General features: G+C 43.4%; 2 protein-coding genes across 2 annotated transcripts; one reads left to right on the top strand and one right to left on the bottom strand.

Annotated features, from left to right (window-relative positions):
• The first annotated feature begins 23,954 nt into the window (after nucleotides 1–23,954).
• On the top strand, nucleotides 23,955–69,026 carry LRRC56 (leucine rich repeat containing 56). Its single transcript, XM_056851707.1, has 12 exons — nucleotides 23,955–24,110; nucleotides 25,693–25,780; nucleotides 28,453–28,513; nucleotides 46,679–46,775; nucleotides 47,149–47,346; nucleotides 49,567–49,738; nucleotides 50,899–51,096; nucleotides 58,504–58,568; nucleotides 60,548–60,666; nucleotides 62,606–62,814; nucleotides 66,534–66,897; nucleotides 68,834–69,026. The coding sequence occupies exons 1-12, from the start codon at nucleotides 23,955–23,957 to the stop codon at nucleotides 69,024–69,026; spliced, it is 1,920 nt and encodes a 639-aa protein (XP_056707685.1).
• A 1,586-nt stretch (nucleotides 69,027–70,612) lies between these two features.
• On the bottom strand, nucleotides 70,613–129,265 carry LMNTD2 (lamin tail domain containing 2). Its single transcript, XM_056851969.1, has 15 exons — nucleotides 129,057–129,265; nucleotides 126,528–126,713; nucleotides 113,105–113,186; nucleotides 111,677–111,838; nucleotides 98,295–98,393; nucleotides 95,317–95,426; nucleotides 91,302–91,402; nucleotides 89,187–89,295; nucleotides 87,373–87,516; nucleotides 84,296–84,491; nucleotides 83,388–83,507; nucleotides 79,901–80,103; nucleotides 77,762–77,901; nucleotides 72,492–72,577; nucleotides 70,613–70,759 (listed from the first exon to the last, which is right to left on the bottom strand). Exons 1-15 carry the CDS (start codon nucleotides 129,263–129,265, stop codon nucleotides 70,613–70,615), a joined length of 2,094 nt encoding a protein of 697 aa, XP_056707947.1.
• Nucleotides 129,266–144,179: the final 14,914 nt, after the last annotated feature.

Here is a 144,179-nt window from a genome sequence, read left to right as displayed (position 1 = left end):
GCATAGATCATCCACCTTGTAATATGTTTGACAAGGTATGACAGTGAGAATCACACATGCTTAAATGCTCATTAAGACAATTCAGATTAATAAACCTAGTGAAGGATTCCTTACGAACGTCAACTCAGAGATCCCCCCTCCCTGTGCTATAATCCTAATATGTAACTACATTAGTAATTCTAAGAATTCAAGGTTATTTCATTCATATTCTCTTGCTGATTTTTGTGATTTATTCTCAGGTTTATCTGTGGAACGATGAACTCCCCACAATCTGAATGAGAGCCCTTCCTGTGCTTATTTTCTCAGTCTCTATTTGCCAGTTGAACTCGATTGTTTATGTGACTTGCTTCCAGCCTGTGACCAAGTTTTGGCTTTGTAACAGAGTCTGGGATGATTTTCTGATGTGGGTCCTGATTTGATAACAGACTATGATAACAGCCTGCTTTCTGCTTCTGTACCTCATTTCCCCGCTGTTCTTCCATGGGCTTGGCCCTGCATAGGCCCCCAACAACTAGGTAAATAACAAAATGCTTTGATTGGTGAAGTTAAAAGCTACCTTTGAGTCAATACCCTATTAATGAGGGCATGGGCATTAAAATGGAAAATGAGATTCAATGTGAGCAAGTGCAAAGTGATGCATATTGGGGCAAAAAAAAAATCCCAACTTCACATATACACTGACGGGATCTGTGCTGGCAGCGACAGACCAAGAAAGGGATCTTGGGGTGGTAGTGGATCACTCAATGAAGATGTCAACCCAGTGTGCGGCTGCTGTAAAAAAGGCAAATTCCATGCTGGCCATAGTTAGACCAGGAATAGAGACTAAAACTGCTGCTATCATACTGCCCTTGTACAAATCGGTGGTGAGACCACACTTGGAATACTGTGTATAGTCCTGGTCACCACACCTCGAAAAGGATATTGCAGAGCTTGAGAAGGTTCAGAAAAGAGCAACCAAAATGATTAGGGGACTAGGGCAACTGCTCTGTGAGGAACGGTGAAAACACTTAGGGCTGTTTAGCTTGGAAGGAATGCAGTTAAGGGGAGACGTGATAGAGGTCTATAAAATTATGCAAGGTATGGAGAGTGGACAGGGAGAAGCTTTTCTCCCTGTCTCATAATACTAGAATGCGGGGTCATCTGCTGAAGAGGGGTATTCATGGATACTAGTCATGATGCATACCTGTTCTCTCCAGGATCAGATGAGCATGCCTATTATATTAGGGGCTTTGGAACACAGATAGTTGTCTTGTTTGTGGGCTTCTGAGAGGCACCTGGTTGGCCACTGTGTGAACGGACTGCTGGATTTGATGGACCTTGGTCGGATCCAGCATGGCTGTTCTTATGTTAATTCTGCCACATGAGCATGTTCTTAATTACAGGACAAAATGAAGAAAAGGATGACTGTTTGTTGATCGTGTGAACACATCCCATTCTCTAGCCCTTTGTTTTCACACATCTACTTGCAGATGATGCTCTGTGATACAACACCTGTGGTTATCAACAAAATTTCCCCTAGCTCTTTATAGGATGCCATAGCAGTTCTGATTCAGAGGAAAAAGTCTGGTGGTTTTGTTTTGCTGCCGGGGGGGGGGGGGGAAGCAAAGTGCTTCCTTTTATCACCTGGCAATATGACACGTGGTTTGCCATGGCAACCTAGCTTGTGAAACAGAATAATGTTGATCATAAAGTGCTGGTTGATATGGGGATGCAAAGCCACCAGTCTCAGCTTTACACATCTAGTAAGCAGGGTTGATGTCAATAACAGTTCTTGTCAGGATGCAGCTGAGATAGCAGTCAGCCTAAAAGGCCAACAAGAAGTAAATAAATGTGTGCAAGGCATTGTGCAGAACTCATGGGGCATGTCTTAGGGGCTAACAATTATTTTCTTGGCTCATGGAGAGAACAACTTCCACTGAAGTGCAAGTTAGAGGGGGAAATCTTCACGGAATGGGTGTGATGCCAGTGTGGGAGACACCTGTGCTATGTCATCCCTGTGAACTGCAGATTCCATTAATGGGTCAACAATGCAATGGCACTGGGCTGGATGAAAGTGCAGAGTGTCATGGAGATTGCATGGTCTGGACATCATGGAGAGTGTAAAATACAGAGCCACCCATAATTCACCTCGTTGCGCATCAAATGCTACTGCTAGACTGGAGGCAGGACTGGCGAGGGTGGAGGCAAGGGTCTGTACTGCTTCCATTATCCTTTGGCCCAAATTAAATCTTATCCCTTAAGGACTGCTACCCTCCTTCTACAGGATAAGTTCCAGTCAACATGGCTAAAGGTTGTCCTTAATAAAATGGCCTGCCTGGGCCTTTCTCCACATACCCTGTTAGCCAATATTAGATCTCAGTATATTGTCCCCATTCTGTCAACCTTTCCCAGAAGATCTGAAGAATGTTATGTTTCCCTTCTTCTTGCAGACTCTTCCCGGGTGATAACCATCCAAGTAGCCAAATTCTGTCTTTGAACAAGTGGGATAAGTAAATGGCTGAATGAAGCCAATAATTCTGTTCCATAGATGGCCTCATCTCCTCATTTTACAGCTTATTTTTTTATTTAAATTTATTATTATTAATACTGTTAATCTAATTTTAATTCAGTTGCTATTTGTTTATATGTGGAGCTGATTTCATATCGAAATAAATATTGATTGATTGATTGATTGATTGGACAACATTAAGAATCACAAGTAGGCCAGGTTTGGGCCATCCTATTTCTGACAGTCAGCCCTTGCTTTAGAGATTTGGGATAACTTATTTTCTCTCTCTTCATCTGCTATGAAATTCCCATGTGCCTTACAGCATTCAGTATCCACCACTGTCAATTCAAGATTGTTTATACCCACCCCCACAAAATGAAGCATCTGAAATTCATTTTCTGCTTTTAAACATTCCTGACAAGGTTTCTGAATTGCCTTTGAGTTTGTTATTTGGTATCAATAAAAGAATCACATTATTAGTGGCTAAATTTTTGCAAGCGGTAATTAAATGTAAAAGGTTAATTTTGGGGATTATATTGGTGTGATGTTGCTTGTGGTCTTTTGGCTGTTTAAGCAATATCATTTAAGTAAGTAAGAGTTTGTTCTAATCAATGAAACTCTTCCTCATGAAAATGATTCTGTTTGTTCAGGTGATGATTGGATTTCTGCCCCTTATAAAACATATGACTAAGATGCTCATCTGGTGATGCTGTACTAAATACTGTGTGATTTCCCAGCACTCATTAGTAACACATTTTATAAGAAAAAAAAGTGTTAGCTATAGTTTCCCTGCAATAAGCTCCTTAATCATTGCACCTTACTGGCAGAGGAGTTTTTGGGATGGCTTATGTGATCGCAAAGAGAATTAAAAGACTTATGTTCCATTTGTTATCCTGCTATATAGTTTATGGGAGGAGAAAAGGACTGCTGGACCGCTATAAATCTCGATGAAACAATATGTGATATTTCAGGCGCAGTATGCATGCATTATTGAAAAAGAATGCAGGGTGTTACTACACAAATTTTTTACACAATCTAACCCTGCATATTATTTAACCAAGCAATCAGCTTTACAATTGCATATTATTTAACCAAGCAATCAGCTTTACAATTCCAGTCTCACTAATTCTAAGAAACCCTGCGTGCTGTTTCAGATTTTACAGATAGGGAACCGAGGGTAAAAATAATGACTTCCCTAATGACACAAACCAAATTAGTGAGTGGCTAAACTCAATTTCCAATGCTCTACTGTAGCAATCAAACTGTAGTTTCCTTGCTCCTCTTCATAGCTTCTGTGCAGTCCCACATGGGGACTGCGCATGTACAGGCCAGCCCTGGAGATGAATTTTCTCCAGATTTCTAACTCTTTCTAAGCCTAACAGAGTGCTCCCCCTTCCCCTCTGGCACACTCAGGCATTTTCCAGCCCAAACTGGCCCATAATGGAAGTGGGGGGAGCGCCCCTCCCTCAGTCCTCTCTTCGCTGACACAGAAATAGCTCTTTGAGTTACTTCAGACAGTGTTTAGTGGTGTGCAAAATTCAATATTTTCATACCAAATGGCTTTTTTATGGAAGTGCGGGGAGTGCTGAATGAAGATAGACTGGCGATCACGAGCACCGTCTTGCGTGTCTTGGCGAGTCTCACCATGTCAGGGCCCGTTCAATCTGCCTCCAGTTCACCCCCAAGGCTTTGCAAGAAAAGGCATCGTGCTTTAAGGTGTTCCTTCGGGAAATAGCTCTTGGAGCTCTGGAGAGAGCCCAGCCTGCTTGGAGGGTTGAGGAACTGGAGGCTCGGGTCCGCACTCCTTCATTGGGGTCAGGACCCTCAGGATCTCTCTTGGAGAGGCTACGAGGTCTCGGCCAGCTCAGAGGAGTTCTTTGGACCTCTAAAAAGCCCAAAGGCAAATCTAAGTCTACGAGCTCTTCACCATCGAAGGTCATTGTCTCTTGACTGATGCGGCCTCGTACTCCATCGCAGCCTCCTGCTATGGAGAATCATCTCATGATGACGTGGTGGAAGTTCAACTGTCCTCACCTGACCCTGTTCAGCCTCTTGCTAAGAAGGAAAAAGGGGCTTTGTTGGTACATCTGCCCTTTCCTCTCCATTTGGCTGGGCTCCACCTCAGGGTCTGTGGTTTCCATACCCCACAGTTCCATCGCATATGTATCGACTGCCTAGGCTGCCTAACTTGCCTTCTGAGCAATACCCTCCATTATGTCCAGCCTCCCTCTTAGGGTTGCCAGGTCCGTCTTCACCACCACTTTGAAACCATAAAATAAGTTTTAGCTACTTGCTTTCCATAGGTGTAGACTAGAATTACTCCACATAGGATCCCACTGTTAGGGAGTAGTCCAAAGCAGGTCTACTCATAAGCAAATCCCCTTTTACTCAATGGGGCTTGCTCTCAAGAAAATGTTCTTAGGATAGCAGCCTCAGTTCCCACTTGCCTCTCCCTTCCTTTAATGTTAGCATATCCTAAGATATACATTTATATATCCTTCATATGAAGGTTAAATCCTAACCTGGATGGGCCAGGCTAGCTCAATGTCATCAGATCTGAGAAGCTAAGCATGCTTAGCTCTGGTTAGTATTTGGATGGGAAAACAGGGTTGTTATGCAGAGGAATTAGACAAATCAAAATAAAGAAAATATTGCCATATCTGCCAAATGAAACTGCCATATCTGCCACACTTTCTAAATGTGGTACAAAATACAGAGAACTTTCTATACTTCTAAAAGACACTACCTAATTCCCCACTGAATACTTAACTATATCCTGTGTTATGGTTTAATCTACTCACATTTCAGGTGTGCCAACATCTGCCCAAGTCTCTGAGATATTTTGGAGATGTTTGTGTAAAACTCATGCCTAAGATTAAATCCATTTTAAAAAAGAACTCCCCGTTCTGATAGAGCTTTCTCCTTATTGTAGTTCAAGTTGCTAACTTATATCCAGATAGTCAGAACTGGCCTTTCATAACCTCCCTCATACAGTCATCTGAGCATGAGGCATTTTCTGTCCTTTGTTGCAGCCCAAGGTGGAACTTGCTTCATCGCAGTGCAACTGCACTGCCTAAAGATCTAACAGGGCTTCCATATTTCCTGGGAAAACGCCTCCCTGTGGTATTACACAGTGACAATAATTCAGAACATAAATGGCTCCTTTGGGATGTTGCGCTAGCAAGTTGCGGCTGTTTCTTGAACAGGCTTCAGAAGGGAAAGAAAAGTAAGAAAGCATATCTCATAGTGTTTGTGAGCACTCTGGAAGAGTTGTTCAACATATGCCCCAGACGGCTCCAATGTATACAGCTTTGCAGTAACAGCTGTGTAAAGATTATAAACCAGATGTTATATGTGATTTTGTTAGATTTCCGCTCCTGTACACCTGTGAATGAATTAATAGGGCTGATTCATTGTATTACACTTTTTGTACATACAGGTAGAATTTTCTATATGTATGTGCTTTCCAGAATGATCACACTAGCATATTTGTTCAATATACTTATTAAGAAATGGATGTGGAAACTGCATTCCCAACATATGTATCCGGAGGACAACTTATTTCATATTATAAAACAGTTTTTAATTATAAAACACAGTTTTTAATCAAGTGTGCCCCCATGAATTACAAAGTATAATACATTACATGTAGATACAGGTAATTTTCTCCTGAATTTCTTTATTTTATTTTTTATTATTATTGAAAAGTAGTCTCAAGAGGCTGGAATGGGGAGCAAACAGCAGCAGGCTGAGTTTTTCATGGTGAACCGTCGTTCAGGAAGTGACTGCGAAGCTTTGCATTACTTAAAAGAGCCCCTTTAACGTGACCTTTTGTGTTTGCTCCGCCCCCACCTTGAAGAATCCCCTCAAGGAAGCATGCAAAATCACAGCCACGCGTTAGTTATGCAACTGGCTATTGCTAATGGCTATACAAACAAGGAGCAGGCAAGAGGGTGGGGTGGGATTTCTCATAGAACATAAAAAAGCCATGCTGGATCAGACCAAGGCCCATCAAGTCCAGCAGTCTGTTCACACCGTGGCCAACCAGGTGCCTCTAGGAAGCCCCCAAACAAGACAACTGCAGCAGCACCATCCTGCCTGTGTTCCACAGCACCCAATATATCCGGCATGCTCCTCTGATCCTGGAGAGAATAGGTATGCATCGTGACCAGGGTCGGTGCTACCATTAGGTGAACTAGGCGGTCACCTAGGGCGCAGACCTCAGAGGGGCACAGAACTGGCCTGAACAGCACAGTATTTAAACAGATTAATTTCCAGGGAAAAAATGCAACTGACAATTTCTATATTTTTTATTTTAAGGTAAGTACCACAATGCCATGACCCGAATGGCCCAGGCTAACCTGATCTTGTCAGATCTCAGAAGCTAAGCAGGGTCGGCCCTGGTTAGTATTTGGATGGGAGACCACCAAGGAATACCAAGGTTGCTGCACAGAGGAAGGCACTGGCAAACCACCTCTGTTAGTCTCTTGCCATGAAAACCCCAAAAGGGGTCGCCATAAGTCGGCTGCGACTTGACGGCACTTTACACACACACACACACAAGTACCATAACAGTGCTATGGAATATAATTAATTATGATGTCTTATAAAAAGTTTTGTTCTTTTATTTTTTTCTACAAGACATGTTTTTGAAAATTGGCTAGCAATTGCGGCGGGGGGTAGGGTGGGAAGACAAGCAGCTAGCCTTGTCTAGGGCACAAAAATGACTGGCACCGGCCCTGATCATGACTAGTATCCATTGTTACTAGTAGCCATGAATACCCCTCTCCTCCATGAACATGTCCACTCCCCTCTTAAAGCCTTCCAAATAGGTAGCCATCACCACATCCTGGGGCAGGGAGTTCCACAATTTAACTACGGTATGTACAAACATAATGACTACAGGAGAATTACACAACTTTTAAGGTTGACAATGAGGAAATTGAAATGGTTCAAGACTTTCTATTCCTTGGCTCCACCATCAACCAAAAGGGAGACTGCAGCCAAGAAATCAGAAGGAGATTAAGACTGGGAAGGGCAGCCAGGAAGGAGCTAGAAAAGATTCACATCTTGTCACTGGCCATCAAGACTAGATTAATTCATGTCATCGTATTCCCTATTACTATGTATGGGTGTGAAAGCTGGATAGCGAAGAAAGCTGATAGGAAGAAAATAGATTCCTTTGAAATGTGGTGTTGGAGGAGAGTGTTACGGATACCGTGGATGCCCCCTCCCCAAAAAAAAAGCAGTGGGTTATAGATCAAATCAAGCCTGAACTGACCCTAGCAGCTAAAATGACTAAACTGAGGCTATTGTATTTTGGTCACGTCATGAGACGACAAGAGTCACTGGAAAAGACAGTCATGCTAGGAAAAGTTGAGGGCAGCAGGAAAAGAGGAAGACCCAGCAAGAGATGGATGGACTCAATAAGGGAAGCCACAGCCCTCAATTTGTGAGATCTGAGCAAGGCTGTCAAAGAAAGGACATTTTTGAGGACTTTCATTCATAGGGTCGCCTTGAGTTGGAAGCCACTTGACAGCACTTAACACACACACACACATGTTCTCTCTATTCTCGCTAATATTCTATTCTCCTTTTGCATAGGGACCGTGAATAGTCCTTTTAAAGGCCGCATTTCCCACCCCCTTTAAAAAGAGCGTTGAGCCTGAACAAACAGCCCTGCATAAATGGCCAAAACAATTCGTCCCGGCCTTCCCCCAGCAAATAATTCACAGTGGGTAGCCGTGTTAGTCTGTCTGCAGTAGTAGAAAAGGGCAAGAGTCCAGTAGCACCTTAGTGCTTTTGTAGAAAAGAGCAAGAGTCCAGTAGCACCTTAAAGACTAACAAAAATATTTTCTGGTAGGGTATGAGCTTTCGTGAGCCACAGCTCACTTCCTCAGATACAGCTAGAATGTGAATCCATCTGTCTTTAAGTAGAGGAGAGTGAATTCAGACAAGCATTAGTATGTAAATGTTAACAGTATGTAAATGTGAATAGCAGGCGTGATGGGATTAGGTGTGGTATGCAGAAGAGTCTGTGATGTCCAGGGGAGAGATGGGTGTGGAGAAATCAGCATTGGTAATGAGCCATGAATGCAAGATCTTTATTCAGCCCAGGTAAACGCATTGACTTTAGTTTGAATATCAACTGTAATTCAGCAGTTTCTCTTTCCAATCTCCCTTTGAAATTCCTTTGTAAGAGAACTGCTACTCTTAAATCTGCAACAGAATGTCCTGGAAGGTTGAAATGTTCTCCCATTGGTTTTTGAATATTGTGGTTTCTGATGTCAGACTTATGTCCATTTTATGTCCATTTTATGTCCACTTAAATGGACATAAATCTGCTCACAACCTGAATTCGATCCCAACGGAAGTTGGTTTCGGGTAGCCGGCTCAAGGTTGACTCAGCCTTCCATCCTTCTGAGGTCAGAAAAATGAGTACCCAGCTTGCTGGGGGTAAAGTGTAGATGACTGGGGAAGGCAATGGCAAACCACCCTGTAAATATAGTCTGCCTAGTAAACATTGGGATGTAACGTCACCCCATGGGTCAGGAACGACCTGGTGCTTGCACAGGCAACCACCTTTACCTTTAACCTGTATGTACAAAAAGTGCAACTGGACTCTTGCTCTTTTCTACTACTGCAGACAGACAACCACGGCTACCCACTGTGAATTATATATATTTGTTTAATGATAAGATAGAAATTGTTTATAGTATATACTATATGAATGGAATGATATAACAGAATGTGAACTAGTTTGAAAAATAATTTAAAAAAAAACTCATGCTGTGGCTCACAAAAGGTCAAACACTGCCAGAAAATATTTGTGTTAGTCTTTAAGGTGCTACTGGACTCTTGCCCTTTTCTCCTTCCCCCAGCAAAGACGTCCTTTCGCTTCCGCGCCTGCGCGCGGGCGGCGCCTCCCTCCACTCCACAGGGCGGGCCCTGCAGGGCGCATGCGCGCGCCGCGCCCTCCAACGCCGCCCGGCTCATGAATATGTAACGAGCGTATTCAAAGCAGGCGGTTGCCACGGCAACCCGAGGCCTTGCGGCGGAAGCGAGGCCCCGCAAGCGCGGAGGGCGGCGAGCAGAGGCCCCGGGCTGGAGTTTGTGTGAGGGGGGGTCTCCTGTGTTGTCTTTCGGCGCTGGGGCCACCGGGGCGGGGGGAGTATCCTGTTAAGGCCGTTTATGCACGGGGAGGTTTTTTGCCTGGGGTTCGCCCCTCCCTAGATGCACATTTCCCCCCATCCGAGTTCTCCAAACTGCATTGGGGGGCGGGGGGGGGCTTATTTTGGAGTTTGGAGACTTTGGATGGGGGAAAATGTGCATCTAGGGAGGGGCAAACCCAAGGCCAAAAACCTCCCGTGCATCAATGGCGAACGCGTCTCTTCCCGTCTGTTTGCAGTGAGAAGGAGGCGGGGGGGGGGAGGGGTTCCTGCAAGAGTGGGAAGGGGTCCTGTAACCGAGAAAGGGCCAAAGCAGGACTACAGCTGAACATCCAGAAAACAAAAGCAATGACTGCAGGAGAATTACACAATTTTTAAGGCTGGCAATGAGGAAATTGAAATGGTTCAAGACTTTCTATTCCTTGGCTCCACCATCAACCCAAAGGGAGGCTGCAGCCAAGAAATCAGAAGGAGATTGAGACCGGGAAGGGCAGCCAGGAAGGAGCTAGAAAATATTTTGAAGTGTAAGGATGTGTCACTGGCCACCAAGATTAGATTAATGCATGCCATCGTATTCCCTATTGCTATGTATGGGTGTGAAAGCTGGACAGTGAGGAAAGCTGATAGGAAGAAAATAGATTGCTTTGAAAAGTGGCGTTGGAGGAGAGGGTTACGGATTCCGTGGACGGCCAAAGAAAACAAACCAGTGGGTTATAGATCAAATCAAGCCTGAACTGACCCTAGAAACTAAAATTACTAAACTGAGGCTGTCGTATTTTGGTCATGTCATGAGGCGACAAGAGTCACTGGAAAAGACAGTCGTGCTAGGAAAAGCGGAGGGCAGCAGGAAAAGAGGAAGACCCAACAAGGGATGGATGGACTCAATAAAGGAAGCCACGGCCTTCGATTTGCAAGATCTGAACAAGGCTGTCAAAGACAGGACATTTTGGAGGACTTTCATTCGTAGGGTCGCCATGAGTCGGAAGCGACTTGACGGCACTTCACACACACACAACACACACACACACCTCCCCGGATCTTCTCTCTGTGTTAAGTGCCGTCAAGTGGCTTCTGACTCATGGCGACCCTATGAATGCAAGTCCTCCAAAATGTCCTGTCTTTGACAGCCTTGCTCAGATCTTGCAAATTAAGGGCTGTGGCTACCTTGATTGAGTCCATCCATCTCTTGTTGGGTCTTCCTCTTTTCCTGCTGCCCTCCGCTTTTCCCAGCATGATTGTCTTTTCCAGTGACTCTTGTCTTCTCATAATGTGACCAAAGTCACGACAGCCTCAGTTTGGTCATTTTAGCTTCTGGGGTCAGTTCAGGCTTGATTTGATCTAGAACCCACTGGTTTGTTTTTTTGGCCATCCACGGGATCCGTCATCGGATCTTCTGCCAGTAGTTAATTTACATGGTTAGAATTCAGGCCGTCCTCTTTTACCTGGAAGCGTTGTTCCTGTCGCAGGTGCTCCTGGCACACTTTGCATGCGCCCAGAGGTTCTTTCTGCTTTATTTCTTTTGTATTATCTCCAGGATCAGATGAGCATGCCTGTTACATTAGTTACTTTGGAACACAGGCAGGAGAATGCTTAGGATTGCCGGGTCCTTCTTCATCACTGGTAGGAGTTTTGGGGGCGGAGCTGGAGGAGGGCGGGGTTTGGGGAGGGGAGAGACTTCAATGCCATAGAGTCCAATTGACAAAGCAGTTGTTTTCTCCAGGTGAACTGATCTCTATTGTCTGGCAATCAGTTGTAATAGCAGGAGATCTCCAGCTAGTACCTGTAGGTTGGCAAACCTAACAATGCTGCTGGAGTCTTGTTTGCGGTCTTCCTAGAGACACCTGGCTGGCCATTGTGTGAGCAGACTGCTGGACTTGATGGGCCTTGGTCTGATCCAGCATGGCCTTTCTTATGTTCTTATTTGTTCTCGGGCTGGGCCTTGACATTTGCATAGGATCAAACTGGAGCTGTGTAACTTCTTTCAGTTTAAAACAGTAAACCTAACACGTTGGGTAATGGTGATTGTGTTGGCTGAATATCCCATTGTATGGGAAGTGTGTTTTCTGGTTACAGAGAGGTAGCTATTTTTGCCAGAATAGATAATAACAAAGAGCTTTGTGCCACCTTAAAGTTTGATGAATTTATTGTGGGTCAAAGCTCACTTTGTCAGGTTTTTTAGGTGTTTGCGTTACTCATTGAGAATGTAGGTATGTAAACAGTTGCTTAAGATGTGAAGTTCTTTAACAAACGTAGAAACACTAGAAAACATTAATACAAATATATGTTAACATAATAATGTGTGAACAAGCTGGCCATTTATCTCAAGCCAGGCTTTCTGTGCCCCTGCCTGTACAGGTGATGCAGGTGGTGACAAGAAGCAGGACTTTTTCAGTGATGGCCCCTCACCTGTGGAATGCCCTTTCTCTTGAAATGCCAACTTGGAAGGTTTTAAGAGGGGAGTGGACATGTTCATGGAGGATAGAGCTATCCATGGCTGCTAGTCAAAATGAATACTAGTCATGATGCATACCTATTCTCTAAATCAGAGGAGCATGCCCTTAATATTAGGTGCTGTGAAGCACAAGCAGGACAATGCTGCTGCAGTCAACTTGTTTGTGGGCTTCCTAGAGGCACATGGTTGGCCACTGTATGAACAGACTGCTGGACTTGATGGGCCTTGGCCTGATCCAGCATAGCTTTTATTATGTTCTTTAGGATTGCCTGGCCCTTACCTTATTGATATGGGTTGATGTCTACCTGTCTGTTTATGCTAAGAATTCTCTTTCCTTTAGCATCTCCCTTTAATTAATGAATTTATTTATTGCAGGAAAACCTCTTACTAAAAAGAAGATAACAGTAACTGATGAAAACAGTGCACTTGCAGGCGGATTTTCTGTTGGAAATGAGTACTGCATGATGGATGATAAACAAATAAATGAAAACCTCAGACCGAGCTGAATTAGGAAGAATGATAATGTAATGGAGCAAAAATGTTACAGAATAAAAACAAAGAGGATCCACAGTGTATGTAGTCTAAAAAATTGACACCTTTTTCAAAGACCACAACATATTGTCATTATGGACTACAAGGACTACAAGAAGAAATAGATGCAGGTACATAAAATGAATGGTGAATTCATTCTTTATTAATGAGAAGCAATCTTTTCTTAAATACTGTTAATTAGACCTTAGTTACATTTCATTTCTGCATGTTTCTAAAATACAAAAAAAAAATCAATTTGTAAATCAAATGAGGAAAAAGTTTGTTTTAAGGACTATATTTGTTTTCATATTTGTTTTAAGGACTATATGTTGAGACAATAGCATTACACAAAAACCTGGCCATGTTTGCACATATTGCTTTGACAGGTGACATTTTGAGGCATATAAAAAGAAGGTGGTAGCTTTGAAAAATTATCCATAGACTATTTTATAAACAAACATATGTAAACTGTACATATTTCTCATCAGATTAGTGGACTCCCCCTCCCCAATCAGGCCAGTTTAAGCCCACAAAGCTAAATTTTACCCCGTACGAATGCCATCCTAATACTTCACTCAGGCTGAAATGCCTTCAGTGTCTTCTATATGCTAGGTTCTGCCTGATCTAAGCTACTATTCAGGGTGCTTCATTTTCAGGTGTGCCATATTCTAGGCTCAGTTTGAATGTTGTATTGGGATTTTCTATTGTATCAATACCTCTTACAGATTTTCAGCATCTTCTAAAGTATAAATAGCAATGTGAGTTGGGGAAATTTGGCTTGGGGAGAGAGGCTTACTCCTCCTGGTCATCCCTTTGGTATGTTCATCCTGAGGGGAGGAACATATGAGAGACAGAACATACCCATGAGCGCACTTAATACAGCCAATCAACTGTCTCACTTGCTGGAGTATTCCTACCCTCTATACAAGTAAAAAAGGCAATGAACTAGGAGGTAAAGTTACGATTAATCTTCTACCCTGGCAGTCCTCCTCTAAATCTTTAAATTGTGAAGAGGGTTGGAGGAGGCATCTACCTGTAAGGGGCATTGTATTGTTTTCAGAGGGCACAATGCTCATGGAAACTGGTCTCTTTCTCCTTCCTAGGATTAGAGCCTGCAGCCACAGGTCAGCTGGATTTACATCTCTTACATTGTCTCCATAGCTGAAGTTCATCTGGTCATCTGGAGGATATTTGCACTTACCAAGGACAAACAGGTAAGAAATATGTCTTGAAGAATAGTAAAACTGTTTGTTTAAACACTGACATTCATAATGGAGTCTGCCTCTCTATCTTAATTTTTCCCAGCATTTTAAAAAACGGTCTGGTAAAACAAGGAAGAGATCTGCGGCATAATACATAAAGGCAGGGGTGGGGAACCTCAGGCCCGGGGGTCGTATGCGGCCCCCGAGGACATTTTTTTGTGGCCCTCGGGAGCTCCGGGCCCCCGCTGCAGAGGCGGGGCACAGGGTGGCCCTCCCAGAGGTGTTCCTGGCACCACGGCTTACAGCGGCGCTGCGGTGCCCTTTGGACCTCCTCTCGCCGACTGTCGGCTGTTGAGCAGCGAGAGGGAGGGGGAAAGAGGCTGGCAGCTCCCGGCAGCAGAGCATGCATGCAGGAGCCGATCGGGCTTCAGGGGGGCCCTTTTGTGGACTCTGGGGAGGAGAGGGCATGGAGACTGGGGCCCAGTTGCGTGGGGCTCTGTGCGCCGCCGGGTGTGTTTGGGCAGGGGAGGCTGGGGCCCGGTCGCACGGGGCCAGCGGGTGTGTGTGTGTGGGAAGGCTTTTCTCTCTTTTCTTCCTCTTTTTCTGTCACTCTTTCTCCCCTCTCTTTCTCCCTCTTTCTTTGTCTCCCTCCGTCCTTTTCTTTCTTTCTCCCTTTCTCTCCATTTCTCCTTCCCTCCCTTTTCCTCTTTCTCTGTTTTCCTTCCTCCCTTGCCGATCGACTGTGGGCCTCGCCCCCCTGGCACCTCGTTTTCTCGGGCCCACTGCTGGCTGCCCCTCCGCCTGGGAGGGGGGAGTGGGGGCACCCTGCAGGCCTTCTCTGTGTGGCCTCCCCTGGGTTTCCAACCTCCAGGTGGTGGCTGGAGACCTGGCAACCCTAGCCTCTTCCCCCCCACCAGGAGATCTACACCTGGTATGGCCCCTGAATGATGTCATAAATGTGCAAATGGCCCTTGGCAGGAAAAAGGTTCCCCACCCCTGCATGAAGGGATACAAGAATTGTCCTTACCATTATGAACTGATGGATGTAACAGTATTTTCCTGTTGACATCATAGTAAATCTCAGCTGCCTAAAGATTTTTCCCCCAGATTTTTTTGGGCACATATAGAAAATTACACCTGAAATAATATTCATGACTCCGTAAGGACTTCCAAAACCAAAATGTTCATGCTTTCATCTGTACAGACTTCTTTATTCATTTAATGATGATAGTACCACTTGGGTGGCTGCTGTTACTTGTATGTATGAATGATTTTATCCTACTGGAATACAGTAAAAATCCATAGATTAATTTAGGCTTGGTAGACTGAGAGGAGAGCACTGGGCTTTCAAAATGACGTTTTACGGAGAAGTTTGATTGCTGGTATAAAGCTACTGTAAAACTTATAGCAAACTAGATAAATGCGTTCATCAGACAGAATTGGAGTTACACAATCGAATGGATAAATTCCATGCTCAGGCTTCATCAGGAATAAGAGGATTTAGAACAAACATTTGTTACATATTTGAATTTGGCTGTGCATTGGTCATCTGTGGTGCTCTGCAAACAAAAGAGATTTTTTCGTAGACAACTTTGGGCATTCCAAAATAGCTCACTTTGCCTCCCGCAAAGAAATTGTTTTTTTAAATGCAGTTCAAGGCTAAAGAAATATGAACATGTTTAGCTGAAAGGTATTTTCCATTGCCTCTTTCATTTCTGTGAGCCTGGATATCCCAACAAAGACAAAAACAATGATCTACGTCCTGTGAAATATCAAGACTTTCATGTGTAAGATAAAATATGTTGGTATTCCATACATTTGGCTGGTGTACTAGCCACCTAGTGCACCAGCAGATACCCTGTCATCACCAAGTCTTTATTGCAAAAAAACAAACCATAGCAACAATACAAAACAAGGTAGAAATTCCACCAAAACAAAATCAATAACATAAAAAATAGTGACTAATTTAACATAGGTTAAAAAAATTAAACATTTCCCATAAAACATTGAAATGCAAGTACAATTTCATCATTAAAATATAATAGGAAGGAAAGATCATATAATCCAGAGACAAATAAAAGATGACAAATGACCCAGAGTAGAGCAATTATGGGTCAGAGATATTATGGTCAGCATGTCCTATCATCTTTTTATGCTACATGATGGCGGCAGCAAATCTTGCCATTTGAGAAGTAATGTATTTGTCTCTGTCTTTCAGTAATATGACTAATTTCTCCTGATCTGACCTTCCTGGGAAACGGGATAATATAGTCAATACCCTGTTGGGCCTGCTGGGGCTGTCTCAGGCTGGGCCTTAGAGTTCTCTAGGCTGATAGTCTCGGGAGACTTTAACATCCATGCCAATGTGGCCTCACCTTCGCAGGCTGTGGACCTAGCGTCTTCCATAGTGACACTGGGACTCTCCCAGTTTGTGTCAGGTCCCACGCACCAAGCAGGCCACTCACTAGATTTGATCTTTGGTGTGGGGATAGATGTGAGCCTGATGTCTGGTGAGAACGTGCTGTGGTCAGAGCACTTTGCTCTGAAGGCCCAGCTGGGTTTCCCAACCCTTCCCTGCTTAGGCGCCGAGCGGATTTATGCCCACCTGTGGAGGCTTATAGATCCATCCAATTGATTTTCAGAATGCTCTGCAGGATCCAGTGCCCCCTGGCAATTCCCTAGAAGTGCTGGTAGACGATTGGCGAAGCCGGTTTTCTGAAGCCACTGACGAAATTCCTCCCTGACATTCTTTTCCACCTTGCCTAAACCGGACCCCGTAGTATACTATGGCGCTACATTCAAAAAGCGGGAGCTTAGATGATTAGAGTGGGTTTGGTGACGAACTTGTGACGAAGCTGCAAGAACATCTTATAGGACGCTTATGAAATCCTATGAGATGGTAGTGAAGGCCGTGAAGAAAAGTTACTACGCAACCTCCATTGCATCCACTACCTCTTGCCAAGCACATTTGTTCAAAAAGGTCTCTTACATCCCTGTCAGAGGGATCTCAAAGTGTTAATAATTTGGCCATTAGTTGTGAGGCTTTTGCGAGCTTTTTTGCGAATAAAATTTTGTCGCTCCGCCAGGACCTCTCCGTCAATGTTGATGCAGTAAGTGAACTGGAGGCCCCTTGGCCACCTTCAGGTCCAACGTTGGACCAATTCAGCTGACTTTCTCAGACCAATGCTGACAGGATCCTGGGTGCTGTGAAGCTCACTACCTGTTTACTAAATGTTAACAAAGGCTCTTTTATAATATAGGTGCTGCCATACAGAATGCATAGCAGTGGGTGAAACTTGTCTGCAAGAGGACACAATAAGAAAGCACAAGGTAATATTATCTTGGATGCTATCCAGTTGGTACCCTGCACAATTAGCTTTTGGTGCAGAACCATTTTTTACAGAGCTGAGCCATGGAGATAAGAAGCATGTTTGTATTGAACATGGTGAGGATGCTCTAAACCAGGTCCAGTGATTTACAACTGTAATGTCTGTCTTCATTTTTAAGTCCTCACATATAATGGTGGACAAATGGGGTACACGTCACACGGTCCAGCACTTACTCACTTACTGTGACAGAAGTAAGAGCAGCTCAAAAATACTATTAGATAGTTGAAACGGATTATATCTTTACAAAGTTTATTAAAAAGATAACATTTAGGACTGAAGATGCCATTAAAACCGTTCTATTTGGATCCAGCGTAATGTGGGCTCCAGTCCACTCTTGTAGTGGAACCGCCCTACCCCAGCCTTCAGAATTCTGCTCCAGGAGCAGTACTGGACACAAGTGTGGGTATCTGCAACCATTTTTCGATACATTTACATGAATTATGATGAAAGTCTACCTTGGGAACAATGTTTCTTTCTTTGAATTAGTGGTTTATGTTGTTTACTGTTAAGGAGCTGCAGGGCGTTTGACGCTGAAACAGATAAATATCAGATTTTAGACTATGATTTTAAAATACATTAAACAGATAAAGGACCTATCGTGAACTTAGCCAATGTAGTAATTTAGTAATCTAGGGTTAAGTGTTTACTAAGTATAATTTACTCGATTTTGATGACCTCAGTATAAAAATATCTCCCACTATTCACCAACTGTTTTATTAATTGTATTACTTTGTGACTGAAGGCAATTAATTAATTCTTTTTATCACTGCCGGTCTTGGGCTATGATGAATGTGGCATGCTTGAGCACTGTCAATATTATGTTTCTTTTTTTCTGCATTTCCCCTTCCCTTTTCCTTCTGTATCCTATAATGAAAAATAAAATATATATATTAAAAATACTATTAAATAGTTGAAATGGATTATATCTTTATAATGTTTATTAAAGATAATATTTAGAACTGAAGATGCCATTAAAACGGTTCTGTTTGGATCCAACGTAATGCGAGCTCCAGTCCACTCATGTAGTGGAACCGTCCTACCCCTGGCAGTCAGAATTCCGCACCAGGAGCAGCACTGGATACAAGTGTGGGTATTTCAGGGGCGGGGGGAGAACCGGCAAACAATATCCTTACCTCTTCCAGGAGGGGAAGTGCTTTTCTGCCAGTTGAAAGCAAGCTTCGGATCCAACCCATTAAAACCCTTGTCACCTTATCAGTTCACTGATCCTTAACATCAAGTACCTCTTCTGTGCCACTTTACATTTTTAATAATGCTACAAGAAAGTTCTCATAGTACATTAGGAACAGCTTGTTATATTTTAGAGGGTGCTACTCTCATGCTACAGAACTTAAAATAGAAAGATCCCTCTAGACACCAAGAAGCTTGCTTGATTATGCAAATTCTTTCCATCCCTGCATGGGATCAATATAATTATACTGAAAAGGGGAAAGTAATCTTTAAAGAAACCTCTTGTGGATGTGGTCCAGCTGTTCTATAATACAGGATTCTAATTTGGGTTCTCTTTTAAATGTTCATTACTAATTTTATTGCACGTTTAGCATTAGAAGTACTTCACTGTTTTAGATACACAGATATGGCCATGGAAGGATTGTTCTCCCTGCTAATTCATTCTATATGAATTACAAGTACCAGATCAATATTGAGAAGTATAAAATCAAGAGCATTATTTCAGATATTAAACTGCAAATTGATCTTCTTGTCAAACCATAAGTACCGTATTGTTCGCTCCATAAGACACACCTGACCATAAGACGCACCTAGTTTTTAGAGGAGGCTTTAAAGCAGAGTCCCTGGAAGCCGGGAGGGGGGTCTTGAAAGTTCTCCACGCTGCCATCCCAGGCAGCGCAAAGCACTTTCAAGACCCCCCCCCCGCCCGGCTTCTAGGGACTCCCTGGAAGCCCGGCGGGGGGGGGTCTTTAAACTCCTCCGCGCTGCCATCCCAGGCAGCACAGAGCACTTTCAAGACCCCCCCCCCCGCCCGGCTTCCAGGAACAACAGCTGAGCCTTGGGACTGGGAAGCGTGTGGGGAGGGGGGAGGTTAAACTGCTCTGCGCTGCCTAGGCAGCTTTGCTCTTCTCCCCGGGGCCGGATTCACACACATTCACTCCATAAGACGCACAGACATTTCCCCTCACTTTTGAGGAGGAAAAAAGTGCGTCTTATGGAGCGAAAAATACGGTAAGTGCTACTTCAACACATGTTTCAAAGATGAGAGGACATATTGTAATGCAACAGCAGGGTACTGAGGATGTGAGGTATTTATTTTACATGCGGCGATTAACTCTTTGTGACCCTTGAGCTGGATCAAAAGGGGACCTTCCACATGTGGAAAGTGTCTTTTGTTCATGCCTTGAGTTTAAGTAGTTGCATGAAATGGCTGCAATCCTAAGGACATAAAAGTAAAAGTCGTTGAACATAGTGGGAATTTTGAATAAATAAATATGCTTAGTGTTACTCTGCCCTGACCTGGATGGCCCAGGGTAGCCTGATCTCGTCAGATCTCAGAAGCTAAGCAGGGTCAGCCCTGGTTAGTATTTGGATGGGAGACCACCAAGGTGTTACTCTGCCCTGACCTGGATGGCCCAGGGTAGCCTGATCTCGTCAGATCTCAGAAGCTAAGCAGGGTCAGCCCTGGTTAGTATTTGGATGGGAGACCACCAAGGAAGTCCAGGGTTGCTGTGCAAAGGAAGGCACTGGCAAACCACCTCTGTTAGTCTCTTGCCATGAAAACCCCATGTCCTGGGGCGGGCTCGGAGCCAACCCAGGACTCGCCCCAGGGATCCTCCATCGGGCCCCCCCCCCGTCCGCACTCACCTCCGGTCCGGCGGCGGGTGGAGCGCGGCGCGGAGGGTCCCGGCAAGCTGTGGGACCGGACCGGCGGCTCGGACCCACGAGGGCCGCGTCGGGGGGGCGAGTCGAGGCCCCGACGGGCGGCGCCCGAGTGGCGACCGCAGGCGGGCCCGGCGCCTCAGCCCTGCCGGCCGCAGCGGCGGCGGCACCGGCGGGCAGAGAGGGGGCGGGGAAGTGCGCCGTCGCTGGGCCCCCCGCTGGCTGGCCGTTCCAGTTTTGGGAAGGGGCAGACGGGGGCTTGGGGGGTGGGCTGCGCCCAGACAGGGGGGAGGAGGCGGGTCCCGGCAAGGGGGCCAAGGGCAGCCGAACCCACCGGGCGGGGGGAGAGCGCGGAGGAGCAACCTCTGAGCTCCCCGGCCCGCACGGGAGGCAGGAAAGGAGAGGGGTGGAGCCGGAAGTAGGCTAACTCCTTATAAGGTAGGGGAAGGATGGGGCTGGGGTAAATAAGGGGAGAGAGAGCGGAGGCCGAGGAGGAGTGAGGAAGCCAGTGTTGGGGGTGCGGCAGGGCTGAAGCAAGCTCTGCAAGCTACCACGCTGGCTGACACAGCAGGCGAGGACAGCTCAGACTCGCCTGCTGAGTGGTCTGAGGCCGAGGAAGCTCTTCTCGAACGGATAGTGAGGGCCCCAACGAGGGCGGCACCCCGGTCCAAAGTCCTCACACCCCAAAAGGGGTTGCCATAAGTCGGCTGCGACTTGAAGGCACTTCACACACACACAGTGTTACTCTGCATACATAGCCCTCATGATGTTCTGCTTGTGTATGGGCTTTCTGTAGACATCAGTATATCATATATCATACTGCCCTTGTACAGATCTATGGTGAGACCACACTTGGAATACTGTGTACAGTTCTGGTCACCACACCTAAAAAAGGATATTACAGAGCTTGAGAAAATGCAGAAAAGAGCAACCAAAATGATCAGGGGACCAGAGCAACTGTCCTATGGGGAGCGGTTAAGATGCTTAGGGCTGTGTTGCTTGGAAAGAAGGCGGCTGAGGGAAGACATGAAGGAGGTCTATAAAATTATGCATGGTTTGGAGAGAGTGGATAGGGAGAGGTTTTTCTCCCTCTCCCATAATACTAGAACACGGGGTCATCTGCTAAAGCTGGAGGGTGAGAGATTCAAAACAGATAAAAGGAAGTATTTTTTCACACAACGCATAGTTAAATTGTGGAACTCCCTGCCCCAGGATGTGGTGATGGCTGCCAGCTTGGAGGGCTTTAAGAGGGGAGTGGACATATTCATGGAGGAGAGGGGTATTCATGGCTATTAGTTAGAATGGATACTAGTCATGCTGCATACCTATTCTCTCTAGTATCAGAGGAGCATGCCTATTATTTTGGGTGCGGTGGAACACACACACTCGTCTTGTTTGGGGGCTTCCTAGAGGCACCTGGTTGGCCACTGTGTGAACAGACTACTGGACTTGATGGGCCTTGGTCTGATCCAGCAGGGCCTTTCTTATGTTCTTAGTAAACCTACTTCTGAACTTTAATGCAAGCTGTTGCAGAAAGATTTGGTTAACAGCACTAAAGGCCATGTTCTTGTCCTTATGGTTCTTTAGATCCAGTTCAGTATGTCAACTCATGCTGTCTGCAGTGTTGCAGACATGGTATAATATTAAAGTATGTCTTCCAATCCAGTTATTGAAACTAAACAATTTTTTTATTCCTCCACTCCTGTTGATGTTACTCCATAAGCCTTTTACATTCATAAATGTTCTAATCAAACAACTTTCTTTTTTCCTCTGAATAGGTGGAGGCTTCAGTACTACATTCTTTTCTGGGTTGAATATAGATTAGCCTGTTAAGAAGTTTTTGGTGATGGGCAAAAGACACATTCATGACTGTGCCTGTTGTTATCTGAGAAGGTGGCTGCACGTATAGACACCCCTCCACATGTACCTCTCTGACCCAGGCTTGCAATCCTAAATCTGCATATTGCAAAATTAGGAAGAATAGAAGAGAGAAAGAAAGCATCTCCGAATTAGCTAGATCAGTCTTTGTAGAGACAATATAGAAGTCAGGGAAAATCAAGGAAGAGAGATAATGGGTAAAAGGCATGTAGGACAATTCTGACAAATCCCCCTCCACTCCACCTGACCTCTTCTGGAACTCTTTGGATTATTACCTTAACTGCTTCCTAGATTCCCAGTTGGAACCTTTGCCAATTGACCCTTCCTAACCTTTGGGTCCGCCAGGATCTCCCACTACCTTCCTTGATTTCCTTTCCCTTTTCTCTCCCTCTTTAGCCTTCTGCTGTTTTAGATATGCATGGTATAGTATGGATAAATGTTTTATAGATGCTGGGAGTGAAGACAGATACCCATGGGCTCCTTGGTATTTTTGTATTGCAAAGTATTTGTATATTATTTGGAGGACAAGTGTGTATCTTGATTTCCCTCAGTAAACATTCTCGGACTATTGTTGTAGTTCCCTGTTTCCATTTTCATTATAGTCTTGCATTAGCAGCTGGTCACTTTGTCACTTTGTCAAAAAGATCCTTCCAATAGAATGTGGTGTTCTACGTCCAAGGCTATAGGCGATTACTCTAGCCAGGTGTTAAAACCTAAGTCAGCAGGGTCTGTGAGGACAGCAAGCGAGAGATGGCGGGCATGAGTTTTCCTTCCTACACTTGGCTGCTTTTTGTTGCTCTGAATCCAGATTGGGAAGTGCATGTTTATCCACACAAGACTTGCATCCAGACTGCACTTGGTATAAAGGGAGGGTGTCAGTTTTTGAACAAAATCGAATGTCTGGAAAAGTACAGCTAAACTCCGCTGCCTCCAGTGCCTTACTGTTCTCTGTTGCTTTCAGCATTCTCCTTCTGACCTGGCTCTGAGACTGAAAGAGAGACAGACTGAGAGGAAAACGCTGGGGCGCAGTCAAGGAAGGGGGTGGTGGGGGTTTGTTCTTATCACTTGAGTGATCTGTTTTGTTTAAAACTGACCTCCTTACTTTCTTTATATGTGAACAAATGGACTCATGTAAATGCACAAGGATACCTGTAATTATTATTGTATATTATCTGTGTCCATAGTTGCTTTCCTGGGTTGCCAAACACCTCTCTGTGCCTATTCTGTTATCTAGAATTTTAACTGTCTATAAAACAGAGGTGCTTTCTCCCATTGGTGTAAAATGTGGCAGGGAAGATCCCTGGCATGAGGAGTACACTCCCTGAGAATGGAGGGGAGAAAGTTGCAGGTGGAAAACATTGAAACCAGTGGAAATGAAACACCAGCATGGTTTAGTGGTTAAGAGCAGTGGTTTGGAGTGGTGGAGTCTGATCTGGAGAACCGGGTTTGATTCCCCACTCCTCCACATGAGCGGTGAAGGCTAATCTGGTGAACTGGAATTGTTTCCCCACTCCTACACATGAAGCCAGCTGGGTGACCTTGGGCAAGTTACGTTCTCTCAGCCTCACCTACCTCACAGGGTGTCTGTTGTGGGGAGGGGAAAGGAAGGTGATTGTAAGCCGGTTTGACTCTTCCTTAAGTGGTAGAGAAAGTCGGCATATAAAAACCAACTCTTCTTCTTCTATCTTTAAACATAAAACAAATAGCTTTACTAGCCAATTTAATGAAACCAAATGAAGTCAGTTTTTAAAAGATCTGTTCATGAAGGTGGTCCTGTCAAATTATTAGATGCCAGAAGTAAAATATAGATGGTAGGCATTTGAGTATTGCATCATACATTAATTTTATATTAGCATTTTTATCTGCTTTCCATATCATGACAGGATTGTTATCAGAAATATGGATACTTCCGTTCAATATTAGCTTAAGAATGAAGTAAATGATGGGCTCAAATAGCTAGTTTTTGTTCATGTTTTATACTTAGAGCATTGTAAGATGGAACTAACCTGGAAACTAGATCGTGTTCCGAGGCCGGGTTCTGCCACTGTTCGTGTGACAGACTTGGGCTGGAGAGGACTCTTGAATCCTAGCCCATCAATTAGAGATGATGGAGACTTACTAGTGGATGAATATCTTTCTCCTAGTAAGCTGGTGAGTAGATACCCGTTTTAGTGCATCTGCAAAGAGAACAGTAAAACAAAATTAGTCTTGCTAATCAGCATTGCATTACTGCGGCCTTTCTGGTAGAATTGTAGTGGAATTATTGGCATGACATTGCAACATCCCTGGCTACTTCCAGTCTACTGTACACAAATGTGACCAGCATGAGTTCTCTATTAAGTAAATTCACCAAAAGAGGAGGATGGGGGAGCAGTGCAGGCGAATGGTGGGATGCAGAAGTGTCGGGCCTTCTCTGGTTTGCACATCCCTGAATTTATGGGCGAGGTCACCCCGGATACGAGCCTTAAGCCGTCACATGCATACTGCTCAGGCTCTACCTTGCCAAGCCTTCATGATGCTTGACAGAGGTGTGCCACTTCCTGTCCCCCCGGCTGTGAGGTCTATGGGTTCCTGTCCCAGGTCCATGAAGGCACCAAGGCACCAGGCCTGGTGTGAGGGTTAACCCTTCCTCATCCAAATGATGCCCAGGGTGCTCACCTAAGCTGTACTGCATACCAGTCAAGCAACTTGACCTGCACTGCTATGGTCACAAGAGGGGACCAACTCGCTGCTTGGTCAACCTCTGCCCCACTGGCCTCTGATAAAGGCCATGCTACAGATCCCCCAGAAAGCATTGTGGCCCACATCCATAAAAGGCTTTGCCAGGCTGTACCAGGTTCCTCGATATGGGCAATGCCAAAGGCCATGCTACAGGACATGTGGGTATAGCTCATGCTCCTCCTTGCCAAGCCTTCTTTAGTGCTTGAGGGAGGTGTGCCATGTCCAATCCCGTTATCCACAAGGTCCGTGGGTAGGTTTACCAGGTACCTCTTCTTCTTCGGCAGGAGGTTTTTGGAGTGGAGGTGGGGGGGGTCGTGTGCTCCCGGAAGTGTTTCAGTTTACACCCGGAAGTGCTGCATTGCAAAGGGCCAGTTTCCACTCAAACTCCCAGTAAAGGCCTGTTGCGATGCGGCACTTCCAAGTGTAAAACGCACCACAAGGGGCTGTTTTCCACTCAAATGGCCCCTTGTGATGCTTTTTACACCCAGAAGTGCCACATCGCAACAGGCCTTTACCACTCAAACTGGTAGTTTGAGTGGAAACCAGTCCTTTGCAATGCAGCACTTCTGGATGTGAACCGGAAGTGACCTGTCCCTGCCTGCACAGATTGCCCGCCGACCCTCAGCTGGTCAGCGAGCGGCCAGGTGGATTGGCGGGGGTTTGCCCACCACCACCTGGCACTTGGCAACCCTATCCGTGGGTCAAGGATAGTGGCACCCGTCAAGGGGTTCCTGTCCCAGATCCATGAAGGCACCAAGGTGTTTTCAAATTCAAGATAAAACATATCCCTGAAACTGCGGGCAAAATGCGGGGAAATGCAGGGAGAGAACGAGGCAACTTCTGACGGTTGGAAACGGCATGTATAATCACAACAAAGACCCGAAGTCATTGGAGGAGTGATGGCAAGTGAAACAGCCATACATAAAAGACCAATGATGCTTCTCTCCCCCCATGGCTGTTGTAGCTTCCCAGTTCGCCCTAGTTCATACTTACCTTTTGTTTCCTGTTGCAGCAAGCATTGACTGGGCTAGATGATCTGCGACAAGTGAGGGCCCTGGAGATGCGTGTTGACACAAGAGAGAACAGCCTGGGAAACTTTGGTGAGAAACTCTTGATCCGGATTCAAATCCTTCGCCTTTTGGTGGTTGACTCTTAATAATAAAGAGCTGGGAGTTCCCAAAAATGAATCATGGGGCTTGTTTTGTGGGGATTTTTAATGTCTTCTTTTCTGATTTCAGACAAATCTGGAAATAACTAGATAAATAAATTGTATTCATGGCAAGGAAACACTTGGAAAGTAATGGTTGGTAAAAGGCTTTATAATGCTACCAGGTTTCTTTATGCAGTAGCCACAAATCAAGTTACTGACATTCTATCCTTATTTGATTTTTGCCTTCTGGCAGACGCACTAAGTTGATTGTGTGCCTTAGGCTGCCTTCTTCTCTGGGTGAGGAAACACTTCAAAAGCAGAAAGTGCTCTTTGAACATTTCTGGTAAAGCAAAATAGTCTTCGTTAATTATACATTTGTTGGGGAAAATACTTGACACTCATCAGCCCTGTCATCCTATTATTTTTAGTACTGCTTCATCCCGTAAGCATAAATGTTTTTCTTTCTAATACTGGCTGTATCCTAGAAATTGGCTCCCATAAAACATGTTTAGCAGTAATCACTGATAACAGCATTGAAAGAAGCTTATGTTTTATTTAAGTAGTCATAAAGTGGGCAGTTTAGTTGAATCTGCTCCTCCTATGGACAGAGCTAAGAGCACTGTAAGCTTAAAATCTTTCCTAGTCTATTTAGGGCTGATTCACACAGTACAAAGTGCATGTTCAAATATGAGGCTACCACAAAGACTTTGAATCAGATGCCTGCCTGGAATTTCATTCTGGCAACTCAGGTCTTTTACACTTGGATTCGATGCTCTCTTGACCCACACTTTTCTGATCTGAGTTCTCAAAATCCTATGCAAGGTGGTTGTTTGCCCTGAAGAAAGCCCTGGAGTATCAGGAGTAATTTTTTGTGCTGCAGAATCACCAGCAAAAATCCATAGCATCTGAGTCCCTGCCCCTTGCTTTGTAATTGGCTGTAGTCTGCAAAGAAATGTACTAAAAGGAATGATAGGATTGCCCACTGAAAACAATGGGAGAGGCTGGAAGGCCCATTGAAGATCATGAGAACCAGGATTGCCAATTGACCTGTATGGGCTCCATTGAAATACATTACAGCACAAAACAGTTGCAAAGAAAATGCAGAATGGATTTTCCATTAAGGTCACTTGGCCCAGATAGACTACTCTGGTACTGGATTGACAGCCCCCAGAACGCACCATTATTCCACTCGGCTGTCAAGCCAGTCCCAGAGCACAGATTGTGTTCCCTGGGACCATTATTCCACTCGGGGGGCTGTCAACCCAGTGCCGGATTAATATATGTGGGCTAATTGACCTTCATGGAAAATCCTTTTTGCATTTTCTTTACAACTGTTTTTGTGCTGTAATGTATTTCAATGGAGCCCATGCAAGTTCAACTAAGTTGGTTCCTGATTATGCAAAAACTCACTTCCACCCCACCCCTCGGCTCAGCTGAAAGAGGAGGGGGAAACCCGAATTCCTTACGTACACAAATATCTACAATTTGAACTGAGTTGATCTCAAAGCAGACCTTAAATCTGTGGCAAAACAGCATTGGGAAAACCCAAAGGAAAGTGCAGGGTGGGCGCGAGGTCAGCTCTGAGGGACGGAAAATTCAGGCATAACTCCTAGGAACAACTGAGTCAGTCTGGGGGCAAACGCGAGTCAAAGTACCCATGCATAAAGGACCTCGGTTCCTAGGGCAATGGATGGTTAAATTCAGAACAGGGTTGCAGTGCATGAGAAGAGGGAGCTGAAGCCTAACTGAAATGGTCCTGGGGAGCCACTGCTTGCCTCACTGGAGAAACTTCTGCATACTGATTGGTACATGTATGTTTCCCCAGTGGGGCAAACAGAGTTCCTGAGGGTGTTTTAGGTTGGGAAAATGGGGCAGGGGAAGGCTGGAATGCCTGCTTCCAACATGCCGCAGTTCTGATCTGAATTGAGTCCCAGCACAGAACTCCAGATACCCATCTGTTAACATTCAGTGTGTCTGCTGCATGGATTTTGTAACATGTGAACACCCTTAGATGTGGATGAGGCAAGAAATAACATGACATAAAATTAAGGGGTCAACTTGAAATGAACGTTTCTATAACAATCCGATTCAGTATAAGGAAGTTTAATAAGCTCAGTAAGGGATACGTGATGAGTGTAGAACTTGCATACCTCTTTTGGCCCACTGTTGCCACTGGTGAAGGAGATTTCACAAGGTTTTGGAGCAATACAAAACCTATTTGATCAGAAGTGGTATAAACGTACACACCATAAGCTGCAATTCTTTCAAACCTTCAATTGTATGGAGTAAAAAACATAATCTGCCTCCACTAGAGGCAGGTATGGAGATACTGGCTGCATTTAAATGTGACAAGAAACTGTAGTTTATAAAGCATAGTCTGATTAAATTCTGTTTTTTCATGATATCCAAATGGAACATATCTTTGTAAATGCCAGTTTCTAGAGGTGGAAACTAGAAAGGAATATGCTTTCACTCCTAGGCAGACTTTCTGTTACTATGTATATTTCATATGTCACTGTTCAGAGAAAATGAGGGGGACCACTGCAGCTAAACAAATGTTATGATGATCACATTCTAGTATATCAACCTACAAATTGTTGCTTTTCTCTCCTGTTCTCATAGGTGCTTATCTCCCTAATTTAAAACAACTGAAATTGAACAACAGTGTGCTTACATCTGTGAGGTAAGAAGCTAGAAGTAAAATTCAGTATACTCCTACATTCTCCTCCTCCACCTAGGACCAAACTATATGTTCATGTTTTTAAAGAGTTGGGTCCAAGTTCCCCTGGCCCAGCTCGGGTTCCCGACATGCACACAGCAGCTGCGGGGAAAGTCTTTTTAAAAATAAACGAGAGCCCAAATGGGCTTGGAACATCACTTAAAAAGGCTTAGCCTGGGCTCTTGCCTCCCCCCACGAGCCATTTTCCCAGGTGGAAACAGTGCTGGGCGGGGAGTTATTTCCCTGTTTTTGCTGCTCAGTGTGTGCAGAATACTCAATGTGGAACAGCAAATACAGGGAACTAATTAACCCCCCCAGCACAGTTTCTGCACAGGAAAACATCTGCACAGACCAAGTGTGGGAAGAAGGGCTAAGGGCCAAACTGCAGGCTTGAGTTTTTACAGAGTTGTGTCTGGGTGCCACAACTTGGGGTCACCACAGCCACACAGCAGCTGCAGGTAATGGCTTTTTAAAAAATAAATTGGAGCCCAAATGTGCTCGGATCACTGCTGTGGGGGGGAGGCCCAAATGTACAGCATGAAAAAGTCTGAAGACTTTGGAAACGTTTAAAATTTGGGGGAGTTCTGAAAAACCTTCCTACTTCTCTTTTTGAATGAGGAAGACCTTGTCCTACAAAGCATTTCACCAATTCCAACTGTACAGCACGAAAAATTCTGAGGGCTTTCTCAGTCTTCACAATGGAAAAATTGAGAAATTTTGGGGAGTTTGGAAAAAACCCTCTTATACTATGTGTTTGGGTGTAAAATATAACATTTTCAAGGGTTTTTATTTTGTTTAAATGTAAATAAATTGAAAACAGGACATCAGGCTGCACAACAGAGCCCGAAAGCTCTCCCACAGAGTTCAAGAGACCATTTCAACAACCAATTAATATGCTATGATGTGTTTAATGATAGCATATTATAAAAGTTGTCAGTGTTTTCAGTGTTACAAAGTTTAGCTTTATATCCAGACATGCTGGTAGTCCTACCTATTGTGATGCTTTGATAAAGTTGCTGTCCATATAATAAATACCCTTTGTTTTGTTTTCTGTAAAAAATTCCAGTTTCCCCCCAGAACACATGTTGTTGTTTTTTCATTCAAAATTTCCAGAAATTTTACATCTCTGGTCCTCAGACTTTGTCCCAGGACGATGAAGTTAATGAGTGTGTTCTTTTGTTAATTAAAATGCTGACCGCCTCTTACCTTTGTGTGCCAGGATTCTATGCTATGCTCAGCTTACAGCCATGTAGATTTCTGGATCTCCTGACCATGATTTATGAATAAGATACAGCGTTATCAATTATTGACAGTTGCAGCATTTGGTGTATGATGTAGTACATTGCTTTTAATATGTTTTTGACCATTTCTAGGCACTGTTAGCAGCCTCCACTTAAACAAGTTTGCCTTCTGTATGCTAGTACAGTTAAATTGGAAGGACTGAGCAAAGAGAGACTAGAACCCAGCAGCATTCTCTCGCTAGAATTGTGCCAGCAGTTTTAAAGCAGCTGCCCAAGGCAACTTTGGCTTTCTTAGGTTCATAGAGCCACAGACTTTTGCGTGTGTTGCTGTTGTGGTTGTGAGGCTGCTTATATTTAAATTTCTATCCCTCTTTGTGATAGGATTCTTAAAGCATGCAACAAAAGATAACATAACAAGTATAAAAATTATAAAAAACAAGTCAAGATCAATATAAAATCAATATCCAAAGTTTCCTTTCGATGTGAAAGCACTAGAGACTGTGCTGTCATAGTAATATTTATTTTATTTACAAATGTGCAAGTCAAGCAAAGTGGAGGAAATCAAGCACAACGGCAGGTAGCACAGCTTCTGTCTCTACCCTCAGATCCTGAGATAGCAGTGAACAGCCCCCTGCTCCTAATGCTGCTCTCCAGTTTCAACTAACTCTAGTTAGGAACTCCCCACTGTGTCTCTGATTGTTCTCCAGATTTAAAGTGCAAAGTCCTTTTCTTTCCCATGTTCCACAGAGCACTGATCTCAGACACCAACTCAGCAGATAGTGTTAACTCTCACTGAAAAACGTAATTGAATCATCTGGCTGCTAGGAAGCCATCAGCCTTAGAAAGGATAGTCAAGCAGTGTCTATAGCAGGTTTTTTTTAATTTGAGGAATTTTAACTTTAGCAGCAAAATTAATCTCTGAACAGATTTGTTTTCAGTCATTCAAGCCTGTTCTTATATTCTCCACAGAATTTCTGTTCTTTTTTAAATAAAATTTTATTATTAAATATAGGAAGGGTACAAAAGGAAAAAAGGGACAAGGGAAAAAATAGAAATATTCAAATTAACCCACTGAATAGTGATGGACGGGTGGCTGTGTGGTTAGATGGTTGGTCAGACTGAGTTGGCTCCGATTACACGACACCTACCTCAAAAGGTAACAATACCAGTAAAAAAAAAATTTAAAAAAATGGGAGAAAGCACAGAGTTGTGCTTCTGAGCAAAGGCAAATAGCCAAACCCGAAAAAGCCGAATATTTATTTGGCTTTTCCAGGAATTGCCTATTTGGCTTCGAGAAGATCCCCAGGTTTTGGTGTTTGGTAAACCTGAATATTGCTGAAATGGCTAATTTTGGGTTTATTTTTAGTTCGGGTATATTGATATGCACAACCCTAATCCCTACTATCTTTTCTGCATGCTCAAGAAATAGCACATGGTATTCCTTCTAATATGATTTAAAAAACAAATAAAATCAAGCAAACCATCTGTTGTACATTCCATTGCTCCATATGTACAGGTTATTTTGTTCAAAATTATATTAAATCACTATGTGCTGATGCAGGCCTTACACTATTGCTTTGCAAGTGTAACTGTTCTAAAGTACATTTTCTTTTCTGCTCGGGCATTGCTGGGTGCCCAAGCCTTTGTGAGAAGCTGCTGTTATGGCTAAGAATGGTAGCAGGATAGCAGACCCGCCAAGAACAAAAACCTAAAAATTGCTCTGTGATAGAGGCTGAATATGAAAAACGCCCTCGTATTTTCTCCAATATGCAAGACATGGTGGTTGTGAAATTGTCTCTTGAACCTAGGGTTGCCAGGTCCCTCTTCGCCACCGGCCAGAGGTTTTTTGGGTGGAGCCTGAGGAGGGCGGGGTTTGGGGAGGGGATTCAATGACATAGAGTCCAATTGCCAAAGCGGCCATTTTCCCCAGGTGAACTGATCTCTATCGGCTGGAGATCAGTTGTAATAGCAGGAGATCTTCAGCTGGTACCAGCTGGTATCAGACAGAGCAAGTTCACTGAGTTTTTGTTTGCTATGCTAATTGTGTGGCAAGGTTCTGAAAACTGAGTCTTGCATAAGCTCCACAGCACCCCGGTTCTTCCAACTATAGCAGAATCAAAGCCTTTTAATATTTGCATGTTACCCGATGGATTGCACACTTATTTCTCATTTGTCTGGATGTTGGCCCACTTATTGTATTCTCAGTAGAGAAAATATATACACAGTATGTGATGAAAAGGTATTGCTTTGGGTCCTTGTTAATTCCTGTTTTACACTCCTTTTATGAAGCTTTTACTTCCATTGGTTCCATCTCTGTCTCTCCAGCCAAGTAGTCTCAGATTTATGAAGTAATAATTGAGGGGGAAACATGGAACACTCTCTGAAGAGAGCAAGTTAAAAAACTATATTTTATTCTTCCATGATGACATATGTTACTTGTCTCCCTAATGATTCTGGCAAAAAGAGCTATATTTCAAAGCTAATGGGGTATTTGTTCTAGTCTGGCTAGCAGCCACCATTTTTAATCTAATTGCTTCTAGTTTCTAATTTCAGGGATGAGTAAAAGGATATATGTAAAAACCTAAATAAATGCTCTCTTTAAAAGCAGGCTGTTCTATTAAATGCATGTTCTGTGGCTGTGCTTTGGGCCTATGCAAAAGCCTCCAGCTGTCGAATGACCTATCATTTTTAACGCTACTTGTTTACTTTGAACTTGTCTTTTCTCTGCAGTAGCAGCTAATGTACGGTGGCTGTTACTTACACATGAGAAATACCTGGCTATGATATGTGTGTGTTTGTGTGTGTGAGAGTTGCAAAGCACACTGGGTTGGATCCAGAGAACTACAAATGAAGTGGAGCTTGCAGAAAAGCTCTTGGATCCTATAAACGAGTTCCATGTGCTAGCTAGCTAGTCTTTGCTGCAGAGTGCACTTCCTTTTCCTCTAAAACTCCTATTCGCATAAGTCCCCTTTGAAAACCATTGGTCTTGCACAAATGGAAGTTTTAGAGCAGGCTTGTCCAAACTGCAGCCCCCGGTTCCGCATGTGGCCTAGGACGGCTATGAATGCGGCCCAACACAGAATCGTAAACTTACTTAAAACATTATGAGATTTTTTTGCAATTTTTTTTTTAGTGTTAGTGCATTTTATGTGTGGCCCAAGACAATTCTTTTTCTTGCAAAGTGGCCCAGGGAAGCCAAAAGATTGGACAACCCTGTTTTAGAGGAAGATGAAGTGTGCTCTGCAGAAGAGACTGTCTAGCACATTCAGAACTTGTTCATAGGATCCAAACTGTGATTTTTGCGGTGTTCTTCTTTCTATAGCCTCCCTCCAAAAGGTACTCCTGACAATAGGGGTGGCCTCAATCACAGTGGGGGGATGCAGTACAGGAAGATGCAATGGGATGGAAAATCTCTGAGATTGTCCTGTCCCACAAATTTTGTGAACTGTGTGGGACTTCATGCAGGGCCAGGGAGGGGGGCTCCTACCAGCTTCTTCATATTTAGAGAGAGACCCCAAATTCCATTATAAGTGTGTACACACATTTTTTAAATGCACCTTCAATATCTTTCCTAACAACAAAACAGGGCAGTGATTTATCAAGGACTGGTACTCCCTGATATATAGGAATAGTTGGAGCATATGTGACAATTGAATTTGGCCTTCCTTCACAATAAAGTTACTAAGCATCCTGAGCCTTCTAGCCAGTTCTCAGCGATCTCAACAATATCTTATAATTTTGCTTTGTCAATAATTCAGTTGTGCTTTATAGGATTTAAATCTACTAAGCTTCTCTACAGATTGTTGCCAATATGAGGGGCATCAAAAGTACTTATAAATAACCCATTTGAGTTATCCTATTGGATTTCTCCTTCCTTGCTCAGAGCTGTTCTACATATTGAAAAATGTCATATGATTAAGGTCTCCTAGGATTACACAACATGCAGATAGGGGACTATATGTTTAAATGTTCCCCCAGAGAACAAACTTATTTCATATGGAACAGTAATTCTTTAGAAAGAAGGTAAGTTACCTGACATGGTAATTTTGGGCTGTGGTGCTGTCTCCTGTGCTATTTAATAGCTACATGAAACCACAGGGAGAGGTTTTCCAAAGATTTAGGATGTGGTGTCATCAATATGTAGATATCACCCAGCTCTTAACTCTCTTTATCAACCTAAGCTTAAGGAGGCTGGGGTTGAACCAATTCCTGGAGGCAGTGACAGGCTGAGTGAAGGTAAACAAGTTGAAGTTTAATGCAGACAAAACAGTATTTGTGTGTGTGTGTGTGATGGAGATGATCCTAAAAAAAATGTGTACAGCCTGTTTTGGATGGGGTTATACTCACCTTCAAAACTCCAGTGCCTAGCTTTGGCGTCCTTCTGGATCAGCTGAATGGTTCATAAACATTGCCATTTTTATACCAGAAACCGCTTTGAAAATCAATGGGGTTGGTCAGAATTTACGTTTTGCAATCCACAATCATTTTGTATTATAAACTAGGAGATAGATAATCTAGGATTTTTATGTGTAATAGAAATTATTTTGTGTAGTAAACAGTGTCTGTGTTGTGTGTCAGAGATAATTATGATGTCCATCAAACTAGCAATAAAAAGCCATGCAGTAGAGTCACTGCTGGCTGTTGCCATAGCAGTTCTGTCTACTGAAGACTCCCCCCCCACCCCCAAGCAGCAATGGCTTGCTTCTTTGGCAGGATCATTTCATTTCATGGTTTATACTTTATAGGGCATTTGTTGTTCCTTAGTGTGTCCCAGATCGTATGATAATTTGCCCTGGATCTGACTTCACTCTTGACATTTCATTCCTTATGGAGCACAGGGGTTGAGAGTACATGAGCAGCCCAACCCTTCCTGCTTCAGTATGATAGGTGGTGGCTGGAGATCTCCTGTTATTACAACTGATCTCCAGGTGATAGAAATCAGTTCCCCTGGAGAAAATGGTCGCTTTGGCAATTGGACTCTATGGCATTGAAGTCCCTCCTTTCTCCAAATCCCATCCTCCTCAGGCTCTACCCCCAAAATCTCCAGGTATTTCACAACCTGGAGCTGGCATGGCAACCCTAATGATATGGAAGGCTCCATTCTAGAGCTTCTGGTGCCTGACCTTCAAGGGCCCTAGTAAGCGTAGGAGTGGTTTCTTCTGACCTTGGTACCATTATTTTCTTTCTTAAGAAATGAGACCCAGCTCTTCTTTGATTTCCCTTCTATTCAGTTTGATGGGTACTTTCTTTTCCTTCTCTTCCTCTTTCTCTATCTTTGGCCACATAGAAATATGAGGGTTTGGAACAAACCGATCTAATCATTTTGTGTGCCTCCAGATTTCTATTGCAATAGGCAACATGGCACGCACCATTTTGTCTACTTAAATATCCTATCAACTTGAAATGCACCTGCATTATTTGCTCCCAAAGGTTATGTTGATTGATTTAGTCTGAAATGAAAGCAGAGCAGTTATTATCACCTCTGAGAAAACCCAAGGAATTGAATGCTGGGAACTAATAGTGTAATTAGGCAGCCGCCAGAACAGTTGCCCATCCTTATCAATCTCCGTGGCAACAGTGGTCTAAAGGACCATCAAACAGGGCATCCTTACAGAAATTGATAGAAAATTCATCTTCACCGTCAACTGGGAATAGTCTGTATCCATTCTTGCCTGTCACTAGTGGCTTCCCCCCCCCCTAAAAAAGTATTATTAAACAAGACATTATAATTTTGGAAGGCAAAACTGGAGGTGCTTTAAATTAATTTATATTGTTTATTTGCTCGGAAAAGGCAGTACTATTCAGAGTTTCAAAGTTAATTCATAGACATCATGTTATCAAAACAGATTATATCTATAAATTATTACTGCACGTGCTTTATATCTTTATCTTTACTGAAAATACTGGTGAAAGCAGAAGTTGCAGCTTTGGCAGAAGAATTATATCAAAACACATCAGGTGTCATTTTATTTAAAATGTAGTATTTTAATATTCAAAAGCAGATAAATGAAAGTACAGCAGCTTTATAATGCAGTATCTCACATATTTCGTGAACTTACTGAAACAGGGATGAGGTAATGCCTAGCAATATAACTGAGTAGGCAGAGGGGTCCATAATTGTAGGCTGAGGGGAGTATTAACTAAAGCTATATCCTTGTGCAGGGAGCATCTACTAATTTGGAATACTAAACTGTGTTCATTGTATTCCCATGATATGCTTTACCTGTGGGATACCACCTCACATGTGGTCCACTGGCTAGTACAAACTGGCCTTGTATATTTTCAGCTTGCTGGGGGTAAAGGGAAGATGACTGGGGAAGGCACTGGCAAACCACCCCGTAAACAAAGTCTGCCTAGAAAATGTTGGGATGTGACATCACCCCATGGGTCAGGAATGTGATTCTGTATTAAATCGCCCTTGCAACAGAGATTCCAGACAGTCCAGGGTAATCCATTTTTCTTTCCATTTCTGGTTGTGGTTTCCCTTTCGCACCTCATGAGCACTGATGCTCCCTCCCCCCGTGTTCTCATGTGAACCTCCGAATTCTCTGTCTACATGCTTTTTGTTTTGTTTTGAAGAGCATGGGTAATGCTGCATAGAAATAATGCAATACCTTAAAAATAACTTTATAAAAATATCTTTACATATTTGAGACACCTCCAATTATTCCTCTCCCCTCTCCCTAAAAGACAGACTGACCTGTGTTTTTTTGAAGACATGAGCACAGGCAACTGCTGGATAGGAATAATGTAATTCCTTTAGCAATTTTTAAAAAACTTCTATTTGCAGATATTTTAAGGATCCTTTCCCCTCTGTCTAAAAGGCTGGTGGTTCTCTTCCATTATGTTAATTTCTGCTGGGGACTGGCTCCATGATAGAAATTGCTCCACTGATAGCGTCCTTCTCAGGAAACTTTTTTTTTTTTAAAAAAGTTTAAAATAAAACAGATTTTTGTGTGTGGAAGGAATGGGTTGTTAACAGTCTGTACACAGAGGACAACATCATGAGGAAACATGAAAAAAACCTGTACCAGTTGGGTGGCTGAAACATGGGGAATTCTTGAGAAAGCAACCTTGTTTTGGAATAATATTGATACTTTTGGAAATCTTCATCATGACTGCCATTGGTCTACATTTAATTTCTATTAAAGTTACAATTAATGGTAGAATACCTTTCACCATGTTGTACTGGGACTACATGATCAGCCTCTTTGATGCTAGACAGAAGGTTTCCCTGGCTGTAATCCTTTGATGTGCTTCCCGGGAAGCTCCCTAAAACTTGCATCTTCTTCACGTTATTGAGATGCCAGGTTTGTTTTCCAAAATAACTGGTTTTCCAACAGAGGGGGTTTGCCAGTGCCTTCCTCTGCACAGCAACCCTGGTATTCCTTGGTGGTCTCCCATCCAAATTCTAACCAGGGCTGACCCTGCTTAGTTTCTGAGATCTGACAAGATCCGGCTGTACCATGCTGCCCTCCCTCCCATGTCGGTTAATAGAGGACCCAATTTTTAAGATATTTCTTTGGTAAATTTAAGTTTAGAAGTTAAACTACTTGCCTTTAAAAAAAAAACATGTTGCTGTTTTTGATCCAGTATTTTAAAAAAAGAGATCTTCTGTAGGCATCTATATAGGGCTTTTGAACTTCATACAGGGATTCATTCTGTTTGTAGTAATTCAACAGGAACCATTTTTGGAGACTTTAATTGAGTGTTCTTAACATGTTAGTCAGTTTTCCTGTGCTTCAGACTACTTCTTCCTTGGTTAGATTTTACTTTTCCTACTTCATTACCCTTTTGTTTATCTTCAGCTAATGAAACAGAGGCTAGAATCGCGGAGCTTTCTTTTCACCCATTATGTGTAATAACCTAATTCATTCCAGTCCCTTATACAGAGAATCACACCTAATTGTGGCCCCACTAGGGGGCAGTGGGAGATCATGAAAGATGTCCACCACAAGCAGAGATTCAGTTGGACTCGCTGGTGCTGGCTAAGGCTCATTCTGTTGCCAGAAACTGGCCCAAACAGGTTGCCACATGAGTGTGGTTCCCTTCACCTGCCCAGTCTGCCCCTTTAGAGCCTTACAGAGCTGAATCATGCATCTGCTGTACGTCAGTTCCCCCAAGTCTGACTAGGGCCAGTCCTGTTCAGGGCCATGGCTCATCCTCTTGGTTTCTCCTACTCCCTTGCTTTGCTTTCTCAGCCTCTCTTCTTCTCCCTCTCTGCCTCTCTTCTATCCTCCCTTTTTTAACCCTGGGGCACTGCCCGTGCTGACCAGGCTCATCTTTGCCCCTCCTTTCCCTGAGCCCTGGCCGTCTCTTAACTCCTTGCCCAATTTGTCCAACCCTAACTGGGTTTCCACAGGGCTAGCCAGAGCCCTTTGCTGGCAGCCCGGCCCACAGCTGAAGCCTGTGACTGGTGAAACACCTGCCCCTGCTGCTGTGCTCAGTGACTGATTTGTGAGGGGCAAGCTCTGCAGAGAGTGGGGCACCCCCACTTCTGCTGAGGCCATTGAGCGCCTACTGTCATCCTGAGTAGTACCCTACCCTGAGTAGCTGCTGCCTTTGGTGGGGTAGGTCAGGCCTCTGTTGCCACCTCTTAGCCACACTGATTTATGACACCAGGCTTGTCTCTACCCTCCACTCTTACCTTTCTCCGTCCCCTTCTGTAACTCTACAGAGGAGGAAAATGATTTTCTCATCAATGCATCTGAGTAAGTGAGCTCTGACAGCTCACTTAGGAACAAATGTTAGCACCTTAAAGTGTCACTGAACTTCTGTTTTATCTTTGTGCTTGCCTTCCAAACTAGAACTGGAAATCAAACTGTGATTTCCGATTCTGTGTTGGTGCAAAAGCAAACTATGGTTTGTAGCAAGTCTGGAAGAGAATTGGAGCATGTGAGAGGAGGAGAGAGCACGCAAGCCTCAGCCATAGGCCTAGCAGCCAGTTCACGGTTTGTGAAACACAGAACTCTTTAAAACCACCCCATAAACGTTTACGCATTCTTAAATGATGCTATCGATATAACCAATGTTTTTATATGTTCTTTTGCCCCTTCAGCGGCACTTCCTTGAGACCTTCAGAAATTGAGAGTGACCATGCCTGAAATAAGGTTTTGGCTGACCTTGCCATTCTTGTTTCCAAACAGCCCATTAACCTTTGTAACAAGCAAAGCAAACTTCATCCCAGCTGGAAATCGATCATGTAAAACAATATACCTACAGACCTGCTTGCTTCATAATGATCATGGGTGGTGGTGAGATGGGGTAGGATTTTTTTAAAATCCCAGATGTCATAGGAGAACCACAAGCATCTTGCCCCCTTCAAGTGAACATTTCTCTCAGCAGAGTTGTCCCATCTTGGTCCCAAAATGAAAACTGCATTAAGTCAAACCATGTGCCTGAGATTTAAAATCCATTCAAGATAATAAGGTGTATTAACTTAGAGTTCATGACTGCTTTGGTCCTAACAATCATATTCAGACCCCGATTAAGTATTGTTTCCAATCAGTTTGACTACTGTGCTTTTTGTGTTTGGGTAGCAATTAAGTCTGTCTACATTTCATATTTGTCAACAATACCTGTATATAGTGAGATTGAGAGACCAGCTCCGTTATTTTTTTATAGAGTGGTCTGTGGAACTCAACAGTTTGCATATATTTTTCCTGCATAACTTGGAATCATAAAGCACTTTGTCTCACTGACTTCAGGTTTCTCTTTGGAACTATGGCAACAACTCAAGGCAAACTCTGTAATGATTTACCGTTGTTTTGGTGAGTTATTTGAGAAGAATGGAAGACAGCTCCCTGAGAAGGAGTGTAGTGCTTTTCCAGATGGGAACAGAGAAATAACTATGGAGCAATCTGGCACTCCCCCACCCTGATTTCTTTACATTCCTCTGTGTAATATTGCATATTAGAATGGACTAGCTCTTCTGCGGGATGAAATTGTAGTAGACATGGCAGAATCTCTGACAGTAGACATGATTGGTGATTTCATTGATTGACAAATATTGCTGTCTTCTAATCTGTCAGATTTGTCAGAACTTGAATAAGTAGTTGCTATTAATAATTACCACTTAATCACCACAAAGTAGCAGAAACAGGAATTGAATTTTGTGATCAAAAGGACCGTGATACAAAATTGCACCTATCCTACTCACACATGCACATATTCGTGTGTTAGAGAACTGCTGTTCCTTACAACATATGTCAGTTTTCATCAAGCATGTTACTGTTATACTGGACAAACACCGAACATAAGAATCAGAACTTTAAAGTTCTAAGTGAGGATTTTGCTCACTTATCAAAAGTGCTGAATTTCAGTTGGATTCAGTTAATTAAAGCCGGGGTGTTAATGAAGATTTAATTAACCAGACTGCAACTGAAATAATTAAATCACAGATGTGACATGTATCCTGCTAGCCTTCCTGGTTATGTGGAAGTAATTTTTGTAGGTAAACAGAATTTTATGAAAAATGGATATGGACTCTTCTTTGAAGATAGCAGGCTAATTCCAGTGTCTTTATCCCATACTTTTAACATGAACCCTTACTGTGATATTTAGACTTCAGTACTTGCAATGAACAAATAAGCATTGAGCTGCAGGACGGAAGTGTATTTACAACACCCATGGGATTGATAATATATCTTCTGGCAGTTCTTTACATGTATACATTTTCAGGAAACTTGCAGCTGGCTAGAAAGAGCTCTGAAATAAAATTCAGGTTTTTAAAGAAAAGAAATACCCCACTGTAGTTTGAGAGCTGGGGGGTGGGGGAGGAGAGAAAATCTTCCATATGGTGTTGATGCAGCCTTAAAAAAAAAAAAGGTAAAGGTCCCCTGTGCAAGCACCAGGTCTTTCCTGACCCATGGGGTGATGTCACATCCCGACGTTTCCTAGGCAGACTTTATTTACAGGGTGGTTTGCCAGTGCCTTCCCTAGTCATCTTCCCTTTACCCCCAGCAAGCTGGGTACTTATTTTACCGACCTCGGAAGGATGGAAGGCTGAGTCAACCTTGATCCGTCTCCCTGAAACCAACTTCCATCAGGATCGAACTCAGGTTGTGAGCAGAGCTTGGACTGCAGTACTGCAGCTTACCGCTCTGCTCCACGGGGCTCCCTAAATATTATATATATATATATACACACACACACACATACACACACACACACCGTATTTTCTGGCGTACAAGACGACTGGGCGTATAAGACGACCCCCCATTTTTACAGTTAAAATATAGAGTTTGGGATTGTCCCGAGTCCGCAGCCTAGGGCCGGCCCTCGGGACTGCGCCCCAACCCCGCGGCCGCCCCCAGACCTTCTGGAGCGGCCCAACCTGAGTCCGCGGCCTGGGGCCAGCCCTCGGGACTGCGCCCCAACTCCGCAGCCACCCCCGGTCCTCCTGGGGCGGCTCAACCCCCGGGGAAACAACACCACTTACCGGGGAGGGAGAAAGAGGGGGCGGGGGCGGCCGGGAGGCGGGGCTGGCGGGAGGAACAGGAGGAGGCCGGGGGCTGACCTCCCGGCATGGAAGAGTGTGTGCCGACCCGGCCCGGCAGGAGCAAATCCTGGAGGCGAGGCAGGGAGGGTGCCTCCCCGGGCAGCGGGAGCCCCGCAGCCAGAGACGCTGGCTGTAGCCAAGGCTCAGCCCCGGGCTCCGGCGGGAGGGTGGGAGCCCGAAGCGGCGGGACGTGGCTCTCGGGGGGAGTCGGCGAGGGGAGAAGGCAGCGGGGAAGAAGAGGGGGACGGGGGCGAGAGTAAGGGCCCTCGAGAAGGGCGAGGCTAAAGGCGAGGGGAGGACTGAGCCGACGGCCCGCGGAGGGTGGGGCTAAAGGAGGGTTTGGAGGGGAGGGAAACCCATAAAGACAGAAGCTGAAGCGGAGGCCGGGGAGGAAAGGGGGCATGTTGGGTGTGCTAGGCGGCAGCCAAAACACCCTGTGCCGGGAGAAGAGATTGGCCACCCCAGCCCCGGCCAGCCGGCCAGCCAGCCGCCTGCCTGCCTTGCACTTCCGCTGGAGCGCAGCCGAGCACTTCCCTCCGTGCACCCCAGCGCGCCTGGCTCTGACTCCGAGCCGGGCAGTGAGCGCCCTCGCCGGGCTCGCCTCCCCTCCCTCCTCCGGCGGACATGGACAGAGCGGAGGCGGCTCCCCAGGCAGATTCTCCAGTCTGGCTCGGAATTCAGCATCCGGCGTATAAGACGACACCCGGCGTATAAGACGACCCCCGACTTTTGAGAAGATTTTCCTGGGTTAAAAAGTAGTCTTATACGCCAGAAAATACAGTATATATATATTTGTATTTTAAACATTGTTGTATTGCGTACTATGTATTTATTGTATAGTTGTGAGCCGCCCTGAGCCTGGCTGGGAAAGGGTAGGAGATAAACCTGTTGATGAGCATATAAGCATTTTGTGCATGAGAATAGTTCTATATCCATAAAATGTTTATATGAAAATGTTTGGCCTCATCACTTTGGTTGTTTATTTGCAAAACTGCTGGAGTATTCATCACCGCAGGCCCTGCTCAGGGCTTAGTACATTCCAGTGCTGGATATTTCATGGTGATGGGAAGAGGAAGCTCTTTTTTGGATTCATAATTTTAGCAAAATATAATTGCCTGAATTATAGTAAGTACTCAACATTGAAGAACTGATATATAGTCAATATCCTTTAAAACGACAAAAAAATGGCCTTTAAATTACCTGTGACATAGAAGCTAAAAGAGTTTGTTCTGCCCTTTATTGGGGCTTTTCTAGCCATTCATTTCCTATCCGGCAACAATACTTCAACTTTCTTACAGCTCCTCCATATCGTCAGCTTTTCTTTTTAGCCTAAGTAAATGCACTATTTTTGGCAGAAACAGTCGGCTGTTGTGCTGGAGTCCCTCTAGCCCAGAGATTGTGTCCATGTGGAAGAGCAGACATTGAATCATTAACTCATTTTTTCTTTAGTTGTGGTTTATATTCCATTCAAAGGTTTGCTTTTGTAACCCCTCTTGTTGCTAAGTTTCCTGTCCGCTCTCATGATTTTCACCTTTTATGTCTCTTGGCTGGTAGCAGTATGGGAGTTACACTTGAAATTTAGTTAAATTTATTCTTTCTGCTCTTAAAATCAGGAGCTTGCATGTACTATCTAAGCCTGGGGATTGTTCATTTTTAATTAATTAATTTATATTAATATTTAATAATCTAGGACTTGTTTTTCATTTGCCCAAGTGCTTTGGCACATAGGCGCTCGAATTTCTGAACAGGAACAGGACCTGTGACATAGTTCATTGTTTAGGTACGGAAGATAAATTCTGTTAACACAAAAATAGTTTAATGTACATTGCAGTTTATTGCCAGATGTTGTAATGCCAATAAAGGTACCTGAACTGAACTGAACATTGCAGATAAATAATGTCTGCTAAAATACAAAATACTCTGTAATGAAGTTTACATATGTTATGTTAGACATCATGGAACGACCTGAATACATTGTTCTTTTCAAAATGCCATTCAATGCTGAACCAATCTGGCTTTTCCACTTGGTTTAAAAAAATGCCATTAGTCTGGGAAAGCTAGATGTCATGAATGTGTATTATGGAAGTCTATTATTAGCTCATCTGAATTCTGGGAAGCTGTTAGTGAGTAATTCTGTGTCAAAAGTGCTGAGGTACAAATCCTTTTATTCACTTTCCTGCCTCTCTGCCTGCAGTGCCATAAAGTCCTTCATTGCCTGGAGAAATCACTGAATGTAATCTGTGTGGGTTTAGATTGAGGTTAGCAACAAATAGATGCATGTCTTAATACAGGGGTGTCCAAACTTTTTTCAAAGAGAGCCAGATTTGATGAAGTGAACATGAGTGAGGGCCGACCATTTTGCCTGACATTCTTAATTAAATTAATTAAATGCAAATTAACTATTTTATGCAAAGTTTATTGCAAACGGCATACTTATTATGCCCATAACCACAGACTGCACCAAAAAAACCATGGCTACATTCCTTCCTTTCCCCAAAGCCCCTTTCAGCTCACTGGACGCCCCCCAGTTTCTAAATCTCCAACCTTCCTTCTGTAGGGAGGGAGCAGAAACTCTTCCTCCCCCCCCCCCCCGCTCATGTGCCTCTCTGGGACTGTCGACTCTCTCCCTTCAACCATGCTGGGGGTATTCTGTCCTCCCCTCATCTGAGCCAGGAAATAAACTGGTTTTCAATCTCATGGAGTCCAAGATTCATACACTCTGACATCTTCCGTGCAGGGAGGAATGTGGAGTTTTTCTCCCCATGAGAGCCAGCGTGGTGTAGTGGTTAAGAGCGGTGGTTTGGAGCAGTGGAGTCCGATCTGGAGAACCGGGTCTGATTTCCCCACTCCTCCACATGAGCGGTGGAGGCTAATCTGGTGAGCTGGATTTGTTTCTCCCGCTCCTACACACGAAGCCAGCTGGGTGACCTTGGGCTAGTCACAGCTCTCTTAGCCTTACCTACCTCACAGGGTATCTGTTGTGGGGAGGGGAAGGGGAGGGTGATTGTAAGCCACCCTTAAGTGGTAGAGAAAGTGGGCATATAAAAACCAACCCTTTTCTTCTTTCCTTCTGACCTCTTTGCTCTCTGCTCGGGGCTTTACCTCTGGAATGAACACGGGTGTCCTCTGCAGACTCGGCCCCATCTGAACGCGCCTCATTTCCAAACACGATACATGCCAGGAGTCATTTATTTCCCCCACCCCATCCCTTCTTTCGAAGCAGCCACTTGCCTTGGAGAGAACCTGCTGGGGGGTCTGACTCCAAACACTCCCCACCCCCAAATCTAGCCCCCTCACCCCCTGCCTTTCCTTGACTCACAATCTTCCCACTCAAGACCCATCCAGTCTCTCCCCTCCTCCCTCCCACCCGCCCTGCAAATCTGCATCCCTCGCAAGGCCTCCGCAATGCAGGGAAGGGGCTGCATCTCCCCCCCACCCCAGCCTTCTGCAGAGAGGAAGAAGGAAAGAGGAGAGCCAGACGAAACACCCCCCACTCTCCCCCCACTCCCAGGCTTTTTGGTGTTTGTGTGTGTGTGTGGGGGTGTCTTTCTCTCCCGGATTGGGGCCAGCCTCTGACCTCCCTTGCATTTCCCTTCCCCCCCCGCCACCTTTCCCACCCTCAAGTCCTCCCCAACCCATCCTCAGGATCCCCCTTGACCCACTCGGGAGGAGCTGCGGCTGCTTTTCCATGCATCAGAACAACAAAGGCCGCGTCCCCACACGTGGGCTCTGGGTAAGAAGGAAGTGGCCTCTCTAGGGTTTCAGACTCACGCCTTCATTCCGGGGGGTGGGGCTAAGACAGCCAATCGAGGCGACCCTCCGCCCAAGTATCGCCCCCTCGGTTGGGGATGCAAAGCACAGGCACAGCCCCCACGCGCCCCCTTTTCTCTCTCTGCAAAACAGGCTGGGGGGCCATATTAAACCGGACCAGGGGCCGCAATTGGCCCCCGGGCCGGACTTTGGACGTGACTGTCTTAATATAACAAGCATGGGGGCCCACAAGGACTTGCAGGGGGCATCTCATTTGTCCCTGTATCCTCTCCTCTACTATTTCTTCATTGCCTTCCCTGGTAGCCCCCATAGCCTCTCCCCTTTTCCTGCTTTTACTCTTCTTCTCCAGTCTACCTACCTTTATCTGTTCTCCGATCTTCAGCTTTCCCTCCTCCCTTCCCCTGGCAGACTCTTCCTGGGAACATCTAGCTGAGTTGCACAGTGATTGGACCAGTTACAAGGTGGCCGCCAGACGTACCAGACTGGACGCATTTGCAGGGTGGATGCTGAGCTGAGTGGCAGAGTCCCTGATGTGTCCTCCATCATCAGGTTAAATATGGGGGGGGGAGGGAACCGGGACACTTTCCATGGCTGTTTTGGCCTTCCAAGCCTACTGTAGTCCCCCCCATGTCTTTGCTTTCAATAAATCATCTCAGCAACATTGTTGTGGTTGTCTAGCAGCTTCCAAAATAGCCACTGACAGCTCCATGGGCAATCTTTTCTTAAAGCTACAGGTATTGTTTCTGTTTTTTGGGGGAGTTTTATTTCCCCAATCTGATTTTTTTTAGAATTGAGGGTTTGTTTGTTTTTTGCAAACTTGCGACTTCCTTCAGGTTTGTAGTGAAATCCCACCTATCTATCCCTAGCTCCATTTTGCTGATCTGTTGACATATGCATCATTGACTAGTTCAGAATTAGATACATGGTGTCAAGGGCAAGTTTTAAATCTTCAATTAATTCATGTTAAATTTTAGTTGCAATTAGGGTTGACAATTCTGTGTAGGGACATTTCTGGAGGTTTGGGGACAGACCTTGGGAAGGATGGAGTTTGGGTAGGGGAATTTGGGGAGTGTTCCAAGTTCAGCCTGCAGGTTGGCAGGCCTAGTTGCAGCTCACCCAGTTCCATAGGCAGCCGCTTTGTGGATGGAGACTTTGGGATCGAAAGAGCTTTATTTATTTATTTAACCAGTGCCCCTTCTGTCTCCATGCAGGGACACATGTGCTTGCCTGAGTGTGCACTAGTGTCTCTAAAAAGTTGATGATGCTTCCAACTCATTCCCTGGGGCCCAGCTTGCCTGTAGTTTGCCCCCCAGTACACATTCTAAGTCTATCACAATTTTTTTTCTAGTTGAGACATTTGCATGCTGATTCAAGTTTTACACTCCTCTTTCCAGCTGTTGGAGCAAAGAAACCTGTTTCTGTCATCCGGTTTTTAAAAATCTGAACAGGGTGTGCTGTATAATTAGAAATCTTTGCGGAAAGAAATGTAATTTCTGGGTGTTTCCTTCTCCAGTGTTACACAGCTCACTTGTATAGGTTCCTGAATACAAACTTAATATGATAACTAGTGGGTAAGCTGGGTTTCAAAGTCTCTGTTGCAACTGTTGTTCTCTTAAGGGACCTTGGAACAGTGTTGCCGCATCTTCAGGTGCTTTGGATGACTCGCTGTGGGCTTTCAGACTTAGACGGCATCTCTTCCTGCTGTTCTTTGAAGGTAGGGCAATGAGTAATTTGTTGTATTTACTCAATATTTAGCTTCCTTTTACCTCCACTCATTAGTTCTTTCAAGGAAGTAGATCAGACTTTAATTTTTTTTAAAAACCCTAGAATCTTTTTTAAAAAGATACTAAATGTGAAACAAATATTAAAAAATAATATTTTAGGTTGTATCCAGAAAACGTTATTGTGTGGAAAGGAACCACCACCATCGTTCACTATATGTTGTACTCAAGCTAACTCCTGGCTCTGGAGAGTTCAAAATTATTCACAATCTAAGATAAAACATTGTCCTGCATCCAAAAGACTAGAAGCCATTCATTCACTGCCTCTACTTAATATAGCTTAGTTAAATCTTTCTTCTTCTTTAGGAACTCTACGTAGCCTACAACAATATTGCTGACTTAAGCCCATTGAGCCTGTTGGAACATCTTGAGATTCTAGACCTAGAAGGAAATAGCATTGAGGACCTTGGTCAGGTTCAATATCTAGGGCTCTGTACCAAACTGACTACTCTTACCATGGAAGGGAACCTTATTTGCCTGAAACCAAGCCCACAATCATCAGAGGTAAGTATTTTATTCTGACTTCATGACAAAATAGGTGTTAGTTATTTGTCTTAACTTATGCTGATTCTACATGATGATTGAGTTTCCGTTGTACATTCATTGCTGCTGGGGAGCCAGCGTGGTGTAGTGGTTAGGAGCGGCCGACTCTAATCTGGAGAACTGGGTTTGATTCCCCACTCCTCCACATGAGCGGTGGACACTAATCTGGTGAACCGGGTTGGTTTCCCCATTCCTACACATGAAGCTAGTTTGGTGACCCTGGACTAGTCACAGTTCTCTTAGAGCTCTCTCAGTCCCCCCTACCTCACAAGGTGCCTGTTGTGGGGAGAGGAAGGGAAGGAGATTGTAAGCCAGTTTGATTCTCCTTAAAAGGTAGAGAAAGTTGGCATATAAAAACCAACTCTTCTTCTTCTGTTCCTCCTCCTCTTCTTCCTCTTAAGAACATTTAAGTCCAGCGTAATTCTGTTATTGGAGCTGGGCTGAAAAGTGCTTGAAGGATTGGAACACAGTGAAGTAAGGCAGAGGAAGGGTGACGGCTGCATTTCTTTCACCTGCCTGCTACTTTCCATGTAAAAATAGGAAGGAGAGTAAGCAGCAGGAGTTTAGACAATTTTAGACAAGCTAATTGGAACAGGACACAGGAGATGCACTGCGATGCTGAAGAGATCTTGGCAATGGCCTGAATATGATCAGAAGAAAGGATGAAATTAAAGATGCATGCAGAGAAGTATGCCTGGGGATAAAGAAGATAGTAATACCCCCAAAATCAGAGGAAACATTTTCTGCGTATAGGGTAGTAATGGTTGTGGTTGGATTAGAAATGTTACCTGATTGCTAGTGTAACAGTTGAATAGGCAATATGAAGTAAGACTGAATGCTTTGGAGAAAAGGGATGAATATTTTGGTATGTTGTACAAAATTGTATTTGGTTTGGGTCTGTTCTAATTCATTAGGAGTGCAAGCAAGGTTAATCTCATACATAAAAAGAGGAAGCTGTTAAACACACTTTTCCAAGTGGTGAAGGTTACAGGGGCTAGTACTTACTTGGGTTGATTCCCTTTGGATGAGAGAACACTGGGGATTTGTACTGTTTTTGTAGTTGTGGCTGACAGGCCCGGCCGGAAAGGCTCAACAGGTGTGAAGAGACAGCAGTCAGCCAGACTGGAGGGGAAAACAATCAAGCTGAAAGTAATCCCTCGATGCTGATGAAGGGGCAGGGAAGGGACAGCCAGCATGAGAAAAGGAAGGAGGCAGAAATGGATGAGGGGAGGCAAGCAGGAGACTGTGCCCCAAAGGAGAGAGCTGCGGAAGGAAAGAAGGCTGCCGTGGAGAGGACTCAAAGATGGTTCCAAGGAGGGAGACCCCAGGGGAGCTGACTGACCTGGACCCAGGAGGGCCCACACTCTTCCCCAGAAGGAATGCCAAAGAAGAGAAGAGAAGAAGCCAGGCAGAAGAGGAGCAAGATGGCAGATAAAAGGCGCCTCTTGCCTCTCATTAGGAAAGCACTCAGAACCCCCAGAGGCTTTGCTGACAGGGTAAACGGACGGACCAGGAGAAGGCTGTAGGGCACGGGCTAAAGGGGACAGCATGAGGGAATGGACTCTAGATAATAGACTTGTAAGGAGCTTTGGGTGCAAGGAAAACTCTATATGTAAAAGGGGAAGGTAGAATTGAGTGTAAGGGGCACTGGTGCTGCATTAAGGTGGCCCATGAGGATCTTGGTAGAGTACCCTGCTAATGCAGCAAGGGTTTCCCTGGCTGGAGGCCCCCGTAAACACCACAGTAGTGTTTGCTTTATTTATTAAAAGGCAGCAGATTTCCAGAGTGAGAGCCTGTGCTTCCCAGGTGTTTCAGCCAACTCCCCTCAGAGTCCCTCTGCTTCTCTCTGCCTCTTACAGTATTTCAGCTGTGCTTTCTTATCACACCAACACTCACCCACCTGCCCCCACCTTCCAGCTAGACGGGAAGCTTGTCTCTTCCAAGCCCTGATGGCCACTTGAACCAAATAATTTCCGGACACTCATGCACATGAAGAAGACTGTTGTTACGACATATTCCCCTTCCCATTGCCATATAGGATAGACCCACTAATCAGAGGCTGAGCCTTCAACAACTGCTTGCACTGTTTTGAGTGGGGGTGTGTGTATGCGTTTCTTGCCCTTTTCTTGGACTTTTTGGTTAAAACGACTGCACTCAAGACTGCTCTGGTTTCTGTTCCAGGGCACAGACTACAACTACAGAGCTGAAGTGAGAAAACTCATCCCTCATTTAAAGAGTTTGGATGAAGTACCAGCAAACCAAACTGCCGTTCCATGTAAGATGAACAAAGATTGGCTATTGGTCAAGAAATCCATCAAAGAAGGGAGTTTAGTTGACGAGGCAACTGGTTTCGGTATGCGAAGTTACTATGCATATAACATTTTCGTTAGTGTTTCCGGAGAAGGAAGCATATGCATTCTCTCTTGTGCACAGCAAAGCGGGCGTTGGTATCGAGAATAAGAATGGGCAGTAACTTTTGGTTTGCGCAGGACAGCAGGAGAAGGGGGGGGGGAACAAAGCATTAAAGTGGCAGAACCACATTGTCAACTATGGGTCATGTCAAACGGTTATAAAGCTGAGAGGGAAGGGTATGGGCAGCCTGAAATAGAAAAGCAGCCAGCAGGAAGGGTGCTGTTGCTTCTGCATTTTGGGAACCCAGCTCTTCTACCCTCACAACTAGTTTCATCCTGTAACTTGTTTACAGTGGCTCTCGTAACACTAACCATTTGTAACATTATCGTTTTGGTCAGGTTCTGTCATCCACTGATAACGTCTCATATGGCAAAATTCATTGCCCAGGAAATAATTTCCTAAAAATTCTTAAACCTGTGAGATCACTGTATTCTTTTAAATTACCCATCCATTTACAAAATAATTTAATAAGGCTCAAAAGCCCTCAGTGTTTCATTCTGTTCAAGAGTTAATGACCTGCATTGTGCTGTGCTCTGTAATGAAACTGCCCTTTATATGAGACTTCCTTTAAATCATAAGAATCTCTAGGAAGACAAGGAAACTTGTACTGGGGCATCTTTATTTTGATTTAAGACTCCTGCATTGGCACAGCAACAAATAAAGCAAAGGTACAATTGGTGCTATATGTTCTGTAGAACTCCCACAATTTTTCATCTAAATGTGAAAATCTACAATTGACTTTTTTTTAAAAAAGGTTGTGCTAATTTTTTCCGAGTCCATTGTGAATGTGTGTTCTCTGTCTTGCATTCTGAGGCCATCTCCACATATTCATTTGCACTGTCATGGTGATTAGAAACTGACATATAAAATAAAGGAAGTCAGCACATTAAAATCTCTTAACAGGAGCCCTGAGGTTGTACAGAAGTAGTTTGAGGAACATGTGTTCACTCTTGTTCTAGTGGCTGAACATGAGAGAAGAGAAATGCTAAATTTACTTTAAGATAAGGAAATAATTTTCCAGTTTACTGTGCTTTGTCATTTCTTTGCTAACATTGAACAATTGTGCCTTCTTGATGTCTTAGTGAAATCCTCCCTTTGTAGATTCTCATTCCGGATCAGTAACAAGAAGACCGTGCTCTGCTGGAAGACCTGCCACAAGTAATTTCATATCAGCTTCCAGACCACAGACTGCACAGAGACCTCCTACTGCTCATTTACTCTCTAGTAACAACATCTTCCCGGAGTCCACAATTTCTGATGAGTTGGTGCCAGAAGATGACTCCAGTGACTTGACACATGGTATAAGATCAGTTTGTGCTGTTCTCCACCAACTTTATCTCACAAGCTTCTCTTAAAGAAAATATGGAAATACATATAGATGAGAATGAGCAGCCTTTCCCATAAACTCTATCGAGTGGCATGCACACATGGTGCCTTGAAAGGCTAGAATCTTATTTTTTTACAGTGTGACTGTGACCCCCTTTAACATTACCACTCTCTTTATCTAAGACACCACCACACAGGGCAGCCAAGTTCCCTCATCAACCACCCCACCCAGATATTTCCCCGAGATATTGAGTAGGAAACTAAATACTGCTTCCTCTTTCATGCTGCCAGTGTCTAGCTAGATATATAGGCTGAGATCTGACTGATTTGTGTGTGCATAGTTTTATTCCCTTCGGGAATCAATGGCCACATCAGCAGAAAAGAATGGACAGTTCCAATGGTGATAGGGCAAAGGAATCTGTGAAGGGTAGCTATTAGGCAGCAGCAGTAGTGGAAGCTGACACTGGCAGAGGATCTGTCATAGACAATGGCAGTGACACTTCAGCTAACCCTGGTTAGTACTGCACAGAAGAAGGCAATGGTAAAGCACTTCTGATAATCTCATACCTTGGAAACCCTATGATGAGACAATCCAGATAAAAAAGATACAGTACTGTAAGACAGGATCCACACTCAATTGGCTACTGGGAAGAGCAGAGGATAAGTACAAGTAGCACTATTCTTAATGACACAACTGGATTAAAGCCGACAGGATGTTCAGTTACCCTTCATATTGAAAACCTTTAATGGCATAAGTAATATTACAATTGTTACAAAGGTACATAAAATATGCAGTCATTAAGATAAAAACATAGGCCAGTAAATTCCAAAAGTAGAAATTACAAATTACAAACTTTGGGCTTTTTGAACTTTCATCACATCCACTAGAAAATTGGCAACATCTAAGGTAACCTCCGGATTGGAATCGTTTAATAAAAATTGACGTTTTGCTTGGGTAGATAGGTGATATTTGGAAAGAAGCCAATTTTTTAACCATTTCCCACGGGGTGATTCATATAAGGGGCAGACCAACAGAATATGATCAATTGAGTCCAGGGAATAGGCATCACAGGGACAAGTCCTATCCTGGATTGGTATATGTTGATACCTTCCATATAGCATCCTTGAAGGAAAGGCATTAACCCTAGCAAGAGAGAAGGCTCTGCGGAGGGGTGGGATGTCCAGCGTATGAAAATAATGGGGAATATTGTTGGTTAAATTCTTGAGGCCCAACATTGCTGGAGAGCAGACCAAGGGTTGAGTGGGGAGTAACGTCTGACGCTCCATATCCAAGAAACGCTGTTTAACAATTTTAAAAATGTGGGCCTCACTAGTTAAAGCCAGGTCTTCCACAGAGACTCCAGATGATCTTATTTTAGACAGAATTAAACAATCCCAGGAGGTATTATGAAGTTCTTTTAGCAGCAGAGACATCAGAGAACCACGCTCTGTTCTAAATAACAGTTTAAGCCAATAACGAATGGTTAGCAGCCATGCCTTGGTTTCACACAAGCTTTGACCAAGTTCAGAGGTAATAGCATAATAAGAGACACAGCGAGGGAGACCAAGCATTTTTCTAAAAAAGTAAGCTTGAATGGATTCTAAGTCCCGATTGAACGCATTGGCCCAGATAGGTACACCGTACAGAATCTGGGGTAAGATTTTGGAGTTGAATACCTTAACTGCGGCGGGGACATACTGGTTACCCTTATAAAGAAAAAAGGACATCAGTTGGTTTGAAGAGATTCTCCCGAGTTTGGTAATCCTGGATCTATGAACTGCCCATTTAAGGTTATAATTAAAAGTAATGCCGAGATATTTAAAACTCTTCACCTGTTGGATTTTGGCCTGACCAATACGCCAGCTGGTGGGCGACCATTTTTTTGAAAAAACCACGACATTAGTCTTAGAGTAATTAATTTTAAGAAGATTTAGATGACAGTATTCCTCAAACGAGGATGTTCAGTTGTTGGTGTGAATGGATGAAAAAGGAGAGCCCAAAGCTGTTTGACATAATAGAAACATGGACCATGAGAAATATGAGTCAATGTAAGCTCAAAATTGTAAAATGAGAAATGGAACATTTAAATGTTGCAATCCTGGGAGTGAGTGAACCAAAGCAGACTGGATTAGGACAGTCTCAGTCAGAAAATTTCAAAGTGTTTTACTCGGGAAATGACACAGAAGAAGAAAATGGAGTTGCTCTAATAGTGAGGTGAGATATAGCACAAGCAATCAGGAGAGTGACTCATAGAATTCTGTAAAGACAACAAGTTGTTCATTGTGAACAAGTTGTTCATTGTATATGTGTGGACATCATCAGATGGCCAATACAGAAATCAAATAGATTACATAAACAGAAGATGGAGAAGCTCTATAGTTTCTACTAAAACAAGACCAAGAGGTGATCATGGTGCGGACCATGAATTGTTAATATAAAAAAATTAGAATAAAGCTGAAGAAAAAAACCAATACATTCATAATCCCAAAATACAATCTAAACAACATTCCTGAAGTGTTTAAAGACCATTTAAAGAATAGATTTGCATTACTAAGTTTATGTGAATGGGAACCCAAAAATTATGGGTTGAAACCAGAGATATTATCAAGGGAAAATGTGCAAATACTGTTCTTGTAGCCAAAAGAAACAAAAAGTCTCTGTGGATGACTGCCGAAACTCTTAAAATTGCTAAAGATAAATGAGAAAGCAAAGCAAAAGGTGACAGAAGTAGAATCAGAAGTCTAGATCCAACGTTCCAGTGACTGGGAAATAGAGACAAAGAGAACTATTATAATAACCAGTGTAAAGAAACAGAAGAGAACAACAAAAAAGGAAGAACAAGGGATCTGTTCCACAAGATCTAAGAAATCAAGGGGAAATTCAAAGCACAGTTAGGCATGCTGAAACATCAACATGGAAATACATTAACTGAACAGGACAAAATAAATAAAAGATGAGTAGAATAAACTGAAGAACCATACAGAAGAGATAAAATGCAGATTCCTTCCAAGAACAATCTTTTGAAGAAGAACCTGGAATTTTAGAAAGTGAAGTGAAAGCTGCACTCAAAGCAGTTGGGATAAAAAAAAATCACCAGGAGCAGATGGGATATCAACAGAGCCATTCAAGGCACAGAAACAGAGTCCATCAAAATCTTAACAAGAATATGCCAACAAATATGGAAAACCAATGGCCCACGGACTGGAAACGCTTGATCTACATTCCAATTCTAAAAAGAGAGACGTCGAAGACTGTAGCAACGATTGGACATCACATTAATTTCTCACGTGAGTAAAGTGTTGCTCAAAATCTTACCATATATGGAATGGGAAATGCCATATGTTCAAGCTGTATTCAGAAAAGGAAGAGACACTACAGATCCTATTGCAAATTTACTCTGGTTCTGGAGCATATGAGAGAATTTCAGAAGGAAATCAGCTTGTGTTGCATAGATTACAGCAACACTTTTGACTGTGTACATCATGAAAAGTTATGGTAGGTTTTAAAAGAAATGGGTGTGCAACAACATCTGATAGTTTTAATGTTCACCCTATACTCTGGACAAGAGCCTACCTTTAAGGCAGAATATGGAGAAACAGAATGGTTTCCAATTTGCAAAGGTTTCAGATGACGGTGCGTTTTATCTCCTTATCTGTTCAATCTCTGTGCAGAACATATAAGAAAAACTGGATTAGATTTAGATGAAGGTAGAGTGAAAACAGGTGGAAGGAACATTAACAATTTGAGATTTGCAGATGACACCACATTACTGACAGAAAAGAGTGAAGATTTGAAACAAGTAATGATAAAGGTTAAAGCAGAAAGTGCCAAAGCAGTATTACAGCTGAATACCAAGTAGAGAAAAGTAATAACTACTTAGGAATTACACAGCTTGAAGGTTGACAATGAAGAAATTGAAACTTAAAAGATTTTCTACTCCTTGGCTCCATTGTCAAGCAAAAGGAAGACCAAATGGAGGAAAAAATGTGCGGTAATGAAAAAATAAAACGTAGCTTTTGACGATATGAAATGTAAACCATTTGCATGAAAAAGGCCTGAGACTGGGAAGGGCAGCCATTAAGGAGTTAGAAAAGAAGCTTAAGTATTCTGCATTGGCCCTGACTTGGATTGCCCAGGCTAGTGCAGTCTCGTCAGATCTTGGAAGCTAAGTAGGGTCAGCCCTGGTCAGTATTTGGATGGGAGACCACCAAGGAATACCAGGATCACAACTCAAAGAAAGACAATGGCAAACCATCTCTGAATATCTCTTGCCTTTAAAACTCCATGGGGTCACCATAAGTCAGCTGTGACTTAATGGCTAAAAATAAATAAAAGTATTTCCCATTACCATGTATGGGTTTGAAAGTTGGACAATGAAGAAAGCTGATATTTGAAATGTATTGCAGGAGAGTTTTATGGATACCATGGACAACAAAAAAGACAAATAAGTGGGTTCTAGATAAATCAACCCAAGAAGGTAAAATGACCAAACTGAGGCTTTTGTACTTTGGTCACATTACAAGAAGACAAGACTCAGTGGAAAAGATAGTAATGCCAGGAAAAGTTGAAGGCAGCAGGAAAAGAGGAAGACCTGACATAAAATGGATTGACAACGTAAAATGGATTGGCCATGGCCGTCAGTCTGCAAGACTTTGGCAAGGTTGTTAACGATGGGATGTTTTGGGGGTCATTAATTGTTAGGTCGCCGTTAAGTCTGAAGCTTGACAGCACTTAACACACACACGCTCTCTCTCTCTCTCTCTCTCTCTCTCTCTCTCTCTCTCTCTCTCTCTCTCTCTCTCTCTCTCTCTCTCTCTCTCTCTCTCTCTCTCTCTTACCCTGAGTTTTATTTACTGAGACAATTCAGTCTAAGTCAGAAGGGATGAACAAAAGGGAATTAACTTTTATTTAAAATATTAACAACATTAGAGTGATCTAATGAACATGGATACATTTCTCAGTGCTTGAACTTGGGCAGCCCATTCCTGACGGGGGAGTAGGGTTGCCAACCGCCAGGGACTAGTTGGAGATCTTCTCCTATTACAACTGATCTCCAGCCAATAGAGATCAGTTCACCTGGAGAAAATGGCCGCTTTGGCAATTGGACTCTATGGCAGTGAAGTCCCTCCCCAAACCCCTCCCCCTTCAGGCTCCTCCCCAAAAACCTCCTGCCGATGACAAAGAGGGACCTGGCAACCCTGGGGGGGGGAGGGGGATCTGTGGCGCCTGGGAGCGGTGCAGCCATGCCACCTCCTCAGAGGCTTCCTAGCTGCCACAGAAAATAAAAAAGTTTTTTTTTTTTAAATGGCAATAATGGGGGAAATGTCCCCATTAAAAACAGTGGGGCTGCGACACCAAAAAAAGGCATTGTAACCCTGCCACAGCAGCAAAGGGCATTCCCGGGCTGGAAGGGGTTAGGAAGTTGTCTAAAGTCAGTTTCGCCCCTGGGAATGCCCTGGGACCTCTTCCCCTCCCCACGGCGGTGCCGCCATTCTCTTCTGGGATTTAGTTTCCGGAGAGGCTGTGCCGGCAGGGGAGCCCCGCACAGCTCCGCAGCTCCCAGGCGCCAATGGGTATGCCCCCCGTGCCAGCGTAAGTGCCACATACCGCGGGCACTTACGCTGGCGCAGGGTCACGCCGCCTCCAAACGACTTTTGTCCCCACTAAGGAATGCGCTCTTAATCCCTAACCTCATCCTTCCAGTCCTCTCAGTTCCAGTCCAGTCAGCTTCCCACTCAATCTCCTTCACTCTCAGACCCAATCTTTCAACTCTTTTTTCCCTTCACCCCCTTAACTGTTGTCAGCCTCCCAGCAATATTCCATCAGCTCTCATTGGTTGCACTCTGAGAGAGGTGGAATGGGACCTTTCCATCACAATTACATTTTCACCCATTTTTCTGATTTGCGTTATGTCGCCTGGGTGGGTGATAATAAATCCCAATGAAGTGGAAATCTAAAGCTTTTCTTTGGAAGGCTGCAGGAAAAATCCACACCCAGAAGAAAGATGGACATGGAGTGTCCTCTGCTATAGTGCTTGTGGCTACTTTGGATCGACTATTGAGAATGGTTATATACATTGGTTATAATATGGGCTTCTGTGTCTCCACTCTACTGCTGCTTCATGTTTCATCAAACATACTTGAATCCCAAACGCTCAGGTGCTGCTGCTTCTCCTTCTCCCTTGCTAAACAGAATTTGTCTGAAGCAAGTCCTGTCCTTTGTCTTCCCTGGACTGGCAATAAAATTTGGATAGAACTTGCTTCAAGAAAAAGATAGTGACATCACATTTTCTTCGGAAGAAAGGGAAAGGTCCGGGGGGCATTTTTGTGTGTTTCAAAGTCCCACTGTGGTAGTCTCCATGTGAGAAGAGTTTATGAGGACCGGGGTTTTTTTCTGGATGCAGTCACCTCAGGCATTCTGTTACCTAATATAAAAACAAATGATTGTGTAAAAATATTGGGAATTTTAAAGCTTAAAGGAGCATTTTGCCTTAAACAGATTTTGAGCATATGATAATAATTTACCAGCATCCATTCAGAATGATATTTTGAAGGCCTCCTCAGATGCTATTGTTTTCAGCAGTTATATGCAGTTTCTACTTTGCTTCATGATTAAGGCTTATGCCATAACAGGTGTAAACTGGTATAGGGCTTTTCTGCATTCTCTTTTTCATTGTCTTGACATTGCTGTTTCTTCGGTGTTTTTTTTTAAAGTTCCGCACTTGTTTTGCTCCCTCTATTGGTGGATTCAATATCACACCCATTTTTATGAAGAATAAAATGCTGCATCACATGGAAATAAACTAGATTTAATATTCTGCTATATCGAATTGACGACTAAAAGAAGTAAAACACGCTCAGAACTTTAAAAAAAACACTGAAGAAACAGGTACTTTGAGACAAAGAAAAAGGGAATGCAGGAAAGCCTGTAGTTATAGCATGAGGCCATTGTTAAATCTTTGTGCCGTCACAGTTGAGATTCAGTTTTTAAAGTCCATCCTATGGAATTTAAGGCCAAAGTTCAACCTTACCAATATGACTGTAGTTGAAATTCATCACCTTGGTGGAATCTCACATTGTTGTAATTTTGAGTAGCTACTAATATTATTCTCTATAATCAGTGGAGTTCAATCTACATTTCTGTATAATTTGCATAGTTTGCTTATAACGTAAAACTACACACACTTTTGTACTATATTTTTCAAAGTCTTCTCTGGTGGTTGTTTTTTCTCCCAATGTTCACTTTTAAGGACCTTTTTGTCACCCTGCATTTTTTTTGCTGTACATAAGCAGACTAGACATTCTGGTTGATAAAAATCGGTTTTTAAAGAATATGAAATGGTAAAGTGGAACAAACCCGTTTTCATTTCTTTTTGCTAGGTGTCAGCAGAGTTCTATGTGGGAACCCTATCAAAGCTCTTCATGCACGGAGACAAAAACGAGGTGTAGGTTTTCTTTCCTATGTACTTTACGTTGGGGTGGGAGGAAGCCAGTGCGAGATGAATTTTTCATTACTTTCCTTCTGAGCCAACTGATTTCAGTGGACTTAGAAAGGTGCAACTCTGCTTAGGATTGCACCACCCATGCACTAGGAGTTAACAATTCAGCAAAATGTCATTTATTTCTACTACCTGTAGAAAACCTTCTTAAGAAGACATAGTGGAGAAGGCTAAAAAAACCCATGTCTGTGCTACAGAGGTTGTATGGGTGCCGTACCAAAACAGTGACCCTTGTTGGAGGTATGAATTGCCTTATAATGTGCTGCCACATCAGTCAGCAAGAAAGGAAGGCACACATAGTCTAAAGGTATTTCAGCCCCTGCTCAGTAAGTCAGGAGAGGAAAGGAGTGGGTGGGGGCATGACTTTGCAGAAGACCATGCTTACCTTCAAAAAGAAATCTGTGCAGAATACCTGGGTCTAAAATATGAATAATTAAAAACCTTATTGGGCATAGACTTGGGAAGAAATGGTGGAGGGTAGTTACCCAGCAGTGCAAGTTGTTGTCTCTATATCGAAAGCTAGAGTATTAGTATACTAGGCAGGATCATTTGCATTTAGAGGCCTTTTGCACTTAATGAAAATGCCGTCTCAGAAGCCTTTTATAAAACACTGATGTTCTTAAGTGAAGATTCAACCATTACATTTCTGTAGTCTGTACAAGTTCTCTTAATGCTAAATAAGTTTGATAGAATGGTATCCTATCTCATTTAATAACACACCAGTTCCTTGTGTTCTCACACACTCTTATCACCAAACCAAGAAAGAGGAACCCAAGCCAAAGAAATGTATAGAGGAGCTAGTTCAGTTCTCAGTTGCGCTCATTGTTTTATGGGGAAAAATTAAATCTACTGCAAACTGGGACAGTTTAGAGGGGGCAAAACTTACATAGGGCCCCAAGGGCCAGGGAATATATTTCACCCACCCTTCAGTGTCCTTTCCTTTTACTTTCTCTCATAAAAGTGAATAGCTACACTTTGCTGTTATGAAAAAATAAAGTGCTGTGGTGGTGGGGGGCATACATTGCCTGCTGCCCTTAATAGTGGTACCTTGACCTCAATCAACGGGAATACATGAGGTGTGTAATGTATTTCCATTTGCTCTGAGTATTCAAGGGTCTTTGCTAGACACAACCTGTATTGATCCTGTAGTACACTGGCTCCCTACCTCACAAGCACAGCATTTTGCTAATTATATTAGAATCTGTTTTGTCTCTTAATCACGATGGACTTCTAGTGGTCTCCTCCCACTTGTAGTGGGCTCACATGTATTAGAAGCCCAGTGTGAAAGCCTACAGGGGAAATTGCCCAGATGGATGGGCTGCCCTGCCCCTGCTCAGTTTCCGGAATAGTGACTGATGAGGAAGAGAAGAGCACTGGTAGACATTGAGGCAAGCAATAGTTGGGGCTGGGCATGGGAGTTGCCCTTGAAAGAGGGGAGGGGCCGTGGCTCAGTGGTAGAGTGTCTGCTTGGCATGCAGAAGGTCCCAGGTTCAATCCCCAACATCTCCAGTTAAAGGGACTAGGCAAGTAGGTGATGTGAAAGAACTCTGTCTGAGACCCTGGAGAGCCGCTGCCGGTCTGAGTAGACAATACTGACTTTAATGGACCGAGGGTCTCATTCAGTATAAGGCAGCTTCATGTGTTCAAAGCAGGGAAGGGCTGCTCTTCTTTAATCCTGCCATAGCATGCCAATTCATGGGACCTCCCTCAGCCCTTCATACCACAACAGCAACTGCCTGACTGTACAGTGTGCACTGACCATGATTGGAAGAATTCTTTGCATCAGAAATGGTGGTGACAGATTAACTTGTAATACAATAATATGTGCCTTAAAATGTCAGCCGCTGGCAATCAGGAAACAAAAAGACATTAGGGAAGAGTGATGAACTGCAAATGCCTTCTGACAAATTCTACAAATGTTTCAGTCTACAGTAATGAACCTGTTCCAGCCACAGTGTCATCCAAATGACTCTGAAGAAACTAGTGATGGAAATGTGGAAGAACTCTTTGCTGAGCTGAACGTTTGGACAGAGCAGCATAACCAGTAAGTTCAAATTTAGTCTCTAAATCAGGGGTTTGTCAAGTAATAAAACCTCCCCATATGCAACTAAAACAAACTAGCTTGCATTACAGGTTTGTGGCATGGTAAAATATTCCTAAGGGAAGAGGAAAAAACGAGATGCTTCCACTAGCCTCTGGGATGGCCCAAATTTGTGTTGGTGCAGTTATGATAAGGAAAAGAGCTAAGATGATACCATGTTTCCTGGCCCATCCAGGGTGAGGTTGAGAGAATCCTTGTACCTCCACATGTCCTAACACATGCTTTGACTGCCTTTCTATTATCATATGAGTAAAATGTCAGTTGAGTTTTCTGTGTGTTCTCATTAACATAACAAGCATTTCAGTCATCCTATGGCAATGCTGAGGAGTTAGCTTTAACTTTTAAATTCAGATGTTTTCCATTCTGGAACTGATGTGCAATCTTCAAGCCAACACACCCCTCCTATGAATACAATAAATTATCCTCACAGACTGAAAAATAAAGGGTTTGTTAAGCAAAGATTCCCTGCAAGATACACTAGATTCATCCTCAGTAGTTACTCATAAGGATGTTGAGGAATTTTGGTGTCAGAACAGGAGATGCAGTCTCCATGTCTGAAAGAAACTATTTTGATGGGATTTTGTCCTTCAAGCTCCTACTTCAAAGTACAGTGTAAAATGTGGGAATCTCCTGCGCCTATGGCCCCTATACCATCTACATCTCCCATCTATGCAATGGACCCCCCTTTTTGGGTGGCTTCTTTCTTCATGTGGCATTTCTTCGCAAGTCAGAATTGTCAAAGCCCAAACCAAAGTATCACTCAAACGAGCTGTAAGATCCTGTTATTTAAGCTGCCATTAACACTTTTTAGTGCTAGAGCTAAAGTTCATATCCTGCAGTTTAAATTGGGACTATTTTTAGTCTTGTTGGGATATGGTGGCTGTGCAGCTCATCTAAGATATAAATATATGAGTGTGATCAGCTTTTATTAGCTGACCTGCTGCATTTTGCTTACAGCCTGTTTACTGACCTGGAAATGTAAAAAAATTATTTTTGTCTAGCACTCTTGATCTAAAGCTGCCAATCCCTTCCTTGTTTACATTTTTTGTTAAGTATGTGAAATGCCCCTACCTCCCACCCATGAAAGGTCTGAAGAGGCTTTTCCCAATGAACATCCTTGCCAGACTCTTGTCAAAATGTGATCTGAATAATGCTTTTTGTCATTGGCTAAAGGACATCTGTAAATTCCATGCAAGCTCAGATTTTACTTTTTTGCAGCATTGTTCTCCTTTTTGATTCCTTACTGCCACAGTCAGTCAACAAAATACCTTTGGGGTATTTTATACTTGCCTACCCAGGTCATACATGAGCCCTGTGGCGCAGAGTGGTAAGCTGCAGTACTGCAGTTCAAGCTCTGCTCACGACCTGAGTTCAATCCCAACGGAAGTTGGTTTCAGGTAGCCGGCTCATGGTTGACTCAGCCTTCCATCCTTCCGAAGTCGGTAAAATGAGTACCCAGCTTGCTGGGGGTAAAGGGAAGATGACTGGGGAAGGCACTGGCAAACCACCCCGTAAACAAAGTCTGCCTAGTAAATGTCGGGATGTGACGTCACCCCATGGGTCAGGAATGACCCGGTGCTTGCACAGGGGACCTTTACCTTTTTTTTTTTACCCAGGTCATACTATGGCCATGCTTTGAGGGTTCTTCCCCAGATAATACTGGGAATCTTATGTTCTCTTTATAAGATGTGTCTACAGCTGCTGAAGTGGTGACAGTTTATCGTTTTTGGACCTTGGTTGGGTTCATGGAGAGAGCTTGGGGGTCCATACTAGAAGCAATTCTGCATATCTCCAGAAGCCCCATTGTCTACAATGAGGCATGTTTTTGTTTTAAATATGTTGTAACATACCCTATGGCTGGGGCAGGATGAAAATTGAGTAGCTATAACCTTTCCGCCAGGTGCCCACGCACTGTCCCAAGGGAGAAGGCTCTCCAAGTACTGAAAATAACTCACAGTGATGAAGAGGAAGAAGAGTGGAGCCTGAGTGACAGCTGTGATGAAGACTTGAAGGAAATGAACAATGAGGACCTAAACGAAAAGATGTCTCCAGATTCTTCCTATCAGTCTGGTGTTTCTCAGTCGTCCTCAGGTAGAGAACATAGAGGGCTTTTTTATCCAGCATTCCCCATCTGCATAAAAGCGTTCATATTATCACTGCACAAGTCTACATTAAAAAATAATACTGCACTATTCAGTTCAAGCATAATGGATAGCAGAGGCATAGCTGCCTCTTAACCCTTGAAAATCACCACCATCAGGATAGACCTGCACTCCATCCCTAGCAGGCTGCCCTGCCTTAAAAGAACTGGAGAAAAACAAACCATTCATAAAATGGGGGAGGGGGCTACACTGCTATGGAGGTGAAGTTGCGGCTTCCAGACATTCTTCATTCTTTTTTTTAAGGGATTAGATAGCAGAGCAATCCCAAAGAGGGGTCCGGATGGCCTTAGGAGCCAGCGTGACCCCTGCACCAGCGTTTGTGCCACTTGCGCCGGCTAACTAATGCAGGTGCAGGGCCACTTACGCCGGTGCCAGAGAGCTGCACAGCAGTGCCACGCATAGGCACTGTTGCAGCATCGTTTTCCGGCACAAGTGCTTGCCCCGGCATCAAAGGGGACATTAGAGCAATTTCACAGGGTTTGGGGGAAATTGCATTTTTGGCTTGCTGTGCCGGACCAGCAAGCTGCTCAGGAGGCGGCACAGTGGCCCCTGGTGCCCCGTAACTACACCCCCTTAGGATTGCTCTGCCTGTACTTTGCTAGAGTGCCACAATGGAAAACATTTAGTCTCTAAAAGAAGAAGAGTTGGTTTTTATACCCTGATTCTCTCTACCTTTAAGGAGTCTCAAAGCGGTTTGCAATTGCCTTCACTTCCCCTGCCCACAACAGACACCTTGTGAGGTAGGTGGGGCTGAGAGAAAACTGTGACTAGCCCAAAGTCACCCAGAAGGCTTCATGTGGAGGAGTGGGTAATCAAACCCAGTTCACCAGATTAGGGTCTGTTGCTCTTAACCGCTATGCCACACTAGCTCTGAGTTAAAACATTATTTTTAATTAAAACAAAACTTCAAATATTGTCGAAGGCTTTCATGGTCAGAGTTCATCGGTTCTTGTAGGTTATCCGGGCTGTGTGACCATGGTCTTGGTATTTTCTTTCCTGACGTTTCGCCAGCAGCTGTGGCAGGCATCTTCAGAGGAGTAACACTGAAGGACAGTGTCTCTCAGTGTCAAGTGTGTTGGGAGAGTAATATATATAGTCAGAGATATGTATATATATATATATTATCAAGTGTGTTGGAAGAGTAATATATATAGTTAGAGTAATATATATATACTCTTCCAACACACTTGACACTGAGAGACACTGTCCTTCAGTGTTACTCCTCTGAAGATGCCTGCCACAGCTGCTGGCGAAACATCAGGAAAGAAAATACCAAGACCATGGTCACACAGAACCGAAAAACTTCAAATGATTACAAAATGGTATGGATATTGGAAGGGAAGCTGTGTTGTCCACACACCCCACAGATGCCATTTTATCCAGTGGGCTTCCATCATGCATGTGTAGCCACAGGCAACACAACCGTAACAACAGATCTGCAACCCAAAATGAGAATTGCTTTCTCCCTGATGCAAAGTTTAATGTACCCAGTGCCAGGAAATGCAGCATCCTTAGAACGAAAAGCAAAACCTCAAAGGAGGATGTCTGGATTATGTGCAGCACATGTAAATTAATTGTGCTTGAAATCATTTGCTTGGAAAGTCCCCCAGCCCTTTCCAGTTATTTTATGGTCTTAGCCAAGGAGCACATAAGACCTGTGCCCTAAAGGACATTTTCTTGGAGCCAACAGTACTGGATGAACTCTCAAAAAGTTCAGCTTTCTTTTTAAAGCAATGTGTCCTTGTATTTCTTGAGGATTCCTGTTGAAGACTCACAATTTTTTAAACTTCTTGTTATTGGACTTCAGTCAGCTGAGCCATTTAGTTCCAGTGTGCAGCAGCCTCTGACCTGGCACAGGAAGTGAATGCCTGGGCTGGATGTTCTGTTTGTAAAACTCCTGTGCAGCTCCTACCTGGCCTGGAATACCCTCAATAGGTCAGCTCTTTTGAAGTGCAATTATGCCCATCTTCTGCCCATCAGCTGTGGTCTGGCTTTGGTAAAATAAACTAATTAGAAATCCATATGCTGTTTTAAGCCTTGGCTTGATCCGTGAGCAAGTATCTTGCTGAGAGGACTCAAGAATGTTTACTTTGCTGACGGACGCTGCTGTGGGCATGCTAGCTTCATGTCTGGAAACAGGAAAACCTAGAACCTAGTTGGGAGATGAGCATCCAATTACTCTAAAGTGACAATTTTAGAGTTCCTGTAATTTTTTCCCTAGTAAGTCTAGATTTTCTATTTCCAAACATTTTCTAAAACAACATGCACAGAGTATCCTACATCATCAGGCATTTCTCTTGACGTATACAATCTTGAGAATTTTAATAGGGATGCTTTGCTCCCCCTTAGCTCTCAAACTGGAACTTTTTTTGAGGGGGGTGAAAGGGTGGAGAATCCACACAATGTTCTCCTTTCATCGTTTTTCCAGGGTTTCCCCACTTGGTTCTAACGATTCCCAAATCTGCTTTGGTTTGTGCTTACCTGAATGATTCACACAAGTTTGTATGACTTATGGACAGGAGGTTGCACAGACCACCTGCCCACATTGGCATAATTTTGCTGCTATCATCTTGTGGCTGCCATTTCCCATCCTCCCCCATGCCACTTGAAGGCTTAAAAAAAACCCCATACATTCATTGCTATATATCACTATAGCAGGAGTGGGGAACCTTTTTTCCACCAAGGGCCATTTGGATATTTATAGCATCATTAGCGGGCCATACAAAATTATCAACTTAAAAATTAGCCAACCAAGCCCCAAGCAGGCAGCTGCCCAGATGACACCCCCCGGTGCATGCAAGCAGGCAGGCATCCAACCAGTGGCGCACTCATCCACCTGGTGGCACAGGATGGTCTGTTGCACCAGCCAGGCATAGCCGTCCAGCCGCGCACCAGAGTTGCTCCTGCTCCGCATGGGCAGGCCAGATTCTACAGCTGGCTCCTGCTACCTCCACCTGCAGGGAGAAAATGAGGACACACTGGCTAAGAACTACCCCCCACTCGCGCATTCTGGCCCTGCCCCCTTTAACCACTCCATTGTCACCACTTCCGCCCCCAGCCCTCTTGTAGTACAGAGGGAATATGTTTCTCCACAGCCCAGGTGGGAAAAGGTTAACACAGTTTCTTGGGCAGTCCTAGCAGCTCCATAGCTAATGACTCTTCTGCAAGGGGGGAAAAAGTTCCTTTTCTTGGCAAAACAAACTCACATCGGCCTTGAATAAAGGCTATTCCTGTCCACGGGAAGGGGCGGATCGTCAGTAGTAGATCCTTCTGAGCTAGAGATCTGCCAGGACCCACGAAGGGCCAGACCAAATGACTTCACGTGCCTTAAACGGCCCCTGGGCCTGATGTTCCCCACCCTTCTCTATAGCATAATGCTATAGTGATATAGCGACTACCTTTTTTAAAAAAAAGCCGTCCAGTGGAACATGGAGCAGAGAATGGAGGTTACAAGGATTTTGAAACTGTTCTTATCACATAATTAATGGGAGTTCAGGTCATTTTTCCTGCCCCAGTATGAACAAGAGTGCCCAATCCTAAATCCAACAAATCATGAAAGCATTTCCACTATGGTGGCTGTTGAATAATGGTCTCAAGCTGGAAAAATAATTTTGTTTCTAAATCAAGCGCTTTCCTGTTGCATTTCAGATTCATTGCATGCCTTGGAAAATGCACTACCCGCTCTTATAAAGCACCCTCTTGTGCCTTCTCCTCCAACATGTCCCTCGCCTGCATCCATACAAGGTGTGAAGGGCGGGCTTGTCAGAGCCAGGCGTCTGAAAGTACCCAGCTCGAAAAAGGTATCTCAGCTGAAGCCCGCTTTTTCATCAACCGAGAACAGAGATGTGCAGCATGTGGTTGAGAAGACTACTGTCCTTCGTCTCTGCGGAAAGCCTGACGCCTCGTCTAACATATCCGTTTTAGGACACAAGCGCAGGCCCTGTGGCAGCATCAGCAAGGCAACCAGAAGACCCATTTCAGGACCAGCAGCAACTGGATCAACACTCATCAGGTTTGGCTACTTAAACTAGGCTAGAATTGCTAAAAGAAGTAGAAGAAACATACATAGGATAAAGGCTGGCTCATTGACCCTGAAATAGATTTAGGCATACTTAAACCCATAAGCCTCAGTGGATTTGTGCATATGTGACTCTGTTAGTGTGGGGCCGCAGTCCTGTTGATTTTAAACTTAACTACTTGCTTTTTGATTCTGAGTACTGCATTGTTGCCTTTCTCAAACAATGAGTTCCAAGTAGTTTCACAAACTAATTACATTTGAGATTGGTTATACCTTTCGTACCATGGCAGGCAAGGCCTCTAGCCTTTAAGCACGTGAAGAGTGCATTTCCCCCATCAAAGAATAATCACAAATATACAGATATGCATACACATGTGAAACTCAGTCAGGAGGCATGACTTGGATAGCTATGGCTCTCAGCTTGTGTCTTTTAAAAAAGCTAACCACTCTACTAGTAATCCTCCCTCCTGTTTTCTATTTCTCAATCCATCCTTCCCTCCCACACCTTGGTAACTGCTATAAATGGTATTCACTGTGTGGTTGGGAAAGAGTGTTTTGTTTGTTTAAAATATTCATATCCTGCCTTTTTATAAGGCATTATCATTCAAAGCAGCTACAGCCAACCAAGTAAAACAATAAACCAAAATTAACAGGCAATCTTAAACAGAGTTGCACCCTTCTAAGAGCATTGGGTTCAGTGGAGTTAGAAGGGTATAACTCTGTTTAGAATTGCACTGTAAAATAGTAACAGATGAGAGTATATGATAAAGGTCATAAAACATCAGCCTTAAAACATATGCAAATTAAAACAGAACCAGGATCCATAAACCTCTTCAACCATAGCTGTAACCACCTGATAAATACTTCACTAAAACTCCTAAGGAAATTATGAAAAGGATTTTTAGAATAAAAACATCTTAGTCTGGTACCTGAAAACTTGTAAATCTGTTCCCAGGCAAGCCTCTGTGGGGACTAGCTTCTACATGCTTGGCCAAAAGGCCCAGTCTTGGGTTGCTCACTGTTTCTGCCCGTGGGGGTACAAAGGGCAGGGCCTCTGATAATGACTTTGGCCAGTGGGTGGGTTTGTGCTGGAGAAGATTATCCTTTAAGTCCAAAACAGTGTAGGGCTTTAGAGATAATAATGAGCACTTTAAATTGTGCTTGGAAGCAAAATAGAAGCCAGTGTGGGGTAATCTTCTATTAGAAGAAGGCTTGGTTTTTATACTCCGCTTTTCACTACCTTAAGGAGCCTCAGAGCAGCTTACAATCACAATCTTTTCCTCTCCCCACAATGGGAACCTTGTGAGGTAGGTGGGGCTGAGAGAGTTCAGAGAAAACTGTGACTAGCCCAAGGTCACCCAGCAGGCTTCATGTGGAGGAGTGTGGAAACAATCTGGTTCACCAGATTAGAGTCTGCCACTCTTAACCACTACACCACACTGTCTCTCTGGGATAATAGAATGTAATCAGAATCTGTACAACGGTGGCCAAATCATGCCTCTCATGGAAGGACCGCAGCTAGCAAACCAGCAAAGTTGATTAAAACTGTGATGTGCCACATAGGTCACCTTCCTCTATAGTCCTGGATCTAAAAGCATCCCCAAACTGAGAACCTGAGACTCCATAAACCATTATTGGCCTTCTTAACCAACAGCCCCTTAATCTTAGCAAGATGACAGAAGAGAAAATTTAGCAGGGGATGTTATTTGCACAGGGGTCATGACCATGCATCCATATTCTTAACTACATCTGAACAGCTTCATGTTTCTCCATGTTCTAGGGGTAGGGGATTGAGATTTGTAGAAAATCTTCTATTCCACTGTGGTGCATCCAGCACTGGGCATATACAGGTGAATCCAAAATGCCAAATCAGTCTTTCAAACGAATTTGTACTAGTTCACTATACCTTTGTGTGTGTGTGTTTTTTCAGAGCCACTGTGGATAGTAATCTTCACAAGATGATCAACCCTCACCACCCAATTATTCACCCGTTTGTGAAACCGCCGGAGACCCTTGCAGTGCTGAACGTGGGTCGCCCTCTGACCGCCAAGGCTGCCCTGCAGAGCTTGCCAAGCAGGCCGAATATCTCTATGACAGCTCAAAGCAAGTTTCCCGAGCTATAGGAAATGCCCTGAGCAGCTGTGCATATGCCGTTGCCAAGTCACAGACGCGTTCAGCTGTTTTCTGTGTTTCCCATTTTCCTATGAGCAACACAGGCTGACTTTTCTGAGTCATTCTGACCATCAAGCACAACAGTGGCCCTAGGCAAGCAAAGAAGTTTGAAGGAGACACCTTCATGACCTCAAACAAAAGCAGCGTGTGAAGAGAGAAGCTTCAGCCCTCCCACCAGCCATTTCAGTTGCTTCTGCAAGGAGTGCCGCAACAGGCCCCTCCAGAGACCGCATGCCTTCGAGATCAGCTGCATGACCGGCCTCACGAGCCAGGGTGGCTCCCTTGACTCAGCCGGTGGGAGGAAGGGACAGACTGTCCTTCAGCCTCCCCTCAGGTATCCATCTGCAGCTGTCCAAGCGTCAGCCAGTGCGCGCCCACAGGCCAAATAACAGCACAAACTGGGGAAGTTGTGTTGCTGCAACTCTTGGATTGGATCCGAGTGGGCCCTCTTTGTCCTTTGGACAGAAGTCTAACTTGCAGGACATATCCTTGATTCAGGTACAAGTTTCCCTGTCGCGCTGGTGTTGAAACAGGGTCATCCCAGCAGGGAAAAACTGAATAGCTCAGAGGGAGGCTGTAATCGGAAGGATTTTATCACATCAACTTGTTCTAATCGCGCTTACAAGAAACTCATAGCACTTCCCCATGATGGCTATACATGAGTGTATGTTCTCCAAGCCAAAAGACCTGTGTAAATATGTTTTCAGTTGATGTGGTTGATTCCCGAAGAATCACTCATTTACTTCATCTTTGCAGTGCATTTTTACAACAGATGTACCCTTGCAATCAAATGTTCTGTAACTTTTTTCAGATCAGTTTTAGATTGATTTAAACAATGTAATTTATTTTCCAGGCTTCCTCCCAAGATGACAGTTTTAGGGAGCTTTATCCCTCTGCTGTGTGCAAATAAGATATGATGTGGTATACTGTGAACTGTCAGCTGGTTCACAGTTTGAAAAACGTAATAGAGAACACTACAAAGAACCAAGTATGAAACAGAGAATATTCAGTCCATGCCTTCAGCTGTTTCTTATGCTGAACCAATAAATAAAAAAATATTGAAGCATCTCCACCTCCAGACTTTCTTTCTGTATGACTGGCAGTACCATCCTAAGCAGAGTTACACCCTTTCAAGTCCATTGGAGTCAGTGGGCTGAGAAAGGTGTAACTCTGCATAGGATTGCACTGCAGGATCATTCCACGTTTAAATACATAGCTAGTTGGAAACAAACACCAAATTACTTGCTTATTTCCCATTTGCTTGTGAAAGGGGTTCATCTATTAAAACCAGCATTCAACAACGATCACCTTCCACTTGGAAGCCTCTTTATGATACAATAATGTGCTGTTCTTTTCTCCTGCCTACCACACCCCTTCAGTGTGGCAATCAGCCCTTCCAGGATAGGTAAGCAGGCACCAAAAACCACCTCAGAATTAGAGTTACGAGCCACAAAAGTTCTTGTCAGACAGACTGCAACATCATGTATTTAAAGAAGTTGTGCGAACCAAGCTTTCTTTGCTTCCTTTCATCAACATGTCAACTTCCATAATAGTACCGCCGTAGATGCAGATCCGTACTGGTGGGAACATAATTCATGTACTTGAAGCCATATTTTGAGCGGGCACTCTTCTGTCCTATGAGAGCTACCATGGGAAGCGTGGTATCTAGTGTTGTCTTGAACTCCTAAAGAAAAAGACGCCACCATCACTAACAGATGCCAGTACTAAATTAGATGATGCTTGCCACACCTCATCAGGTGTAACTGCACTATTAATATAAGCCCATTATTCCATCACTGGGAATATATTACATCTATCAGGCACTGAGAATATTAAAAAGTTCAGCGTATAGCTCTCGTTTATATGATTGCTGCATTGTCAGATGATTTGTGGAATCATCAAGTCTCTTGTCATCGTAGAAGGAAAACAGAATCACAAACTGGGGACAGCTGTTGTGTTGCTCTCAATTCATCATCCTTTATATAAAACAAGTGTTAATTTAGGACACCTAAACCTGTCCTGCAAGTTGCTGCTGGGCCTGAGTCAAAACGCCTTGTCGGAAAAGCAGTGTTCAGTAGCTTTTTGTTATAGGACAAATATTTCGCAAGTATGATGGGATCATGCCAGAGAAACCCCTAACCTCACATTGCAGGAGTCAAATTCTTTCCCAACCATTACATTAATTTTACATCATAACACAAAGGCAATTAAACATTTCTCATTCTAAAAATGCAGTGCCTGAGGTAGAGACAAAACGAAGCTACTTGTTGAAGTTACACAGCAGTGGAGGCAAATCCATCTGGATAGTAAGTTAAAACTCAGTGTCAATGTTTGCCTTTCAGAAATCCATCTGTGGCCTTAGTGATAGTAAAATGCTGAATGGTAGTACAGGTGGAGAGGGAGACAGTTTCAAGACGTTCTTCCGCTAAAGAATATTCTATTCTGTCTTCAGAATAAGGCCTGCCAAGCAACCTGTCTGTTGAATCTTATTTCAAGGCATATTATTTCATGGAATGTTTACTGTGGGGTTTGCTATGTTTTGCAGAGCTGTATATCTGACAGATCGGAAAAACAGAAGACCTTGGCTTTAAAAACTAACAAAAAGATCTACCTCAGAGTCTGAAAATGTGTAGGCTATTGGGGACTTCTTCCTCTGTTGTGCATGGGTATTGCAACAAGTCATCATTTCAGTCATTAGCCACTGTTCTACTGAATTTGTAGGAAGATTTTAAAGGGTAGTGGGCTCAACTGTGATACTTTTCATGTTTAATATCAAAATATATATTCTGGATTATTCCATCATGCGCACATGAGATATCTTTGTAGTAACAGCATTAACGGGACTTCTCTATGTGGTTTTCCACGTTAAAGCCTGTCTTCTGCCATAGCCCATTCTAGTCATGTTACCCTAACAGAGTCCCTGCATTCAACCAAATGATATCTAGTGTCTGCACATGTTGCTAACTGAGTTCTGTTTCTTCACAATTTAAGAGACCAAGAAGCTGCAGCAAATACTGCCCACCCTCAAGTGTCCACAAGTCCTAACTTGAGTAGACAGCTATTATTTGTGGTCACCACTATTAACCCCCGCCCCTGCCCTCAATATCCACGGAGCATTTGGGGGTAGGGAATATCTGCTCACTTCATACTTGGATTGTGATTTGCTCTGCTTCTGCGAGAGCCCGGTATAAAATGAAAGAAGACCCCCTTTCCTATCCAGAGTCCCCTATCATAAGAAGGGGATTTGACCCTTGAGTTGAAGAAAGAGAGAAAAGCAGCAGGAGCCCTCTCATTGCTTCCTTATCCCCAACGTCAGTAAATCTGATCTTGAGCTCAAAAAAACCCTACATAGGCCTGTGCAGGATTGGGAATGCTGCTACAATTCCATAAATGTACTACTAATAGACTTTACTCACTCTGACTTTTGGTTCTTCAAGTGAGGGTTTCCATGTTTGTGAAGTATAATATTCATCATCACTGGATGAAGAGTGGCTGTCTTTGACTGCTAACACAAAAGTAAAAGCAGAGTTCCTAATTAGTACTTATTACAAGCTCAGCTGAACTAGAGAAAGTGTAATATTTCCGTACTTTAGATGAATCCAAAGCTATTGGGGATCTTTATCCCCCATACAGTGATGTATTTGGGAGCACTCTTACACAGATTGGGGGCCTTGAGGTGATGGAAGGGGAAAGAGGGGATCATGGGGTTCATAGTCCCATTTATCCATGACAGCTCAGTAGGTGACCCTGGCTATTCCTTCTCACTCAGCCTAGAATATTTTACAGGATTTTTGCAAGGATAAAAAGGGGTAGGGAAGAACAATGTATCCTGAATAGGAGTGTGCATACAGCTTTGCCAAACTGGGGAACCCCCTCCCAAAAAATACCTTTCCATCATTTGTGGCTTTTTTGGCCAAACAAAAATGGTGCCCTTAGCAGCAGGGAAGGGGGGAGGCGATTCCAAAAAAGCAAATAAATAAAATAAAAATCTTTGGCTTTTTTCAGCTTTTCAGGATTTTCCATAGAGCCTCTAAATGCCCCCGCTCCATTACAATCTATGGGGAATTTTTCCAGGGCTCTGAAGGAGGGATGTTTCATATGGCAGAGGCACCAAATTTGCAGCATAGCTGCTGGTGACTCTCCTTACAAGAACTTCAGAGTTTGTTAAAGATTGGGTCGAGGGTCCAATTTTATTGGTCCCTAAATGGAGAAAAAAATGGGGGCCAATAAAATTGGACTCCCTGACCAAATCTTTACCAAAGTTAGAGGTTCTCGTAAGGAGAGTCACCAACAGCTATGCTGCACATTTGGTATCTCTACCTTAAAAAGCAGCCCCCCCCAGGAGCCCCAGAAAGATTTCCCATAGGCTTCAATGGAAGCCTAAATGCCTCCATTGAAGCCATTGAAGCTCCACTGAAGCATTTTAAGGCAGAGGCACCAAATTTGCAGCATAGCTTCTGGTGACTCTCCTTACAAGAACCCTTGAGTTTGATAAAGATTGAATTAGAGAATCCAATTGTATGGACTCCCAAATGGAGGAAAAAATGGGGCCTCATAAAATCGAACACCTTGACTCAATCTTTACCAAACTCAGGGGTTCTTGTAAGGAGAGTCACCAGCAGCTATGCTGCAAATTTGGTGTCTCTACCATAAATAGTACCCCCACCCGAGCCATGGAAGATTCCTCATAGAGTATAATGTAGCCCAAAATATTTGAGATATCTAGAAAAATGCTGGAAAAAAAACGGTATGGGGATTCAACTTTTTTTGGAAATACCGAATTTTTTTTAGTCTTAATATACCCAAATCCAAAAAAAAATCAAATTTATTTTGGGTGCACGCCCCTAATCCTGAGTGCCTTGAAGAAAGGATGGGATAAAAATCTGATAGGGAAGGCTACTCCAAGTTCCCGGTAACTGGTTGCTGGGGATATGATGAACCAGCCCAGCCACCCACCTCTTATTATAATTCAGTCTGTGTAAGTGCACATGCAATAGGATCAGAAGTTGTTTCCAAAGAACAGGTTTCCCATTCTGGTCTCCAAACATACCACAAATTAATGTTGTCTGAGCCTCAGTAGTATTTGGTGTGTCTGACAGATACATGGGCAACACTCTCTCCATCAGAGTGAACTGAAGTTCCTTTGCAGTAGAAACATAAGAGCACAGCCAACTGCAATTGTTCTTTAATTTGCAATGCCTGTGTATGAATCAACCAGCTGCCACAGATTGCATGTGTTAGAAATTAGCACAGTAGTTGCTTGCTCTATTAACAGATCAGGGCAGTTGTGATTTTTTTTTTTCATATTCTAAGCACAGAGTTTGATTGGTATTTGCCTTCCTAGTTAAAAGAAACAAAAGTAGAAGCAGAGAATAGGTAATTTGTAAAAACAAAACAAAAAAAACCCTCTAGGGTAGAGGAATATATTTAGATAATTATATTGCCCTGTACATATGAGCACAATTTCTAAGCGTGTCTACACTGAAGAGACTTGCAGGTATATTTCAGTCTAGATACTGAGACTTCTGTGCTGGAGATTCCTATTTCCCCATGCACCTGACCAATTGTTTCCCAGGCTATCTTGGGAACCAGCCATGATCGTTATCCAGATTTACATCTGCAGTGGAGACTTGCCCTGAGAGGCTAGCTACATTATAAATGCAAATGCGTAACGGAGCTCCAAAACGTTTAAAATGAAGTTCCACAGGGAAGTTGTTTTGCAGCAGAGGAAGGCGATTATTAACCCTTTTCCCTACACATGGATTCTCTGCTCAAAATCACCTCCCCACAGGGCCAAGCTGAGAAGTCATTTTTGTGTGAGTGTGGTGGGTGGGGGGTCCTGTTTTTTTTTTTTTTTAAACACTTGTTAGGGCTTCACTGCATGTGTTTCCACAAAACATGTAGCTAGTGCCTCTGTACCTGCCTCTGAGCATGTTCACTTAAACCATTCAGGTCACTGTTTATACATTCACAACTTTTCTTTAACATAGGTACATTCTGTGTGGTGAAAGATCCCCTAACACATGACAGGGCTTGAACGCATGAAGCTGCCTTATACTGAATCAGACCCTTGGTCCATCCAAGTCAGTATTGTCTACTCAGACCGGCAGTGGCTCTCCAGGGTCTCAGGCGGAGGTCTTTCACATCACCTACTCACCTAGTCCCTTTAACTCCAAGTCAAGTCAAGTTTATTTAAAACAGTCATAGACCAGAATATAAATAAGAACACAATTAATCCATAAGTAAAATAGCTTACATACTACCAATATACATCTTATTAAAATATGAATTTATATAAGGCATCTTTATACGCCACTCCGCCTTTTCTTAATTTTAAGAACCAGCCAACCAAATTTGGCAACTTTACAGGTAATCTCCTGCTGCTTATCCGATAGCAGGATTAAAAGAAGAGACCTTCTATTTTCATGAGGGTAACGTGCAATTATAGGCACAATCAGGGATTCTCTAATCTGCCTATATATTCTACACTCAAAAAGAATATGTTCTAAAGTCTCTACAGAGCCATCACCGCACTCACATAGACAACTTCCATATGGCACGCCTCTATATCTTCCCTCTAGAACAGCTGTGGGTAGCATGTTATATCTTAACAAGGTAAAAATCCTCCTATATTCCTGGTTATCCAATAACTTAATATATGGCATCATGACCACCCTATTCAACCCACTTATATAATAAAGAGGGCTCCTTAGCCTATTCATATCGTGCTGTCTTTCGACATCCAATATACGAAGTTTAACAATTTCTCTTGCCTGAGCATAGTCATTTGTTTTGTAAAGTTGTTTCGACAGGCCATAGTAGCTCAGTTTTTGCTCAATCATCTTACTCCAAGGGGAGACAAAGGTATCTGCCAGGGTGAGTGAAACAAGTCGCCCAGGGAAGTAAATCAGCTTAAGCCAGTAAAAAATCGCAGCGATCCAAACTCTAGCCTCGACCGTAACCATTCCAACCTCCAGTCGAATGGCAGCATTTGACACTCCAGTAGATACTTGGAGGATATTTCTTAAAAATTTAGATTGAGTTTTTTCAAGTAACATCTTATTTGCCATTATACAGAGTGGGGCTCCATATAATAATTGAGCCAAGGATTTCATATTAAAAAGCTTAATAGCGGCCGCCACATTCCTACCCCCCTTAGACCAATAAAATCTTTGAATAGCCCCCGCACTCATCTGAGCATTTAATGAGACATGGGCTAAGTGGGCATTCTTCGAACCAGACTCTTGTAAAGTTACACCTAGATATTTATAGGTATGTACCTGTTCTATCGGGGTAGTGTCTATACGCCATGAGTGGTTTTTTGGCCTCTTAGCAAAGGCCATTATTTTTGTTTTTGAATAATTGATCTCCAAGCAGTTCTCCTTACAGTACTGGTAAAATGCATGGAGGGCCCTTCTGAGACCAATGGGAGTTCTAGATAATATTACTGTATCATCAGCATAAAGAAGAAGATGTAGGTGTTTGTCAGTTAACTTAGGGGGATGAAACGCTGGACTTCTCAAATAATCCACAAGATCATTAATGTAGAAGTTAAACAGTAAGGGAGCCAATATACAGCCTTGTTTCACTCCCTTTAGTGTTCTTATTCCCTTGGTCAGCTGACCCTGGGGATTACATCTTATTTTAATAGAGGTGTTTTCATGTAGGGCTCTAATCAAAAATAACAGTCGTCTATCTATATTGGTTGTTTCCAGTTTTTCCCATAGGATGATTCTAGACACAGAATCGAAAGCTGACTTAAGATCAATAAATGCTGTATATAGGGAGACCGTTGATTTAGAGGAGTATTTAGCTATTAAATGCTCCATAATCATACAATGGTCCAAGCATGAGCGACCCTCTCTAAATCCAGCTTGTTCTTCTGAAAGGCAATTTTCCTGTTCTAACCAATCTCTAAATTTCCATTGCAGATGTCTTGCGTACAACTTACTAATTATGTTTAATAGACTGATAGGTCTATAATTGGCTGGGTTTTCTTTGCAACCTTTCTTATAAATAGGGACAATTATTGCTAGGCCCCAATCAGGAGGGATCCTACCTGTTCTATCAACTGCAGTGAATAGTGCGGCCAGGAGGGGTGTCCACCATTCCACATTCCTTTTAATTAGGTCTGCAGAGATTAAGTCACTTCCCGGAGCTTTACCATTCTTTAGTGTACCTATAAGATTCCTCACCTCTGCATATTGCACAGGGGGCCAGCATGGGACACTATTCAAGTTCTCAGTGGAGGGGGCTGGGCTCAGTCCCTTTAACTCAGTGGTTCCCAACCTTTTTTTGACCAGGGACCACTAGGACTTTTTTGTTCGGTGCAGGGACCCCAAAGTTCAAAATAAAAATTCCGAGAATTTGAAAATAAACTTTAATCATAACTGTTAGTTAAACATTAAACTTAGAATAATATTTGAATATATATATTTTATAATAGAGAACTTTTAATTGATAATATTAATTTATTATGGGTTTATAACTTTGTTTCGCGGACCTTAATTTAGTTCTCGCGGACCCCTGGGGGTCCACGGACCCCTGGTTGGGAACCAGTGCTTTAACTCGAGATGCCTGGGATTGAACCTGGGGCATTCTGCATGCTATCAGATGCTCTACCACTGAGCCATGGCCCCTCCCCACTTGATACTTAACACAGAAATCCTTATGTTGATCTACATACTCAAGAGAGGGTAGCTGCCACTTTTTACGGACAAGATGGAAGAAGGACTACTTCCAACGCTGATTCGCTTCTTTGTTGTTCTGGGATGGAGATTCCAAACTATGCTGCCCGAAGATTCAATAGAAATTCGGTCTGTGTACCTGAGTAGAGAAAGCAGATTGACTCAGTATGAAGCTCACCATCATCCTCAAAACAGTGTGAATAAGTATCCACTCTTTGCGATGCTTCACCAGCTTTAAGCTGGTGTAGGCTGCTGATAACATTTTACATTGGCAGCATCTGGCAAAGAAAATAATCTACATGCTAGTGGACCTTCGCACTAAATTTCTAATGCCATTAATTCTGGATAGGAATTCTTCCCTCCACTCCTTGTTTAGACTTTTAACGAATGGGTATGATTCAGAAATTACTGAAATAGTAGCCATGTTTCTGAAGCAAGCTTTAATGATAAAAATTAAACAAAAAAGATAATAGCTGCTATTTCTGTTACTTGTAGATACTTGTTTATGACTAATTCTGGAATTCCTGGAACGATCTTATATGCCAATAAAGGTTTTGAATTTTAACTAAGAGCTAATAATAATGCTTATTTGTTTATTATTAAATATTTATATCCCACCTTTCTGCGTGGTTCAAGGCAGCTTACAAGCCATAGTTAGAACATTACAATTTAAAACCAACAAAATAAAATCTCAAATACCCCCTTACCCCAAAAGATTACTAAAGTCATCTTGCAGTGCCTTCTGAAGATTTCCAATAATGGGGCTCCCCTCACTTTGGAAAAGGCCTGGGGCTCTGGTACATGCTATGCAGGCCATCTTAAGTGGGGTAACCGCCAGTAGATAGCAGCTTGAATACTGTACGGTAGTTCACAGGGACATATGAGAAGAGATGGTTCTTCAAATATGTGGGTCCTAGGCCATGAAGGGATTTAAAGGTTATAACCGTCACATTGAATTGGACCTGGAAGCAAACTGGGAGCTGATGTGGCTTCTTTAAAATGGGTGAAATATATGCCTATCAGCTAGCCCCTGGCTGTAATCAGGCTGTAGTGCATTATGCGTGGTCAAAGCAATATTTTCACAGTTAGTACAGTAAGAATTATCACCAATCTATAGTTTCCCTGCCTCCTCCTGTTCCTATCTTGCTGGTTTTGCTCCCCGCCACCACTCAGCTGTTTGTCTGGGGTGGGGCTTTCTTTTTTGCTTTGCCCCTGCTGCTTTCCTGGCGCTCCAGCAAGCTTTCTTTGCTGTGCTCCGCCTGGTGTCCCAGGTTTCTCAGGCAGCTTTCCTCCGTGGTTTCTCGCGAGTAGCACTACTCACTACTCCCGAGAAACCGTGGGGAAAAGCGGTGGGGAGGAAAGCTTCCTGGGACACTGGCCAGAGTGCAGCAAAGAAAGCTCGCATGCTGGGGCGGCCAGGGAAGCCGCGGCAATGCAAAAAAGAAAGCCCCACCCCCGACAAACAGCTGAGTGGAGCGGGGGGGGGGGAGCGAAACCAGCTAATTGGAAAGATAGGAACAGGAGGAGGCAAGGAAAGCCTCAGCCAGCAGTTGCAGTTACACTGTAAGTGACGTCATTGCGTAGATGATGCTGGTCACTCCCTCTCTCTTCCCCCACCTACTTCCTCCCGCCAACCAGCTGAGAGTCGGCGGGCAACAGCAGCGGTCAGCAGTTGATTGCCTGCCATAAGTGGGCAGTTGGCAACCCTATGACCATCTGTCTTAAAAATAACCTTGTTCCTTTTTAAAGCTCATATTGCCAACTGCACAAAAAATGATTCCCTATTGCACATTTTATTTCCCTACTGCACGTTAGAATAAACCCTGAACTGCACAGACGGCATCTTCTGGTTCAAAAGCCACTGCTGGGATCTAAACACACCAACAGGACCACAGTTGCTATAAGGTTATGAGATCACATGTTCATAATGGAAGGTGGACATGGACGTGGGTTAGTAATGTATAAGGTGAACACTATGCTCCATTCCTCCTCCTGGCTGGCTAGATTTATTAAATAAGAACATAAGAACATAAGAAAGGCCCTGCTGGATCAGACCAAGGCCCATCAAGTCCAGCAGTCTGTTCACACAGTGGCCAACCAGGCCAATCTAGAAATCTCCTTCTAGATTAAAACTGTACCTTGTCTTTAAGACTCTGGAATAACTATCCATCCTCTCTCTCTTGGGAGTCTGGGAAGCGTCTTCTCTTGAGGGCCATGATGATACAAGAGAGTCCTCCTTGTCATCAGTAAGCTGAAACTTGTCCACAGAAAGGTCCACGTTATCACTGTAGGCCTCTGCAGCTGCTGTGAATCTGTGAGGTGCTGTGTATTGTGACACATTCTGGGAGTGAGAGGAGGAAAACACACCAGGTTTCAGCTGACAAAGACTTATTTATTGATATTTATATACCCGCTTTCTGCCAATATGCTGTCATATAAAGGATGGTGCTGAGTTGTTTTCTGTTGCCCAAGAAGGTCGGACCAGAACCAACGGGTTAAAATTAAATCAGAAGAGTTTCCGTCTAGACATTAGGAAGAATTTTCTGACAGTCAGAGCAGTTCCTCAGTGGAACAGGCTTCCTCGGGAGGTGGTAAGCTCTCCTTCCATGGAGGTTTTTAAGAAGAGGTTAGATGGCCATCTTTCAGCAATGCTGATTCTGTGGCCTTAGGCAGATGATGAAAGGGAGGGCATCTTGGCCATCTTCTGGTCACTAGGGGTGTGTGTGTGTGGGGGAGAGGTAGTTGTGAAATTTCTGCATTGTGCAGGGGGTTGGACTTGATGACCCTGGTGGTCCCTTCCAACTATGAGTCTATGGTTCTACGCTCAAGTCAGCTTACAATTTAAAATCTCTTAAAAAATTTAAAAGACACAAAATGAGAAAACAATAAAACAGCAGAAATCCCTCACACCATTGGTGATTTCTTCAGCAGCTGATAGTATGAGCTCCCTCTGCTGGGCTTTTCTCTTTTGCCTTCCCCTCAGGACACTCAGATATTTGGATGTGTTCTTAACCATAGCCATGTCAAAAGTAGCTAATGATATTCAGCTGCTTTCTTATAACTATTTGCAAGCTAACAGCAATACGATTTGGTGGCTGCTTCTGATGTTCTGTTGAGTAGGGCAATCTATCTGGTATGCTGAACAAAGCTAGAGATACATTCTGCCTGCTGAACCTGCCCCTTAAGCAGCAGCATAACATAGACATGATTGTGAGGAGCAGCTTAATGATTTAGAGGGAGGGAAGGCAGCATGGTATAGCCTGATCTCATCAGATCTCCAAAGCTAAGCTGGGTCAGTACTTGGAAGGGAGACCACCAAGGAAGACTCTGCAGAGGAAGGCAGTGGCAAATCACCTCTGCTTCTCCCTTGCCTTGAAAGCCCCTGGTTGGGGTCGCCATAAGTCAGCTGAGTCTTGACGACACTTTACAAACACACACATGATTTAGATCTCACATCCTGAGCTAAATCTCTTGCACCAGATATTTGTTATGATTATTTGCATCTAACAAACAATGATCATTGCACTTTTAAAATTCAGGTTACACTTTAGATAGGAACTAACTGGATTTAATAGAATGTCTAATATCCTTTCTCACAGGACAGCACACCCTTGGTAATAATCAATACAGTGTAGGAGATAAAATGGTGGGCTTGGACCAAGAAACCCCAGGTCAAGTCCATATTTAACAATGAGCCAGTCATCACATTTCAGAATAACCTACTTCACAGGGCTGTTGCAATTATAAAATGGAGGAAAGGACTAGATATACTACCATAAGCTCTGTAAAGGAAAGATGGGATAAAAAAGGAAAGAATACTTATATTCTCTAGCATAATTTCTGCAGAGCCCCAAGGCTCATTAAGCCCTTCCATGACCAAAATGGCATGGACATGTTCAGTTACCTCTACTGCAAAGTAGAACATGAGTCTTTGAAAAACTCAGAAATTTGAATACACCCCCTCTGAATGTTGAGTACATCTTGTTGATGATTTCCAACAGACAAAAATGTAATCTCTGTTATCATAGAATAGAATCATAGAGTTGGAAGGGACCACCAGGGTCATCTAGTCCAAGCCCCTGCACAATGCAGGAAATTAACAACTACCTCCCCCTCACATCCCCAGTGACCCCAACCTTCCCCCTACCATGCAGGATCCCACAATCAAAGCACTCCCGACAGATGGCCATCCAGTCTCTGCTTAAAGACCTCCAAAGATGGGGACTCCACCACCCTCCGAGGCAGCACATTCCACCGTCGAACAGCCCTCACCGTCAGAAAGTTCTTCCTAATGTTCAGGTGGAATTGCTTTTCTGTTAGTTTAAATCCATTACTCCGTGTCGTAGTCTCTGGAGCAACAGAGAATAAGCTAGTTCCCTCATCAAATGACATCCCTTCAAATATTTAAGCATGGCTATCACGTCTCCCCTCAACCTTCTCTTCTCCAAACTAAACAAACCCAACTCCCTAAGTCTCTCCTCACATGGCATGGATTCTGGTCGCCCTCCTCTGGACACGCTCCAACTTGTCAACATCCTTCTTAAATTGTGGAGCCCAAAACTGGACACGTTATTCCAAGTGAGGTCTGACCAATGCAGAATACAGTGGTAGTATTACTTCTCTTGATCTAGACACAATACTCCTATTGATGCAGCCCAGAATTGCATTGGCCTTCTTAGCCGCCATATCACATTGTTGACTCATGTTCAGTTTGTGGTCCACTAAGACTCCCAGATCTCTTTCACATGTACTGTTGTCAAGCCAACTATCTCCCATCCTGTACCTGTGCCTTATGTTGTTTCTGCCTAGGTGAAGTACTTTACACTTCTCCCTATTGAAATCCATTTTATTACTTATGGCCCAGCTCTCCAGTCGATCAAGGTCATTCTGAACTCTGACCCTATCCTCCAGGGTATTAACTACCCCTCTTAACTTGGTGTCATCTGCAAATTTGATTAGCATGCTCTCTATCCCATCATCCAAGTCATTTACAAAAATATTAAATAGTACCGGTCCCAGGACAGACCCCTGTGGTACCCCACTGGTCACTCCTCTCCAGGATGAAGTTGTGCCATTAATGAGCACCCTTTGGGTTCGGTTGGTTAACCAATTACCAATCCACTTAACAGTAGCAGTGTCCAGCCCACATTTTACTAGCTTTGTTTCAAGAAGATCATGGGGGACTTTATCAAAGCTTTTCTGAAATCAAGGTACACTACATCTACAGCACTTCCTTCATCTACCCTACTTGTCACTCTTTCAAAAAAAGAGTGTTATGAGTTCATATTGAAGTTCACAGTGATACAGTGCCAATGCCCCCACTGTATGATAACACTTTAGCCTTCCTCATGCTGTTTTAAAGGCAGTATATTCCTTTCAAATGGTTAAAAGGTAAAGATCCCCTGTGCAAGCACCGGGTCATTCCTGACCCATGGGGCGATGTCACATCCCGACATTTACTAGGCAGACTTTGTTTGCGGGGTGGTTTGCCAGTGCCTTCCCCAGTCATCTTCCCTTTACCCCCAGCAAGCTGGGTCCTCATTTCACCGACCTCGGAAGGATGAAAGGCTGAGTCAACCTTGAGCCGGCTACCTGAAACCAACTTCCGTAAAAAAAACAATTTACCTGGCCATTGCGGTTGCAGAGGATGGTAGTACATTCTGGGCCTGTTCTGAAAAATCTCTGTGAGCCTAAGGATGTTTCTGAAGGTTGCTTTTGCGCAAGGTTGGCCCCTGCAGCCCAGACCTGAAAAACAGTGCAGATGAATAAGCCACATGACATCTCTGTAAGACCTACCATTCGTGTTTAGATTTAACAGCTTTGCGTCTTCATCGGAGAGCCAATACACACATTACGGGCAATCACAGGGAACCGTAGCCTGACAGTCCTTCTGAGCTTTAAAAGATGGCAGCCCTTTTGGTAACCCCCACGCCACCCCTGGGGGGCACCTCAGGATACTTGCTGTATGTAATGTAGTTTGGCCTTCAGTATCTTATAATACTGTATTCATATTATTATTCTACAGTAATAATTTGCAGATTGAGGGAGACACAATGAGATCCTGCATCTTTCATATAATAGAAATATGCTAACTTTTATTTCAGTGAGGAACAGACACTCTCATCTTGGGCCAAATGTTAAAGACTCCAGTGGGATGAAAAAATGGTCATTCACTCAATAAGAAGTGAGCTGAGCCCAAGTCACTACCTCGTTTCTTAAAAGGTAAAGGTAGTCCCCTGTGCAAGCACCGGGTTTTTACTAACCCACGGGATGATGTCACATCCCAACATTTACTAGGCAGACTATATTTACGGGGTGGTTTGGCGTTGCCTTCCCCAGTCATCTTCCCTTTACCCCCAGCAAGCTGGGTACTCATTTTACTGACCTCGGAAGGATGGAAGGCTGAGTCAACCTTGAGCTGGCCACCTGAAACTGACTTGTTGCTTATGCATGGAGACACCATCTCCTGTTTTGCAAGTCAACAGGGTTTATATCACACCGATTAGAAAGTGAGAGGGGTCTCTGCTCCTTACGGTGATGTGATGCTGTGCAGGCAGATCAGTGCCATTTGGAAAGCGGTAGACAGACACTGGGTATCCTCCAACCCATTGCTGGATAATGCAGCCACTGAGGTCTACCTCCTTGTTCAATGAAGTGTTGAGGATTCGGATAAATTTGCCCTTATAATGTACGCCAACTATCTTGAGAGAGCTTGTGTTGATAAAATCCCTGGAAGAAAGTGCCAGGAGAAGGGGGAAAAATGCCTTAGCGATTATTTGTTTAGAAGCTTATCATATAAATTGACCCTACGGAGAGGCATATGGTTAAAGTGCAGCCATGACTGGTAAAACATAAGGCAGAAATTTCATAGCAACCACAGGTGGTTGCTAATGTATAGTTCTTTCTGCTAAAGAAGTACAGTTTAATGTTGCTGCTCCAGAGTTGCCATTCAAAATTGATATACATCAGCAAGTGTACCTATTAAACAACGGCAGTTAATACATGTTTAGCTTCCAGAAAGAACTGAAGCTGGTCTTAATAAGTTCTTTGGCCAATTCATGAGTCATTGATAAGAGGAGTTGACGAGAGAGACCATATGTAATGGAAATTGCAGAAGACCATTGTAATTACGAGGAGGTAGGTGGTGATCAATACAACCCTTCCCCATGTGAGAGCAATCTCAGGTCATTAGGGAGTTAACTTTCACACAGCACTGTAAATAATGAGCACCTGGTGGTGGGGAAATAAATCTAGCTTCACTCACTACTGAAGAGGAGAAGAGGGCTCCAGATAAGAAGCCAGAGACAAGGAGCATCTGGAGAACCAGGACGGGCTGCCAGAAAGAGAAGAAGCAGCTTGCTTGCTTCCCAGGAGACGACTTCCCATCTTCTGAGATTATTAGCCTGGGTAAAGGGTACTGTTTGTTTAATAAAGCTGCATACCTTGTTTTCCCCAATACCTGCCTGTTGGAATCCATTTTTCTCTGAACCATGGGTAATACACCCATAGTGGCCCAATTTTTATTAAGAACTAATTGCCAGGGTGCCACAAAAGAGTCTGTTAATATCAGGGCTATCGGCCCTTTTTTTTGGTTTACCAACTTTAGCCAGAACATGAAAGTGATTATCCAGAGACTGGCCTGGACTGTGGTCATCCCGGACTCGATCCTCAGTGCTGCATTTGAGATGTTATTTGGAGCCGGAAAGATATCTCTAAGGAATTTCGATTGCACACTGTGCAGGCTGGTTGTATTACCAGTAATGCTCAAAGGGGCACCATCAGTTATTTGGGCTTGGCTCTAAAGATCTTAATTGCAGCTGGAATATGCCTCCCTCCTTTTTGCCAAAAGAATTTTTGAATTGATCCAGTGGATTTCTGGGCAATTAAGGCAACAGAGTTAATATGCGAGATCCTTGATTGTGTAGCCTGAAAGACCGGCCCTAGGTATTTATACTGTAGGACCTGCTCAATTTCCTTTTGATTAATTTCCCACCTATGTTTCTTTGGTTTTCCGTCACAGACCAGGACTTTCGTCTTACCCACATTGGTTTTTATATGCCAACTTCCTCTACCTTTTTTCAGGAGAATCAAACCGGTTTACAATCTCCTTCCCTTCCTCTCCCCACAACAGACATCTTGTCAGGTAGGTGGGGCTGAGAGAGTTCAGAGAGAATTGTGACTAGCCCAAGGTCACCCAGCTGGCTTCATGTGTAGGAGTGGGGAAACCAACCCGGTCCACCAGATTAGAGTCCGCCGCTCAAGTGTAGGAGTGGGGAATCAAACCCAGCTCTCCAGATTAGAGTCCACTGCTCTTAACCACTACACCACACTGGCTCTCTTAGCACACAGAATAAGAGTGCAGTAATCTGAAAGGGGATGTTAATAAATTAGGCACAGGTGAGATTTTGGAGAGAAGAATTACAATGGAAAGAGCTTATTTCTACTACTAGTATATTTTATTATCCTTTTTGTATTACTGCATATTTGCTATACGTAAACTAAAAAGGTAAAGGTCCCCTGTGCAATCACCAGGACATTCCTGACCCATGGGGTGACGTCACATCCTGACATTTCCTAGGCAGACTTTGTTTATGGGGGTGGTTTGCCAGTGCCTTCCCCAGTCATCTTCCCTTTACCCCGCCAGCAAGCTGGGTACTCATTTTACTGACCTAGGAAGGATGGAAGGCTGAGTCAACCCTGAGCCAGCTACCTGAAACCCACTTCTGTCGGGATCGAACTCAGGTCATGAGTAGAGCCTAGACTGCAGAACTGCAGCTTACCACTCTGTGCCACGGGGCTCCTATATGTAAACTGGCCATTGGCAATTTCCTAGTGAACCAAGAGGCCTAAGAAGACACCCCAGAATGGGCAAACTGCCATCATCAAATCCATTCAGAGTCTGTATTTACTGAACTTCATTAGACGAAGGGCATGTTCCAGGAGAGAGGGAAAGAAAATAAAACAAGCCAACTGGGCAGTGGAAGAAGACGAATAAGCATATGGATTTAACAACAGATGTGAGAGGAGGTGTGTGCTGCTAAAGTGACTTTCTTTTGAGATAAGTTGATTTGAACAGCTACATCTTAAATCATGAGATCTGGATGGAAAATATATTAAAGGATTTTTTTTTTTTGCAAGATACAGTGTTTGTGAGTGAGAATGAGAGAGGGAGAGAGAATGAGTCATGTTTTTAGTAGCTGTCTGCAAATCCCATTAAACAACAATAGGCTGTTGCCTTGAGAAAGTTCCTATTGCCCTGGGAGGTTATAAGTTGAACGTGTTGAAACCTCAATAACAGGTTGTGCTCAACTGAGAACTGTATGATCAGATGGCTGATGTTTTTAAGAACCCGGTTACCTAGATAATGGTGCTGCTACTAGGGGTGTGCATTCGGCAAAGCTGAACCAACCCCCCCCCAAATACCAATAAGGTATTGGGGGGGGGGCAGGTTCTCTCCCCAAAATGGCGGTGGTTTAAGGGAGCTGAAAAGTGGATCCCGAATACTGCTGATTTTTTTCGGCATTTTTCGGGCCCCGTTGGCCCCGTTGCCATTAAAAGATGGTGGGGAGACTTCTCTCCCCCTCGTTCCTTCCCTCTCCTCCACACTTACTTGCTGGCTGGTCGGGCACAGCATTCAGTTCTGTGCCACCGCCCGCTGAAGTCCACGTGGACTTCGGAGGTGGCAGTGTAGAGCTGAAAGCTGGGATTGGCTGAGCCAAACCCAGCATTCAGCTCTGCACCACTGCTGCCACCTCTGAAGTCCAATTGGGTCTTAGAGGTAGCAGCACAGAGATGAAAGCTGGGATTGGCTCTGCCAGTCCCAGCTTTCATCTCTGTGCTGCCACTTCTGAGGTCTGCGTGGGCTCAGAAGTGGCAGGTGGCACCGAGCTGAACACTGAGCTTGGCCTAGATGCCTCCCGCCTTCGAGACCAACATAGAGTTTGGAGGCAGCTTGGAATTTTTCAGGTTCATGTCTAGTAGACCCCAAAAAATCCGAATATCCAAATAAAACCAGGGGGAAACCCATACCAGTAATGAGGTTCGGCTTTGTTTGGCTTTTCTGAACATTTCTGGGTCTATTAAACCTGAACCCGAAAAATACCAGGACAAAATGGTGCACACCCCAACTCCAACACCATTTTATTTGCCAGGCCTTTTAATGGTACATAGACTGCAGGCATCTTTTTTAAAGGAAGGGGGGTTATATGTGGGACGGGTTTTATTTTGTTGGTTTTAAATCATGATGTTTTTAACTGTGATTTGTAAGCAGCCTTGAACCACCAGGAAAGATGGGATATAAATATTTTAACAGGTAGATACTGTTCACAGCTGGATGTTTTTCCAGGTCTATTTTTCAGGATCCTTATAATACATTGTTATCTGGACAGTTTCAAACTTGACAGATAACTGCCCTACAGTGGCCTGGAGTTCCAGGTCCTACTACATCACTGACTGCCTCCTTAATGTCAATCCGTAAAGGATAGGCTGGCAAGCTGAAAACGTTCTCTCTGAAAAGGTGCACCTATTGAAAGAAATTCCTCCTGCATAAAGGCTGGAAACCTGAGGAAGAATACAAAGTGTCTCAAACAGCAGCCAAAAGACAGGTAATGGACTGATAAGGTATGGGATCGCTGTTTGTCTTGCATTGTCTAAAAGAATCTAGAATCCGACTAGCAAAGAAAAAAGCCAACCTGCCACACATTTGGTGAGTCTCCTAACTGCCTCCCCCCATTTCCTGTGCCCACCAGCAAGTGTGCCTCATTTGTTGCTTCCCGCTGACTCTCCCTGCCAGGGATGATCCACTAAAGCCCTAGCAATAAAATTTACTCCCAACAATACTACTGCACTTTTATGTTCTTAAAACATACTGAAAATGATAAATATAATAACAAAATGCTTGTAAACATATAAATGTCTGTCATGGAAAAAGTGGGCTTCCCCCCACCACGGTGGGACCCAGGTTCTATGATGGTGTGATTGGTGGGACAGAAGATATGAAATGTTGAGAACCACTGTTCTGGGTGGCCCATGCTTCCCAGGTATGCAAGGGCCCAACTTGGATTGGGACTGACTGAGGTGAGTGGGAGCTTAGACTGCTCTGCCTGCACCATTTTCCTAACCTGAAATAGGCCTGGGGAGCTGCTGTTTGCCCCACTGGAGGCTACATGTGTGCTGATACAGTTAGTAAGCCCCATCTTCCTACATGCCATGGTTCCAGTCTGAATCTGCCCACCCACCATGGCTGGGAAGCCCACTATTTCTAGAACACATCTATGACCTGATTCAGAGATGTATCTTGGAAAAATACAACATGTATCTTGGAAAAATACAACATGTATTAGACCCCGAGTAACACAGAAATGACAAAACTATTGCTCCCCGTGGGGTTGATGTCCCAAAATTCATCCATGCCATGGCACTTACCTATGGTTTTCTTTGAAGGGAAAGGGCATCCATGGTGCTTTCCCAGCTGAGTGCTCTCCGAAACCAACACTGGACTGAAGAATGCTCCAGTAATCCACAGGGTTGACTGCTTGAGAAAGTTGGAACACAACAACACCCCCATAGAGCATATTATCACTTACCAATAAAAACTTGTTTGGGGAAATTCTGTGGTTAAGGATTCGACGTCATACAAGGATGCTATTAGTTTCTCTGTAAAATCAGACCTCTATACTTATGGATTCTGGTTTTTCATATTTTCTCTATAGTTTATCTAAAAATCATCTGTTGTTTGTGTTTCACATGCAAACTGCTGCTTAGCCATTGACCTACGTGCTGTGGTGTGGAATATTAAAAGAACAGAGTAATGACAAAACATGTATCTTTTGTGAGGGAAGTGAAAGATTTAGGCTGCTTTGGACTCAGCGCTGTTGCAAATGAAGAGGCATTCACAGCGGCAACAGAATACCCATACTGGGCAATTCTCATTCCTTCGCACTTACAATTCCCTGCCCCCAGGCTGCCTGAAGGCTTTTTTGCTGGTTTACGCCCCCCCGCACACACACAGTAATAGATATATCACTATGGTTCTATAACAATATATCTACTAAGATAATTCACAGTGGGTAGCCGTGTTAGTCTGTCTGCAGTAGTAGAAAAGGGCAAGAGTCCAGTAGCACCTTAAAGACTAACAAAAATATTTTCTGGTAGGGTATGAGCTTTCGTGAGCCACAGCTCACTTCTTCAGATACAGCTAGAATGTGAATCCATCTGTCTTTAAGTAGAGGAGAGTGAATTCAGACAAGCATTAGTATGTAAATGTTAACAGTATGTAAATGTGAATAGCAGGCGTGATGGTATTAGGTGTGGTATGCAGAAGAGTCTGTGATGTCCAGGGGAGAGATGGGTGTGGAGAAATCAGCATTGGTAATGAGCCATGAATGCAAGGTCTTTATTCAGCCCAGGTAAATGCATTGACTTTAGTTTGAATATCAACTGTAATTCAGCAGTTTCTCTTTCCAATCTCCCTTTGAAATTCCTTTGTAAGAGAACTGCTGCTCTTAAATCTGCAACAGAATGTCCTGGAAGGTTGAAATGTTCACCCATTGGTTTTTGAATATTGTGGTTTCTGATGTCAGACTTATGTCCATTTTATGTCCTTTTTGTGTCCACTTAAATGGACATAAATCTGCTCACAACCTGAATTCGCGATCCCAACGGAAGTTGGTTTCAGGTATCCAGCTCAAGGTTGGCTCAGCCTTCCATCCTTCTGAGGTCAGAAAAATGAGTACCCAGCTTGCTGGGGGTAAAGTGTAGATGACTGGGGAAGGCAATGGCAAACCACCCTGTAAATATAGTCTGCCTAGTAAACATTGGGATGTGATGTCACCCCATGGGTCAGGAATGACCTGGTCCTTGCACAGGCAACTACCTTTACCTTTAACCAGGAATATTGCGAGCCAGAATTTTAAGACTCTCAGGACTATTTTTTCTTTAATTTCACTGTGTCTCTCTGTCTTGCCTGGGCTTGGTATTGGCTGGCCAGGTTGGTTTGGCATGGATTCTGTCCTTTAAAATTGGTTTAGTTGGTCTTACAACACTGTGTTATTTGTACAAGTTACTTTGCATCATGTTTGTGACTTCACTAGATTCTCCAGTTCAACATTAGCTTTGATTCTCAAGGGCTACATTGCCAAAGATTCTCAGATTTGACATTTGTTGGGTTTGCAATACTGTTCCTTGTTAAATTGGTTCGGCCTGTATTACAGTACAAAAGCATGACCATAGTCTAAAGACCCCCTCCCCCTACTTCTTGCTTTTTAATAGCCAGTCTGATGAAGAGGTCTGGTGAACCTGAACACTTGTATAATATGTTGTGATATTTTGGTTGGGCTTAATAAAAGGTATTACGTGGCTTCTGTTTTTGGGTTGCCCTGGAACTGTATTTTCTTAACAACTGCTCTAGTGTTTATGGGACAATTCAAGGGATTAGCCTGGATTCACTAGGGGTGTTTGTGTGCATACGTTGTACGTTTGACTCTTTGATCTATCAGCCAATGCCATATCTGTTTGTAAAAAGATAAAAAAATAACTCACAGCCTCTCTCTCCAAGTTTCTCCATTAATGATGGCAGACTGGAAGAAGATTCTGTTGTTCTGCTATCAGTCACAGTTGAAACGAAGTCTGATTTCTGAGAGCTGTCAAGGGAACAGAAGTTCTATATGGATTCTGCAAGCTACTTATCTTTTCCCTTCCTAAAAAAACCCAGATGAATGCTCCTATGCTTGTATGCGATGAGGGAGTGTTCAGTCCCTAGCCTTCTACAATTTTCTCATGGGCGTAGGAGGAAAGTTGCTCCTTACTAGCAATGTCTCAGGCACTACACTAGGACATTAATTTCAAAGTATTGACTATCACATACAAAGCCCTTCATGGTCCTGGTCTATCGTATCAGAAAGATTGCTTCTCTCCCTATGCTCCGCCGCAACAGCTTTGCTCAACTGAGCAGGGCCTTCTGCAGGTGCCATCTTGCAAACAGGTAAAATCAATGACTTCCCATACATGTCAATTCTCTGTTGCGGCCCCACCTTATAAAATGGCCTGCCTGTTGAAGACAGGAAAGCGCCTTCTTTCCTGGCTTTTCACAAACTATGCAACAGGGTGGTACTCAGTGGTGGACTGGGTCTAAAAATATTGGTTGCCAGGAGACAAAGGGGGCCCACCCACAACCAATGGGAGCTGGAGAGGGGAGTGGGTTGCAGCCAGGGAGAGGGATATAAGGAAACTCCGGGAACAGGGTAAGGTGAGTTGAGAGGACTGCCCTTTCTGCTCCCCGTTATTGCAATATAGGATTTTGCTTCCAAACAACAAAGGTGGGCCTTTGGGCTTGGTTGGGCTTATTGAAAGGTATTACGTGGCTTAGGTTCCTGATGGTTTCCGGGAACCCTTTAAGCAGGCCGCGTTTAGAGCAGACTTCATTTTTCTAACAAGGCTATCATTTAATTTTTATAAGAAATAAATAAAAAATTTCAAACAATACATAAGTGGGAAAAAGGTAAAATTAAAATTTTAGTTGCATGCAGTAGTAGTATTGGAACTTCTATTGTATTTTCAAGCTACTAAAAGGGCATTAACATTTTTAACACATTGTCTAATGTTTAAGGGCCCTCCACTTCATCAGGGGCCCACAGGGCCCACTTGCCATCGGGCAAGGGGAGACCCTGGCCAGCCCACCACTGGCTGTACTGTAATGAAATGGCTCAGAAAGATACTTTGGCAAAGGGATAGCAACTGTGGACTATATTACTGTGTTCTGTTTGTTGTTCTAAGTTTGCTCCTACTACATAATTTAACATGCCGATGTTGGGATACGTGGGACAGCCCTTCAATGGCTGCTCTCCTTTCTACAAGGTCAAGGACAGAGGGTGGGGAGAGAGTTTCACCATGACACCCTTTGGTGTGTGGGGTCCCCCAGGGGGTGATTCTCTCCCCAATGTTGTTTTCACATCCACATGTGCCTCCTCGCCCAGCTAGTCCAGAGTTTTGGGCTGGGTTGTCCCCAGTGCACTGATGACACCCAGCTTTATCTGTTGATGGGCGGCCGTCCCAGATACTTTGGCCAGGTGTCTGGAGGCCACAGCGAAATGGTTGAAACAAAATCGGCTGAAACTAAATCCACTGAAGTCCTGTGGCTGAGGGGTCTGAGACAGGGCATCTGCTTCCAACTCTTGATGGGGGTGCAACTAACACCTGCACTGACCATCTAGGCATGACAATGGACGCCTCCCTTTTGATGGAGGCACAGGTCACAAATGTAGCCAGGTATTCTTCCAACTCACTAAGCAGCTGATGCCCTCATCAGCATGATTAATAGCCCATCAGAAGACATTGAGATAACAATGAGAGGTCGTTCCTCTGGCTATGCAAAGTGATGCGCCCCAGACACAGCTATGCGTGTCTTTGTGTTAGATCGTTAATCCAATCTGCAAGCAACTCCCGGTTCTCCCGGAATTGCGCAAATCAATGGAAATAGGATAGTTTTCTCAATTGCCCCCTTGCCTCACCCCGGCAGCCAACCATTAGTCTTTTGGTCACCTTTTGTTTACAATGGGAACCACAAGACTGTAATCCAATTACCCCACCCCCGGTAAAGAGTATATCTGGGGTCCCCGCAATCCATTCTTTACCTTCGGTCTTTCCCTGGCTTACTTGCCGCCACTCTGTTGGTTTGGGTTTTGAGCAGCCTGACCACGCTCCCCTCCCGCCTCGCTGGTCGAGTCCCCGGGAACCCCTCTTCCTCACCCCTCTTTCCCAGTATCTTAGCCTACAGAACCCAGGACAACTCCGCTCCAGGACAGGTGCAGTATAACCCATCATCGAAGGGCCTGTCACATTGGCAAACATCTCCATAGTCCTCTCTTTATTTCCTAGACTCTGTATGTTGGTGTGTGTATGATATTTGAGTGCTTGTGCACACATTTTTAATAAGTAAACCTTTGAAACTAAATCAATTGACTCCGCTTTATTATTTGAATAACGGTTTGGACTCCTGTAGACACAGGTTAGATCCTGAAGGTTATGCCCACAGCCGGTTATTGAATGCTAATTTCCCCATATAAATATTAATAACCGAGCAATTTGGGTGACAGGACCTTTACCTACCTTTTTTACTTTTAAAACATGGTATAAAAAAGCTTTAAAGTGTATAAATACAAAGGCCACAACAAGTCCCCCAAAGGAAACGGAAACTCTGCAACTGGATTTTGCAACAGTTAAGTTCTCTGGTCAAAATACAGCTGGTTTTATTTCTTCTACATAAAATTACAGTATCCTCTCAAAATTAATAGTTTCTGTAAGAATTAACTGCATTAAGTACAATGGAATTTGCAGCCACAGGATGCAGTGATGGCCACAAAAGAGATGACTTCAAAGTGGAAATAGGCAGATTCATGGAGGAGGGACTGTAGCTCAGTGGTAGAGCATCTGCTTGGCATGCAGAAGGTTCCAGGTTCAATCCCAGGCATCTCCAGTTAAAGGGACTGGGCAAGTAGGTGATGTGAAAGACCTCAGCCTGAGACCCTGGAGAGCCGCTGCCAGTCTGAGTAGACAATACTGATTTTGATGGACCAAGGGTCTGATTCAGTATAAGGCAGCTTCATATGTTCATGTGTTCAGGATAGGTCCATCAAAGGCTACTAGCCATGGTGACTAAAGGAAACCTCCATATTCAGAGGAGTAAACCTCTAAATACCAGAGCTAGGATGCAACATCAGGGCAAGCTCTTGGTTTTCAACCTTTTTGGCCCTCCAGAGCAATTGTGTATGTGTAAAGTGCCGTCAAGTTGCAGCCGACTTATGGCGACCCCTTTCTGGGGTTTTCATGGCAAGAGACTAACAGAAGTGGTTTTCCAGTGCCTTCCTCTGCACAGCAACCCTGGTATTCCTTGGTGGTCTCCCATCCAAATACTAACCAGGGCTGACCCTGCTTAGCTTCTGAGATCTGAAAAGATCAGTATATAGATATACTGTATTTTAAATCATGAAGATTGTCTTTCTTTTCCCCCCTGTTTCTTTCAGTTGCTGTTATTGTTTATTGTTATTGCTATTATCCAATAAATTTTAATTTAAAAAAAACCCAGCCAGTAGCAGAGGCTCAGTCCAATTTGCTCATAGGCTGCATTGCAACTTCAAAAATAAAAATAAAAGAAAGAATCACAGTATATTTTGCAAGGAAATCCAATAAGGAGGGGGGGTTGACTTTCAATTTTTTAGATAAAATCTTAACACGTTTGCTGTATTAAATTCTGATTTCATGTTTAGGTAGTATGCATGCATATCTATTTTTTCCCAATTTAGAAAATAATGACTGTGACACAGAGAAAAGGGATAGGAGATCTTAAATAGACACTCTCAGCATCCAAACTGCTCAGTCTTTAAAAGGGCCGGCTCTACCAGATTCTTTTTAGCATGTACGTCCTCCAACGTTTTCCAATGCAGAATCTCCTGAAAGAGGCTGCTGCATTCCCCTCTGCCACTGCCCCCTCCTAAAAAGATTGCTTCATTTCTCTTTCACCTCTCCCCTTTCCATTATAAAGCCCAGGATTTACCGTTACCTTTCCTGTGAACTCTGCACTGGGATGAGATGCCTCAGTTCTTTTTCTTCACCTGAGTCTGTAATTACCTTCTCATCTTTATCCTCATCAGAAAATATATGATTGCAGAGCTAAAACAGAGAAAGGTAATGAAACTGCGGGTCACTGTGCATGAAGGACAACCATCTGTCAAAGTCCACTGGCTCCTTCTACAAAGCATACAGTGAAATCCATGGCGAAGCAAGGGAACTTGGGAGGCCCCATCAGTTCCCAGACCTCCCTTTTAAGGCACTAACTCCTTTTTCCCCCCAAAAAAAGGTTTGTTTTGAAGTATATACTGTATATGCTTAAACTGGGTTCCCTTGTCCATAGGCTGGTCAGTAGTGAAAGACTGTCTAAGCACCAACCATTGACCAAAACAAACAATGGACAAAGCTGAATAACAAAAAGGGATATGGCGGACAAGATCACTCTGAAGATGAACTGGAAAATGTCCACAGCAGATTATAACAGGATCCTACCCCCTTCAGACTTCTCTGCATAAGAGATTTGCTTTGCTCTCTCTGCGTTAAGGAATCTTTGTTTTAGCCCCCAAACCCAGTGTTGGCTAGAGAAACGCTCTGGGTCCCCATTGGGGTGAAAGGCAGTATATAAATAAAGTAAAAAAATAAATAACTCCCTAACTCTGCCTGGCTTCAGGAGCTCATTGTCAGGATGGGAAACTTGCCTTATAAAATTCTAAGCAGGATGAATGAAGATCTTGCTAGCTCAACAGGTAAGTAGGGAGAGTAAACAACAAAAGGGTAATCTCTGGGAAATGGTCACTTTCTTCAGCCATGCTCTGGAGGGAACCTCTCAGGTGCAGTCAAGGTTCTTGAGTCTAATACACTTGAATGCACACCCAGTTTTCCAGCATTGCCAGGCAAAGTTGCATGGTGTGAGCACAGAAGTAGGTAAGGTACCTTCACATTTCCTGTGTGGAAATTTCACCTCCCTCACTACAGTCTAGAATACCGTTACTTTGGGAATCATAACTGAAGTACCACAACGCAGATAGGCATATAAATCTAGGAACAGTCAAGATAACTGAAACACTGAACATTACTGAGGGCCTGCACTACATGTTACATTTTCCCCAGGTCTGTGCAATCCATGTGCACCTGCAAATTCCCTACTGGAAACTCAGTTCCCTGGCATTTGGGGCCCAATTCAGATTGGGACTATGGCACACAAGAAAGCCTTTAGTCAGAAATTTCAATAAAAATTATTTTTAAAAGAAAGGCTTTAGCCTCCCACCCATGCCGTTTTCCTAACCCAAAATGTCCTGTCAGGCTGATAAGGGCAAATACTGATGGAGTACACTAGGGGCAAATTGTCTTCCCTGGGGGCCATTTTAAGTAAGGAAAATGGTATGGGGAAGACATCAACATTCACTTTGTGAAGAACATTCCTGATCCAGATCAGGCCCTGCACACCTGTCACTTGAGTTGCAAGTGAACACCTGAATGACAGTCCTCATGGTAGACCCAGACCTGATCTGAGAATTGTGTATTGTAGTTAAGCCCTAGCAAAGCAGGTGATACCAAGCTTGGGCTAGGAACTGTATGTCTAAAGAGTCGTACATTAATACATACATTTGCTTTGATATTTGCTTCCCTGATATATCTATGTGAAGAGCTTAATTTTAGTGAGGAATCACCATAACTCAGCCCCAGAGAATGTTCTGGATGTGAGGGAATATTTATGGAAGATTCAAACAACAAGACAGCTACAGACAGCTACACATATATCTGAAAAAGGATTAGTGAGTCAAGTCTTCCATGTCAGAAATTGTGGCTTCCTGGCATCCAAGAATCCCAGTTCTTTCTTCCTTAGAAATCAAAGCACTAACCAAGACTGCTTTAATACCCGAGACATCTTTTTCAGAATAATTAATCCATAAATAAGCAGACTTTCCTTTGAAGTCTTTGAATAATTAAGAGCAAGGTGGAAGAACAGAATTTTGTAAATGCTCATTCACAATCCAGAATGAATTCAGCAGAATCAGAATGCCAAATGGGCATATATAGTAAGGTTGCTTTCACATAGGTGTTGGTGCTTCAGCTACAGTACAGTCTAAATCTGCACTGCTTTTTTCAGAGCGCCCACACATCTTTGGCTGTTACCGCACTAGGTATTCCCAGTGATGTATCAAGAGTTTGAAAATGTTATAAAAACCATCGTTTTAAAAGGGTTTTTGGATACTACGGCTTATAAATGGTTGGAAGACGTCTTCACAGCTAAAGGGGCCAAACAAAGTGCGAACAGTATTTTTTATAACGTTTTCAATCTCTTAATACATTGCTGGGAATACAAGTGCGGTAACCCCCTTTATCTCCCAGTACTCCTCCAAATGTTCACTTCTGTGGTTTTTTGTCCTTGGGTCAATTCTTTCTGAAATCAGCTTTGGTATGATCTTTCAGAAAGATTGTACTCATTATGGGTTTGCCCAGCGTGTGGACAGGATGGTGTGTATTTCTGAACTTCCCTATCCACATTGGTGCCCCCCTCCCCACTGGCAAACTTTTTGCTGGCTTTTAAAAATTGTTAGTAGCTATATAATTATTTCATTCTAATGCTATAGTTATATCATTATGCCGATTAAAAAACACCAGGGGGAAAAAACCCCTCTAGAAGTATGGCATGCATGTGTGGAATGGCCGGTGTGAAGAGAAATGGAAGAAAGAACAGGGAATCCCCTTGTGTGGACGTCCCATTGTTGCTGGAAATGCCTCTGTATTTGGAATGGCAATAAGTGCACAACGGGGAATCATCTCTGTGTGGAAGCAGGCTAATCGTGAGCAGATAAAGCTATTATACTGTTTCTCCAGCAACTTAGTATGTGGTGCTAGACAGCAGGGAGAGTGTCATCTGTTACGTAGGGTTGAGGGAGAGGCTTGAAAGGATCACGCCTCTAGTTCCCCGGTTTGTACCAGAAGCCTCATCTTCACAAGACTGACCTTATGAAAAGCATCCACAAAGCTGGTGTGCTTGGGGATTCTTCGAAGCCTCAGATCACTCTTGTCTGGCAACAGTCTGTTTCCTGTCTCTGACCAGAGCTACGCAAAGAAGCATAAAAGTGACACATCATTAGGGCTCCTTTATTTACTGGTATTCAGGTTTCCCACCCAAGATTTCAGGATGGCATGCAAAGGATTCCCAGGCAGGATGGCGCTGATGAAAGAGCATCATGTATCTCCTCAGAGCGCTTGAGGTTGCCCCTTCTTGCCCTGGAAAGAACCACAGTTTCATCCCCTTCACCAAGTGAAATGGGTTGGGGAAGAGGAAATTAAAGATCTGGAAACAGAAGTTTCTAGTAACCTCTACCAAGACCACGGTTACACAGCCCGGATAACCTACAAGAACCAATGAACTCTGACCGTGAAAGCCTTCGACAATAACCTCTACCTATGATCAATTGTACTTGTTTAAAAAGTTGAATTTGGGCTTAACTCTTTTTGGAAGCAACTTTGGCCTTATTGGAACCAACTAGCATTTTGACAATGGAACTGAGATACTGAAATGTTGTTTTAAGCTGAAGTGCCCTAAATCTCCAAACAATTAAATTGTTTGCGATTCCTAAATTTCTGGTAACTTCGAGGTAAACAGAATTCTGTCCCACAAGCATCAGCACTAATGATTGCCTTGTGTTCCTTCTGGGATTGATCTGAAAGTCTTTTTTCACAAAAGGACATGAAGTAGGGGTTATTATTATTTACAAAATTTATATCCCCCCCTTTCTGCCCACAGAGGGGCAACCAAGGCAGTTGACAATTTAAAAGAGACACGATAAAACTACATTATAAAGGTAAGGTAAAGGTCCCCTGTGCAAGCACCGGGTCATTCCTGACCCATGGGGTGACGTCACATCCCGATGTTTCCTAGGCAGACTTTTGTTTTACGGGGTGGTTTGCCAGTGCCTTCCCCAGTCATCTTCCCTTTACCCCCAGCAAGCTGGGTACTCGGAAGGATGGAAGGCTGAGTCAACCTTGGCAACCCTAGTTTCAGAGCATTGGAGTGAAAACCAAGAAGGCCTTCTCCCGGGCTGCCACCTCCCTAATCTCAGAAGGTGGAGGCACTTGAAGCAGGGCCTCCGAAGATTACCATAACTGTAGGGCAGGTTCATAAGGGATTAGACAGTCCTTCAGGAATGTTGGTCCCAAACCATAAAGGGGTTTGAAGGCCAAGACCAGCACCTTTAATTGTGCCCAGAAACAAACTGGAAACCAGTGTAGGTGGGCCAAGACCAGAGTGATATGGGATTTGAGCAGGAAACGAATGCTTCTTTGATCACACTTCACTGAATATGAAGGGTTGGATATGACAGGAACCCAACAGCAGAACCTGAATACTTTTTTATAAACACTCAAGAAGATTGTGCTGGCAGTGTGCTAGATGGTCCTTGATGTGTTTTCAGGCTCAGACAGGGCTTAATTTGAAATAGGGTTATCATGGGACATAGTTTCAGTCTCATGGTTATATGTTGTTTCCCCCCCCTTCATTTATTATTATTATTATTTTTAATCTATTCTTTCTCTAAGGAGCTCAGGATGGCATTCTTGTTTTTCCCATTTCATTTTCACAATCATGCCACGACACAGCCTGGACTCGTTTAAAATGTTTTTATTGACCCGGACCCTTAGAAATCATGTACGATATATAACCAAAATAAAATGATGGCCATTCATCCATAAGCATTCTGTCTAAGCCATAACTCTGCTTTGCAGAACAAGGAAAAGTTTGTCAAATAGTTTGTTAGCAGTGAGTGCCCCCTAGTGGTTAGATATTGAAATTAGCCTTTGGTCTTCTGTTAGATTAAAAAAAATGTAATAGCTTTTATTGAGGCCAACCCAAATGACACAAAAGCACTGTGGAAGCTTTCAGGTTCTACAGAATGCCCTTCATTCTGTGAAGAAGAAACAAACAATGGAAGATAACTGCTGGGCTCTTGTTTTTTTCAAACAAGATGAACCTCATTGATTCTTGTAGGTTATCCGGGCTGTGTAACCGTGGTCTTGGGATAACCTACAAGAATCAATGAACTCTGACCGTGAAAGCCTTCGACAATAAGATGAACCTCCATTGTCTGTTTCATATACCCAGAATGCAAACGTTGTAATCTACAATCCAACTGTGAACCTGCTAGTGTGTGTATGTGTGTGTGTGTAAAGTGCCTCCAAGTCGCACCTGACTTATGCCGACCCCTTATAAGGTTTTCATAACGGAGGTGGTTTGCCAGTGCCTTCCTCTGCGCAGCAGCCCTGGACTTCCTTGGGGGTCTCCCATCCAAATACTAACTAGGGCCGACCCTGCTTAGCTTCTGAGATCTGACGAGATCAGGCTAGCCTGGCCCATACAGGTCAGGGCCCACTAGTACCCACCCTCAAAGGCTGGTATGACAGGGTCTTAAAAATGGCCTTTTACCTCCTTTTTAATATTTGTATTTTTTAAATTTTTGTACCTGACAATGGGTTCTCTAGAAGCCAGAAGCTTGCACAATGATTTATGTCATTTGGGTTGGCCTCAATAAAAGCTATTGCATGGTTCGATTTTGTTTCTTTCTCTGGATTTTGTGTGGGCCAACAGGGCTGTTGGCAACTTTTTTCTTCTTAGGGTTGCCTATCAGTGGGGTGCCACCATGTGAGCTACAAAATAAAAGAAAGAGGTAGGTATTATTTGTGGTGATGCAAAAGAAGACTGATTAGAAGGAATGAAGAAACAGATAGCGGGGAGAGGGAGAAATGCTGGACATGTTACTTTAACGGCTATAGGAAACAAATCCAGGAATGGTGTAAAGCAGAGGTTCCCAAACCTTTTTAGTCATGGAGCGCTTTCCAGGAGAGAAATTCATCATGGAGCACTAATTTTCACCTAGCACCTATATACTAAACCGAATGCAGTAGTATTTTTCTTTCCAATCTCTTCATGGAGCACTAGTTTGGGAACCTCTGGTTTAAAGCAAAAACAACAACACAGTTAAAAAGTCTTCAGTTTAGAAATAAAAAGTGGCAGCAGAAAACTGTTGAAACACAACACACACGTGGGTATGTAATCTTATACTCAGTTAGCCTAGTGTAGTCTGTTGCAACTAGCAGAGGCTTTCCACCCATACTATGTAAGCTCCTTTAACTGGAGATGTGAGTTATTGATGTTAGAAGAAGAAGAGTTGGTTTTTATATGCCGACCTTCTCTACCACTTAAGGGAGACTCAAACCAGCTTACAATCACCTTCCCTTCCCCTCCCCACAACAGACACCCTGTGAGGTGAGTGAGGCTGAGAGAGCTGTGACTAGCCCAAGGTCACCCAGCTGGCTTTGTGTGTAGGAGTGGGGAAACCAACCCAGTTCACCAGATTAGCCTCCACCGCTCATGTGGAGGAGTGGGGAATCAGGTGGTGGCTGGAGATCTCCCACTATTACAACTGATCTCCAGTCAACAGAGATCAGTTCACTTGGAGAAAATGACTGTTTTGGCAATTGGACTCTATGGCATTAAACTCCCTCCCCTCCCCATACCCCGCCCTCCTCAGGCTCCACCCCCAAAATCTCCAGGTATTTCCCAACCTGGAGCTGACAACCCTAATTTTACTAGAGAGGGCCCTCCCTGCCCCCCCAGACAACCTTCTTTTTAGCCAGGGTACGTCCCGATGTATGGCCAAATTTGAGGCTTAAAGAACCCAGGGAAAGTGAACAAGAACTGGTTTGTTAAACAAATATTATAGCAAGTAAACAGGAGAAAAGTTATTAAAATGGGGCAGAATTAACACAGGGCAAAATGCACTAAGAAAGAAGCCAGCCAGAAATCAACAAAGCTTCCATCCTGATGCAACTACCTTACTTACCGTAGTCCCTACTCTAATTCAATACCGGATCCAAGCAGGCCAGACCCACCCCACCATGGGGCAAAGGATCAACTCCCTGCAAGAGGAATCTCACAGCTGCTCAGTTTCCAGGGACAGAACACCCTCCTTCTCTGCGCAGGGACTTATATGCATTCAGCTAGAGTTCTGCATCCTTCACATGGATACTTTTCTGTTTTCCCTCAATTCCACTCCAGTCCAATCATAAAGCCTGGAAGGTGCCTGGGAAATGTAGACCTATTGCAAACTTTACCCAAGAGTTGCCAACTTCCAGGTACTCAACAAACACGATACCTATGCTGATTATAACGAAGTTGTAAGAATAGCAGCACGCAGGCTCACAATAAACGTGAATGCACTAATTCAAAGTTGTATTCAAATTATTATAACATAAAACACAAAAGCATTGCCTCAAGCACTCTGACATTCCAAGGTGTGCAAATTAAAAAAAAATTGGCTTTCTTTGAATACTGGCTTCCTTTGATTAATCAGTGTATCACAAAGACTGATTTCAGTGGTGGACTTACACATGAACTTGCCTTTGGGTTCTGCTTTAAATTGAATTGAATTTGTTTTGGTGTATGAACTTACCTTGTACTTACCTTGAGTTTGTTTTAATTTGCACACCTTGGAATGTAACAGTGCATGAGGCAATGCTTTTTGTGTTTTATGTTATAATAATTTGAAGACAACTTTGAATTAGTGCATTCACGTTTATTGTGAGCCTGCGTGCTGCTATTCTTACAACTTCCAGGTACTAGCTGGAGATCTCCTGCTATTACAACTGATCTCCAGCCGATAGAGATCAGTTCACCTGGAAAAAATGCCTGCTTTGGACTCTGTGTGGCATTGAAGTCCCTCCCCTCCCCAAACCCTGCCCTCCTCAGGTTCCACCCAAAAAACCTCCCACCAGTGGTGAAGAGGGACCCAGGGGGGCACTGTGGCACTTGCCCCAAAACCTCCATTGTTTCCCTAGAGTTTTAGAGAGAGTGATAGAGTGTCCCGTCCCCGTCCCCCGGTGCAATGTGGGCACTTCCGCATCGCACCAGAAGTGACATCTTCACATAGGGATGCGGGTTGCTCCCTTGCTTTCAACTGGCCTGCTTCCTCCCACCAAACAGCTGAGTGTCGGTGGGCAGAGGCAGGAAGCGCCAGGAGATTGCCCACTATTAGCGGGCACCTGGAAACCCAACCTCAGGTCTTTGTAGAAGAGAGGCTTTCTTGAGGTCTACAGGCTGCTTCTTTCCTCAGCCTTAGGCCCATGACATGCGCATTCTATCACCAAGCCACAGCCATTCTCTTAATAACACAAGACATTGCCTTATACCAAATCTAGCTCAATATGAATAACAGCTCTTCAGGCCCCGTGGCGCAGAGTGATAAGCTGCAGTCCTGCAGTCCAAGCTCTGCTCACGACCTGAGTTCGATCCCGACGGAAGTCGGTTTCAGGTAGCCGGCTCAAGGTTGACGCAGCCTTCCATCCTTCCGAGGTGGGTAAAATGAGTACCCAGCTTGCTGGGGGTAAAGGGAAGATGACTGGGGAAGGCACTGGCAAACCACCCCATAAACAAAGTCTGCCTAGGAAACGTCGGGATGTGACATCACCCCATCGGTCAGGAATGGCCAGGTGCTTGCACAGGGGACCTTTACCTTTAGGCAGAGAAACGTCTTTCCAGCACCTGCTCCCTGAAATCCTTTAACTGGAGATGCCAAGATTTAAAGCCAGGACCTTCTACATGCAAAACACGTCCTCTACCACTGAGCTAAGGACCCTGCCCCATATGGTCAGAGCAAGGAACCCCTCTGACGTAATGCAAAGGGATTACAATGGTAAAAACCAAGGACTCACTGCTGAACTTGAATACCTGTCCTAGGTTATTTATGCAATGGATTGCAAATTGCCCTTAGCTGTGTCTTCATCCCTTAGCCTTGATCCCCATATGTAATAATGTGAATGGTTTGCATAATAAAGCTGTTGTATTATGAGCAATAGGAGGGAAGGCAGCATGGTACAGCCCGATCTCGTCAGATCTTGGAAGCTAAGCAGGGTCAGCCCTGGTTAGTATTTGGGTGGGAGACCACCAAGGAATACCAGGGTTGCTAAGCAGAGGAAGGCACTGGCAAACCACCTCCGTTAGTCTCTTGCCATGAAAACCCCATAAGGGGTCGCCATAAGTCAGCTGCGACCTGATGGCACTTTACACACACACATTATGAGCAATGCAGGGATTGCATAACACTTTGTCCATGCCCAATTACAAGATTTCCTGAAAGGGTCACTTTAAACCTGACATCTTCAGTCTCTGAAGCAATTGAAATCAGCCACTGTCAAAGGCATAATGATTTATATACAGATACAATTAATTTTAAAATAGGATGACTTTAATTAGCGTTTTCCACTGAACTGTACATCATCTTGATCTAGTGGCCTCAAAATGACTGCAATTCTGAATCGATCTGGCTCTGAAATTAGTTTGAGTCACGTCCGCCCACTTATTCATCTTACTTGCAGATCCCAGCACACCCTTCCTTTTTAATCTTACAAAAGTAAGGGCTCAAAGGAAACATCATCAAAATCACCCTGTCGCCATTATGCTTGTCTGTGTCTAGCAACAAACAACATTCAAAGCAAGCAAATTATGAGGAGCATGTTGCTTCATCAATGTACCTCCTCCCATGGCCTATGGCGATGCATAGCATTTCACAGTCTGAGCCACGCTGGTGTTTGTCTTCAAAAGGCGGCAGTGTTCTGCAACTCTAATTCAGAAATATTTTGTCTGGGTAAAAGAAAAAGACCATGGCCTCTTTCACACTGCTACACTTCCCTATGGAAGCCCCAGTGTTGGCAATTGGACTCTATGGCATTCAAGTCCCGCCCCTTCCCAAACCCCATCCTCTTCAGGCTCCGCCCCAAAAACCTCCCACCGGTAGTGAAGAGGGACCAGGCAACCCTACCCCACATACACACTGTGGGTAGAGCTTTCCCATGGTTTTTTAAAAAGTAATGGACAAACGGATATACCATTGTATCAATACGCCAATTGCCAGATTTTTTTAAAAAAAAAACCTCAAAAAAGTCACCTGATGAAGGGAGGAATGGCTGCTACGGGGACAGGGGCAGTGTAGACGGGACCAGAAAAATCAAGGTGTTCCTGCTCACGAAGCAGTCGGTTCATCTTTATTGTGATCTCCCCCAAAATATTGCAGCAAAGCAGACTTGGGAAAGACTGCAGAAAAGTTGAGGAGAACCCAGGTGGCGTTTGGAAATACCAATTAGGGTTGCCAGGTCCCTCTTTGTAACCAGAGGGAGGTTTTTGGGGTGGAGCCTGGGGAGGGCCGGGTTTGGGGAGGGATGTCAATGCCATAGAGTCCAATTGCCAACGCGTCCATTTTCTCCAGGTGAACTGTTCTCTGTCGGCTGGAGATCAGTTGTAATAGCAGGAGATCTCCAGCTAGTGGCTGGCAACCCTAACCATGATGCTGTGGGGAAGCAGGGAAACAAACCCCAACAGTTCTGAACCCAGAGCAAATTGACCTTGTAGAAATAGTTAGTATCTATTTGGACAGAGGAATCTGGTACTTTACTTGTACTGGTTATCTTCTGAGAAGGGCTCTGCAGGTATAATATACCCATGATGACTCAGACATGAAAGTCAAAAGCAGTTGATGAGATGAATATATTTCGCCCGTTCTTCAACCATATTGGTATAGGTCCCTCTGTCTTGTTCTGAACTATAGCATAGATAGACCTCCCACAAACACCATGTGCAGTTCTCCCAAAAGTACTGCAGGCTCTGACCCAAGGTTCTCTCTATCCTCTCTGCCAATCTTCTTTTGTCCCATCAGGGTCCCAATGTTTGAGTGAGATATGGAACTAAATTAGATTTGCTTACATGTTCCAGACACACCCCAAAGCAGGCCTTCTTTAACACAGCCAGCGCCTGCCTAAAATGCGAACTCGAGTTGTTTCGATTAAAATCAATGGGACTTTTGCCATTGGCTGACTTCATTAGGCAGAAAATCAAGTTCTAGGTATGTTCACTTGCTTTCCTGGCTCCTGCCTGGAGCCATCTCTCTATAAATAAAACGTTGTAGAGTTATTTATGGGATTTTGTACCTGCCTCTATCAGATCTCAGACAGTACAAACCCAAGCACAGCTGTACCCTTCTACACCCACTGAATTCAACAAACTTAGAAGGGTGTAACTTAGGATCAGTTGCATTAATAGCCAGTGGGAATAATAACCCTTTTCTCAGGTTATTTTCACTTAATACTGGGCAGGGACAATTTGCTTCCAAGTGTTTACAAATAATTGCCACGAGTGCTTTTAATTTCAGGACACATACAAGCATACCTCAGAGATATTGCGGGATAGGTTCCAGACCACAGCAGTAAAGCAAATATCGTAATGAAGTGAGTCAACACGATTTTTTTTGTTTCCAAGTGCATATAAAAGTTATGTTTACCCTATGCTGTAGTCTGTTAAGTGTGCAATAGCATTATGTCTAAAAATGTACTGTGATAATAATGAACAAGTTTGAAATTCTGTGAGAATTACCAAAATGTGACACAGAGACACAAAGTGAGCACATGCTGTTGGAAAAATGGCGCCCACAGACTTGCTCAAAAACGCAATACCCGTGAAGCGCAGTAAAGGGGAGCACAATGAGGTATGCCTGTAAAGGTAAAAGGTAAAGGTCCCCTGTGCAAATACCGGGTCATTCCTGACCCATGGGGTGACGTCACATCCCGACGTTTACTAGGCAGACTTTGTTTTGCGGGGTGGTTTGCCAGTGCCTTCCCCAGTCATCTTCCCTTTACCCCCAGCAAGCAAGCTGGGTACTCATTTCACCAGCCTTGGAAGGATGGAAGGCTGAGTCAACCTTGAACCAGCTACCTGAAACCGACTTCTGTCGGGATCGAGCTCAGGTCATGAGCAGAGCTTGGACTGCAGTACTGCAGCTGACCACTCTGCGCCATGGGGCTCCTTGCCTGTATATACACGTTATTATTGTTTTAAGAAAAGAAAAACTCATGTGATTATTCTTGTAGAAATGCCATCTGCGCAACAGCCTCTTCCGGATTCCACCCTAAACTGATATTCTGGAAACATCTCTAGTAAGGTCCAGGTGAGAAAGTGATCTGATGCACACATCATGTTACCCACTTGCAAAAGCAGGGTTTCATGATTGAGACTATCCTGCAAGCTTTACATCACCCACCCATCTCACCTTTCATACAGGTATTCCTTCTATCGTTTTGGATATAACTAGGGTTGCCAGGTTTTTGGGGCAGAGTCTGAGGAGGGCAGGGTTTGGGGAGGGGAGGGACTTCAATGCCATAGAGTCCAATTGCCAAAATGGCCATTTTCTCCAGGTGAACTGATCTCTGTCATCTGGCGATCAGTTGTAATAGATCTCCAGCTACTACCTGGAGGTTGACAACCCTAGATATAACCCTAGCTTTATATCTGCACCAGCATTTTCCCATGGTACATTTTACACCCTCGACTTCTGATCATTGCTATAATTACATCCCAAACTAGAAAGAGAGAAAGTGTGTGCGTGGGGGGGAACATATGCATGAGAGGGGAGAGGAAGGAGGGCAGGATCCTGCAGGGTGCTCCCTTCTGTTAAACCATGATTTAATAATTGGGCAGCCATATGGTAGCACTGAGCCAGGTGGTAGGAGAAGACAGCAAACAAGTGAAGAATGAAGAAAAGGAAGATAATGAAATAATAAAACTGCTAAAATAAAGAACTTCTTGTACAACGAGTGAACATATCTGAAGTAATTTACAGGTTGTTTGTAAATGCGAGTGTGTTGCAAGTGTGCCTTGAAAAAGGTCTTTAAAATCAAATACGTGTCATTTGTGGGGATGCAATGCATTAATGCTTGAAATGCCTGAATTTAAAGAGACCATGTCAGTTCACACTCTGAAGCCGAAAGCGAGATGAAGAACTTCAAGACATGTTCAGGTGGTGTCATATTAGATACCAAATCATCAGTACAAGTCAATGTCCATTTGAATTCACAGCATTCAACTGTGCTGTGGTGCTCAAAGCTAGCAAGGTGCCATTTGCTGTTTGAAAAGCTGGTCTTGGTTGAACCCAGTAGCACCACACGCACTGCTGGAAACAGAAGGAGAGATACCGCAACAGCGGCCCCTCGGCTGCTGGACAAGAAAATGCACTGTTCAAAGGCACGGAGAACCTCTCGGTTCTACAAAATGCCTGCTTGAAACATATAGACAGTAAGCGCAGTCAGGGCTTACCTCGGACATATGATTTGGTCCTGAGCTGGTCAAAGCCACAAAAATAAGCAACACGGGGGTTAATTACTTCAGGCACTAGTTTGAAGTGGAACCTTAGGGTGATAATATATTAAAAAGTTGCCGTTTAACCAATGCATTAAAAAGCGCAAACCGCATGATTAATTATTTTCTTAGGACATGGTCTGCATGGGACTCCCTGGCATTGTGCTCTTTGCTCAATGTTCCCTCCCCACACACACACACACACACACATACCCGACTCTCCCTTTCCCTCTTCTGCATTAGCCACTCGGCTGTTCTGTACAAGGATCTCTGGTTGGCTCTCTAGATGTCAAGATAAAGAAGTAATTCCTTCTGATGGGCAATGTTCTTCTTTGATTCTACCACACACTTTTCCTAACTTTTCCTGCAAAGCTAGCACCTTGGGGCTGCTTAGACTCTCCTCTAAGCAGCCCCAAGAGTGACATTTCCAAGGGACTGACATTTCCAAGGGACAAATCTTCACCCTGGAGCTTTTCTTGTTTCTCATGGATTCCTGTGAGGTAGCCATGTTAGTCTGTCACAGCAGAGACAAAAAGGAGTCCTGTGGAAACTTAAAGTCTGATTTATTGTTGCATAAGCTTTAATGGGCTAGAGCTCACTGTTTCAGAGGCAGGAAGCAAAACCTCAGTCCGTGGACACAGATAGGGGGAAATTATGAACAGGTACAGGGGGAGAAATTATGAATATGTGTTTGTCCATAGACTAAGGATTCACTTCAAGCATCTCATGAAATGTGCTCTATCCTGTGAATGATTCTGTCACAATAACAGCCCATTCCTGAGCTGACGGCGTATGGAGACGGCGGGGAAGAGGCACAGCTGTACCTCCTCCTAAGCCGTTTTGCGTATGCAGTTAAACAAACAAACAAACAAACAAAAAAGCCGTTTTGAGGCTTTATTCTGTTTAACCGGGGCCTTAAAAAGCAGGTGCAGCACCGCTGTTCCCAGCACCGGCGTACTGGGCCGAACTGGGATAGGAAGCTGCCTAACCGGTGGCTTCTTCCCCAGCCCACCCCCAGAGCACCCCCCTGCGCCGGCACGGCCACTCTACACCGTGGCCTGTGCCACGGAGAGGTCACGCCGGTGGAGGGGCGAGGCGCGGTCCCGCGGCACTCGGCCGCCGCCGGGACTGGCCTTGCCGCCAGCGTTAGTGCGTGTAAATCCGTGATTACATGCACTTACGCTGGTGGTGAGGTCATGCCGCCTCCTAAGAGGTTTTGGATGAAAACCTAAGGAATGCGCTGTAAATCTGTTAATGTTAAGAAATCACAAGACTCCTCAATTCTGTTTCACAGAGGTTTGCCACATCTCAGCATAGCCCAGCCAGGCACAGCCAGCAAGAGCGAATTACCAACCGGAAGACTGCAAAGTGGGCTCTGGGTTATGCTTTCTAAAAAAATTTGCAAAGGGAAGAAGATTAGTTCTGTCAAGAACCATTTTTCTATTTGACAGGGGATAGCAAGCTGGCTCAGTAAACAGAGGCTGGGCTTTCATGTCCAGTGGCCTGTGTATGTACTTCAGGTAGGGTTGCCAGCCTCCAAGTACTAGCTGGTGATCTGCTATTACAACTGATCTCCAGCCGATAGAGACCAGTTCACCTGGAGAAACTGGCCGCCTTTGGCAATTGGACTCCAGGGCATCGAAGTCCCTCCCCTCCCCAAACTCCGCCCTCCTCAGGCTCTGCCCCAAAAACCTCCCGCCAGTGGCAAAGAGGGACCTGGAAACCCTAACTTCAGGGTTAATCGGTGGGATCAAAAATAACTTGCAGGAAATGTGGGTTGAGTAGACTTTGTAAAGTGTGGCACTTGATGAAAGCAGGCAACTGACATGTACTGGGACTGCCACTCAACCCATTTAGGAATTTTGCGATAGCCAAATGTGATCATTGTAGGTAGCCATATGTCAGGATTAGAGCAAATACATTCTTAATATCCCAGTTTAGCACTAGTCTAATTATTAAGCACAACAGGACACTAGGCTAATAGTGCTAGAATTTGCTGGACTTTACCCTTTGGACTGCAAATGGTGATGGGAATGTTATATTTTCAAATGCTCTCCAATGGGGGGGGGAGTTCCTGCTTATAGACATTCTAGCACAATAAGGGAAAAAGTAAACTGGCTTTACTAATATGTGGGGAGATTTTAAGCAGGCCCACATTCAAAAATACAGAGCTAGTTCACCAGCAGATGACCTGAGGAAAGGACAGCTAATGCAAATGTTCTATTTGCATAAACAGTGTAGTGTGAAAGCCACAATATTTGGGCCAAATCACACATTACAAAGTCCCGTATGCTTGGAATTCCAAATTTGCCAAGCACATGCAGGTCCGATATGCACAGGAAACATGGCATGTATGGGCAAAAGGGGTTTCAGCCTTCCCCACCACAGTTTTCCTGACCTGCAACTGTCTTGGGGAGCTGCTATTTGCCCCTTTAGGGAAATTTAAATGTAGCCAGCATTAAGATTCCAACATAGCAAATACCAGCTTCGGAGGACTGTTTTAGGTTGGGGAAATGGGGTGTGTGTGTCCATTTGCAGCTCGTGCAATTTAGTCTCACGTGAAGACTGAACAATATACAGCATTCATTTCTGGTTCAAAACATCTTCTAATATAATGTCTGACATTTGAAATTAAAATACTATAATTTTATGGCAATCCCTACATTGAAACAATCTTTGAAACCGTTGCCACTCAAGGTATATATAACAATCTCTTTGCTCCTCAACTGTTACTTCTGGGGAAATAGTTTTTAGCCATGCTTCAAAAACATGAAAACCTGCTGCCCAAAAGAGACACAGGGACAACAGAAACAAGTATGAACATAGGGTTGCCAGCTCTGAGTTGGGAAATACCTGGAGATCTTTGGGGCAGAGCTTGAGGAGGTCAGGGTTTGGGAAGGGGAGAGACTTCAATGCCATAGAGTCCAATTGCCAAAGCGGCCATTTTCTCCAGGTGAACTGATCTCTATCGGCTGGAGATCAGTTATAATAGCAGAAGATCTCCAGCTAGTACCTGGAGTTTGGAACCCTATATGTACACTGCAGGAAACGCTGGCTCTATATGCCACCATCTGGTCTCTTCAAAACTGTCCCCAGCCCAGGTCAACAATTTGTTCACAGAGCAAGAAAAAAGATAATGCATTTGAAGGAATGTTTTAGCCTCTACCTCAAAGCTCTCGCATGCTAATTGTGCCCCTTCATCCAGGGACATGTTGGATTCAGTGTCACTTTCATTCACTGATTTGGGTGAGATTATTTTCACTTCATCCTGCAGACTCAGGGAGCCCAATTCCAGTCTCATGATCCTCTCTTGCAACGTTTGCACCTCCTTTTGACAAAGAAAGAAAAAGGATAGAGGAGAAATGACAGAAATTAGAGGCTTTGTTAAAAGTCAAGCAAGGCCCACATTCTCAGTTGGCAGAATACCAAGATTAAGCTAACAGAAGATGGGTCCCCTGTCCTAACAAATCTACCTCCCCATATAATGCTTCTTTTTATTTTATGACATAATAAATATTCTTACTTAATGAAGTCAGCCTGCATGATCACAGGAAAAGTTACCTTATTCCTGCATTAAGTTCTCCTGTGCTCTCAACAGATCTCAAATTTGTGACCACTAACTGCAAAACACACATTTCTACAACAAGAGGCTACTACGTATTTGACCAGAGAAATACAATTAACAGCCCACGGCTAATGTATGTCTACTTAGAGGTAGGTTTCACAAAGTTCGGTTCAAATTCCACACACCTTTGAATAGTCAGAAAAGCAGAGTTGGTGTGGTGTATAAACTAATCTAAAGGAAATATGTCAAGAATAAAATATTTTTAAAATTCACTCTGAATTAATTCACACATGAACATATGAAGCTGCCTTATACTGAATCAGACCCTTGGTCCATCAGAGTCAGTATTGTCTACTCAGACCGGCAGTGCGTCTCCAGGGTCTCAGGCAAAGGACTTTCATTTCACCTACTTGCGTAGTCCCTTTAACTGGAGATGCTGGGAACTGAACCTGGGATCTTCCACATGTCAAGCAGATGCTCTACCACTGAGCCACAGCCCCTCCCCTTGTGACACCTGGCTGGACAGAGTCTAAGGGGGCTTGTAGATAAAATGCTTCTGAAGTCCACCTTGGACCCCTTGTGGCAGTGGCCCTGGCACAGATGGAGATGACAGGGGCCACCTTCTACCTACCATGTTGACACTTGGGTCACTGCCCTGCTTGTCAGGTAGAAAGTGAAAGAGAAACATTTTAGAATAAAACAAAAGCGCAGATGGAAAGGTGATGAGAACCATTTTAAGTGGTTCTTGTGAAAACAGCCTAGCTTTTAGGATGGGTTCAGTAGAACTTCCCAGGTGATAAATACACCAATCAGCACCCAAGATAACATTACACCATTTGCCTGAAATGGATCTTGCTGGTAAAAACAAGTGTAGTTTCATCAAGGTTTGCTTATCATTTGGCAGGATTTCCCCCCATGATTTCCCTTTTCAGTTTGTTTGCTTTGCCCTGTAAATGACCACTGCAAGCTTTTGCGCTCCTTGGCCTGTTAGAGTTCAGTGGCCACCCAGCGTTATCTGCATCTGTTCACCTTCATGTGGCTCTCCTTGACATCTTTCAGCTCAGCGTTCAGTTGCTCTATTTCTCTCCGAAGGATATCTTCAGTTTGGCTTCTACACAGACCCACGCAAACAAATAAACAAATAATTAAAACTTTGCTTTAATTTCTTAATAGTGTATGGAAATCAACAACCCCAGATGAAAGGAACAGACATACCAAATGGCTTGCCCTCCAAACCAATAATTTCTATGTCCTGTGGTCTCTGCTTCATAATGGAGACAATATTCTTTGAAATCCTAACTATAACTTTCCATGGAAACCAAATTTTCATTACATTTTCAGGCATCATGTAAAGAAATTGAGAACTAAACTAAACACAAGGGATTGCATTAAAATAGTGGAGTGTCAGGAATCTGCATCGTGCTGCATGGCAATTCTTAGTAAGAATTTAATAATAGCCTTTGCTCTGTACTATGCAAATACATATCAACTTACCTTATGAAGCAAAAATGCAAATTGCTGACTTGGCTAAAATTGCCACAGTTTGACACTTTGCTTACCTTCTCAAAGATTAATTACACTTTGCTACAGAACAGCCCTCTTACCCTCAAGCCCAGTTCCATTTGGTGTTTAGGCATTCAGTGGTCATCCTAAGCATCTGTCCAGTGATGTGACACTCACTTGAGTCCACCTGACTCTCAGGTGTTTTGCCACTTCTCTTTGATGTTTCTGCTGTCACCAGCTGGTCAATTAGAGTATTACCAGCTCAGAGGGCCAGCACTGCTAGCACTCTGTCTGTGATGCTGTTTAAAGGCTCTACCTAGTGCCCACATCTCCCACTACCCAACAACTGGTTCCCACAGGGAAGGCCTATCACACTTGCACATTCTTGGGGAAACAGTCATCTTGCAACCAACAGCCTCCTGTCCCCTGGTGTCCATTTGAGATAATATGTTCAAATGGTGGTCTATGTGGTACAAAGAACAACTATCAGCATTTAAAATAGAAAAGGGTTTATTGAATTAGAAAAGTCCACACATATTCTGCACAGCAATGGATTGAGCGTGGAATACAAAGAAAAGGTGCAAACATACAATCCTCTGTTCCTCAGCACTATACATGCCCCAGCTGGCCTTATTCTAAGGCAAGCTCGGTAAACTGGTTGCCCTATGAGGGCAGGAAGGCAGGGTAAAAATCTTTTCAATAAATAAAATAAAATAAACTTAAAAGTTACAGCATTCTTAAAACCATCCCATTACCCTAGGTTTCCTGACTTTTTAAAGCTCCATGTGGCTACAGCAGCCATCAAGACGGAACCCGGATGTGAGAGCTCCTTTCTCCAGAAGAAATCAGCCAAAATGGATCTTATTCCCATTGTGTCTGGGGAATTTATCTCCTCTGTCTGCCCATCCCCTTTGGGTAATTTCTTCTCTTCCTTTCCTTCCTAGGAAGAGCTACTATGTGGCGTTTGGCAACCCCAAGTCTCTGTCCTGCTCCAAGGTGTCACATTCCTGCCAAGGTGTGAGATGGGCCTTTGATGGTTCTGTGCTGGCTAGAAGCATTTGCATAACCAAGCCTTAAGTACTAGGTGCTTGGGAAAGCCATTGGTGGGATTGGGGTGTTTGAAAGCAATTAACTTCTGTCTCCTGTCTGTGTGCCAACAGAAAAACTTCTTAAAAATGAATGTGAGGGTTTTGTTGCCCCCAAACAAAATACACACTTTCACAAACCTTAATCCATCTCCCCTTCTTTAGAATGCAAATGGATTTTTCCAGCTAGGCCCAGTTCTTAACTTATCCTAGTGATACAGTTGCCATTTGGATGCTTTTCTGCATAATTAGAGGCTTCTGTGGAACAGCACAGATTTATCTTAGAATGAGGAAGTTTATTTTAAATAGTTAAAGTCTTCCCAGATCATATGAGCAGCTAAACACAAACAGTATGGTGTAGGAACAGGCCTCTTAGAACCTAAAAATAATAAACTAAAGCTCCTGCTGTTTAAACAACAAAAGGTTAGACCAAGTTACTTCACAATATGATTACAATAAGAGGCTCTCTCAGGCTCAAACTATGCACACTGACATCATGCTGATCCAATCCCACACAAACAAAAGGAAATACACATTTTAGAACAAAAGGAGCAAGGTTGTGAGGTAACCTGAACCCTCTTCTCCCAACCATTTTTCTTTCAGTCAACCTTTGCCTTTCTCCATCTATGTCTGCAACGGCATCCCTTTCTCTCTCTCTCTCTTCTTTCAAAGTGATACCTGCCCTCCTTCAAGTCCTTTCTCAATAATAGCTTCTTCTTCTAGACTCTTCTTGAGCCACCTTAGGCTGGTCACATGGATCTGGGGTAGAGGTGGGGAGACAGAAGCACCAAATGTTGTTGTGTTTCCCTTGTGTTTCCTCTTCTACTTCCAGCCCATCCGAAATAGAGCTTGCACGCTTCCCCCACAACTGCTGCTCTGCAAAAATATGCACGCTGAGTTTAAACATCTTGGGTTTATAGGGAAACATGTGTAAATTCTAACAGAGGAGAAGAACAGGTGTGAGCACTTGTCCCTATAGTAATCCCATAAACAACATCCACAGACGAGTAGTCCAAAAGAGAGTTGATTTATTAGAAAACTTATAGGTTTACAGAGCTAACAGGTAAATTGGCACGAATGGGGGATTAGGAGCACACAGTAGTTTATATGAAAGAACATAGGTCATATCTAGATAGCATTGGTAGGCATGGTGACCCCCCTCCCATCGAGGGTAGATTCCCATGCAACTCAGAGTCAAAGCAGGAATTCGGCGGTTAGCAAAACAGTCCTTGGTTTGCACCTGGCAAAACCAAAACAATCCCAGTCTGGCGGCCTCTGCATAGCGCAGACCTGACAACAGGAATGCCAAGGCCTTGTGGCCAACTGGCTTCAGGAACAGTTGCATGTACACCACAGTAAGCAGGCACAGGCCAACTCCTGTTGTGCCATTAAGTAGGTTAACATCACATACAGTCAGTTGGGTCAAGATCAAAAGTGTGTGGTTATGAATGTTAGGCACTAAAACTAAATAGCTTGCCCTATGGGTGTGAATGGCTGTCCATCACCTGTAAAGCTGAGGCTTAAGACAACCAGCCACGCTCTCCCCAATCTAGAACCAACGATCACATGACGTTAGTAAAAGGTGAAGTCTAAGCACCGAGAACACTGTTGCCTCACTCAGATTTCTCTCAACTGGCTGTGGATTGCCTCCTTCCTCTGGACAAGTACTCCGCAGGACTGATGTCACACCTTGTGTGATAGCAGCATGCACATTGTTCCAAGGCAGAGTAAAGCTCTTGCTTGATTGCCATCCCCAAGTTGTATGATTTAAACTCCAGCTTTAACTTAAATTTGGAAAATAAGGCGGAGGGGAAGAAAACCAGCAGGAGTCATTAAGAAGCCATATCAGAAAACTTTAAGACAGAAGGGTTTTCCCTCCCCCCAGAATCAGTATAAAGGGCAACAGATGAATGGTACACATTCTGTAGTGATAACGCCTATGTTGCGATGGATTGCGAAAAATTGTGATCCTGTGGATCATAGATTAAACACACACAAAAAGACTCAAGACATGTTGCTTTCCTTAACGAAACATATAAGTTTCCTATACGAAAGGGAGGGTAAACTTGGGACATAAAATAACAACTCCTAACGACAACTCGTATTCTAAACTCTTGCTGACACGTGGTTAACAGGCTCTAAGGTTTGAAACATAGGAAATAATGTGGCTAATATTTTCTATTCTTGTTGCCTATTTTGGCTCATAACTCGAGGAAGAAGAATTGAAGCGAAGTAAGTCTTCTCTTAACAAAAACGGCAGTTTAACCACAGCTTCTCGGGATGCGCCAGAATGTCACATGACCAATATTTCTTGATCGGACCGATCCACACTTGCCAAGTGGCTAGCACCATCCCCTGAGACCATGTAAACAAAACATACAGTGCATTCCCAAGGAGAGTTACTCCAGCCTAACCCCATTCATTTCAATGGGCTTAGACTGGAGTAACTCCTTAGGAATGCACTGATAAATATTTATCCATTTTTGTAGTCCTGACTGAGACAAAACTTGCAGACTAATTCCAAACAACCTCACTTGAATGAATGAATGAATGAATGAATGAATGAATGAATGAATGAATGAATGAATGAATGAAAAACCTTTAATGGCATAAGTAAACAACCTCACTTATGGAATGCCCTTCCTCTTAAGCTTGCCTAGTAACTACATCACTTTCTTTTAGGCACTAGGACAAAACCTTTCTGTTCACCCAGGCTTTTAATTAAGAGCCTGATCTTTCAACACTACTTTAGGCTGGAAACTATTTTAAGCTGTCAGTGGTCTGCTTTTATGGTCTATGTTTTCATGCTGGGCTGGGTTTTTAATGACGGGTTTTAATTGATATCTTTCAATATTTTGTTTTCATTTTGTTTTGTAAGCTGCCTCGTGGAGAGGTGGCATAAAAATCTTCTAAAGAAGTACATTATTTGGGTGCAAATCAGACATCTTTTCTCATCATAGCCCTTCAGTTGCAATCAGATTACATTTTCCCAGCATTCGTATAATATTTAGTCACCGGGAAATGTAATGCTTCCTCCAGTTTACGCAACCGTTGCTGAAACAGCTGCAGGGAATGTGACTGTTCAAGTCTCACAGGTCACATAAGGTTTCTCTCCTGCCATTTTAGCCTCACAACTACCGTAGTGAGTGATCCAAGATCATATGGTGGATTTAAACCTAAGTCCCTCCAGTCAAAATCCTGCACTCTAGCTATCACACCACACTGGCTCTCCGGTGATGAGAGACACAATTTCACCCTGCACGTACATTTTAGGGTTCTTATGTCCTCAGCAGCTGTTTGCTCTTTCCATGCTCATATTTTTAAAATGCATTTACTTTAAACTATGCTTAGGCAGTTTGCTTAAGAACCTACAATAGCCAAGGAAATAGAGAATGAATACTGTTTGATCCTACAGATTGAATACACGTTTAGTTATTTATTTTTCTTTCTAGTTTTAGCCTTTGTAATTTTAGGATATTATCAATCATTCTAATTTTACCCACATTTAGTGTTTGCTCGGATATTAATTTGTTATGCACCTTGATAATCTTGCCATTTTTAACCATTTAACCATTTTAATAGCAAATCTATTTTGTATTTGTTTTTATCCTATACTATTTAACTATGCAAATTTGATTTATTTGATGGTCTATGACTGCAAATAAATTATTGATTGATTGAAACGATGCTTAGAGAGCATCTCTCAACTCCCGCATCTTAAACTTCTGGCCCACTGTGACCACTAAAGTGGCCCTACTCCATGTTCTGTCTGCAAAGCAAAACTGCCCTCTGTCAGAGCACAAAGCCTCCTTAGCGGTGGCACCACAACCATGGGGGCCTCTTTTCAAAGAGAGCCACTGCCTGAACTCTTCCCTTCTGTCACTTAGCAGACAAAATGAAATTTACTCTTGAGTCAAATATTGCTTAATTAATTTATCTGGGCTTTTTTTTAACATGTGATTTTCTTGCTGTCGTATTATTTTAGTGGGCTTGTGACAGCCAGTTGAACAGGGAGGGAAATTACCCTGATTTCCATTTGTGAACAGCACTCAATCTCCCGAAACCAGCCAGTAAAGTTTATATCATGTCACGAAAATAAGCATTATCACTAAGGTTGCCAACAGGCTTGGAGGAAAATGTCCTGTCCCTTCAACAGAGTGGAAATGGGCAGTTGAAGCTTTTCATGGCATGGAGGCAAATAACATCACCCGGTAAATAACACCCCATTAAGCCTCTATTAAAGGGACACGGCATTTTTCTCAAGGCCACTTGACAACCCTAATAACAATAAGTGTGTATGAATAACACAGAATTACAGGTCTTGGTGATTCTATACTGCTCTTATTGACTTCTGTTTCCAGGTTATTTTATTTTACAGAATTTATACCTCACCACTCTGCCCTTGTAACAGCCACCAAGCTTAGCCATTCAAAGGGAACTTTCGCTTTCCCTGCATGTGTCTCCTGGGCCATTTACGCACGGGAGCTTTGGGTTTGGATTGGCCACTGTCTAGATGCGCGCTCTCCCCATCCAAATGCCCCAAACTCAACAATAAGCCCCCATGCAGAGTTTGGAGAACTCAGATGGGGGAAATGTGCATCGAGAGAGAGGCAAATCCAAGGCAAAACCTCCCATGCGTAAATAGTTCTGGAGTCCTCAAATAAAGGGAAGGCTGTTCTCATAGCAGCCGTGGTGCCTGCCCTCTGCGGCTCACAGTTTGTTCATGCTCTGGATCACAAAGTTTGAATGGCTGCTTTTGACACCATTGTTTGGCTCATGTTTCATGGGAGGCGCTATGAAGTGGAACAGTCTCTCCCTTAATGTAACCCATGTTAAGATAGCCAGCTATCGTTTTATTTTATTATTAAATAAAGGAGGAGTTTGGAAAATTTATTTATTTTATTTATTTATTTATTTTTCAAATGTATAGCCCACCCTCATTCCCAGTTGAACTGGGCTCAGGGCGGGTAACCACCTCTAAAATAGGGTCGCCAGCTCTGGATTGGGAAATACCTGGGGATTTTGGGGGTGGAGTCTGAAGAGGGCGGGGTTTGGAGAAGAGAGGGACTTCAAGGCCATAGAGTCCAATTGCCAAAGCAGCCATTTTCTCCAGGTGAACTTATTTCTATCGCCTGGAGATCAGTTGTAATAGTGGGAGATCTCCAGCCACCTCCTGGAGGTTGGCAACCCTACTCTAAAACCACATAAAACATCAAGATTAAAACACAGCAATCGTTAACAACTATAAAACAAGATGGCATTTGAATGAAACAGTAGAAGTCACTATGGAACCAGGCAAGCAGATTGAACCCCCACAGATAACAAAAGTGTGGGGGAGATGGGAAGGCCAGCAAGGATGGACAACTTGCGGCTGCCCTCAGTTATAGGCCTGGCGGAATACTTAAAGTCCCCCAGGACCCTGATGTCACTAGGAAGGCTATTCCACCAGTAGGGTTGCCTCTGCCAGGTCCTTCTTTGCCACTGGCGGGAGGTTTTGGGGGCAGAGCCTAAGGAGGGTGGGGACTGGGGAGGGGAGGGACTTCAATTTCATAGAGTCCAATTGCAAAAGTGGCCATTTTCTCCCGGGGAACTGATCTCTATCGGCTGGAGATAAGTTGTAATAGCAGGAGATCTCCAGCTACTACCTCAAGGTTATGCAAAAACAATCCACCCAAGGCTCAGTTCTATACATATATTCAAAAGGAGATAGTCAATACAAAACGTGGTGCAAGCAATATCTATAGGTGAGCGACAATCAAACAAGAGAACATTATACAAAAATATCAAAAGACAAGTCAAAGAACAATATACACAACAAATCTATGTCTAATGTTTCTCTTTGAGTCTTAAAGACTTTCCAGTATAATTTCAGTCTTTGTAAGAGCTGTTCCCGAAAGTGGAAAGAATTCCTACAGATTTTCCAAGAGTCCAAGTGGGGAATCAGACTTTTATATCCACTGGCTATGTGCTGCAGGTGTTTCAAAAGGACACCAAGCACTTATAGTAGAATGGAAACGTCTTCCAGGTAATAGACGCTTTCACCAATGATGGCTTCTTCAGCCTGAGTGCCCAGTGTTTTAAAATTACAATTAGTAAAATTTCTATTGCCAAACACACAGTGGTAAGTAATTAAAATAAGTTGTATTACCTTGTTGTTTTCTTAATGCTACATAGTAGTCGGGTAGTTGAAGTTTGCCTGTGTAGTGGTAGCTTACGCTTTTCTGAGTAAAGTTTCTATTCACAGGTGTTACCTTTTAACTTGTTTTACTAGTTCTAAATGCATACTGTATGTTATCTTAAAGGTACTGTGCCGTATTTTAAAAGGCTAAGTAAAATAATGAAGTCTTATACGTAACAAGATAAATCAAAGTCTGTATTTAGTCCTGATGGTGCTAATGTTTTGAAAAGGTGTATATATTTAATTTCTTGCTGCAATAAGATTTTTTTGTATGTTATTAGAATTGCATTGGTGTTCTTTGTATACCCAAACCACAAAGAACCTTAGATCATTTTCATTATGCTTTTTTTCGAGAAAGTGGGAGACTAGGTTGTCAACCCTATCCACCAGGATAAAAGCTCTGGCCCTTGTTGAGGACAGCCACACATTCTTCAGGCTGGGAACCACCGGTAGATTGTTATTCATAGAGCCTAAGGATCTCTGAGGGACATACCAGAAGAGGCGGTCCCGCAGGTACGATGGCCCCAGACCATGTAAGGCTTTAAAGGCCAAAACCAGAACCTTGAACCTGATCCGATGCTCCAGCTGGAGCCAGGGCAGCCTCTCAGTGAATCAGACGAAGTTAATAAAGTTGCTCCTGTATTACAAACTGCAAGGAGTACACCACTCAGTCAGATCAGCCAGTGGAAGGAGGGAGAAGGTTTGCAGCCTGGTACGTGGTAGGTCCCCAAAAGGCAGAAATGACAGACAGAATTTCCCTGTTGGGAGGTGTTGTAAAAGCAGTTGGTTTCAAGCAGTTAGTTGCAAGGTGGGGATATTTACTAGAATGTGACTTTTAGTTAAGGTTTGTTTAAAGTAGCCTAACTCTGCACGCATTTTATCCATGTATGAGAAAACCAAAGGTCAAGCTAGATGTAACAGTGGGCCTCATCTTCCCATGGTTTCTTTTCTCTTTCCTACCCCACCCACCAACAACCTTTTATCTAACCCCCCCAACTTCAATGATATTGACTTCATTTATACCCCATATTTCTCACCAATGGGGACTCGAAGCAGCTTATAGCATTCTCCTCTCCTTCATTTTATCCTCATAACCCCCCTGTGTGGTAGGTTAGGACTAGAATTTGTAACTGGCGCAAGGTCTTCCAGTGAGTTTCCATGGAAGAATGGGAATTAGGGCTGTGCATTTTTTTTCCTGGTAAATTTCAGGATTGGGTTAAATGGATCCATTTTTTGGGGGGGAAACCAAAATAATCCAAATACCCATACCGGTAAATGGGTATTTTGACTTTTTTCCGTGTTTCCTGATAAAATCTAGTCCATTATAGTCTATGAGATTTTTTTCTTAGCTCCTGTGGGGGCATTTTTTGAGGTAGAGTTATCAAATTTTTGGGATAGCTGCGAGAGACTCTCCTTGCATGAACCTCAAAGTTTGGTAAAGTTTGGGACAGGGGGTCCAATTTGATGGGCCTCCGAAGTGGTTGCCCACATACTCCATAAGAAATCATTGTAAAGTTTACAATGATTTTCTATGGAGAATGGGGGCGACTCCTTCAGGGGCCCATAGAACATTTATCCCACAAAGATTTTTGTATACAGAATCTTTGTCTATCTATTTTTTTTAAATCCAATATTTTAAAGGGATTGTGATTAACAATTGTTCAATCATAACTGCAGAATCAAAATACTCATCACGCCACTTAGCCAACCATTGAATTTTAGCTGCATAATAATAAAAAAAGTCAATTAGGAATCACAAGTCCTCCAAATTTCCATTTTTGTTGTATTTGATATCAATCCTAGGAGCTTTCTTTTCCCATACGAAATCAGTAACTGCCTCCTGACATTTTAAAAAAAAAAATTCAGTCTCAGATATATGATTTTGGAACAAAAAATTAACTTTGGGCAGCATTCTGATAACATTGATTCTGTCAAACAATGATGGTTTCAAAGATGCTATGTGAGACAGTTTAACATTTACTTCTGTGAGAATTGGGGTTAGATTAAATTCACAAGATTGCGTTTTCTGTTTACTTTTTATTTTATTTTCTCAGAGATACTTTTCCTCAGTGATACTTTTGTCCAGTTTTTTACTGATAAAAATATTGAGAGTACACTCTGATCTGGATGTCAGTTGTAACACAGGTACCCCAGAAGAAAGGTCTAATACACAACCTGGGTATTTATGGATCATTTTGACCCAGTTTCCATGATGGATTTGGACAAGATCCTGGGATCTGTGAAGGCTACTACATGTACCCTCGATCCTTGCCCATCCTGGCTGCTAAAATCATGTAAGGGTCACATTGACAAACCCTTAGTATCTATTGTACACCAGTCATTAACACAGGTCACCTTCCCTGGGCCACTCAAAGAGGTGGTTATCTGTCCGCTACTTTAAAAAAATACAGAAAGATGATGTGGCCAATTATTGACAGTCTCTAATCTACTATTTCTGGGTAAAGTGATTGAGAGAGCACTAGCAGACCATCTCCAAGACTTCTTGGATAACTCATCTGCTCTAGACCTTTTTCAGTCTGGCTTCAGGCCACGCTATGGAACAGAGACAGCTCTGCTAGCTTTGGTTGATGATCTCCATCTGAATGTAGACAAAGGCCATGCCTCTCTGTTGCTCTTATTGGGCTTATTTGCAGCCTTTAATAGAATAGATAATGACATCTTGTTGAGGCACCTGGAGGCAGAAACAGGTTTCGAGGGATGTGCATTGAACTGGTTCAAATAATTCCTCATGGATCGGACTCAAATAGTTGCTAATAGTTGAAAACCAGTTGTCAATCTTGTGGGGTACCACAGGGTGCAGTTCCTTCCCCCATGCTTTTCAATCTCTATGTAAAGCCCCTAGGACAAATCACTCATTGTTTTGGGATTGGCTGTCATCAATATGCTGCCAATACCCAGCTCTATATATTTGTTTCCAAATCTCCTGATGATGCAGTAGAGATCCTGAATCACTGCCTGGCTGCTGTGTTTAACTGGCTAAAAGTGAACAAATTGAAACTAAACCCTGAAAAGACAGAGGTAATGCTCGCTGGGGAGGTCTTGAAGGACATTGTTCTCCCCACTTTTGATGGGGTTCAGCTGACCCTTGCTGACTCAGTTAAAAGCCTCGGGGTTATACTGGATCCAAAATTATTACTGGAGAAGCAAGTTAATGCAGCTACAAAAAACACTTTCAATCAATTCAGTATAGCTCATAAGATGGGCCCTTACCTTGATACAGCTGATCTGGCAACCTGGATCCATGTCAAAATAACACTGAGACTAGACTACTGCAATGTACCATACATCAAAATCAACTCAAAAACTCCAAGTGGTGCAGAATGCCATGGCTCGGCTATTATCAGAAGCCAGATGGAGCATGAATATTACTCCCATTCTGCAGACACTCCATTGGCTGTCCATTTGGTACCAGGCTCAATTTAAGGTTTTGGTTATCACACAAAAAAAACCTTCATGGCCTTAGTCCCTAATATCTGTGGGATAGCCTCTCCCCATATGCTCCACAACAGCTTTGCTCATGTCAGCAGGGGCTTCTGCGGGTACCAACCTGCAAATGGGCAAAATCAGCAACTGCCTCTGCAGATGCTTTCTCCGTTGTGGCTTCTTCCTTGTCAGGAAAGTTCCCACTCCCCTGGCTTTCTGCAAACTATGCAAAATTGAATCATTCAAGAGGGCTTTTCTGCACAGATAATAGGGTTGCACTGTACAAAATGGTTCACAAACTGACTCGGATAAATGATTCGGGACTGAGGTCTATATTGCTGTGTATAGCTTCATGTAAATAGGATCCTATGATGTACTTTTTTGCAGCGCTTAATGTATCATGTTAATACTTATGCTATACTTCATTGCTTTCTGGTGGTTCTGCAATGCCTGCCTGAAAGGTATTTCGCCTTTCAGCACTCTGCAATGCCCGTGTGTACATAAACACGGCTCAGACGTGACATTCGTGTCATGGGTCACACACACCCCTTCTCTCCTGCTCTCTGCTTCTCTGCTGTACAATCCACTCTCAGTATGCATTGCTAAGGCTACAATCTTGGTGAAAGGGAACATCTCCTGACCAGAGAATTAGTTTGAAAGATTCTATTGTTCCTTGGAAAGAACTTTCTATGCTTAAGTAAAATGCAGTTTTAACTTGTTGATTCCAGCAGGCGATGACGTTGTATGTATGAGATGGTCAGAAAAGTACCAGAATATGAAGGAATCTATAAAGTCGGTTGCTCAAGGAGCAGCCATGTAAGATTGAAGGATTCATGCTTCATTATGCTAATGCTGTAGGGATTAATTCTAATAGTGCAGCTTGCCTGTAGCTTTGTCTTGTGACTTTTGTTTTGTTCACTTAACAGCTGAAGAGACTTCCTCTCAGCGTGTACTGTTAAACTAGTTTGAATCTTTTGACTAGCAAACTGGTTTAAAAAGAATTTCTGATCTCCAGAGTGCTATTGTGATCTGACCTAATCCACATAGCACTTTTCCAGGCACTACAGTCCCAGACTTCTAAAATTCTAATGCAATGTTTATTGAACGTCCAATTTTGTTGATTGCACTGACTCATTAAAGGCACTTTCACCCATGCTGAATAATGCACTTTCAGTGCACTTTGAAGCTGGATATTACTGTGTGAACTGGCAAAATTCACTTGGAAACAATCATTAAAGTGTACTGAAAGTGGATTGAAAGTGCATTATTTGGCATGGGTGAAAGTGCCCTATGTGTCATCCGCCTTGAGTCCCTGTGAGAAACGTGGACGCTAAATAACACAAATAAATAATAAAAATATCATTTGTTTTTAAAAAGATGCATCCCCAAAATTTGGAAGTTAAAATCTACCCAGGGAGTAATCTGTATTTTGTATGGCAAACATAAACTAAGACACACTCATTACTCATTTCCTATTCTGGAGATTTCTATATCCTTATTAACCAACTTTTAACAGATTCATAATAATCAGATTATATTCATTGGTATCATCACCTCTAGCTTCCCATCTTGGTCCCACTGAGTCTCTGCTTATGGTGTAATATATATTAACTTGATTGTGAAAACAGAGGCCCTGTTTTCTTGTTGGTATTGTGACTGAGCTTGAATCATGCTTTGCTGATTAGAGCTTGACATTGATAATAGGATGTCGTATACCCTTGACCGAAGAATGGTTAATCTCCCATTATGTAGACCAATCTGCTAATAATGTTTGGACCTCCCCTCTGTGGCTTCCATAGATTAATTCACATAAAACCCTTCACCCAACACTGAATAATTTCCTACAATTTCTGTCCAGCTGTTATTGATGGTCACTGATCCTCTTTGTCATTTGATTTTGCGCAACCCAGTTTTTCATGACACTCTTTACCTTCAGGAGGGGGCGTGGCTCAGTGGTAGTACATCTGCTTCACATGCAGAAAGTCCCAGATTCAATCCCTGGCAATTTCCCTTAAAAGAATCAGGTAGAAAGTGGCAAGAGAAATGTCTACCTGAGAGCCTGGAAAGCTACTGCCAGTCAGAGTAGACAATATTGACCTTTATAGACCAATAGTTTGAGTCAGTACAAGGCATCTTTATGTGTGTGTATACATAGGAGTGCAGATTTACACCTGGATGTACTGGAGATGTGACAACCCAATACTGCAGTTTTGAGCAAATGCCCCTTTTTTCTGTTACTCACTTCTTCAATGGTCCTTTGTGTCTTGTTCTCACAAGCTCCTGCAAAATGCAAGCAAGCCGGTCAGGTGGATGTCCCTGGACAGCATTTTTCAGACCTTTGATTTCCAGATCCTTCTGATGAAGCAGCAACAGCAGGACACGTGGATTGGTTGTTGGCTGGGAGCTCTGCTGCGGATAATTAAGGTCTCTAGTACAGAGGGAGGAAAGAAGCCAAGTTTGTTAATTTTTTTAAATCCCAGCTTCCTTCCAAGTAATCCAGGACAAAGTACACAGTTCCTTCTCCTTCCAACCTTATTCCTCAACAATACTTTGACATAGATTAATGACTTGCACTAATTTACTGAGGATTACATTCTGCAGAATTTTTCTGCTAATGGTGGTATTTCCTTCCAGTGTAAGAAACCTTGAGACACGGGAAGAACCTGTCTTGCTAGGGGAAGGCTCCTTTGGCTGAAGAAAAATGCCACCTAATGGAAAAGTACCACAGAATCCAGAGAACTTGACAGCTAAGCCTGAGATTAGAATCTAAGTCCCTGCTCCACTCCATACACCAGTGTATTTTTTTATTTATTTAATAGGGCTCTTTTCAGGTTTATAGAAAGATCTGTCTTGCCTGTTCACAACTCCAGTCTCTGGATTTACACAGATTTGGCCAAGTTGAAAATTAGATATATTAATACGTGAATAAAAAGGATTCTTGCAGTCCCTTGAAGATTTATTACAACATAAGTTTCCATAGTGGAAACTGATCTATCAGTCTTTAAGGGATCACAGAACACTATTCAGTTTCCATCTCACAACAGAGTAATAGGCTACCAAAACCAACGGTTTGATCACAGTCTTTGTACTAATAGTCATCACCAGCGCTGACAGATCTGACACACAAACTTTGGTGTCAGGTATTCTGAAAAGTCATGTATCCACCTGAATTAATATTGAAAACCTGGAAAGGTGGCATAAAAAGGTACTACATAAATAAAAATAAATGACTTTAATAGAAGCTAGAAATGTTGGGTCCAGGCCCCAAAAGAGTTCTTAGAATCCTCTCATTGTTGCAGTACAGTTATGGAGAAAGCTCCATCAGGTGATATTTTGCCTTTTAATGCAGTTCTTAAAGATATAAGAGTTCTTTCTGGTTCTAGGCCTGCAAACCCCATCTAGTAGATACTGGAAGAATTAACATGGTTTGATAATTTCATGGCAATATTATTTCTCTGCTGCTATGAAAGTATCAGAAGAGTGGAAGAGAAGTTTTAACAGATATGTCTAGGTCAGGGGTGGGGAACATCAGGCCCAGGGGCCATTTAAGGCCCGCAAAATCATTTGGTCTGGCCCTTCGTGGGTCCTGGCAGATCTCTAGCTCAGAAGGATCTGAGACTGGTGATCCACCCCTTCCCATTTACAGGAATAGCCTCTATTCAAGGCAGATGTGAGTTTGTTTTGCCCAGAAAAGGAACCTTTTCCCCCCTTGCAGAGAGTCATTAGCTATGGAGCTGCTAGAACCGCCCAAGAAACTGTATTAACCCTTTCCCACCTGGGCCGTGGAGAAACATATTCCCTCTGTACTACAAGAGGGCTAGGAGCGGAAGTGGCGACAATGGAGGGGTCAAAGGAGGCAGGGCCAGAATGCACAGGAGGGGGAGGGAGTTCCTAGTCAGCATGTCCTCATTTCATCCCTGCAGGTGGAGGTAGCAGGAGATGGCTGTAGAATCCGGCCCTGACCATGCAGAGCAGGAGCTACTCCAGTGTGTGGCTGGATGGCTATGCCTGGCTGGTGCAACAGACCATCCTGTGCCATCAGGTGGGCGAATGCGCCACTGGTTGGGTGCCTGCCTGCTTGCCTGCACCGGGGGGTCATCTGGGGCAGCTGCCTGCTTTGGGGCTTGGTTTACTAATTTTTAAGTTGATAATTCTGTATGGCTCACGAATGATGTTATAACTATCCAAATGTCCCTTGGTGGAAAAAAGGTTCCCCACCCCTGGTCTAGGTGAATATGATAGTGCTATCCTGGCATCAGGATGAAACACAAAATTGTATTGAGATTAATTTATTCCCTTACATTTTATCTCACTCTTCCACTGAAGCTCTCTTCATTTTAAGATCATGAGGTAGGTCAGTCTGAGAGAGAATGAGTGGTTGAAGGTTATCCAATGATTTTGTTTGGTAGAGTGGTGATTTTAACCCAGTTAAAACAGAGTCCCAGTTTGACTCTTTAACCACTACACGACACCAGCTTTCAAACCTGGTTACATTCCACTTTGGAGAGGATTTCTATTCCAGTTTAAGAGGTCTGAGGAAGCTAGAAGCTTTACAGCTGCAACGTCTCCCATCACAGTGATAAGAAAACTGCCCCTTCTGACCATCACCTTGCTTCAGATCTGTCCAAGCATCTTCCAGTTCTAATGAAGGTATTCCCATACAGAACAGTCAAAAATAGCTTCATCGGACCTGACATTGCTGCAGAACATTTTGTTGTGCCAATAGTACATGAAAACGTAAAGGCTATGAAAGGATGTGAAGAGTACTTACTCAGTCTCTTGTTTTGTAAGTTCAATACTAGTGTGGGAAGCAGTGGAAACACTGTCCCTTTTTTTGAAATCCTCTTCAGATCGCAACAAGCTGACTTTGGTGACTACAGGAGGTCCCTCCGGGATAATGTGTTCCATCTCAACTTCCCTTATAGTTCCGTTGTTCGGAAGAACACTATTCTTTTTTTCTGTAGCTGGAAGATCTTCCATAGTCAGACATGGAATGCTATACTGGTGTTTCGTGTGTAAAAGAAAAACAGCATATAGAACTTTTTTGAACATCAGAACTTTATTATTTTTCTACTCCACTAGAGTTGTCAAATGAACCTTTAATATCAGCCTTGATCTGTGAACAATTATCAGGTGATGCTATTCAACTTCATGTCATGAAAAGCTTTCACTGCCCATGTCCACTCATTAAACCTCTATTAAAGGGATGGGAGATCTCCTTTCATGTCCAGGTTGCTACCCTAATTACCACTGGTCTCAGGGCCATTGTACATGTTGCATGTCCATGTATATATCTGTTTACCACCAACTGAACCCTTGACTCGAACAGGGAGCCTCCACCAGCCTCTGTTCCTGTCCAGTATGATGCATGTTTTTTCTTTGTGTGTTTTTGTTCTTGCCATACCTTATATTTTTAGGACTTCACACTTAAACAAGTAAAAGCTAAAAGGAATGCTGTAACACTTTAAAGATGAACAGATTCTTGTGTTTGCTGCTGCTGCCTAACATAGCAACCCTAGAGGAACACTTCACAACTAAGAAGACAATGTGTGAAGAGGCGTTTGTTCCCCAATGTATGTTTCCTTAGGTCAGAAATAGATATGCACTCCAAATGGTATTGGAAGTGTCCTAAATATACATGTTTTGCATTCCAAGTCATCTTTCCGGGGCAGAGAATGTACATTCAAACCACTTCCACAACATGTGGAATGTATGCCAGGTCTTCACTTATACAGGGTTATTAAGAGCCCATTCCTGAGCTGAGGCATACGGGGATGGCGGGGAAGAGGCGCAGCGGCAAAGTCACGCCGCCTCCTATCGACTTTCGGCCCGATTCTCAGGAATGGGCTGTAAGTCAACTCCACTTTATTATGACAGTATCCTCTACAGGTAACCCCATGGAGATAGATGGTGCCTGTACAAACAGCTCAGAACAAGAGAATATGCAGATCCCCAAACACAGTGATAATGTGGGCTGATTCTAACAAAACAGTTTCCTTCAATGGAGGAATATCCAGAGGCACTCAAACGTAAGATTAGCAAATCTGCATGAATTCCCAGAAAAGAATGCTGAACAAGCAGGGGCAATTTTCTGCTTATGGATTTTTTTTTTGGTAAGGTTTGAGCTTCTTTGTTTTTCAGTTGGGTAAACAGATATAGATATAGATAGACACACAATAACATGGAACAAGCAGAGCAAATTATTAAATGCACATGTTAAGGAGAATATTAGAAATTGTGATTAAGATGCACAATCCCAGACCCATTTTATCAGTGCCCTATAATGAGGAGCTTAACATTCTCCAACCGACCATAGCATTTTCAAATATTCAGAAAATGTGTTTGAGATTGTTTGATCTTCCTTTGTGATGGCAATTACAATATTTACAATAATTAACATTTAATAGACTCAATATTTAATACCTTCATACATAAAACAAATTAACTGGTCAAAATCCTTAGAACGATCTCATGGTAAGTGGTTCATTAATCACATGTGCATATAAAAATTTCATCTGAAAACAGTCGGCTAACAAAGATTAAGGTCCAGTAAGTGCAAGGATATAAGAACAGAGTAGAACTATCATAATTAGTATAACAATATAAGCAAGTGTAGCAAATGAGACTGGAAGTATCATTCCAGGAATGGTGGTTTCCATAAGGATATTGTTGTAGGCAAGGACTCTAAACAAAGCCATTCAGGGTTATTTTTCTCCAACTGAATGTGAATACTTGTTATTCTGTTCTACTTCAGATGCTAAAAGAGGGCTGCTTGATTTCTATAGGACATGCATTAACTGTGCAGTTCTAAAGGTTGTCCTGATTCATTAATTTAATGGTGGTACTCAATGTTTTATACAGCATGATTTTTATCCATTGTTACAGACCAAAAATATTTCAGTAGTTCATGGATTCTCTGACGTAATAGCTAGAACAAAGTCAGTAAAGGCATTTTCCTATGTTGCGGTCTACACCAGAGCAACCATGGGATGCTGACATTTGCTAAGTAGAAGCTTTTGAGAGAAAACCAAGGTGGAAAGACAATCATGGTAGGTGGATGAGGCCAAAGTCCATCTGCAAAGAGGGTAGAGGGATTGCTATCCTTGTAGAGGCAAGGCAATGCCATTTACCTCTGTTTGAACCAGTGCATTGGCACATATAGATGCTACCTATGATTAATGGGAATTACTCCCAAGAAGATACACAGGATTGCAGCCTAGGCTAATGGCTAACTAAATTTGAGTCCACTAGCACCTTAAAGACCAGCAATATTCTTCAGGGTAGAAGCTTTTGTAAGTTAAAGCTCCCATTGTCAGTGGTAACAGATGAAGAGAGCTTTGACTCACAAAAGCTTATATGCTAGAAAACGTTGTTGGTCTTTAAGGTGCAAGAGGTCTCAAATTTTGTTCTACTACTACAGAGCCCTGTGGCGCAGAGTGGTAAGCTGCAGTACTGCAGTCCAAGCTCTGCTCACGACCTGAGTTCGATCCCAACAGAAGTTGGTTTCAGATAGCCGGCTCAAGGTTGACTCCGCCTTCCATCCTTCCAAGGTCGGTAAAATGAGTACCCAGTCTGGCTGGGGGTAAAAGGAAGATGATTGGGGAAGGCACTGGCAAACCACCCCGTAAAAACAAAAGTCTGCCTAGTAAATGTAGGGATGTGACATCACCCCATGGGCCAGGAATGACCCGGTGCTTGCACAGGGGACCTTTACCTTTACCTACTACAGACTAATGTGGCTGCCCACCTGAAACTATCTTAATGGCTAACTGTTGGTGCAAAATATTTTAATCGTTATATCAAAACAGATAAAATCATGCAGGAGAAACATCTGTCAGGGGCAGCTGGCCCCACTAGCTAGCAATACAGCTTCCAAGTTCCGCAGCTTCCAAGCAGTGTGCTTCTCAATATGAGATGAAGGCACTAGATGAAAGGATAACTGTCAAAAGAATGAGCTGATTATGCATTCCCAATAGCATCTGCATGGCCACTGGTAAAGACAGAGGCTGCATTTGGTTGTCACTCTTAACAAAAAAAGGGTTGTTTCTGGGCTCTGGGCCCTGTTGCTCTCACTCCCTTCTTGCAGAGACAATTGATATTAAAATCCAATTCCAGCAACCCATGCTGTCCAAATACAGGTGCATGGTTTAACTGGGGTTATTTCCTCCCCCAATAACTGGGATGCTTAACCAGAGTTACATTCAGGTTCATGGCCCAGGTTAGAACAGCGTAATAAGGAGGCATGTGCATGAGCTTGACAAGAAGCCAGGTTCGTGCACATTTTAACTTAATCACAGTCAAGTGTGATATCTTAATGCAGCCAGAGCATTAGATTAGATTCCCCTTCAGGCTGACACTGCAAAACTATGCTGATGTTCTTAGTAGAATGTAGTGAGGTTAGCAGCACAATTGTATAGCATTGCTGGAGTAATCTAATTATTATAGTTGCTTAGCTTGAGCCAGAGCCATCCTATTACTTGCAAACTGGTGCCAGATACATAGAAGGGTCATTAATTTTCCCCACATGACAGATTCCTTTACATCTGGCCTAAATAGATTTAGCTTAGATAACGGCTCCGGAATTCCAGACAGCACAGATTTATGGAGACAGCTAAATCACAGTTCCCTGACATCTGAATATAATGATCCCCAGTGTGGTGCACCTTGACCCCAAGGTGTGGTAAAGGTTGATGGAATGATAGAGAGTTTGCACTGGTGCCAGTGCTGTTGGTAGGGGAGGAGAGCCCCTACTCCAACCAAGTCCAAGCAGTAACCATCATAGCCTAAAGGGTAACTGGTGCCCGGGCTTGCTTTCTGGCTCTACTTATTTTCATTACAAGCCTGTGTTTGCTTGAAATTACATTGCCACAACAGCAGTTCCCCCATTGGCAAAAGTGAGGAGCCACCGACCCACAGTAAAAATGAAAGTAAATGTAAGATCTGAAAGAAACAAGGGGAGAGGGAAGAGTTATGACCCTTTAGTATCAGCCAAAGAAATGCATGCCACCCTCCTAGCACTTGCTACATTCAGAATGCCCTCACACATAAAATCCATTGTACATAGGCTTATGAACTCAATTATACTGGGTTCAATCAAGGTCTCCTGTCCAAACTGATGATCCTACAAAGACTTGCCAATGGTAATTAAAATTACCTCTCAAAATGTCCTGTTCCGCCTCAGCAGCTTCCTTCTTCTCAGCAAGGCCTACTGTCAGCACTCCCCTTGTCTAAGACATGTTCAGCTACAGCTTTTGCACAGCTGCAAACAGCTGGAAAAGTCTCCGGGAAGAGGTCAGGGGAGAGGGGCTCCTGCCCTCCGGGCTTTCCAGCAAGGCTTTTGAGGCAGCCTGAGACTGGGCAAATGGGAAACCCTGGCTTCTGCTAGTGTTGTGCTTGTGCTCTCCCCCAGGAAAAAGTAGGTCTCTGAGGTGCAGGGGTGTTGATTCTGGGAGACAAAGCTTTAAGAGATGCAAGAGGAAATCTTAAACAGGATTGCTCAGAAGTAAGTGTAAGTGTCTGGACCCCTCCTCCCACTAAGGAGAGCCATGGATGGCACAGGGACCAAGGACTGACAGCAAAGCAAGACACTGCTCTCCACCAAATGGAAGCATCTTGGAAAATTTTGGGAAGCCTTTAAACTAGGGTTGCCAACCTCCAGGTACTAGCTGGAGATCTGCTATTACAACTGATCTCCAGCCAATAGAGATCAGTTCACCTGGAGAAAATGGCCACTTTGGCAATTGGAATCTATGGCATTAAAGTCCCTCCCCTCCCCAAACCCCGCCCTCCTCAGGCTCCACCCCAAAACCTCCCGCTGGTTGCGAGGAGGGACCTGGCAACCCTCCTTTAACCAAATTCTGATTTGCTGTGAGTCTGAATTAAAACTGGGCAAATCAGTTTCCTCCTTGCAAACCGGCATTCTTAATTGAGATAAAACTAGGGTTGCCAAGTCTGGCAATGTTGAAAATTGCGTTAAATGCAATATGACAGGCTTAAAATAGATTTTAGAAGGCAGAAAAAGTATGTAAAGACATAAATTATAAATTTGTTTTTTTCTGGCTTGTTCATATGGGTTAGATGGACAGAAAGCAGAGGGCAAGCATCTATAATTTTAAGATCTCCAAGAGAAATTATGCAGATACTATTTTTTCCTCTAACCCTTGAAGCATTAGGACCTGTCAAGCGGCATCTACAGAACTTTCCGCCAGTGTCTGTGTGTGTGTGTGTTAAGTGCCATCAAGTCACTTCCGACTCATGGCGACCCTATTAATCAATAGCCTCCAAAATGTCATATCTTTGACAGCCTTGCTCAGGTCTTGCAAATTGAGGTCTGTGGCTTCCTTTATTGAGTCAATCCATCTCTTGTTGGGTCTTCCTCTTTTCCTGCTGCCCTCCACTTTTCCTAGCATGACGGTCTTTTCCAGTGACTCTTGTCATCTCATGACGTGACCAAAATACGATAGCCTCAGTTTAGTCATTTTCGCTTCTAGGGTCAGTTCAGGCTTGATTTGATCTATAACCCACTGATTTGGTTTTTTGGCAGTCCATGGTATCTGTAACCCTCTCCTCCAACACCACATTTCAAAGGAATCTATTTTCTTCCTATCAGCTTTCTTCACTGTCCAGCTTTCACACCCATACATAGTAATAGGGAATACGATGGCACGAATTAACTAAATCTTGGTGGCCAGTGACACATCCTTACACTTCAAAATCTTTTCTAGCTCCTTCATGGCTGCCCTTCCCAGTCTCAATCTCCTTCTGATTTCTTGGCTGCAGTCTCCCTTTGGGTTGATGGTGGAGCCAAGGAATAGAAAGTCTTCAACAATTTCAATTTCCTCATTGTCAACCTTAAAGTTGTGTAATTCTCCTGTAGTCCCCCAGTACAAACTCGTTAAAGTAAAATATCCTGTCCTAGACACTCAACCCACTTTCGGAAGGTTTGTTAACCATCTTAAGGTTAAAAAAAGGTAAAGGTCCCCTGTGCAAGCACCGGGTCATTCCTGACCCATGGGGAGACGTCACATCCCGACGTTTTCTAGGCAGACTTTGTTTGCAGGGTGGTTTGCCAGTGCCTTCACAGGGTATATAAATAGTCACCATTTCACAGAAAAATATATATAACCCTAGTCCCCCCTCCAAGAAAACAAAAAGATGTGGCCTACGATAGACCACGTTTGCCAGTATTGTATCTGTCAGTTACTATGGAGGCATATTGTTGCAATCCTAGGACAAGCCACAAACAAACATGAGTGAGATAAAACCAAAAAGACTGAACAACAGCTAGGACAGAAACTCAGCCGGGTTCAAGTCATTGGTTGTCATGGCCCAGGCTGCGCTTAGTGCCAGCAAGGATTCGGAGGAGGAGGAGGAGAGGAGGAGGAGGAAGCCTGTGGAAGCAGACCACAGCTGACTCCAGACACCCAGTCTGAAGAAGTACATATGCAGGCAATCTCAGATACGCAGCCGCCTTCTAGCTCAGAAGTTTCAAAACAGATAAAAGGAAGTATTTTTTCACACAACGCATAGTTAAATTGTGGAACTCCCTGCCCCAGGATGTGGTGATGGCTGCCAACTTGGAAGGCTTTAAGAGGGGAGTGGACATGTTCATGGAGGATGGGGCTATCCATGGCTACTAGTCAAAATGGATACTAGTCATGATGCATGCCTATTCTCTCTAGTATCAGATGAGCATGCCTATTATTCTGGGTGCTGTGGAACACAGGCAGGGCGGTGCTGCTGCAGTCATCTTGTTTGTGGCTTCCTAAAGGCACCTGGTTGGCCGCTGTGTGAACAGACTGCTGGACTTGATGGGCCTCGGTCTGATCCAGCAGGGCCTTTCTTATGTTCTTATGTTCTAAGTACCCCCTGACCTCAGGGCAGTAGATCAGCCTCTGAGCCCCAAGTCCCCGACACCCCTGGAAGCACGCAGGAAGCAGCTGAGAGAGGAATTGCAAGTTAGACGACCCAGCGCACGCTTGGCTGCACGCCAGGAACTACAGCTGGAAAGGGGGTTGCTTACAGGACCCAGCTGGAGACGCAGCTAGCACGTTCTCAGGGCGTGGTATCAAAGGCTTTGGGCAAAGAGCACTGGGTGCGGAGGCGACGTGTTCCCTTCACTCTGACCTGTCTGAAATCCGACCTGACTACTCTTGGCATCTTGACCTTGGACTGGGACTGACCTTGCAAATCTTTCTGGCTCCCTTTCGACTCCGGCACTCCTGGCCACGTTGATCCTGACGAGAGACGCCGAACCCCCACACCAGAGATAGTTGTAATATTGGTTCGCCGATGCAAATGCATCCCTTGATTTTTCCACGGGACCGGCAGCTGACTGAGTGAAGTGGCTCTAGTCAGAAGCATCGTGACTGAGGTAATAATAGGAGACATTATCGCCTCACCACTGTTTGTGGTTGCGTGGCTCAGGTGGTCTATTCACTGACGCAGGCTATCCTATGAGGTTGATCTAGGAGTCCTGGGCTGAAATTTCCAACACTGGCCCAGAGGGAGAAATAACTATCTTATCCTTTACTCACAACATATTAAAAAGTAAAAGAGACATGGGATTTTTATGAGAACAAAATCAACAGGTTCCAAAACACTGATACTGTTAAGTAGAAAGGAAAACTCTTCCGTCCGTTGCTACAATAAAAACTAGGTTACAATACAAAATAGGCACCTCCGTGCCAGTACCAATGGTTAGAAAATCTGCAACGGAGTCTTCAGTACAAAAGTAGCAAAAAATCTTATTGTTGCTTACACATATGACATCAACAATACAAGAGTGAAAGATACATATAAGAACAGTCAAAGTTATATAAAGTATGTACAATCTAAATAGGGTGCCGTCTCAGTGCACCAATTGCCATGTTCTTTCAAGTAAATGTTGCATTTTCTTCAAAAAGTCCAATAGTAGGTACTATCCCAAAAGCACACTTTTTGGGAAAAGGTGGGGGGATGGCCGTTTCAAATCTTTTCTTCAGCCCCAAACAGTAAACATATCCAAATCGTACCCAATAGTCAAATCTTTCACTCTGTTCTCAGTTCCCCGAGGGATACTTTAGAAACGGCCATCCCCCACCTTTTCCCAAAAAGTGTGCTTTTGGGATAGTACCTACTATTGGACTTTTTGAAGAAAATACAACATTTACTTGAAATAACATGGCAATTGGTGCACTGAGACGGCACCCTATTTAGATTGTACATACTGTATATAACTTTGACTGTTCTTATATGTATCTTTCACTCTTGTATTGTTGATGTCATATGTGTAAATAAGATTTTTTGCTACTTTTGTACTGAAGACTCCGTTGCAGATTTTCCAACAATAAAAACTAGGGCTGCCAGGTCCCTCTTCACTGCCGGTGGGAGGTTTTGGGGCGGAGCCTGAGGAGGGCGGGGTTTGGGAGGGGAGGGACTTCAATGCCATAGAGTCCAATTGCCAAAGTGGCCATTTTCTCCAGGTGAACCGACCTTTATCGGCTGGAGATCAGTTGTAACAGCAGGCGATCTCCAGCTACTACCTGGAGGTCGAGCAACAAAACAAGAACCAGCACGGGGACCAAGTTGCCATTAGTATTATAATGAAAATCTCCTACATGCAAGTAATGTGCAAAATTACAAAAATCCACAAGGTGGATACCTGGAGGTTGGCAACACTAATAAAAACACATCTAAAAATTGTCTCCCCCCTGCCCTCCCCAGGACAGGACCCGATCATAGAAATAATCATATTTGCTCACTCAAATTGCCCCCATAACAAATAATTGCTGCCCTTTTCATATCTATCCCCCGCTACACCTGCCCTACCCCCAGTTCTACAACTCACGTTTTATTTATTTATTTTACAAAATTTATACTCTACCTTTCTGTCCTCTTAATGGCCATCAAAGTCCTGTCTGTCTTCTGTTGTCCCCTGATGCTACACTCCAAAGGGGAGGGAGGGGGAGCTTTGTGAGCCCAGGTCTATTTGCTGGATCTGCCTGCCCCAGGAGGCCTAGCATGGTCTTTGTTGAGGTCACCATAGTAATATAGGTAAACCAATGAAGACTGATGCAAGGAGGGAGGTTAGAAGGGAAAAGCTCTAATAGGACGATTGGACCCTGCCTGAAAAACCCACATACAAAGGAGATTTGTAGAGGAACAGAAGAGTGGGTCACCACCACACCAGTAGGCTAGATTAACTGCTTGTCACTTGCTCTCTCATAGGAACATTAAGCCCATTCCAGCTGTGACTTTTAACTATCAAAAATGTTTGTAATATTTTTGAATGCGTTACTTAACACATTGGGGATTTTTGCATGGTAATTAGCAGAGCGTTCCAGGCTGAATTGCCGCGCATATTTTTTTGAATTTTGCACACTGAACCATCATTCCGGAAGTGACTGCGAAGCCGGCGCATACCTGCTTCGCATTACAAAAGAGCCCTTTTAACACGACCTTTGGGGTTTGCCTCGAAGGATCCCCCTCAAGGAACAATGCAAAACAACAGAGGTGCGTCAGCTATGCATATGCTAACGGATATGCAAACAGGAACAAAGGAGCAGGCGAGTGGGGGGAGTGGTACTTCTCCTTTTGCATCAGGACCGTGAAAAGGCATTTTTAAAGTCACATTTTTAAAAAGAGCTTTGAGTGAGCATCAAAATTCACCATGCAAAAATGGCCATTGTGTTCTCCAGGCATCTCCCCCACCCCCCGCACGAAAAAAACCATTATACCTAGGGAAACCACAATGGAGCGGGAGTGCACATGGAATAAAAGAGGGGAAAGAAGACAGAGGTGAGATCTGTTCATGTATGTACAGATTTCTAATTGCCTGATTGCTTACACGTGACGATTTGCATCTGAATACATTAACTGACTCCACTGAGAAATCCTGTGTTTTGAGTAATGTGAGGTAATACAAAACTTCACTTTTTGGCATTCATTCAGTCGGTAATGACTCATGCTCACACAAGCTGGGCAGTCATGTTGCAAGGACTGTGATGAACATGCTTAAGTGAACCACATCACAGATGAGGGTAATAATACTTAACATATACTTATTGTTAAAGACCACACAACTCCTCATCTTTATAGAGCCTTCTGTTTGTTTAGCTAGACTGAATGCTAACCCCTCTATGGTTATGCAGGGCAGAATTTTGAATATACCATACCCAGACAGGACCTGTCCTTGCTCTTCTGGCTCTATCGATTCATTCGCTCCTGCCCTCTTGGAATGCCGGATCACATTTTATATCTCTCCCCTTTTAACATATAAATCTAATGCCTCTGTGTCTGACATAATGCCTTTTTTACTGAGTGTCAGGGATCCCAAGGCTACATTGTCAGTGGCAAGATGTGTTTCAGTCCTTATATCCCTCAAACATTAGATACATGCTGCTCAAGATCAATAGATCAAGGAGCTTCTAAGGGATTAAAGGAAAGGAAAAGGTTAAAGACCACGTAATCACTACATTACTCTGTATTTCAAAAAAATGAGAAGGGGTATAGCACTTAGTTTAAATAGAATAGACTGGTAATTCCTGTGACAGTACCTGGGTAAAAAGAATAAAATAGAAGAAAAACCATTGTGAGAGCTTAGACCTCAAAACTGGATGAAGGAAGTAGACATGGGACTCTGAAAGGGTAACAACGTTGCCCTAAGGGGTTCTTTATATGTGTAAGATTTATCAGCAGGATACAGTGCTATGCTTGTCAAATCATGATCTGACTTTTACAGTTTGAGCCTTCCTAAAGTAATACTTGGCTGCGTTCCCAAGTGCAGATAGTTTGCTGAGGTTGCAAAGGGAAAATGTCAAACTGACAAAGCAGCAAAGGTAATTAATTACTCAGAATCCATTTATCAAGCCACATCACATACTGAACAGGGTAAAAACCAATTTATATAAAATATTCTATTCTAGTATGTTATCATATGGAGGTTTTAAAAGTAAGACTGTAAGAGGCATAGGGTTGCTAGGTCCCTCCACCACCAGCGGGCGGTTTTGGGGGCGGAGCCTGAGGAGGGAGGGCTTGGGGAGGGGAGGAACTTCAATTTAAAACTTCATTTTAAATGTAATGGCTGTGCAGCTTGCCCATACAGTCTACCGGTCAAACAAGTCACTTTGATGGATGGTAATTTTACCTATACCTTAAAGCAATTTTCTAATTGTGCTTCAGTATACGTTGTTTACGCCTTGATTTGTTCATGTGCAATTCCAAAAATGTACGTTGGGTGCACAGTTCGTCAGGTCAGACTTCGCATAGCCGAACACCGCGCGAGAATTAGGGCGCGCACAAAAGACGCGCCAGTGGTCAATCATTTCATTAGCCACGGCCACACTGAACAGGATCTTAAATTCTTCGTCTTATGGCAATATCAGCCTAAAGCTTTCCAAGCGCAGGACATAAAAAAAGTCTTGAACTGTCAAGAAAGACGCTTCATCTTTTTATTCAAAACTTTAGCCCCCAGTGATCTTAACACAGAGTTTGACCTCTCGTGTTTTCTATAATCTAGCGCTGTCTCTTTAATTAGAACTTCCTGTTCTGCACCACGGTTCTTCAGCTGTATGTGTTTTAGAACAGCTCGATGTTTCGCTTGCATTCGAAGAAGCTTTGGAAACCTGATTGGTGCCTCTAACCTTTTCAGAATATTGGGTAGGCTCTCTTCTCTTATTCTTTCCAACATGGTATTATATGCTTTTACAGCTATAGTATAAAGTAATTTGTTTCATTATACTGCAGAATCCTTTGGAAATATATGAAACTGTGCCTTTGAGACTCTCAAAATGATTTAAGCTGTGGGTAAGCTATCACGTCTATTTACAGGCGTGTTTCTAATTATATAAACCTTTTTGGATATGAATTTGCTACATAGTATTCTGTCTGTTACTCTTAGAAATCTACTACAAAGCATTGAATGATTTATGACGGTCCCTTTAATACTGGATCGGCAAGCTGATGAAGAATATTCGAAACACGTCCTTGCCCACTCGCCTTGGACCTAAGCCACAGACTTTCACTCTTTCACAGCTTCGTGACTATCACACATGAGTATAAATGTGTTTGGAAAACTTTGCATAGTATATAGCAATCATAAGCCCTAGTTGGCTAAACCTATAGTCTAAATTGAGACATTTGTATGTTTGTTTGTACTTTTCTATTTTGTTCTGACAATTTTCAGACTTAAGCCCTGCGAGGCATTGCGTGTGGAATTACATGCACCACCAGTGAGTGTTATTTTGGTTTTGTTGTTTATTAGTAAAGAACCTTAGTATTTAATAAGCTTTGTCTTGTTATACGCCTTGGTTAACTTCTGAGCCTCGTGCTGCTTCCTCTTACAGTACCTGGAGGTTGGCAACCCTAGAGAGGCAGAAAGTGGCAAGGCTGCAATCCTAAATTTCCTTACTAGGGAATAAGCTCCATGGAACAGTGGGAGGGTCTTTTCAATAGCTATACATAGGGTTGTCAGGTGCCCGGTGGTGGCGGGCAAGCCCCTGGCAATTTGCCCCTCTGCCCGCCAACCACCTGAGGGTCGGCGGGAAAACATGCATGCGTGCACGCACACACCACATGCATGGCACTTCGGGTTTACAACCGGAAGTGCCGCCTCATGAGGGGGCTTTTCCTCTTAGTTTGAATGGGAAAGGGCCGCTTTACCACTCAAACTAGGAGTAAAAGGCCCCTTGCAAGGCGGCACTTCCAGTTGTAAACCGGAAGTGACGCGCATGCGCGCAGCCCCGTAGCCTCCCGCTGGAGGAGAGAAGGGACCCGGCAGCCCTAGCTATACATGCCTAAGATTGTGCAAGTCCTTCCTACCACTTGGGACTGTCTACAATAAGCACGTCTGCCCAAGCCCGTTTTTATCTATGATTTGTCCCTTGACTGCCTCTTTGTTACTCTTGTTTCTCTCTTTTTTACTCTTTATGCTTCAGACTTGTAAGTGTAGAGTTCAGCACAGGAATTGAAGGGCACGTTGCCACACCTAAAGCAACTTTTGAGGGCCTCCAGCCGCCTTAGTATTTGTGGAGAGTGAGCTGCATCTTGTCAATCATTTCCCCACTTGCAGGAGGGGGAGCAATTTTTGTCACCACTAAAGTTTCCCCCCAAATAATCTGAATTATATACAGATGCCAGTGCTGCAACAAGAATCCAAGCAAAGCATAGAATGTATGTTGAGCTCAGACACTGCTTCATTGGGTCAGAATTGGGATAACAGTGGTCACAAAATCCACTATATAGTCTTGACTATTAGATGCAATACAAGTTTACCTAGAAGCAGTGTAGACTGGTGTTTAATATACAGAACAGACTATGTTCTTTGTCTCCTCTGTCAAGTGTTTTTTGTTTCTCTCTGGTATATAGAACTAGTTTCTATGATTCTGCTCAATCATGTAACAGTCCATTAATTCAGTTTGTAATAGGCTAATGTTCTTTCTTTCTTTCTTTCTTTCTTTCTTTCTTTCTTTCTTTCTTTCTTTCTTTCTTTCTTTCTTTCTTTCTTTCTTTCTTTCTTTCTTTCTTTCTTTCTTTCTCCTAGAGAAAGGGTGTGTGGTATTTCTTTTTAAAGCTGTCTAGACATTTTTCCATCGTACAAATGCGGAGCAGAGAAAATTGAGTGCCTTTCCTGTAATTAAGTCTATTTTGCTTTTTAGATATTTTAAAAAACAAAAAACCCTGAGGAATTAGTTATAAAACTAGTCTTGTTTTAGCCAGGGGCTTGAAAGGGAATAAAGTGAAGGATATAATTACATTCTAGCTATATAGCTATCTTTTTATTGTAAATAGGTGATATTTAGGGGGGGAAAGATAAAGGGAAAGCCAAACATTACTGTTTTATTAGCACAGAAAATGGGGAATGTTTTCAAAATGTAAGAGTTTATTTAATTCTCCAAGTACATACTTATTTATTTATTTATTTATTTATTTTTTGCAGATTAACAGTTTGGGTCTTTGGATGAAATGTTTCCTAGAAATATTCCATGTTTGGGAACAAGGATATTGAAATAAATTTTAGGTACAACCTTATGTGTTTCCCCCCAGTAAAACATTTGCATTTTGTTAATCTATCCCATGCATATATCTGCTCTTTATTTCGATTCCTTCCTTGATGGGTAACATTACTTGCCATATCATTATCTGACTTTGTTAATCTTGCTAATTGGATTTTTAGCTTCCAGTCTATTTCGGGGTTTTTTTTGAAAACATAATATGAACCTTTACACTTTCTCAGCACCTTCCTATGTCTGGCTCCTTACCTTATACATTTGCTTTTACACTTTGGCCTCCAGCATCTTAAAGGAACTTTCTTTTGGCCTCTCCTGCCTATTGCAAAGTCTTTTAAGTTTGCTGCTGTTATGCATATCACCTTTCAGGTGGCAAAAAAGGCTCTCTAAAACTGTAATGCCATTTCTAATCTCTTTCACTGAGTGCATTACGTTGTTCTAATCTTCTTTGCAGATTGTGGCCTATGCAATGGTACAGAAAGCAACATGTCTTACTAGGAAGTATAAGTCCTGTCTGAAACCATAAAGATGGAAAGCAGCAGTTGTACAAACTCTTAATTGCTAGTAGCCAGCACTTTTACAGGGTAGATGAACCACTCACACTAGCCAAGGTGGTGGCTGTAGGCTTGTAAAGGGCAACTTGCTGTGGCAAGCAGGAATAATCTCCAGGTAAACGAGGAAAGCTTTTCACCTTGGAAGAGATATTAGTATTTCCCCCTCCCCTTTTGGCTATCAATATGCCACAAATGGCATGTCCAGCTGGCAGGCAGGTTAGTAACAATGTACATACGCTCCTAACTGCTGAGTTAGTGTTTGCAAGTAGGGTTGCCAACCTCCAGGCGGTGGCTGGAGATCTCCCACTATTACAACTGGCCTCCAGGCAACAGAGATCAGTTCTCCTGGAGAAA

Source organism: Euleptes europaea, chromosome 6 (genome assembly GCF_029931775.1).
Source record: "Euleptes europaea isolate rEulEur1 chromosome 6, rEulEur1.hap1, whole genome shotgun sequence".
NCBI lineage: Eukaryota > Metazoa > Chordata > Lepidosauria > Squamata > Sphaerodactylidae > Euleptes > Euleptes europaea.
The sequence above is the reverse complement of the archived record's forward strand: the minus strand, read 5'-3'. Positions and strand labels throughout refer to the sequence as shown.

Coding starts and splice junctions, on each gene's coding strand:
- LMNTD2 (XM_056851969.1), bottom strand. CDS start 129,265: ATGGAAGATCTTCCAGCTACAGAAAAAAAGAATAGTGTTCTTCCGAAC. Junction 89,296..91,301: donor GAAACTTGGAGAGAGAGGCT/GTGAGTTATTTT, acceptor AACTTTCTCAAG/CAGTCAACCCTGTGGATTAC. Junction 77,902..79,900: donor TCCAGAGTCTTAAAGACAAG/GTACAGTTTTAA, acceptor TTCTCTACTCAG/GTACACAGACCGAATTTCTA.
- LRRC56 (XM_056851707.1), top strand. CDS start 23,955: ATGGAACTAACCTGGAAACTAGATCGTGTTCCGAGGCCGGGTTCTGCC. Junction 58,569..60,547: donor CACGGAGACAAAAACGAGGT/GTAGGTTTTCTT, acceptor CAAATGTTTCAG/TCTACAGTAATGAACCTGTT. Junction 60,667..62,605: donor TGGACAGAGCAGCATAACCA/GTAAGTTCAAAT, acceptor AAAATTGAGTAG/CTATAACCTTTCCGCCAGGT.